The sequence below is a fragment of the Nicotiana tomentosiformis genome, chromosome 1 (assembly GCF_000390325.3).
Source record: "Nicotiana tomentosiformis chromosome 1, ASM39032v3, whole genome shotgun sequence".
Classification (NCBI taxonomy): domain Eukaryota; kingdom Viridiplantae; phylum Streptophyta; class Magnoliopsida; order Solanales; family Solanaceae; genus Nicotiana; species Nicotiana tomentosiformis.
This window is the reverse complement of record NC_090812.1, coordinates 147,767,400-147,911,578: the sequence shown is the minus strand read 5'-3', so window position 1 is coordinate 147,911,578 and position 144,179 is coordinate 147,767,400. Positions and strand designations below refer to the sequence as shown.

At 38.6% G+C, this 144,179-nt stretch overlaps 6 protein-coding genes and 3 long non-coding RNA genes across 11 annotated transcripts; 3 read left to right on the top strand and 6 right to left on the bottom strand.

Moving 5' to 3' along the window:
- Positions 1-29,783: 29,783 nt before the first annotated feature.
- Positions 29,784-30,284, bottom strand: LOC138891508 (uncharacterized). The gene has a single exon (XM_070174845.1). It carries the CDS (start codon positions 30,282-30,284, stop codon positions 29,784-29,786), a length of 501 nt encoding a protein of 166 aa, XP_070030946.1.
- Positions 30,285-40,327: 10,043 nt separating this feature from the next.
- LOC104090016 (transcription factor MYC1-like) lies at positions 40,328-41,704 on the top strand. Its single transcript, XM_070192219.1, has one exon. The coding sequence runs from the start codon at positions 40,485-40,487 to the stop codon at positions 41,295-41,297; it is 813 nt and encodes a 270-aa protein (XP_070048320.1). The 5' UTR covers positions 40,328-40,484; the 3' UTR covers positions 41,298-41,704.
- Positions 41,705-46,157: 4,453 nt separating this feature from the next.
- On the top strand, positions 46,158-48,473 carry LOC104090018 (zinc finger A20 and AN1 domain-containing stress-associated protein 8). Of its 2 annotated transcripts, XM_009595049.4 has the most exons (3): positions 46,158-46,292; positions 47,548-48,084; positions 48,164-48,473. In XM_009595049.4, the coding sequence occupies exon 2, from the start codon at positions 47,561-47,563 to the stop codon at positions 48,077-48,079; it is 519 nt and encodes a 172-aa protein (XP_009593344.1). In that variant the 5' UTR covers positions 46,158-46,292; positions 47,548-47,560; the 3' UTR covers positions 48,080-48,084; positions 48,164-48,473. The 2 variants fall into 2 exon arrangements, with proteins under 2 accessions (XP_009593344.1, XP_009593343.1); XM_009595048.4 differs by having other exon boundaries at positions 46,249-46,418; positions 47,548-48,473.
- A 2,771-nt stretch (positions 48,474-51,244) lies between these two features.
- LOC138893427 (uncharacterized) lies at positions 51,245-53,314 on the bottom strand. Its single transcript, XR_011408960.1, has 2 exons — positions 52,728-53,314; positions 51,245-51,613 (listed from the first exon to the last, which is right to left on the bottom strand). It is a non-coding gene; the product is annotated as an uncharacterized lncRNA (long non-coding RNA).
- A 9,619-nt stretch (positions 53,315-62,933) lies between these two features.
- Positions 62,934-63,902, bottom strand: LOC138891506 (uncharacterized). The gene has a single exon (XM_070174842.1). It carries the CDS (start codon positions 63,900-63,902, stop codon positions 62,934-62,936), a length of 969 nt encoding a protein of 322 aa, XP_070030943.1.
- A 2,836-nt stretch (positions 63,903-66,738) lies between these two features.
- Positions 66,739-68,798, bottom strand: LOC138893422 (uncharacterized). The gene is made up of 2 exons (XR_011408902.1): positions 68,222-68,798; positions 66,739-67,107 (listed from the first exon to the last, which is right to left on the bottom strand). It is a non-coding gene; the product is annotated as an uncharacterized lncRNA (long non-coding RNA).
- Positions 68,799-77,169: 8,371 nt separating this feature from the next.
- On the bottom strand, positions 77,170-77,864 carry LOC138891504 (uncharacterized). Its single transcript, XM_070174841.1, has 2 exons — positions 77,859-77,864; positions 77,170-77,547 (listed from the first exon to the last, which is right to left on the bottom strand). Exons 1-2 carry the CDS (start codon positions 77,862-77,864, stop codon positions 77,170-77,172), a joined length of 384 nt encoding a protein of 127 aa, XP_070030942.1.
- A 20,238-nt stretch (positions 77,865-98,102) lies between these two features.
- On the top strand, positions 98,103-109,294 carry LOC138891503 (uncharacterized). Its single transcript, XM_070174837.1, has 10 exons — positions 98,103-98,952; positions 99,075-99,432; positions 100,394-101,323; positions 101,372-101,677; positions 101,750-102,299; positions 103,824-104,110; positions 104,405-104,470; positions 104,837-105,131; positions 105,261-105,392; positions 109,154-109,294. Exons 1-10 carry the CDS (start codon positions 98,103-98,105, stop codon positions 109,292-109,294), a joined length of 3,915 nt encoding a protein of 1,304 aa, XP_070030938.1.
- A 3,293-nt stretch (positions 109,295-112,587) lies between these two features.
- On the bottom strand, positions 112,588-116,641 carry LOC104097916 (uncharacterized). 2 transcript variants are annotated; one of them, XR_686651.2, is made up of 3 exons: positions 116,275-116,641; positions 114,881-114,975; positions 112,588-113,343 (listed from the first exon to the last, which is right to left on the bottom strand). It is a non-coding gene; the product is annotated as an uncharacterized lncRNA (long non-coding RNA). The 2 variants fall into 2 exon arrangements; XR_686652.2 differs by having other exon boundaries at positions 112,588-113,334.
- Between the last annotated feature and the right edge of the window lie 27,538 nt (positions 116,642-144,179).

Sequence of the window (144,179 nt, the reverse complement as noted above, 5' to 3'; positions counted from 1 at the left end):
GGTTAATTGTTAGTCCTGGTTTGCTAAATTGTAATAATTTATTTATTTATGAACATGATATAAGATACACAGGATAAAATGTTCCTACAAAATAAAGAGGAACTATACTTTAAATTTGGCTGCACAATTTATAGCACCACCTTAGTTATATATTTTTGTGAATTTCCATCTTATTGATTGAAGAAAAAAAGAAAAAGATAAAACATGGTAAAAACTAAAACCGTGAAGAGCGCAAAATATTCACTATCACCTCTTCTACCATCTATTATATGTCAAACAAATTTCTGTTGAAATTAATATTAGGAAACGTTATATGGTGTTTGCATCACCTGTCTGTTCAAATATCTTTAAATTGCAGCTGGCTGCAGGGACTACTCTATCCCAAAAAACCTTTTTCTAAGGACGTGTACATCAATATCAATGAGAGATCAGGATTCACTACGTAATACACATTAAGATTGCACTATTAATCAGCACAAGAACAAGATTACAGAGGTACCATTCTTAGATTATATCATGCAGGTGAGCTGTATTCTCCATGCAAATTGTGGAATTTTTTTATTTTCACTTCATTGGCAGGACAATTTGTTATTTTTTGTGTCGTGTTTTCTTCAGGTCCAAATATAATACACATTAATAGCTTTAGGAAAAGAGTAGGGGAACTTTAATTTGATTGATGGAGTATTTGAAGAATATTCTATTACATTAAGATTGCATTTTGTCTAAATATCAACCTTGATCAGCATACAATTTCAACAAAACCTACCTTCTATCTACATATACATATGTTTCTGCCTAGATCACTGAAGATATTATTCAGATATTATGGCCAATAATTTGCCTTGTCGGATATTTCCCAGCGAGTTTTTTTTTTGGTAATAGGGAAACTCGCAACCGCTACAATCTCTGTCACAGCCTCTGCCTTTCGGGTGAGCACTCTGCGGTGAGCACTTTGTGCGTACCGGGTAAACCTCCCCTGTGTAATAGCCTGCAAACCACACAGGGGATGTAAACCACATTAGGCAAGCCCTGTGCGACAGGCTCTACCCAGAAGACATTGAGTGGGGAATCGATCCCAGATCATCGGTAAGGATGACCGCCCTCCAAACTAACAACATTTAGTTGTAATATTTTTCCTTTCTTTACTATCAAAATCATCCTCTGAATTTACTAACACTAGAATTGGATGTAGCATTCACACTTTTACACTAAATTAATAGTTTCCAGGATTAAATATTTTCTTAGAAATTACAGTCATCAAGTTATCTAATGCATTTGCCACTCTTAATTTCCTTATATTTTTCAAACTTCCTAAACTCCATACAACTTAATGATCACATTGATGTATAGCAGACTTTTTGAGTAGTGCTACGTTTTGTAGGTATGCGGAAAATTTTTTAAACCTGACATTGGACATCTATTCCTTGATGGGAGAAAGCTTCCGAACAACTTCTCGGTGAAAATTTACATTGCAAATAGGCTGGTGTTCAGTTTTCAATATTACAGAATCATAGTAACGGATGCGACTACCTTGTACATAGATGTTCCAATGATCATTCTAGTCATGGAACAATGGTAATCAAAATTATACCTTGACTTTATCCTTCTCTTGCATCTCTTTCAAGAATAATAACTACAATATTCTAAGTTTGCTAATGGTTCTTTACATGATAATGTCTTCTTCAGCTGAGTTAACAGTCCTCTATGATCGACTTATTGTGCTTCAATCGTCTTAATCAGTAAGCTCTCTTCTCCAGTTCAATGTCTTCAGTGTTAAGTTGTTTGTGGGTGTCTACATATGGTTTCTGTATCTCCTTTTTCCTCTTTTCCACTTCACCCTTCGCCTCAACATTCTTGTCACGATATCAATTTCCCTTCATAGGATGTCGTGATGGCACATAGTATTTAAGATTAGGTAAGTCTAACACTTACTGAATTAACAACAAAATTTAACCAATAACTATTAAATATAAAACAGAATTTTCTATACAAAGCCAACAATCCCAACATATATACGACATCCCAAAACCGGTTGTACAAGTTACAAGCTCTACTGAGTTCATTAAAGAAAATCTCTCAGTACAACTATTTCGGAATAGAATTAAACTGTACACAAATAACTTCCGAAGGTGACTTCGAGGCCTGCGAACGCGACGACAGGTATACCTTAAAATCTTCTCAGCAATATCTGGTCCGCTATCTAACAACCAATAGACTCTGAAGTACCTCGATCTGCACAAAAATATACAAAAGTATATTATGAGTACACCACGGTCGATATCCAGTAAGTATTAAGATTAACCTCGGTGGAGTAGTGACGAGGTACAAGTCAAGACACTCACTAGACAAATAACCTGTGCGATATAGAGGTATAAAGCTAATAATGGAAAGCCGAAATCAGTTAATGGCAAAAAAATCAACATGTGATATAAACAGTAAAGCAATAAGAACACACTGAAGTATCATTGAAACCAAATGAGGAACACAAAGGACAACCAATTTATCAAGTTGTTCTATACACAAGTTTTACGTGCCAATATCTCAATCCGCCCGACATGATCACATGCTCACATTCACAATCCGCCCGGCGTGGTCACAAGCTCACAATCACAATTCGTCCGGTATGGTCAATAACACAATAGCCACCCTTATCTCTCTGTACATTCAACAACAGTGAGATGACACCCTTATACCCCGCATAACAATAACGGTAAAATACCACCCTTATACGCCAAATAACAACAAACAAAACCACACAACAATTCACAAATGCTAACATCACAATAACACGATGTATCAACTCGTAACACAAGTGCCCATAGGCCACAACCTTTTCAAAGATCCAACAATATCAATATTTCCACAACAAATAGTCCACGACTCAAATACAATGTGTATAAAATCTCAATAACAACAAAATAAACGGGAAAGTAACTCAATAAGAAATAATATCCCCTTTTAACACAACTTCAATTAAAAAAGATTAATGACTTTTGATAATCTCAATTCCAATTAATTGATTAAGGATAAACTCAACAGTGAAAGTATGTCCATGATATGGCAACTTCGAATCCTAGAATATGAATTAGGCTAGCAATGAAAGAGATGACACGAACTAGTACTGCCTCTATATGCATGAGGATAACCCGGCAACAAAAGGATATCATGTGACAATAATTTTAACTAAGAGTAACACAACAATAAAGGAAATCATATAATGAAAAAAATGGTAACAACTTCAAATAAAGCATATAAGATCAAACCCGACAAGTAAAGTATGTGACATGTAATGACAACTTCAAATAAGGCATGTGATAGTAGACATGACGAATAAAAGATACAACATGTGCTAACAATTCCAAATAAGTACATGAAAGAAGCCTAAGAGTCTAAACTAGTCGATTTCCACATATAAGCCCGAGTACATACTCGTCACCTCGCATACACGGCATTCACATAACACAACTAGCACAAAACACAAATCCTAAGGGGTAGTTTTCCCACACGAAGTTAGGCAAGATACTCACCTCAAAGAAACTAAATCGATACTCTAAAATGGCCTTCTCGGTGAAACAATCTCCGACGGCTCAAATCTAGTCAATATAACTTAATATCATAAATAAAAATCATAGAAAATAATTCTGGATAATAAAGCTTTGATCTTTAAAAAAAACTAAAAAGTCAACCCCGGTCCCACACCTCAGAACCCGACAAAATTTATAAAATCCGAATACCCATTCTGATATGAGTCCAACCATACTAAAATTATTCAATTCCGACATCAAATCGTCCTTCAAATCATCATTTTATATTTTTGAAAGTTTTCACAAAATTCTCATTTTTCTCCAACTCAAACCACTAATTTAATGATAAAAACAAAAATAGAATCATGAAATATAATCAACTCCGGTTAAATAACACTTATCCTAATCCAAACCATGAAGAAACCCCTCAACAATTGCCCAAATCCGAGGTCTACAACTCAAGATATGATAAAAATATCAAACCCTCGATATATAATATGTTCTGCCCAGAACTTCCGCATTTGCGGACCAAGAAGCGCACTTGCGATCTCTCACATGCGAGCAAAATTACCGCATCTTCAGACTTCACTTAACAGCCCAGAAATCGCACTTGCGAGCCGCCCATCGCTTTTGCGATCCCGCAGAAGCGGACGACCAACTGAAGCTTCTATTTTGCATCTGCGATCACTATTCCACAGATGCGATCTTGCACCCACGGTCCCCCATCCGAAGAAGCAAAACAACAGGACGTGCACCACCTCGCAAAAGCGACAAAAATCATGCAGAAGCGGCCCCGCACATGTGCTCCAAAATGCGCAGATGTGACGCACCAGAACCAGACTTGTCCAAAACATAGAAACAAATCTGAAACTCGTCTGAAATACACCCGGGGCCCCCGGGATCCCGTATGAACATACCAACAAGTTTCATAATATAACGCAGGCCTACTCGAGGCCTCACATCATATCAAACAATATCAAAACTACGAACTACGCTTCAAATCGAATTTAATGAACTTATGAACTTTCAACTTCTATAACTCGCGCTGAATCATATTAAATCAACCCGGAATGAAGTCAAAGTTTGCATTCTACTTCCAAATAACAGACGAAGCTATACCAACTCCTGGAATTGAATTCCGAACCAGATATCAATAAAGTCAACTTTCGGTCAAATCTCTCAATCTTCCAAACCTTCAACTTTTCAATTTTTTTCCAAAATGCATCCAATCAACCTACAGACCTCCAATGTGAAATCTGTACACATGGCTAAGTCCAAAATTACCATACGAAGCTATTAGAATCATCAGAACACCATTTTGGAGTCGTCTACACAAAAGTCAAACTCAAATCAACTCTTATCGATTAAGTTTCTAAAACAAAAATCATCCCTCTAAACCAATCCCGAATCATTCGAAAATCGAACTCGACCACACACGCAAGTCATAATACTTAATACCAAGCTACTCGAGTTTCACGATCCAAAATCTAACTAGTCGTGATGGCACCTAATCCAACCCGCTAGGTAAGCCAATTAACAATAAATCAATTCCAATGAAATTTGATGAGACAATAATGATGAAATAACTGAGCTTTTATATAAAATCTCAAGGACTGGTAGTATAAATCATGAGCTTCTAATATTTAGAGTTTACAAAGCTGGTATGAAATAAAGTACATCATTTGTTTAAAATATACATGAACAGATTAAAATTCTAAAGCTACCAAGATCAGAAGGCAGCTATAACCGGAATGCAAATACATCTTCAATTCTAGCTCCTGTCGTACATAGCAACATCATCATCCAACATCTGCACGCAAGGTGCAGAAATATAGTATAAGTACAATCGACCCCATGTACTCAATAAGTATTAAACCTAACCTTAGGTTGAAAGTAGTTACGAGCTAGAACAAAGGTCGGAGTCCAACACCAATAGCCAATAACAGTTCATAATAACATACTAAAAGTGATAGAAGAAGTCACTCAGAGATATAATGCTTAGTTTGTTCACGGTTCCGGAAAATAGGCATCTTTTTCAAGTGTATCAGTGAAAACCCAAATCTTTTACCGAAATCACCAAAATATGAGTAAATTTGTAAAACTGTGATTTTTTCCAAAACTTTCAAGAGGTAAATATTTTATTTTCAAATGGCACGAGGAAAAATACATCTCTATGCCTACATGTCAATGTGTATGTGAAGTCATGAATGACGCAATGCCGTACAACATGAGGAAAATGCATCTCTATGCCTGTATGTCAAGTGTGCATGTCGAATGCAATGCAACTCAGTGATAAAACCATATACATACTCTCAGAGTGCTTAATCTCATTGTCTCACACTTTTCACTCATCACGCTCAATCACTCAACACACTCAGTCACTTAGCACTGAACATGGCAGATCCCTCAACATCATCAGTCACTAAGCACTATACAGGGCAAATCCAGCCCAAATGGATCAATAGCAGCTGCACTCACTGTGGGTGTGCAGACTCCGGAGGGAAAAATCCAGCCCAAGCACTATAATAAGCCAATCATGGCATGAATCAATAAAGCATATTGCGGTGTGCAGCCCGATCCCATCATGAATCAATAATACAGGGCATATCAAGCCCAAGAATAATAAATCACGCTGCAGCGTGCAGCCCGATCCCATCAATACCACTCACACTCCGGCGCTCAGGCCCCAACTCAGTCATCAATCTCTCCAGTCTTTCGGGCTCACAATCTTATGAAAATCCGCCCAAAATGATGATATGATGTATCAATAAATAGCAACAGATACTGGGATATGATATGCAAATGAACGAGTATGACTAAGTATGTAACTGTAATTTAAGCAAATAACTCACAGAAGATATGACCTCAGTGGGTCCCACAGAATAAACATATAGCCTAAACATGATTTCTAACATGGATCACAGCTCAATTACTCTAGCACATGGAGATTTTATGGATAAAATAAGATCAGGTAACTATACAGTACTACAAAATCAATCGAGTTATAATTCACATGGTGCACGCCCACAAGCCCGTTACCTTGCATATGCGTCACCTCAATACCAAACACATATCACATATATTCAGGGGTTCATACCCTCATCACCAAGTTTAGAAGTATTACTTACCTCGAACAAGCCAAATCCAATACCGAGCAAGCCAAACGATACTCAAAAAATGCCATCCCGCGCGTACCGACCTCCGAACGGCTCAGAACTAGCCAAAAGCAACTCAAATACATCAAATAATGCCTAAGGAAACTATTCCAAATGATAAAGGTCAAATCTTTAATCAAAAGCCCAAAGTCAACCAAAAAGTCAAACCCGGGCCCGTACCTCGGAGCCTGACAAACTCATAAAACCCGACAACCCATTCAATTACGAGTCCAACCATACTAGTTTCACTCAAATCCGACTCCGAATCGATGTTCAAAACTCAAAAATTACTCTATGAAATTTTAGACAAAAACCCCCAATTTCTCTTTTGAATTCATCCACCAAATGCCAAAAATGAGAATAGATTCATGAAATGTAATCAAAACCAAGTTAAGAATGCTTACCCCAATTTTTGTGGTAAAATTCCTCTTCAAAGTCGCCCAAAACCGATCTCCAAGTCTTAAAAATGTGAAACGAAAACGACCAAGTCTCAAAATATAGTTCTGCCCAGGCTTCATCGCATATGCATCATATCGTCGCTTCTGCGACCCCCGCTTCTACGGTATAAATTTTGCTTCTGCGAAGAATCTCTGAACCCAGCAATCATCGCTTCTACGATCTATTCCCCGCTTCTGAGGTCGCGCTTCTGCGCATATCGAACCGCATCTGCAGTCGCGCAGATGCACCCATGCACCCGCACCTGTGACCTTCACGCCCAGCTGCCCTTTTCGCTTCTGCGAAGAAAATCCCGTATCTGCGAAGTCGCTTCTGCGACCAATATTCCGCAGATCCAGCTACACCTGAACCAACAGCCTCAACAAATTGCAACATACGACAAACTAATCCGAACCTCGTCCGAAACTCATCCGAATCCCTCGGGACCCCATCCAAATATACCAACAAGTCCCATAACACAGTACAGACCTACTCGAGGACCCAAATCAAACGACAAATCGCACCTCAAATCGAACTTAAATGAATTTGAACCTTCAATTTTCAAAACTCGCACCGAAATATTTCAAATCAACCCGGAATGAACTCAAATTTTGCGCATAAGTCAACTAAAAAGTCAAACCTGGGCCCGCATCTCGGAGCCCGATAGACTCACAAAATCCAATAACCCATTTAATTACGAGTCCAACCATACTAGTTTTGCTCAAATCCGACTCTGAATCGATGTTTAAAACTCAAACATTCACTCTATGAAACTTAGACACCCCTTCCCCCCCCAATTTCTCTTTTGAAATCCTCAATCAAATGCCAAAAACGAAGATAGATTCATGAAATAAAATCAAAACCGAGTAAAGAATACTTACTCCAATCCATATGGTAAAAATTGCTTCAAAAATCGTCTCAATCCAAGCTCCATAGCTTCAAATATGTAAAAATGGATGAAACCCCCGAAATAGAGTACTTTATATTCACTGGACGAATTAATGAATAGCGATCGCAGAAATTCCATCGCGATCACGAAGAAGGAAAATGCACTGCCCCAGAAATACACTATGCAATCGAGTACAAACCTTCACGATCACGATGAACAATCAACATTGCCTCCACAAATACTCTACGCGATCACGCATTGAACCATGCGAACCCGAAGCACACATGCTCCCACACTTCGCGAACGCATCACCTCTTACGCGAACGCATTGAGGAAATTCCAGTTACCAGTTGCCCAGTCTCAACACTATGCGAGCGCAGCCTCCATTGTGCGAATGCGTACCATATCTACACCAAGCTATGCGATCACATCTATCAAATCGTGATTGCGATTAAGAAACTGTCCATCTCAAATCTTTCCTCTACGTGATCGCATCTCCTTATCCGCGATCGCGAAGAACACTTTGGCGCACCAGACTTCAACAGAAACCAACAATACAATATGAAGAAAAAATGGTCCGAAATTGATTCGAAATACGCCCGAGCCCCTCGGGACCACGTCCGAACATTCCAACAAGTCCCATAACATAACACGAACCTACTCGAGGCCTCAAATCACGCATAACAATATCAAAATCATGAATCGCTCCTCAAATCAAACTTGATGAACTTTGAATCTTTCAACTTTCAAAACTTATGCCAAAATATATCAATTCATCTCAGAATGAGCTCAAATTTTGCACACAAGTCCCAAATAACCTAACGAAGCTATTCCAATTCCTGAAACCACAATCCTAATCTGATATCCTCAAAGTCAACTCTTGGTCAAACTGATGAACTTTTCAAATCTTCAAATTTCCAACTTTCGCCAACTAGCGCCGAAACTACCCGGGCATACGCCCGAGTGCAAAATCACCATCTGAACCTAACGGAACCATCAAAACTCTAATATGAGGTCAACTACTAAAAAGTCAAATTTGGTCAACTCCTCTGACTCTAAAGCTTCAATCATGAAATTCATTCTTCCAAATCAATTTCAAATAATCTGAAAACTAAAACCGACGATTCACACAAGTCATAATACATCATACGATGTTGCTCAAGACTGCAAATAGCTGAACAAAATGCAAATGTTCAAAACGACCAGTCGGGTCGTTATATCGAGACCATAAACCACTGAACGGAATGCTAATTCTCAAAACAATCGGTCGGGTCGTTACATTTATTTTCTTCTTTCTTAAGTTGTGAGGCCAAAGGGATTGTTTTTTTCGTGATATTTTAAATTGATCCAAAATATCAAACACCTTTTCTCCGCTTAGGTGAGTTCAATCAATATCTATTTATCCGTACCTCACAAATAGTTATTAGTATAGCTTTGTAATTAAATCTCTTACTTCAATAAACTGTAAAATATGCCATCTATAATGATTTTGCTTTGTCCTCGTAGTACTCCCTCATGTTGTCTCATGTCTGTATGGATATTGTTTGAAGTAATTGCTGAATTTTCTTATGATGTTTTTGTGATGGTAGATAAGCAAACCGTTGTTTAGTTCCCTAAGTTTGGGCCAAATACACAACGAATATGAGGAATTTGACTGGCTGATTCATGGTTTATGTGAATTAAAATGGCTTCCAATGCTTCTATTGATCCATTTTGCATTATTGCAAAGTTAAATTTATTAGTTTTGTTTGCTAAACTGTCTCCGTCACTTAATAGATTTTCATGTCCTTTTCTGCTTCTAATAGTTAAATTTTGGATATACTACTGTTGAAGTTCTGGTAATAGAAGTTTGGCGGTACATACATATTATCATTGAATCGGCAAAGAGAGAACATAAAAGGGAGATGACTATTTTTGAGGTAAAGTTTGCCTGCAAACCTTTGAGGTCAGCAGAAGAGAGAACATGCAAGGGAGATGACTAAATTTAAGGTAAAATTTTTGAAACGAAGAAAAATATATCATGGTCTAATCTAAGGGGTAAATGGCATATGATAAGTGATAACTGCTGGTCTGATTTTGCGTCAAGAGATTGAAAAACTAGTGAAGTCCTTACGGGATTATTTGTTTATCAGAAATTATGATGAATTTAGCCCTCCGTTCATTAGATGTGCAGATGTGGATATACTTTTTGAGAATGTTTATTCATCATTTTTTTCTATTCAGGTTTAAATGATCTAATTCTACTTATGTCACGGCCCGGAATCCCAACCTCGGGGTCGTGATGGCGCCTAACATTCACTTGCTAGGCAAGCCGACTTGAGATACCATATTTTAACAATCAAACAAAATTATGATAAATAACGAGAGATAGAAACACAATCTAATATAGTACCAACATAAGTCATGTAATAATATCCACTCCTAAAGATCCGGATCACGAGTACACGAGCAACTATAAGTTCTATAAATAGTCTGAAATAAATACAATTATTTCGAAGGAAATGAACAGTAAAAGAGGGAATAGGAAGGGGATTTCACGGTCTGCGGACGCCAATAGATCTACCTCAAATATACATATGCAATGATCCGAGTTGACGCACCTCACGTATGAATCTGCACAAGAAGTACAGAAGTGTATTATGAGTACAACCGACCCAATGTACTCTGTAAGTGTCGAGCCTAACTTCGGCGAGGTAATGACGAAGCTATGACAGGACACCTACGTAAATAAACCTGTACAAATATATATACAAAGCAGTAACAATAACAAAGAATAACAACGTACAAACCGGGAGTAGAAATGCAAAAAGGGAAAGATATGATAACTACGACATGTATGAAATCACGTAATAGTCAAATAAATCTTCAATCAATGAAATCATATACCAATGATATGAAAATGGCACGGCATCACCCTTCGTGCTTTTACTCTCGTCCTTACCATGAAATGATGATATAAGTAAAAATGAAATGGCACGGCATTACCCTTCGTATTTTTACTCTCAACCTCACCATGTAACAATCAATAAATGAGATGAATGGAACGACATCACCCTTCGTGCTTTTAATCTCTTTCTCGCTATATATTAATCAATAATGAGATAGATACAATGGTCTAGCATCACTCTTCGGACTTTTACACTCTTCCTTACCATGAAATGAAGATAATATGAATTCGGAAAAATAAATAATGTGGGGAATGTACTTAACGTCAAATATGATGCCAAGGTACCAAACTTCAACTTCCAAAATACTCAACAATTACGAAATAAGTAATAATTACGGAAGGAATGATCAAAGAAGTAATAACCTAACCTAAGCATAGATATCATAATTAAAAATGATATAAAACACAAGGAAACAAGTTCCACCCGCATGCTTTAACCCAACAACAATGCATAAGTACTTGTCACTCACATATACATTTTACCCACACATTAAACACGTAGTAAATAGGCAAACAAGTCATAATCCCTCAAGTCAAGGTTAAGCACTACACTTACCTCACTCTGCAATCAAATCAAAGCTCAACCGGGGCCTTTCCTCTAAACTTTACCTCCAAACCAATCGAATCTAACAAAATATAGTTCAAATAATTCAAAATAAGCTTTAGAAACTACCCATGAGTGAAAAAGATTCAATCTTTAATGATTTCGAAAAAGGTCAACAAAAGTCATTCCTGGACCCGCTTGGTCAAAACCCGATATTTGGACTAAAACCCAATTACACATTCACCTCGAGCCCGATTATGTGATTCGTTTTGAAATTCGTCCTCAATTTGAAGTCTAAATCTCAATTTTACAAAAATGCCCAATTCTACCCAAATTCTTAATTTTCTACCATGAAAGAGCATAGATTAAAAGTTAGAAATCAATGGGTGTTGATGGAAATGGAAGAAAACGAGTTAAAATATACTAACCTATGAAGTGGGGATGAAATTCTTCTTCAAAATCGCCTCTAGGCCGAACTCTAATGTAAAGATGGTGAGAAATGGGTAAAATCCCGATTTTTAGAAGTTTAAAAGACTAGGTGTCAGGTGTTCATAGCGTTCGCGAAGCACCTGACACGTTCACGAAGAGCACATGCCAATTGGCCATCGAGATCAAACCTCCACGTTCGCGTAGGCTTAGCCCCCTTGCCTTCGTGTTCGCGAGCCTGGGCTTGCATTCGCGTAGACTAAAAGATAAATTAGCCAGTCCCCCCTCCTAACACTACGCGTTCGCGAAGGGTAGACCCCTCACTGCTTCGCATTCGCGATCAACTCCTCGAGTTCGCGATGAGTAATTATTTCCCAGCCCAGTTTCCCCTTCGCGAACGCTACCATTCCTTCGCGAACGCGAAGCACAAAATGTCAGACACCACCAACAGCAAAACCAGCAATTTCTAAAGTCAAAAAATCACTCTGTAGCCTATCCGAAACTCACCTCAGCCCCTCGGGCTTCAAAACCAAACATGAACACAACTGTAATAATATCATACGAACTCGCTTGCGCGATCAAAATACCAAAATAACACCTAGAACTACGAATCAGACATTAAAACGAATGTAATTTTCAAATAAACTTAAGAACTTCCAATTTAACAACCGGACGTCCGAATCACGTCAAATCAACTCCGTATTTTACCAAATTTTGCAGACAAGTAATGAATAGTGAAATGAACATATACTAAGTTCCGAAACCGAAATCCAAACCCGGTAGCAACAAAGTCAACCTACGGTCAAACTTAGGAATTCTTTAAACTTTCAAATTATTAGTTTTCAACAAATCACGTTAAATCAAGTTAGGGACTTCTGAATTCGATTTCGGGTATACGTTCAAGTCCCAAATCATGATATGGACCCACCGAGACTTTCAAAATACTGATCCAGGTCCGTTTACATTAAACGTTGAATGTAGTCAACTCAAATCATTTTTAAGGCTAAATTTCATATTTTCTTCAATTTTTCACATAGAAATTTCCGAAAAAAGACACGAACTGCGCACGAAAATTGAGGAAGTCTAAACGGAGCTATTCGAGATCTCGAAACACATAAATGAGGGCTAAAACTCAAAATGACCTATCGGGTCATCACATTCTCCACCTCTAAAACAAACGTTCGTCCTCGAACGGACATAGAAAGGTACTTGGACAGGTGAAAAGTGTGGATATCTACCCCGCATGTCACACTCGGACTATCTATCCCGCATGTCGGACTCGGACTCCCACGTGGCTACCTCGATCGGATAGCCTCTCCACTGCACTCGAACTAAAGGATAACTCTTAGACATCAACTTTCGAACTTGCCGGGCTAGAATGGCCACTAGCTCCTCCTCATAAGTCAAATCCTTGTCCAATTGGACTGAGCTGAAATCTAACATATGGGACGGATCACCGTGATACTTCTGGAGCATGGACACATAGAATACCGAATGGGCTGCTGATAAACTAGGTGGTAATGCTAGTCTATAGTCCACCTCTCCCACTCTCTTAAGAATCTCAAAGGGTCCGATATACCTACGTCTGAACTTGCCCTTCTTTCCGAACCTCATCACACCCTTCATGGGTGAAACCCGGAGCAATACCCTTTCTCCAACCATGAATGCAACATCACAAATTCTTCGGTCGGTATAACTCTTCTGCCTAGACTGAGCGGTGCGAAGTCGATACTGAATCATCTTGACCTTTTCCAAGGCAACCTGAACCAAATCGGTACCCAACAACCGATCCTCTCCCGGCTCGAACCAACCAACTGATAAACGACATCGCTTCCCATATAATGCCTCATAGGGAGTCATCTGAATACTCGATTAGTAGTTGATGTTGTAGGAAAACTCCACAAGTGGCAAGAGCTGATCCCAAGAACCCCCGAAATCCATAATGCAAGCGCGAAACATATCCTCTTATATCTGAATGGTGTGCGGATTGTCCGTCCGTCTGGGGTAAAACGATGTACTCAAATCAACCCATGTGCCTAACTCATGTTGTACGGCCCTCCAGAAGTGCAAGGTGAACTGTGTACCTCGATCAAAAATGATGGACACGGGCACAACGTGAAGACGGACGATATGGCGGACATAGATCTCAGCTAACCGCTCTAAAGAATAGGTAACTGCTACTGGAATGAAATGTGCCGACTTGGTCAACCTGTCCACAATGACCCATACCGCGTCGAACTTCTTCTTAGTCTGTGGGAGCCCAACAACAAAATCCATGATAATACGCTCCCACTTCCACTCAGGAATCTCCAGCCTCTGAAGCAAACCACCAGGACTCTGATGCTCGTACTTTACTTGCTGACAATTCAGACACCGAACTACATATGCAACAATATCCTTCTTCATTCTCATCCACCAATAGTGCTGCTATAAGTCCTGATATATCTTGGCAGCACCCAGATGAATGGAATACAGGGAACTGTAGGCCCCCTCAAGAATCAACTCACGATGCCCATCCACGTTAGGCACACAAATGTGACCCTCCATCCACAACACCCCATTATCTCCAACTGTAACCTGCTTGGCACCACCATGCCGCACCGTATCCTGAAGGACAAGTAAATTAGAGTCATCATACTGACACTCTCTGATGCGCTCATACAAAGAAGACCGAGAGACCGTGTAAGCTAGAAAATGACTAGGCTACGAAATATCTAACCTCACGAACTGGTTGGCCAAAGCCTGAACATCTGATGCTAACGGCCTCTCCCCAACTGGAATAAATGCAAGGCTACCCATACTCACAGCCTTTCTACTCAATGTATCAGACACCACATTGGCCTTCCCGGAATGATACAAAATGGTGATATCATAGTCTTTCAACAGCTCCAACCACCTCCTCTGCCTGAAGTTGAGATCAATTTGCTTGAACAAATACTGTAGACTCTGATGATCCGTGAATACCTCACACGACACGCCGTAGAGATAATGCCTCCAAATCTTCAGCGCATGAACAACGGCTGCCAACTCTAAATCATGAACATGGTAATTCTTCTCATTAACCTTCAATTGCTGCATTTTGTATGCAATCATTTGCCATCCTGCATCAATACTACACCGAGTCTAATATGAGATGCATCACAATACACCGTGTAGAATCTTGAACCTGTGGGCAACACCAACACTGGAGCCATAGTCAAAGCAGTCTTGAGCTTCTAAAAGCTCAACTCACACTCGTCGGACCACCTGAATGGAGCACCCTTCTAGATCAATCTAGTCAATGGGGATGCTATGGATGAAAACCCCTCCACGAACTGACGATAATAACCCGCCAAATCCAGGAAACTCTAAATCTCTGTAGCTGAAGTAAGTCTAGGCCAGTTTTGAACTGCCTCAATCTTCTTAGGATCCACTTTTATGTCCTTGGCCGATACAAAGGCCCCAAAAAGGCGATTGAGTCTAACCAAAACTCACACTTTGAAAACTTGGTTTATAACTGACTATCTCTCAGAGTCTGAAGTACAATCCGAAGATACTGCTCTTGCTCGTCTCGACTGTGGGAGTAGATCAAGATATCATCAATGAATACGATCATAAAATAATCCAAATAGGGCTTGAATACTCGGTTCATCAAATCCATAAATACTATCGGGGCATTTGTCAACCCAAAAGACATCACTAGGAACTCATAATGCTCATACTGAGTCTGAAAAGTTATCTTCGGGACATCCGATGCCCTAATCTTCAACTGATGGTATCCAGACCTCAAATCGATCTTCGAAAATACCTTGGCACCCTCAAGCTGATCAAATAAGTTATCAATCCTCGGCAACGGATACTTGTTCCTGATAGTGACTTTGTTCAATTGTCGATAGTCTATACAAATCTTCATCGAACCATCTTTCTTCTTCACAAACAACACGGGCTTATCCAGGGCGAGACACTAGGTGTAATGAATCCCTTATCAAGCAAATCCTATAACTGCTCCTTGATAAGTAGGGATTTTAGCCTATTAATTACTCTCTTTTACTTGTGTTTTGGGCCAAAAATGTATGAAGGTATTCCCGGAAACTAACTTAATATGCTTGCTTGTAGGGATTGTTCAAAATGAGCCAAATGAGCCATAATCAACTCATTAGGGAGTCAAAACTTGAACAAAAACCAAGACTGGGCCAAGAGGTATGGAACGCGTACCTCGACAAAAAAATGCGGGCGCGAAAGTATCAACGCGGACGCGGCCATTATTTCACGGTCCGCGATATGAAGAATCAGAGATGGTTTTTTGGGCACAAACATGAACGCGGACCGCGACAAGAAGATACGGCCGCTAAAGTACCATCATGGCCGCGATGGGAATTCCGCGGACCGCGGTTGCTAAGGTTCAGAGAGTGCTTAATTCAAGCAAAAATGAGAAGGGCAGTCCGCGTCAAAGTTACGCGGCCGCGGAAGTCTCTCACGCGGACGAGGTGGAAATTATACGGTCCGCGAAATAAGGTTCAACCCAGGTCCAGATGTGAAGAAATGCGGACCGTGATCAGAATTATGTGGCCGCAAAAGCAAGTGTGTGGCCGAGGTCAGAATTATGCGGCCGCGAAACTTCCGCAGGGGTATTTTTGTCCGAAAATTTCAGCTTAGTAAAAATAGATCTTTTTGTCAATTTTAGGTTATGTTATGTTTTTTCTGAGTACGTGAGACGGCTAGGTTTTCCTTTTTGGGCAATTTTGTACAAGATTTACCTTATAACATTAGATTTTCATCTTTTAATTTAGTATTATGGATTATATCTTCTCTTTATCTTTGAATTCTGCTATTATTATGAGTAGCTAGACCCATAGCCAGGGTTGTCACTCAACACTAGTGTGGGTATTTAATGGGTTTTGAATTTTAGGACTTGAATGTTTATGGGTTAGTGATATTTAGCCTAGTTCTTGCTAGAATTATAGAATTAGTGGTTGCAAATACTGATTCATGCCTTTATGATTTGGTCTTTTCTTGAGAAAGAGGGATTAAGTCTGGGAAAACTAGGCTAACAAGGAATTGGGGTGAACTCAAGAAATTGATAGCCCCAATTAAAGGGTTAAACCTAGAGATAGTAATACCCGACTTGAGCTAATATCACATGACTTGCATGAATACCCAGTTGCACTTGAGAAAACTAAATTGGGCAAAATCACTCAAACTATCGAGAGATATAGAGTGAGTACTTGGGTGTGACAGCTATATTATGATCCCAAATTAATCAAGCTTGCCCTAGATTCTTACTACCCGTTAGATGTCCACCTAGGCGGAAGTCGCTACCCTAGTCCTTTTAAACACTTGAAAACCAACATTAAAAATATTGTACTTAGCTTTAATCTTAGCATAAAATAGAAATAGAAATAGAAGTAGAATCAACACCTTCATGTTTGGAAGTGCAATTAGGAACAAAACACGCATCTAGACTTAGATATAAACCTAATTCCAAATAAATTAACTTCCTGTGGATTCGATCCCGACCTTGTTGGGTAAAACTGCATCGACCATCCTCGCTACTCAATAGTAGTGCAGGCTTGGACCCGATCACTCCTTCAATTCCTTCAACTCCGGCGGGGTCATACGCTATGGTGGAATAGAAATGGGCTGAGTGCCCGGAGCCAAATCAATACAAAAGTCAATATCTCTGTCGGGTGGCATCCCTGGCAAATCTGCAGGAAATACCTCTGGCAACTCACGCATAATAGGAACTGAATCCATGGAAGTAACCTCCACAGTTGAATCAAGAACATAGGCCAAATATGTTAGACATCCCTTCTCGACCATATGCTGAGCCTTCACATAAGAAATAACATTGCTGGTAGAATGGGTTGGAGCCCCTCTCCACTCTAATCGAGGAAACCCCAGCATGTCTAAAGTCATCATCTTGGCGTGACAATCCAATATAGCATGATAAGGTGACAACCAATCCATGCCCAAAATAACATCAAAGTCTACCATATCAAAAAGCAGGAGATCTACACTCATCTCAAGACTCCCAATAGTAAGCACACACGAGCGATAGACACGATCTACAATAATAGAATCTCCCACAGGCGTGGACACATACACAGGAGCACTCAAAGAATCACGAGACACAACCAGATATAGAGCAAAATAGGATGACACATAGGAATAAGTAGAGCCCGAATCAAATAGAACTGAAGCATCTCTACGGCAAACTGGAACAATACATGTGATAACGGTGTCAGATGACTTGGCCTCAGGTCTATCTGGGAATGCATAAATTGGAATTGGGCCCCACTACCTTGACCTCCGTCTCTCGGATGGCCTCTAGTTGGTTGGCCTCCACCCCTAATGGCCTGACCTCTACCTCTAATGGGCTGACTTCTACCTCTGGTTGCATGACCCCTGCCTCTAGCTAGATGAGCAGGAGGTGGATCAACTGGTGCTAGAATCATGGCACGAGAGCCCTTCTGCTGCATGGCGCCCTATGACCTGGGACAAAATCTAGTAAGGTACCTCGGATCTCCACAATAACAAACCCTCAGATGTTGTGACTGTTGACCCTGGAACTGGCATTATCGATCCGGGTAACCACTCTGATAATTTTGGATCGGAGGTGCACTAATAGGAGCTGGTAGTGCACTATAGGCTAGCTGCTCAGGATGAGACACATAAGGACTATGACTGCCCGGAGCATCGCCTGAAGCGCTAAGTGAAACAGCCTGGGAGGATGGCCTCTACCAAAAATACCCCTGCCTCCAGACGAGGCACCACTGAAACCACCAAAATAACGAGGCCTCTTATCATACACCGGCCCCCTCTCCTGACCACAAACCATCTCGATCCTTCTAGCAATATCTACGGCCCTCTGAAAAGAAATATCATCTTCGGTCTCCTTGGCCATCTGTAGCCTGATAGTGAAAGTGAGCCCATCAATGAATCTCGTCGCTCTCTCCCTCTTAGTAGGAAGCAAAATAGTGTCTTGGCGAGCTAGGTCCACAAATCGAGTCTCATACTGGGGAATAGTCATACTACCCTACTGAAGACGCTCAAATTGCCTGCGGTAATCCTCTCTCAGAGTGACAGGAATGAACTTATGTATAAATAGCTGTGAGAACTGATCCCAGGTAAGTGCAGGCGAACCAGCTAGTCTAGTCTAACATATAATCTCTCAACTACCTCTTGGTAGAACCAGAATCGAAATACTGCAAAGTCGACCCCACTGGTCACAACGATACCCATGTTGCGCAACACCTCGTGGCAACGATCTAGGTAATCCTGTGGGTCCTCAAAAGGTGCGTTACTGAAACAGGGAAGAGCTTGGTAAACTTATCCAACCTCAACAAGTCCTCTGAAGATATGTCGTGCCTATCATCGACCTGTGTCATAATAACCGGCTGAACTACCCCAACTGGCTGGGCTGATGGAGTCTGATACAGGGGAGATGCCTGCTTCGGGGTATGAGTACCAGGAGTCTGTACTCCTTCCCCAGCCTGAGAGACAGCTGGTGCCACCGGAAATGTACTAGTCTGGGCCACACTCTCCATAAGGCCCACTAAACGGACTGGAGTGTCCTGAAGCATTGGAGTGGCTATGAATCCCTCTGGAACCTGAGCTGGTCCGATGGGCACGGTCTGAGCTAGGACCTCCTCTTCATGGTCAATCTGAGGCTACACTGTAGGTGATGCTGCTTGAGCTCTAGGCTGAGCTCTGCCTCTGCCTCGGCCTCGGCCTTGACCTCTTCCTCTGGTAGTAGCTGTCACAGGGGGCTTTCGCTCCTTTCCCGCTGCAGATGTTGTGCGTGTTCTTGCCATCTGTGAGAGAACAAGAATAGAATGGTTCAATCATCAATGATAGAATAAAGTCGCATGATAGAAAAGGAAAGAAGTGAACTTGTTTTCCTAAACTCCATATCCTCTGGAAGATAAATACAGACGTCTCCATACCGATCCTCCAGAATCTACTTAGCTTGTTCATGACTCATGAGACCTAGGTAACCTAGCGCTCTGATACCAACTTGTCACGGCCTAGAATCCCAACCTCGAGGTTGTGATGGCGCCAAACATCCACTTGCTAGGCAAGCTGATGTGAGATAGTTATAGCCAAATTTTAATAGTTTAAACAAAATGATGATAAATAATGAGAGATAGAAACCCAATCTAATACAGTACCAATATAAGTCATGTAATAATATCTACTCCCAAAGATCCGGAGTCACAAGTATACGGGCAACTAGAAGTTCTACAAACAGAGTTTGAAATAAATACAACTATTTCGAAGGAAATGAACGGTAAAAGAGGGAAGGGGAAAGGGACTTTGCAGACACCAGCAGATCTACCTCAAATCTTCGTATGCAATGATCCAAGCTGACGCACCTCACGTATTGCTGGGACCAATACCAGCATCTGCACTAGAAGTGCAGAAGTGTAGTATGAGTACAACCGACCCAATGTACTCCGTAAGTGCCGAGCCTAACCTCGGCGAGGTAATGACGAGGCTATGACAGGACACCTACGTAAATAAACCTGTACAAGTATATATATAAAGGTGTAACAATAACAGTGAATAACAACATACAAATCGAGAGGGGGCATGCAAAAGGGGAAAGATATGATAACTACGATAGGTATGAAATAACGTAATAGTCAAATAAATCTTGAACCAATGAAATCAGATAACCAATGATATGAAACTTGCACGGCATCACCTTTCGTCCTTTTACTCTCGGCGTTACCATGAAATGATGATATAAGTAAAAATGAAATGGTACGGCATTACCCTTCATGCTTTTTTTCTCAACCTCACCATGTAACAATGAATAAATGAGATGAATGGCACGTTATCACCCTTCGTGCTTTTACTCTCTTCCTCACCATATAATACTGAATAAATGAGATGAATGGATTGGCATCACCCTTCGTGCTTTTACTCTCTTCCTCACTATGTATTAATCAATAATGAGATAGATGCAATGGCCCGGTATCACCCTTTGTTACACTCTTCCTTACCATGAAATGAAAATAATATGAATTCGGAAAAATAAATAATGTGGGGAATGTACTTAATGTCAAATATGATGCCAAGATACCAAACTTCAACTTCCAAAATACTCAACAATTACGAAATAAGCAATAATTATGGCAGGAATGATCAAAGAAGTAAGAACCTAACCTAAGCATAGATATTATAATTAAAAATGCAATAAAACACAAGGAAACAAGTTTCACCTGTATGCTTTAACCCAACAACAACACATAGGTACTCGTCACCTCACATATACGTTGTATCCACACATTAAACACGTAGAAAATAGGCAAACAAGTCCTAATCCCTCAAGTCAAGGTTAACCACGACACTTACCTCGCTCTGAAATCAAATCAAAGCTCAACAAGGGCCTTTCCTATAAAATTTGCCTCCAAACCAATCGAATCTAACCAAATATAGTTCAAACAATTCAAAATAAGCTTTAGAAACTACTCATAAGTGAAAATAATTTAATCTTTAATGATCGAAAAAAGTCAACAAAAGTCAACCCCATGCTCTCTTGGTCAAAACCCAAGATTCAGACCAAAACCCAATTAACTATTCACCCCCGAGCCCGATTATGTGATTAGTTTCAAAATTTGACCTTAATTTAAGGTCTAAATCTCAATTTCATAAAAATCCCCAATTCTATCCAAATCCCTAATTTTCTACCATGAAAGAGCATAGATTAATGTTAGAAATCAATGGGTGTTGATGGAAATGGAAGAAAACGAGTTAAAATATACTAACCTATGAAGTGGGGACGAAATGCTTCTTCAAAATCGCCTCTCGGCCGAGCTCTAATGTGGAGATGGTGAGAAATGGGTTAAATCCCAATTTTTAGAAGTTTAAAAGACTGGGCGCCAGGTGTTCATCGCATTTGCGAAGTACCTGACGCGTTCGCGAACAGCACTGGCCAACTGAGCATCGCGGTCGCGATCAAACCTCCACGTTCACGTAGGCTTAGCCCCCCTTGCCTTTGCGTTCATGAGCCTGGGCGCGTTCGTTTAGAGTAAAAGATCAACTTCTCACTCCCCTCTCCTAACATTACATTTTTGCGAAGGAATGGTCGCATTTGCGAAGGGTAGACCCCCTAATGCTCCGCGTTCACGACCAGCTCCACACGTTCGCGATGAGTAATTTTCTCCCCAATCCAGTTTCCCCTTCGCGATCACGAGAATACCTTCACGATCGCGAAGCACAAAATGTCAGACACCAACAACAACAAAACCAGCAGATTTCTTAAGTCCAAAAATCACTCTGTAGCCTATCCGAAACTCATCTGAGCTCCTCGGGCTCCAAACCAAACATGCACACAAGTATAATAACATCATATGAACTCGCTCGTACGAACAAAACATTAAAATAACACCTACAACTACGAATCGAACATCAAAACAAATGAAATTTTCAAAAAAAAAACTTTAAAACTTTCAATTTAATAATCAGACGCCCGAATCACGTCAAATCAACTCCGTTTTGCACTAAATTTTGTAGACAAGTCATAAATAGTGAAATGAACCTATACTAAGTTCCAGAACCAAAATTTGAACCCGGTAGCAACAAAGCCAACCTACAGTCAAACTTAAGAATTCTTTAAACCTTCAAATTACCAGTCTTCAACAAATCACGTTAAATCAAGTTAGGGACTTCCGAATTCGATTCCGGGCATACGCCCCCAAGTCCCAAATCACAATACGGATCCATCGGAACCGTCAAAATACTAATCTGGATCCTTTTATATAAAATGTTGACCGTAGTCAACTCAAATCATTTTTAAGGCTAAATTTTACATTTTCTTCAATTTTTCACATAAACATTTCCCGGAAAAATACACGGATTGTGCATGCAAATCGAAGAAGGCTAAACGAAGCTATTCGAGGTCTCAGAACATAGATTTGAGGGCCAAAACCTAAAATGACCTATCTGGTCATCACATCTTAGATTTCAGTGGTGCATCTCAAACTACTAGAAAGTATCATCTAAATATTTTGTGAATGGTTAGTAGCATGAGCTTCTTACTTTCTGTAATATTTTAAAAATTACTGTCAAAAGAATAAAATTATTCTGCATTATAGGGTAGACTGAAAGGAGAGCTTTACATATATTTAAGGTTTAGGATGAACTGGTACAATGTGATCATTGCAGCATATGTATGCTTTTAAAATGCTTGTCTTCTTCTGTTCTTACTTATTAGACATAGCAACATTCTATATAACTAGAATTGTTTCCTGGTTACTAGAACTGTTCCTAGCTTGATTTGTAGGCTAGACCCCCGCTCTCTCTCACTCTGGCATTAATCATCCTAGATTTAGCTTGGTATGCTACCTTTTGATTCTAATATTTTTTTTCTCCGGTGGATACCATCTACAGCTGCAGTGTTAGAATCCAGATATTATCCACCTGCAGTTTCAACTCTTGTATTAGTTCACTTTGTCCCGCAACTGAATGTACATAGTATGAATAATATTATGCTAATATTTAGTTTGATGTATTGCTTCCTTTTTGGTTTTGTTTGCTAATCCGACTAAATAATTAAAAAAAGCAAAAAATTACCTTTTCCCAATTCACATATCTTTTGTCCAACAATGTTGGAAAATGCTCGTGCACAACTGTAACGACCCGATCGGTCGTTTTGAGATTAATATTTTATTTGATTGTTTGAGACTTTGAGTAGCTTCATATTATGTATTATGACTTTCATGTGTAGTTGGTTTCGATTTTCGAGCAGTTCTGGATTGATTTGAAAGAATGATTCTCGTTTTAGAAGCTTTAAGTTGGAAGAGTTTACCAAGGTTTGTGTTTTGGGTAAACGGACTCAGAATCAGGATTTAATTATTCCAATAAGTTTGTATGATGATTTTGGATATGTCCACAAAGTTTGGTTAAGTTTTGATGAGTTTTGGATAAGTTTGGGTTGTATGGTGATTGTTTTCGATTTCGATATTGAGCATAAAGGTTACCAAATTGAGCAAATAGCATTTGATTCATATTTTGACTAAATCATTATATCTGTATCGTAATTTTGGAATCATAGCAACTGACATCATCGAGTTTCGACATCGTATGAGGAATTTATGGTCACTTTACTAAGAATTGGGTTGCGAGATTTTTCAGATTAATTATGAAATTGCCACTGAATTCGTATTTAAAAATCTGCACTATTTCTAAATATTGAAACCAACATACCTCCTTCACTATAAGGTCAAATGAAGTGATTCAAAAGCCTAACTTGACTGGAATTTCACGAGGAATCCATTGGAGGTATCAAAAGCGAGCTTTGAGATTATTTGGCATAAAAAATGAGGCAGAACAGCCGGGCGTTATTGGCCATTAATGTTGTAATGTTTCTCATCTTAAAAGTTTGGGATTGGGAGAATTCAAGGATGTTCTTCAAGTTTCTTCAATGGGGTAAGGTCTAAACCATAACCTAAGTATTTTTCTTTGATTTATTTCCTTGGTTTAAGGTTTAATCCGTGATTTTAATTGAAAACCCATTTAATTCTTTAAATCAACACCTAGGGTTATGTCCTAAATTTTAAAACTGAAAATGAGTTAGAGGCATTTATTTTCCGATTACTTTTGGGATAGAAGAACAACATACACGAATTTGGCGAGTTTTGGAGGAGTATTTCGGGAGTTATGGGACTCAACTAATGTGTGTTGGACTCTTGGGTTACGAACACCCAAGAGCGATGTTTTGGCAAATTGGTTGAGCTATCGGACTCAGACTGAGTCAGTTTTTATTCGTGTGAGCTTGTATTGGTTCGAGCTTCATTCGGGTAGGCTTGGATTCGGAATCCAAAGCGGGCACAATGTTGACTTTTTTATTGACTTTTTTGAGAAAATGTAAAGATCATAGCGTTATTTATTGTAATTGGTTTCTCTTGCATTGTTTGATGCTATTAAATTATTTTTTGGTTAGATTTGAGCCGTGTGGAGTCGAATTTTAGGGGAAAAGCTATTTTGGAGGGTTGAGTTGTCCTGGTTGAGGTAAGTGTCTTGCCTAACATTGTGTGGGGGAACTACCCCTTAGGATTGATATTGATTGATTCATTTGTGCCATGTAAAAGCCGTGTACGCAAGGTGATTGATCCATGCTTTAGTTGAAATGCCATATCATGTTCTAACTTTTCTTAGTTAATCTATTCTTGTTTGTGTTAGTCTATTCGTACGTGCCTTAATTGACTAGTTTAAAACTTGTTCTACATCCTACTTGATAAATTGCTCTCATGCCTTAGTTGAACTTGATGCCTCTTTTATTGTTACATGCTATCTCGTTATTGTTAATTATCATTATTTGAAGTTATTATTTGTGTTATCCCCTTCATTCTTGATTATCATTACTTGAAGTTATTGTTCATGTAATCTATTTCCTCGTTGATTTCCATTATTTGAAGTCATTGTTATAAGTTATCTCTTTCATTGTGAGTCATTCTTATTTAATACCGTGGTTATATATTATCTCATTGTTGAGTTGTTGGTGTTGAGGTTGTGAAGGCCGTTATTATGTTGAGACGCAATTATTATTATTAAAATATCTTCCTTGTTAGGCATTTTACATTCATTGTTGTTGTTGATATTCTTGTACCTATTGTGGTGGAGCCATGGGTTATTGTTGTGGAAATATTGATATTGTTGATTGTTGGCAAATTGTGATATATGGGCACTTGTGGTGCAAGTTATTATTGTGATGTGATATTGACACGCATGCGGCGGTATAAAGCTTGGGGTTAATGTGTATGCAGAGGTATAAGGTGGGATGTATATGCGTGTTACATGTAGGGGAACTACGTGAAGTCACGCGGAGTTATAAGGGGGCTAAAGGGCGTGTAGCTATTTCGGAAAAAATATTTTCAAAACCTATTTCAAATGTAAGGCTCACGCGGTGGTGTAAAGAAAGATTGTGATTGAAATTTTGAAATGTGAATACGGGGCGGTACCTCGGTTGTGATTTTCATTGTACATTCCATGTTGGGATAACTTGTTGATTTGAACGGTCATTGTTCTTCCGTCAATTATTCATCCGCATTTTGATTGTGTTTGATTATTCGTTGCTATCTTGGTGTAGGAACGATTATGGTTTCTTGCGTAAGTCATGCATTCTATGTGATTTGTTGTGTTGCTTTAACATGCCAATTTGTTCCTCCATTATAACTTGGTGAATTGATTGTTAGTATGAATTTAATTGCATGGAGTCACTATATCATATTCTGTTGAGTTGTTGATAACATAATGGTTTAAATAAAAAAATTATTAACATGCTTTATTCTATGTGCCTCTTAAAATAGAACTCGTTATCTCACTCGTTGCCTTATTATTCTAAATAGTTATCGCACTTTCACTATAATTGGGTTCTCAAATTATACTCATTACCCTGCTAGATGTTTACCATATTTAAAATTGTTATAATGTTATTCTTTAACAAATTTTATATTTAATTCGTTAATTTGATTTATGTTTTGCTTTATTTAAAAATGATACTTTTACTCAATATTATTGATTTCTAAAGTAAATCCATCTTATACTCTATTTCGTACAAATTGAATATTATTTTACTTTACTTGATTTCTAAAATAAACTCATTATTTCACTTGACGGTTTACCTTATTCAAGATTGTTAATATGTTTTATGATGTTCAAATATATCTTTTGTTTATCTAAATTAATATTTATCACGATTGCAAAGTACATGGTAGCACGTGAACTTTGCCATGCAAAGGTGATTATTATTATGGGCACGAGGTGCCATATGTGTAAGATTTGGAAATTGTAGTTCATGACTTGTGGTTTATGAGGTGAGGTGCCTCGGCGTAATTCTTGTTATAAGTCCATGCGGTGGGAGCGATTTGATTATTTAAGTTGTCATCCAAATTGTTTTCCTTATTTGAGTTTATTTACATCTCATCGGTGTTCTGATTATGTTGTTTCTTTATTACTCGTTTACTACTTGCTGCCATTTATGTTTCTATTACTTCATTGTTGGTTGTAAATCAATAATTTTTCTATCGTTGTTCTTACATTGATGTTCTTTCAATTGTTAGCTTATGTATATCTTGAACAGGTTTCTATATCTAGTAGTTGTCTTAACGTGGCCTCGTCACTACTCTATTGAGGTGAGGCTTGATACTTACTGAGTACCGTTGTGGTGTACTCATGCTATGCTTCTGCACATTTTTGTGCAGATCTAGGTATTCTGATTGTGCTGTTGAGAGTTGTGTCTGCGCCGCAGGAGACTTCAAGGTATACCTGCTTGGCGTTCACATGCCTCGGAGTCACCATCTTACTTCATTATGCTAATGTTAAATTGTAATTCAAAACAGTATTGTGTTTAAAAATTCTAGTGTATTTTAGTAGTACTTATGACTCCGTACTACCGGTTTTGGAAAATGTATAACTATTGGTCTCTTGCGGCTATGTATGTCATTTAATAGTTTATGATAAATGATTGAATAGTTCAATTTTGTTATTAAATCAGCATGTATTAGGTTTACCTAGTTTTAAAAATTAGGTGCTATCACGATATCCTAAGGTTGGAAATTGTGGTCGTGACAATAGCCCACGTCCATCTAAGTATAGATAGAGGCAGATCCTCAAATAATAGTGGCAACCTCTGGTGTGTCACACCATAGAAATTGGAAATTCTTGAAATACCATGGCAGTTATTGGCATTTATATGTTTGATGTTTCAATTCATTTATTATTATTTTAAAAAGCATCCCTGAAAATAAGCAAAAATAAATGGAAAGGATAGGGATAATTTGTGGGTTATTAAGTAGTATCCCTATTTAAGGGGAATCTGATGCTAGGGTTTGTTAATTTTTAGTTGCAATGTATGTTAATCAATAAATCCTGCTATAATTATGTAACTTATTTTAAAATGTTGCATAGTTATGTTTTTTTCCTATTTTTCATTCAATAAAAAAAAAGAGCTAGTTATGTTAGAGAGCTGAAGCAAATTGGTTGCTTTAGATAGCTCATCGGAAACTGTAACATGCATTAGATATGATTCATACAAAAGTCTATGATATTTTTATAGTTGTTATGTTTATATTATATGCGCTAAGCAATTGAACTTTTCTTCTATTTTATTTTCAGTATAAAATTTGATATCTAATTTTAGTTACAATATTTTCCTGCACGAAATTTAGTTATAATTTAAAACTTTTACTTTGCTACTTGAATTCTTTTATTACAGGAAAACAAATAAGAAAAAGGTGACAAACCAGCATCACCATATAAAAAGTAAGCAGAAGAAACTTTTAATTTGGATTAGATTCCATGTGAAATTCAAATAATTTAGTTTGAAAAAAATTGATTGATGTTTATGAAATCAAAACAAGTTTCTTAAGAGTCGGTTTAGTTCTTTAAAGAAAACAAGGATCAAAGATAGTGTGATCGTCCCTTATAACTTGAAACAAGGGGTAGTAGTGATGTTTTTCTATAAATTCCAGCATGTATTTCTTATAATTTTTTGATTGCCTTCTAGGTGAAAGAGGGTCCTTTACCTACCGGAATCGTCAAAATATCGATCCGGGGTCATTTACCTAAAATATTGACCGTGATCAATTCTAACCTTATTTTTAATCAAAATTTGTATTTTCTTCAAAATATCACATAAAAACTTTTCGAAAAGCGATACGGACCACGCACGTGAACCAAGAAATATCAAACGAAGCTACAGAAGATCTCGGATCATAAAAAGTAGGATTAGTACTCAAAACGACCTATCGGGTCGTTATATTCTCCACCTCTAAAAGAAACGTTCGACCTCGAACGGACATAGAAAAGTACCTGGGCCGGTGTAAAGGTGGGGGTATCCACTCTGCATAGTTGACTCGGACTCACACATAGCTGCCTCGATCGGCTGACCGCTCCATTGCACTTTCACAGAAGGAAAACTCTTAGATCTCAACTTTCGAACCTTCCAGGTTAGAATAGCCATCGACTCCTTCTAATAGGCTAAATTCTCATCAAGCTGAACCTTGTCGAAGTCCAAAACATGCAAGTCGTCCTCATGGTACTTATGAAGCATGAAAACATGGAATATCGGATATACCTCCGCTAGGCTAGGAGGCAAAGCAAGCCTGTAAGCAATCTCCCCAACTCTCTCTAAGATCTCGAATAGTCCAATAAACCTCGGACCCAACTTGCCATTCTTTCCGAACTGCATCACACTCTTCATAGGCGACACTCGAAGGAGAACCTTCTCACCCACCATATATGCCACATCTCGAACATTCCGGTCCGCATAACTCTTCTGTTTGGACTGGACTTTGCGAAGTCGCTCCTGAATTACCTTAACCCTCTCCATAACATCATTGACCAAATCAATGCCCAACAACCTGGCTTATCCGAGTTCAAACCAAGCAATCGGCGAACGACATCGCCTCCCATATAAGGCATAATACCGCGCCATCTGAATACTCGAATGGTAACTGCTGTTGTGGGCGAACTCTACAAGAGGTAAGAACTAGTCCTATGAACCTCAGAAATCCATAACACAGGCGCGTAACATGTCCTCCAAGATTTGAATGGTGCGCTCGGACTGTCGGTCCATATGAGGATGAAACGTTGTGCTCAGCTCAACCTGGGTGCCCAACTCACGTTGCACGACTCTCCAAAAATGCGGTGTGAGCTGTGTGCCCCGGTCAGAAATGACAGAAATGGGCATGTCGTGCAGACGGATAATCTCCTGGATGTAAATCTGAGCCAACCGCTTTGAAGAATAGGAAGTATCCATCGAAATGAAGTGTGCGGACTTTGTCAACATGTCCACAATAACCGAGATTGTATCATATTTCTTCAACGTCCGTGGCAAGCCTACCACAAAGTCCATAGTGATGCGCTCCCACTTCCACTATGGTATGTCCAATCTTTGAGTCAATCTACCCTGTTTCTGATGTTCATACTTCACGTGTTGACAATTCAAACATCGAGATACATAAGCAACAATGTCTTTCTTCATTCTGCGCCACCAATAATATTGTTTCAAGTCATGGTACATCTTCGTGAAACTTTGGTGAATAGAATAGCACAAAATGTGAACCTTCTCAAGGATCAACTCTCTCAACTCACCAACATTTGGAACACAAATCCGACCTTGAAGCCGCATAACACCATCATCACTTATCACAACCTCCTTAGCACCATCCTGCTGCACCGTATCCTTCAACACGAACAAGTGAGGATTATCAAACTGGCGAGCCTTGATACGCTCCAACAACGAAGACTGTGCCGCAACGCAAGCAAGAACCCGACTAGGCTTCGAAACATCCAATCTCACAAACCAATTGGCTAAAGCCTGGACATCCATGGCTAGTGACCTCTCTGCTACCGATAAATATGTCAAACTACCCATGCTCTCCGCCTTCCTACTTAATGCATCGGCCACTATATTGGCCTTCCCCGGATGATATAATATGGTGATATAATAGTCTTTCAACAACTCTAACCATCTCCGCTGCCGCAAATTAAGGTCCTTCTGCTTGAACAAGTGCTAGAGACTCTGATGGTCTGTATAGACCTCACAATGAACGTCGTACAGATAGTGCCTCCAAATCTTCAATGCGTGAACAATGGCTGCCAACTCTAAGTCATGAACATGTTATTTCTTCTCATGAACCATTAACTGCTGAGACACGTAAGTAATCACCCTACCATCTTGCATCAATACCGCGCCAAGGCCAATACGCGACGCATCACAATACAGAGTATAGGATCCTGAACCTCTAGGCAATACCAACACTGGGGTTGTAGTCAATGCAGTCTTGAGCTTCTGAAAAACTCAATTCACACTCGTCGGACCATCTGAAAATAGCACATTACTGGGTCAACTTGATAAATGGGTCTGAGATAGATAAAAACCCCTCCACAAACCGGCGATAATAACCCACCAAACCCAAGAAACTCCAAAACTTTGTAGTTGAAGTAGGTCTAGGCCAATTCTGAACTGCCTCAATCTTCTTAGGATCTACTTTAATACCCTTGGAAGATACAACATGGCCCAAAAAGGCAATCGAGTCTAACCAGAACTCACACTTTGAAAACTTGGCATATAATTGAAGATCTCTTAGAGTCTGAAGTACGATCCGCAGATGCTGCTCATGATCCTCTCGACTGCGGAAGTAAACCAAAATATCATCAATGAAGACGATCATAAAATAATCCAGATAGGTCTTGAATACCCGGTTCATCAAATCCATAAAGGCTATTGGAGCATTGGTCAAGCTAAATGACGTCACTAAGAAATCATAGTGACCATACCGAGTCCGAAAGGCTGTCTTAGGGATATCCCATGCCCTAATCTTCAACTGATGATAGCCAAATCTCAAGTCAATCTTCGAAAAAGATCTTGGCACCCTGAAGATGATCAAATAAGTCATCAATCCTCAGCAACGGATACTTATTCTTGATAGTGATCTTGTTCAACTGCCGATAATCTGTACGCGTCCTCATCGTTCCATACTTCTTCTTCACAAACAACGCTGGTGCACCCCAAAGAGAGACATTAGGTCTAATGAATAAATTGTCAAGCAAATCATACAACTGCTTCTTCAATTCCTTCAACTCAACTGCGGCCATACGATATGGTGCGGTAGAAATAGGCTGAGTGCCCGGAACCAGATCAATGCAGAAGTCGATATCTTTGTCGAGTGGCATCCCTGGCAAATCTGTAGGAAACACCGCAGGAACTCGCACACAACTGGCGTACTGAATCTATGAAACGAACAATCGCGCTAGGATCACGGATATATGCCAAATATGTTAGACATCCCTTCTCGACCATACGTTGAGCCGTCATATAAGAAATGACCATGCTAGTGGAATGGCCAAGAGTCTCTCTCTACTCCAATCAAGACAACACCGACATGTCTAGTGTCCCAGTCTTGGCGTGACATTCCAAAATAGCGTGATAAGGTGACAAGCAATCCAAGTCTAAGATCACATCAAAATCTACCATATCTAGAAGTAGAACGTCTACCCTAGTCTCATAGCTCCCGATAGAAACCACACACGAGCGACAAATAATATCTACCGCAATAGAATCTCCCACGGGCGTAGACACATAAACAGGAAAGAATCACGAGACATAACTAGATATAAAGCAAAATAGGATGATACATATGAATAAGTGAAGCCCGGATCAAATAAAGCTGAGGCATCCCTATGGCAAACTGGAATAATACTTGTGATGACTGCATCAGATGACTCTGCCTCAAGTCTAGCTGGAAATGCATAGAAACGAGGCTGAACCCCACCACTCTAACCTTCGCCTCTCGGATGGCCTCTCCCTGACTGATCTCCACCTTTAATGGGCTGACCACCACCGCAGGCTGGTTGCCCCCGCCTCTAGCTGGTTGAGCGGGTGGTGGGTCAACCGGTACCAGAATCATAACATGAGAACTCTGATGTGGCATGCTACCCTGCGACCTAGGGCACAACCTCACGGCGTGCCTCAGATCTCCACAAGTATAACAAGTCATCGACTGTTGTGGCTACTGACCCTGAAACTGCCCCTGTCGACATGAATAACTACCCTGATAATTCTGAACCGGAGGTGCACTGACCGGAGCTGAAGGTACGATGTAGTCTAGTTGCTCAGGATGAAACCCATAAGAACCACGACTACTAGAAGCACCGTAGGATACCTGAAGCGCTGACTGAATTGGCTTGGGAGGATGGCCTCTACCATATGAACCCCTGCTTCCAGATGAGACATCACTGAACCCACCAAAATGACGAGGCCTCTTCTCAAATACCGCCTTCCTACCCTGTCCAAGAATCATCTTAATCCATCTAGCAATCTCTACTGCCCGCTAGAAAGAAATATCATCCCCATTCTCCTTGACCATCTGTAGCATGATACCAAAAGTAAGACCATCAATTAATATCCCCCCCCCCTCTCTCTCTCTCCCTTTCAGTAGGAAGCAAGATAATCGTATGGCGAGCTAAATCCACGAATCTAGTCTCATACTGGGTAACAATTATGCTACCCTGCTGAAGGCGCTCAAACTGCATGCGGTACTCCTCTCTCAGAGTAAAATGAATGAATTTCTCCAAAAATAGGTGTGAGAACTAATCCCAAGTAAGTGGAGGTGATCCTGCTGGTCTGGCTCGATCATAGTCCTGCCACCACCTCTTGGCAGAGCCATGCATCTGAAATACCGCGAAGTCAATTTTATTGGACTCCACTATACCCATGTTGCACAACACCTCATTCAACGATCAATGAAATATTGTGGGTCCTGAGAAGATGTGCCACCAAAGCGAATAGAAAATAACTTTGTGAACTTGTCCAATTTAATCAACCTCTCAGAAGACATCATGGACCTCTCCCCAATCTATGTAGCAACAATAGGCTGAGCCACTCCAACTAGCAGAATTGCCAGAGTCTGATATTCGTGAGCCATCTGCTTTGGTGTGAGAGTAGCGAGAGTCTAGGCTCCTCCCCTATCCTGAGAGATAGTTGGTGCCACCGGAAATGCACCAGTCTGAGCCACACTCTCCATAAGGCGCACTAAGCGGACTATAGTGTCCTGAAGTATCGGGGTAGCAATAAACCCCTTTGGGGCCTGAGTTGGTCCAACTGACATGGTCTGAATAAGAACCTCCTCCTCCTGCTCGATCTGAGGCTCCTCAATAAGTGCTGTTACACATGCTCTAGGCTGGGCTCTGCCTCTGCCTCTGGCTCGGCCTCGGCCTCTACCTCTTTCTCTGGTAGTGGCAGCAACCTGGGGCTCTGGGTCCTGACCCACCGTGGTTGTTGTGTGTATCCTCACCATCTGCGAGAGAAAAAGAATGGAATGATTCAAATTTCAGTGATAGAATAAAATCGCATGATAGAGAAATAAATAAGTGAAATTTTCCTAAACCCCTATAGCCTCTAGAAGATAAGTACAGACGTCTCCGTACCAATCCTCCAGACTCTACTAAGTTTGCTCATGAATCGTGAGACCTAACCAACCTAGTACTCTCATACCAACTTGTCACGATCTAGATTCCCAACCTCGGGGTCGTGATTGCGCCTAACATCCACTTGCTAGGCAAGCCAATATTAGATAAATAATTAACCTTTTTAGCAATTTAAAACAAAGTGTTAACAATTATTAATGACTAATAAATTTGTAATACATAAAACAAACCCATAATATAGCACGTTCTAGTCTAATTCTAGAAATCTGGAGTCACAGTACATGAACAACTAGAATACCGCAAGTATAGTTTGAACAAAATAAAACAACAACAACAACCCAGTATAATCCCACTAGTGGGGTCTGGGGAGGGTAGTGTATACGCAGACCTTACCCCTACCTGGAGTAGAGAGGTTGTTTCTGATAGACTCTCGGCTCCCTCCCTCCAAGAACTCCCCACCTTGCTCTTGGGGTGACTCGAACTCACAACCTCTTGGTTGGAAGTGGAGGGTGCTCACCACTAGAGCAACCCACTCTTGTCAAAATACAAGGACTGCAAAGACAGAAATAGACAGTAAAGACAGAAATAGAAGAGGACTCCAGGGATTGCAAACGCCAACAACTCTACCTCAAGTCTTCACTATAGAAATGATCCGAGCAGAAGCACCACTAGACATTGCTGGGACCAATACCAGTATCTGCACAAGAAGTGTATAAGTGTAGTATGAGTATAACTGACCCAATGTACTCCTTAAGTGTTGAGCTTAATCCCGACGTAGTAGTGACGAGGCTATGACAAGGCACCTAATAAGATCCTGTGCAAATATGTACATAAAGCAATAAAAATAACAAATAGGACATTTATCATAATAAAAGGGGGGGGATATGTAGAAAGGAAAGCACGATAAGAATGGGGAGTACAAAATCACCAAGTAACCTCCTTCCAAAATAAATGACAATGCAATCGAATAGATCACAAAATTTGGAAATCAATTAGAGCAATAGAACCAACAATGGCACGACATCACCCTTCGTGCTTTTACTCTCATCCTCACCATGATAAATGAAATGGAATGGCATCACCCTTCGTGCTTTTACTCTCTTCCTCACATGGTATGATAAATGATAATAAGAAATCAAGTGCACCACATCATCCTTCGTGCTTTAATCCTCACAATCTCTCAACTCAATGATAGTATATGCATATGAGGCACGCTAACACCCTTCGCGCTTTTCACTCTTTCTCACCGAGCCACAATAATAAACTAAGGTACCAATGCAAGGTGGAAAATAAATTTTACTTCAATCATAGTGTTATGATGAATAAACTCAACTTTCAATATTCCACAACTTCAAAATAAACAATAAATACGAAGGTGAACAATTAGAGAAATAATAATCTAACTAAGGCATGGAAGACATAGTCAATGCAACAGCATAATATGATAAAATAATTTTCACCTGCATGCTTTAATCCAATTACAACGTATATATACTCGTCATTACATATACGTTGTTCCCACACATAATTCACGTAGCAAATAGACCAACAAGTCCTAATTCCCTCAAGTTAAAGCTAACCACGACACTTACCTCACTCTGCAACCAAATCAATGCTCAACCACGACTTTTCTCTTAGAATTAGCCTCCAAATCAATCTAATCTAGCAAAATATAGTTCAATTAATTCAAAATAAGGTTTAGAAACTACCTACAAGTGAAAAAGATTCAATATTAAATGAATTTAGAAAAAGTAAACCCCAGACTCGCTTGGTCAAAATTCAAGATTTGGACCAAAACCCGATTGCCCATTCACCCCCGAGCCCAGTTATGTGATATATTTTGAAATCTGACCTCAATTTGAGATCTAAATCTCAATTTTGCAAAAATCCTAAATTCTACCAAATCCCTAATTTATACCATGGGAATACTAGGTTAAAGGTTAAAATTAATGGGAGATTATAGAAATACATCAAAACTAAAAATCACTAACCAATGAAGTGGGGATGAAAAATCTCTTCAAAATCGCTTCTAGGTCGAGCTCTAGCTTTAAAAAATGGTGTAGAATGACAAAATCCCGACTTAGAGTTTTCATTTAACTAGGCGTCAGGTATTCTTCGCGTTCGTGAAGCACATGCCGCGTTCGTGAAGCACACATGCCCATTGGCCTTCGCATTTGCGAAGCTCTCATCGCGTTCGTGAAGGATTCTTCCCAGCCAAGCCTACACGTTCGTGACCCATGGTTCACATTCGCGATGAAGAGCCATCAGCCCTCCTCCAAATCACCCCAAAAGCATCTCGTTCGCGGGATGCCTGTCGCGTTCGCGAAGGGTAAGCCGCCCATTGCTTCTCGTTCGCAACCAGACCCTCGCGTTCGCGAAGAACAACCAGCCCCCAGCCCCAAACTTCCTCTTCGCGATCGCGTGAGATGCTTCGCGGTCGTGAAGCATTGGACACCAGCAGCAGAAAACCAGCAATCTTTTAAGTCCATAAATGGTCGAAGCATATCCGAAACTCACCTGAGCCTCTCGGCTCCAAACCGAACATGCACACAAGTGTAATAACATCGTATAAACTCGCTCGCGCTATAAAAATACCAAAATGGCATCTAAAACTATGAATCATACATCAAAACACATGAAATTCGAAAGAAAACTCAAGAACCTCTAGAATCACAACCAAGCATCTGAATCCTATCAAACCAACTCCGAATCGCACCAAAATTTGCAGACAAGTTTCAAATAGCAAAGAGGACCTATTCCAAGTCCCAAAACTAAAATCCGAACCCGATAATTATAAAGTCAACCTACGGTCAAACCTAAGGAATTTCCTAATATTCAAATGTCAACTTTCGGCAAAACGAGTCAAATCAACCTAGGGAACTCCGAATTCAAATTTCGAGCATAAGCCCAAGTCCAAAATCGCAATACAAACTTACCGAAATCGTCAAAATACCGATCCGGGATCGTTTACCCAAAAAATTGACCGTGGTCAACTCTAACCTTATTTTTAGTCAATTTTTTTTTTGTTAAAAAAACTTTCACATAAAAGCTTTTCGAAATGCGACATGGACCACGCACGCAAACCAAGTAACATCAAACAAAGCTATGAGAGGTCTCAAATCATGAAATTTGGGGTTAGTACTCAAAACGACCTATCAGATCGTTACACAAACAGTCAATAACAAATAATACTAGAATAACTAATCTCACATAACTAATTTTAGTAAAATTAATCCCAGACAATTAATTCTAATATAACTTGTCTTTAAACCAAATGACCCCTAAGCAGAGGCGGATCCATGATTTGAAGTTTATGGGTTCCTACCGTAATCTCAAATTATTATGTAATAATAATTAAGTTCACAGTTAAATATTTATAAATATGTCGTTTATTTGTTTTTATAAATATAGAGTCTACACAAAAATTATTTGGTTTTCGAAAACCCATATTCAATGCTCTAAGTCCGCCACTACCCCTAAGAGCTTAAGGGGGCAAGATCCATTTATTTCCGTGACTTCTTAGAAAAAATCTTATGTTGATTTAGCGAATTAAGTTTTCATTTTACGATTTCTTAACCTATTATTTATATATTTTACGAATACTTTTAAAACACATCAATATTTAAGTTAATTACTACGTATAAACACTTAGCCAAGGAGAGGAGTTTCATGTTCAAAGGAGTAATAAAAACGATTCGACCGTGTACAGGCCACTAACTGTACATCATAAGTGGGTCCTACATCTTTTGTTTTGTCCACAAGTAGGTCCGTCGTTTCAGAATTTCGAACGTTTGTACTATTTCTGAAAAGTTTTGAACTTTCCACCCTCTCGTAATTCGAACGTTACTGGAAAAACCAACAAAACGGCTATAAAAACAGAGACTTTCCACCTCATTTTTTCTCATATTCAATTCCTCATTCTTTCACTCCTAAACTCCATTTTCTGCTTCTTAATTTCTCTGTTTATATCAATATAAAATCAGGGGAATGGCAACAGTAAGAATCTTGAAACTTACCATGTTCACCATTTTCACTATAATTTATGTAGCAGCTACTAAAATCACAGCTCAAGAAGGCGATTTTGCTGCGGCCCCGGCTCCGGGAATGGACGCCGGAGCTGGGTTTCAGCTCACTTTGTCAAGTGCCTTGATTTTCTCTTCTCTCTTCTTATCTTTTATGGGGTTCCTCTTGCATTAATTTTATTTGAATACTAATAGAGTATTATATTTATGTTTTTTAATTTAGTTTTTTGGCATTAATATATTAGTATTAGTTAAGGTCTTATAAGGTATCTGTTTCTTACACTACAATGATGTATGGGTATGGATTATCTCTATCCAATTAAGATGAGTGAATTTTATTTTGTTTTTTTGTTTTTTCCATTGCTCTGTTTCCCAATAATTGTTTTCTATGTGGATTGTAGCGTGCAAAGAAAATTCGGAGTATTTTTAATAACTTTTTACCTATTGTAGATTGAATGTCAATATTTCGTATATTTCGTCGAGTTGAGATTAAGTGGGCGTTTGGAAAACAAATGGTTTTTTTTATCAAATGAAAATGATATTTGAAAATTAGAGTTGTGTTTGAATATGAATATAATTTTGGATTGTTTTTGAATTATTGTGAGTGATTTGAGTGAATTTTCAAAAAATTCCAAAATTCATCTTTTAAGTTAAGATTGAAAATTTTATGGTAAAACACTGATTTCGAGAGAAAGTGAAAATACTTTCATGACCAAACAAGCTCTAAATCATCTTGAAATAAAAATATTCTTTTGAACACTGTTATATTTTGATCGAATTAAATATCTTGATGTCAATATTAACCAAGCAAATACTCTAACTAAAACTAATTACGAGTTGGTGAAAAAGTTCAGAACTCATAAGAGGCAATTTTAAATCTCGACTCGGGTTTTCGAGGTGAAGCGTGGCGCATTGAACAAGCCACTTCAAATTAGAGTCAAGGTGCATATATATATATATATATATATATATATATATATATATATATATATATATATATTGCAAGTATATCCCTTGTCAACTAATTTATATTTTATATAAGAATGATAAATTTACTTACATGTGTAGTCTTGTTAAATTTAAAAGAATTGAATCTTGTTCAAACTTTAAAAAAGAAAAATCAAATTAAATTAATTAGATATTTGTTGCTTTCACTCTATATTTCTAAATAATTTTCTAATTATGGAATATCATGCTACAAAGTGGTTCTTTTCTTTTTCTCCACTAATAATTAATATCCAAAGTGATTTAGGAAAAAAAAAAAGGTCTTACGAATCAAGAAATAGTCATATATTGGTGGTGGTGCTAATCAAGTTTTGTTTGTTTGACTAATGTTACCGAGATCTTGTTACCTTATTTTGTAGTTCAACCTTTATGCATGATAGAATTGAAAGTTAAAGAATTCGAATGTGAAGTTGTCTTATAGTTATGAAGATATGTGAATGCATGATCCTAGACGAAATTAGCAAATTTGGTTTACTTCAAAACACATACTCATTCGGACCAAAAGCGCCCCTATAATCTCTCAGAAATCTTTGGCATCCATGCATATTTCTTACGGTCAAGTCACCCATGATAAAAAAAATAATATTTATACTTTTATAATAATATAAATATTAATAAATAGGTATAGATAGAGATTAGATGAATCTTACAAGATTTTGATTTCCCAAAAATATACTACTAATTATCTAAATAAGACAATTGTATAAGATAAAGAGACAATTATATAAGATAAATAGAATGTCGGTTCAGGGAAACAAATCACGAAATTTTAAGACAAAATTTAACGCAAGAATAAAACAAAACTTGAGAAACATTGCCAATTTGATTCCTTGTTGCTCACTACTTTTTTCTTACGTGATTAATACATGCCTTCTCGAAAACCAATTCTTATTTCATTCACACGGTTAAATTTGTATTCTATCACAACTTTGTATTTTTAACGTGTAAAATATTTAATATTTTAAGAATATTTTGATCGTTCAATATTTAGTGTTGAACATTCATATTTTTATAATAATAATATATATATATATATATATATATATATATATATATAAAATAATTTTTAATTTAATTATATAATATAATTTTTTGATGAATGATGTTTATCTGACCGCTTTCATTGCATGTGGCTATGCCACTAACCCTTCCTATTGGGACATGTGGGTTTATACTTTATTGTTGTTATTAGGAAGAGATGGAAGTATTTACGGAACTATAAAGTAGATAAGTACTCTTTTAAAACATTCTGTGTGGCAAAATTAAATCGCTATGACTACCTGCATCGATGATAACGTAAGATATTTTTTAACACTACCTAAGTGGTAAAAACTGTCAAAAAGTTTGACTATGGAGCAGAGTAAAACCATAATAATCGCGCCGGCTTTCCTTCTCCTAACAAACTCTCTACATTTTCACTCACTCGTTCTTATCACCAAACAATTTTTTTTTTTGGGGTTTATGAATATATATACCCAAAAAAAGCTCACTCAAAATTCCATACTAGCAAACTTTCCTCTCCATTTTCTCTCTCTACTTCTACCATTTTTTCCACTTTGCTCATCAAGAAACAAACAGACCTAAATTGATTGGGGAGTTTTTTTTTCTTCTTTTGTTTTATGAAAATGACAGACTATAGATTACCAACGATGAATAATAATATATGGAGCAGTACTACACCAACTCCCCGGACTTCAGTTTCTCCGGCGTTGGTGTCGGTGACGGGGACAGCCGGAGACCCATTAAAGTCGATGCCGTATTTCAACATAGAGTCGCTGCAACAGCGACTCCAGACATTAATTGATGGGGCTCGCGAAACGTGGACGTATGCCATATTCTGGCAATCGTTGGTCGTGGATTTCGCGAGCCCCTTTGTGTTGAGGTGGGGTAATGGGTATTATAAAGGGGAAGAAGACAAGAATAAGTGTAAAACAACGTCGTTTTCGCCTTATTTTATCGCGGAGCAAGAACACCGGAAGAAAGTTCTCCGAGAGGTGAATTCTTTAATTTCCGGCACACAAACTAGTGGTGAAAATGACACTGTGGATGAAGAAGTAACAGATACTGAATGGTTTTTTCTGATTTCAATGACCCAGTCGTTTGTTAAGGGAAGCGGGCTTCCGGGCCTGGCAATGTATAATTCAAGCCCGATTTGGGTTACTGGAACAGAAAGATTAGCTGCTTCTAACTGCGAACGGGCCCGACAGGCCCAAGGATTCGGGCTTCAGACTATGGTTTGTATTCCTTCAGCTAATGGTGTTGTTGAGCTCGGGTCAACTGAGTTGATATCCCAGAGCTCAGATTTGATGAACAAAGTTAAAGACTTGTTTAACTTAAACACTGATATGGGCTCGCCTACGGGCTTCGTATCGGGCTCATGTGTTGTTCCGTCTGAGCCCGATCTGTCGGCCCTTCGGCTTACGGATCCGTAAAGGATTCGTTGAATACAACTCCTTCAAGTAATAGCAGTAAGCGACTTGTGTTTGGAAATGATAATTCTGAATTTGGTCATCAAAATCAGCAACAAAATTCTCAGCAAACACAAGGATTATTTTAATTAGGGAGTTGAATTTTTCTGAATATGGATTTGACTTATTACATGCCTTTTGCAACATCTTCGGACTTATGATTTTCTTTTTATTCTTGAGACTTATAACGTTCTTCGTAATCTTAGTGTAGCGATTGTGGTTGAGAGAAGGGGAGTTATAAATGAAGCTTTCGCGTGAAGAGAAAAGAGAAAGATGTGAATGTTTTTTTTTTTGTGAGACTTTAGTTTAATGCATGTAAGGCATATTATGCGTTTTGTTTTAAATCCTAATCCTTTATTTTTCGTAAATAAGTTACGTTATACTACTATTTCCTTATTTATAGCTTAAATTTTAAAAGAAAAAAAAGGCTAGAAGTTACTGCAGTAATAGGCTCTAAAAATTACTTTGACCATGTAAAACAAAGTTTCCATCCTCCGTGGATGTTAGTTAAACTCATTTAAAATAGAAATAATTTTAAAAACTTTCATCCGTCTCATATATACACTAATTTCCTTATATAGTCTGACCTTTCTATTACTTCACTATAAAAATCAAATTTTCCTTGTAACCGATTTTTTAAGTTATATTTTACCTTTCTATAATAATTTTTTACTTATAAGCAATAATTTATAGCAGAACGCTCTTTATAAAATTACTCATCTATAACAGCCATATAGAATTTTTAATTATTTGGATAGAAGATTTAACGGTTAAGGTTTAACAATTATTTAACAAAGCTAAGATTTTTGCTGAAGATTTGGACATGCGCCAATTCAAGCGTTATATCACTAGTAAGAGAATAAAATCTACGAAACAAATTACAAATACAAAGTTTATCCATCAATCTTGAATTTTTTTATTTTTCTAGGTAGCTTTGTGTGCTTTAGAGTTTAAATTTTTATACGTTTAGTTGTGTATTTATTAATAATGTATTAGCTTTCTTCAATATTTAACTAGTAAAATATGCATAGCTTTCGATATTTTAAATTTAAATAATTTTTTTATATGGAACATTATAAAGGAAAAATAATTAATTTTTTGGATAATTTTTATTTAAAACAGCTAAAAGATATTTAAATATCAAATATTGTTATAGGTATATCAAACTAAAAAAATATCGGAACAAACGAAACAGTTACAGCGAGAATTACTGTAGTTTGTATTCACATATACTCTGCATCTCTATACGCAAAAGTGTTCTTTAGCAATTCTTTTTCTTTTTGTTTGTTCTTTGCTTTCGTATTCAAATTGCACTTGCGTTTTGGCTGTCTTTGAATAGGCTATTTGTATAAACTTCAAGAGGCATATAAAATAATATTTCTTATATCTTCTCACCTTCTAATTACCTAATTTTTTTCTTCAAAATTACAGAACAAGCCCAATAGAAAGATATACACTGAATTCATTTGGAAATCAGACTCATTTACTCGGTCAATTATGATATCCTTCCATTTATTTTTAATTATCATGTTCTTTTCCACGCCACATAAGAACTCATAAATAAGAAGTATTTGTTGACTAGTTATTCTTTCATATCTCTATTTTTTAAATACAACTTCAGAAATTCGAATCCTAAGTGCAGTAAAAGCTCTCTAAATTAATATTCGATAGATTACGAAACTCTCTAAGATAATATTTTTCTCCGATCTCTAGTTGGGCCAATAGAAGAAATCACCGATTTCGATAAAATAATAAGATAATATATTTTCAGAAGACCCCTATATAACTATATGGTCTCATTAATATTATAAATTAATAATGCTTTAGAATTACAAAAATATCTAAGACAATTTAGTGAAATATGATTCTAGTGTTTTTTGCGTTTTCTTAAAATTTAAATCCAGTTAAAACTATCTTTAATTTTTCTTATTGCATCCAAAAGTTCCGGTGTTGTCTTCTCGAACTGCACCAAAAAATTATGAAGAGGTCTAGACGCGATAAGTGTCTCCTTACGTGTAACTGGTTCTAAATGTATTGTATCGTCTTCAACTTCATCATCAACATAGTTTTCTCCGATGGTATCCGCAATTTTTTCTAAGCTCTGGACCTCTGATCATGTATCATTTTCACTCGGGTAATCCAACAGGCTATTGACATTCATTTTCTTGTGGTAACCGAAATCATTAATCATGACCTCAAGTTCATGAATGTTGTTGTTTTCACAAGTGGGTTCATTTAAATTCCTTGAGGCTTCATCCCTTGAGCGAATTTTGCAGTGTCGAAAATAATTTGCTATTGTCTCTTGCTGAACATTTGTCGCTCAAGCTGCGATCGCAAGATTGATAACATCCAAAATATTAATCTTTCCTGGATCAGTTTGTCCCAGCTCATAGCCTTCTAATATCCTACGGTAAAATCTACTACGATAATGCATCTTGAAAGCTCTTATTATCCCAGCATCACAAGGTTGAATTTTTGATGTCATGTTGGGTGGCAAGAAAAGCAATTCAATATTTTATAGTCCTTCAATATTTCTTGGATGTACTGGACAATTATCTACCACAAGCAAATTCGTCTACCATGCATTTTGTGGTAAAAACAACGAATATATTCATAAAAAAATACACTTGTCATCTATGCTCTTTTGTTTGCACGATAGTGACAATTCAAGTTGTTCATGGTGACATTCTTGAAGCAACGCGTTTTTGTATATTTTTGAATAATCCATAAAGGATTTTTTTCAGATCCATCCTCATTGCAACAAACAACAACTGCGAGTCTTTCTTTGTCCTGCTTTCTTCCTTCAAGTTGTTTCATAGTAAGAGAATGATTAGCTTATAAACCGTAAAACAAACCAGTTTCATCCATATTAAAAACATCTTTCATAGGGAATTGGTTTATTATTTTCCCTTATGGACTCCAATTTCGTCTCCATGTCTTGTATATCAACCGAACTACTCTCTCCGAAATAACGAAATGACTTGATACCATGTCTTAGCTTGAATTTCTCAAACCAATCTTGAGAAAAGTTGTGCTCAAAATCTTGTTGAGAATATAAAAGTTTCATTGTATCTCTTGCCTTCTCCAAAATTAACTCTCCGGTTATATTCATACGGTCTTGGTATTGGAGAAACCACTCATAAATAACCTTCCCATGTCTGAAAATTTTGCTGGCTTGTGCCGCTTGATATCCCATGCTTTTTCTAAGTTAGCCGAAAGATACTCAGCTGATCGTTTGAGTGTGTTTGATATTGTACCTTGACTAATTTTCAAATAAAATTTTTCATTAAGCCAGAACTGCAAATCTTTTTGAGCGCATGTGGAATGATCTTTTTGTACTCACATAATGCTTTACGTATTTGATTTGTTAATGTTGATTTTGTGACACCTTTTATGAGAAGTCACTGTTGGGTATGATTTGAAGAAATTTTCTACGTTGCTTATATAGTATATTCTCTCACTATCATACATTGAATACTTTTAGTAAAAATATAATGAATAATATTTGATTATTAAGAAACAACGAACGTTACAATGATTTATTAATTACAATGAATAAACAATGAGGATTACAATGAATCATTTAATAAAAACAATTATAACAATAAACATACATCATACATTGTATTTTATGTAAAATAAATTTATTTTTTATATTAGTTCAATAAATATGATACATAAATTAGTAAGATACAAATCAAAATTAACCTTCATTGAATCTCGAAAACACTCTTTAAATTAATAAATATTAATTTATCGATTAAATAATACCTCTACAAACTAATAATATTTCATGGTCCCGACAATATTAAATTAATGTGTGCAATTTCAGATTTCGAATCTTAAGTTCTGAAACATAAATTTGTGCTTCGAATTTCAACAATCCAATACACAATTTCAACGCTCAAATCTACTCCAAGTGAGCTTAATTTTGAAACATAACCTTCAAATTTCATAAAGAATAAATCTCAATCATCAAATTGTCAAAACAACAATAAATTTAGCAAACTTATTTTGCAACTAAGAAGAAGAAGAACAAACTCTAAGCACAAAGAAGAAGAAAACAATAGTAAAGAAAAAGAAAAAAAATGTATGTATATGAAGTTATCCAAAAATTGGGTATCAGTTAAACGTTTTTTAAAAGCTGGTTATAAATTCAATAACACAAAAGTGAATGCCAAATGAAAATATTACCTTTGAAAATATAACTTCAGCCACAAAAAAATATTTTTGGCCAAAAAGAAGCTTTGACCAAACAAGCTATGAGACCACTCCAAGTACCGAATTACTATCATAAATAAAAAAGTGAAAATGATACCAGGTAAGCACTTTTAAGCATGCTGTTTAAAATATATTCATAATTTATAATGTATTTAAAAATTAGTCAATTTTGCTCAAACTTTAGGACACAACGTCCTAGAGTTTAAACCTCAAAATTCATATTTCAGGACACCGTGTCATAAAGTTCGAAAATTGTGTCATGAAGTTCGAATTTTATGTCCTAAATTTTAAATTAGTAGCTCAGAAATTCAGGACACTTAGTCTTGAATTTCAAATTAGGAGCTCAAAAATTTAGGACATTAAGTCTTGAAATTCATGATAATTGGTCCTGAAATTTAGGTGAATTGACTAATCTTTAAATACAATATAAATTGTAGATTTATTTTAAATAACGACTTAAAAGTGTTCACCCAATAAAAAATCTTCTAATTAAACTCTCAAAAGATATTTTAAAAAGTTTGTCGAAAAAGGATTTTTAAAAGTACAAAACGCCACGTAAAGTATGCACGAGCGCAGGACAAATAAGAATCCAACACGATTACACCTAATCAGTAAAGTATCTTCCTTTGTTGGCAGACAAAACAAAGAAAAACGACACATACAAAAGAAAGAAAACTCTGCCATAATTCATTCACCACATCTCTCCTCTCTCTTGCGGCGATCTTAATCTCTTACGTGGTTAATTTCTAAAACCCTTTTTGTTCTTATCTCTTTTTTTTGTTTATTTTATGAAGTATATTAATATTTCGTATTACAATTCTTTTTGCTGTGTTTGTGGATCTGTTGGATTACCTCAAGAATTGGGTACTATTTTTGTTCAATTAGAGTATTCTTTTACCCTTTTAAGAATTATTATTGTATATTAATGTTGATGAAGCTTTTTGACTACTCTTTTTTATTTCCTGGGTTAAATTTGCTTTGATTTGGAGCTAGGTTTTTTAATTCTGAACCAAAAGCTTAGCTGTCAAAACTCAGAGGGTCACAGTTAGAATATAGAGAGTTGTTGTGACATGAATTGCATAACCAGAATTTTTGGTTCCTGTTTCAGTTTCAAGTTTAGGAGTTAATCATATTTTAACTGGCTTACATATTTTTGAGTATCTTGCTCACTGTTGTCAAAGGCAAAAAGCTCTAAAAAAGCGTTACACGTATATTGGGGCTTTAAACAGCGCAACTTATATTTGTTGTTTAGTACCGCTAGAACTCGTGCGTAATGAGTGAGCACGCTTTAGTGCCTGGCCTTGACAACATTGATCTTGCTTATATTACTTGAATAGAGAGAGAATGGACATATATGGGAAATAAATATAGATGAATTCACGGCTCCTAACTGATTTTGGATTGAGACATAGTTGGTTGATTGATTTGCTTATATTACCTGCAAAATCTGTTATACATTCATACTCATGTATTTTTGTTTTTGCTGAATATCGCTTTGTTTGTTGCGTCTGATGAACATGTGTATGTTCATCTTTCTTTTTTGCCCTTCCAAGAGGGACTTCGTGTGTACTTGGTTGGTTACAATGTGGGCGTGTTCCCGTTGTTACTTGCTTAGAAAAATGGTCTTTTTCAGCCGAGGCAGATCCGGAATTTAAACTCTATGAGTTTAATCTTTAAGGTTATTAACATTGAATCCATTATATTTAAAGTTATGAGTTCATATCGACTATTTTTTATAATTTTAGTGAGCTTTTACACATAAATTTCTCTACGCCGAAAGTACCGGGTTCAGATGAACTCATGAACCCGACAACAATATGCTGCATTGCCTCTATTCGTCGGCCTATAACTTAGCTGCATAAATTTAGATGGTTTATAGCGAGTGGAAGGAAAGAATATGCTTTCCTTTCCCTATTATATTTTTCTCAGGAGAAGCAGTTTTAGGAGGTTTCTTTTGTATTAATGTTGTTATCTCTAATGAGTTTTTGCGCAGGAGTGTTGAAAGTATGGAGCATGATGAGACGGGATGCCAACCCCATCCCGAAGGCCCTATTTTGTGTGTTAACAACTGTGGCTTCTTCGGAAGTGCTGCAAACATGAACATGTGCTCTAAGTGTTACAGGGACACGGTATTGAAACAAGAACAAGCTAAGTTAGCTGCATCATCGATTGAAAACCTTGTCAATGGATCAACCGCCAGTGAGAAGGGGGGAACGGTTGTTGTTGGCTCCATCGATGTGCAACCTGATTCTGTGGAAGCAAAGGCTGTAGCTTTGCCATCATCTCAAACCTCAAGCTCTAGTGTCGTTGCTGAAGTAAAGGCGAAGGAGGGTCCTAACCGCTGCGGCACTTGTAAAAAAAGGGTTGGCTTCACTGGATTCAAGTGTCGCTGCGGTAACCTGTATTGTGGAGCACACCGTTACTCGGATAAACATGACTGCCAGTTTGATTACCGCTCTGCTGCCCAAGATGCAATAGCAAAGGCCAATCCTGTTGTGAAGGCAGAAAAGCTTGACAAGATCTAGAAGGGGTATTGTGCTTAAATTTGGTGATTTCATTTGGTTTTCCTCTGATGGCAACATATAATATGAGATCTTATTAAACCTCAGGGGCAAAGAAGATTAAAAGATATTGCAGCTTGAAGAATTATTAGGAGAATTTGTGTGTTGGCTACAGTTTCATGCCTTCCTTTGTGCTGGTTTGATATCCACTTCGATTACGTCTGTTATGTGTTGTTCTGATTCACCTGGTATTCTGTCCGATATTTCATGTCTAAATGGTATGTGCGAATCTAGATCATATGGAAAATATCCGTTGACATGGTTGTGCTTTGGCATTGTAAATTTCGCTTCATGATCTCTTGTATGTTTTCATCCAATGTTTCAGATATCATCTTCAATTTATTTTGCTTCCTAGCTATGTCTCACATGTTATTGCTACTATTTGGGAGTTTGAACTTGACTATATCACATTCTCTGTGAGCGCATATTAGTTATGAGTTATCTTGGGAGCCTTGGCGTAACTGGTAAAGTTGCTCCTATATGACCAGGAGGTCATGGGTTCGAGCCGTAGAAACAGCCTCTTGCAAAAATGCAGGGTAAGGTTGCGTACAATAAACCCTTGTGGTTCGGCCCTTCCCAGGATCCCGTGCATAGCGGGAGCTTGGTCCACCGGGCTGCCTACTGATTAGCTGTCAGTAATTCTGGCAATTAACATTCAAGACTAGTGTTGTATTTTGCTGAATATGGTTGAGATCTTATGCTATTTATCATCTGTACCAACAACTTGCTCCTGAGCAAAGGAGGGATCATTGGCCAAAAGTAAGTAGCTTCTTACTTCAGACGTCGATGTAGAGTCAAATAGTACAATAGGAAGATTAGTTAGTAGGTCTTTCTTTTTATATTGGAGAAATACCCTTTGGGCTTCTGGCCGACTCTAGTTGACGGACAGGCTTTGAAACCCCGCCGAGTCAGAGCCCGTCCTTCTACATTCCTCTCAACTTAAATACCAAGCTTTATTTTCAGCAGGGTTCGAATGCATGACGTGCCCCCTAATGCATGCATCATTCTTATTCACTTGGTACTTATCAGATATTATATGTCTAAGTGGTGTGTGCAAATCTAGATAGCATTGAAAAACATCCATTAACATGGTAATGCTGTGGTGTTGTAAATTTCGCTTCATGATCTTTTGTACGTCTTCATCCAACGTTTGGATATCGTCTTCAATTCATTTTGCTTTCTGGATATGTTGCACCTGAGCTTGCAGTGAATTTTTTGATTTTATGTCAATTTTGAAGAGAAGTTTGATTGTTTGAGAGTTTTGAATTTTTACTGTGTCAAATTCTCTGTGAGTGCATATATTGTGAACAAGTCATGTGTTTACTAAGTTGTGGGTGAAATTTAGAGCAGCATGAGGGACTATAAAACTAGTTTTTTCAGACCTTTTATTTCAAGGCCCATTCTGCTACAATAAGGTGTGTTTTAGTGAACAATAACACAAAACGAAACATGGTCAACAGATAACTTCCACAAACTTGGGGGTCGTTTGGTACATGGGATAAGTATAATAATCTCGGAATAAAATTTGGGATTAACTTTATCTAGTGTTTGGTTTGGGGTATTAGCTAATGCCGGGATAACTTTTATATTAAAATGGTGGGATTATTTATCCCATATAGAAGCTGGGATAAGTAATCTCATGGAATATCCTACCATTGTCCCAAACAACCACTTATTTTCAATTTCAACTTCAAATTAATATTTTTCCAATTTCAACCACAAATGTTGTCAAAATGGTTACTTCTGAATTAAAAGCACATACATAAGTTAATTCACATATTATTCTGGAGACTATAATTAAGCACCATTTGGATGAAATCAGAGTTTTAGTCAAGTAATTCCTGATTTTGTAGTAGCATTTGTTGTACTTTGTCTTTGACTTCTTTAGGTCAGATTATCAGAAACAAATACAATGTAACTGGATGAGATGTGGTGTATGCTGCATATTCATGTCATGTGTACAATGTCAAAATCAAATGAAGTGCCGGGACAATTTTGTTATTGTCACACCCCTTTTTCTACCCGCAAAGTAATATTGCGTGGATTAAAGGGTTTTTCCAATTAAAGTGACAAAATTGAGTAGGGATTATTTTATTTACAGAGTCGCCACTTGGAATTGATTTTGTTGGTGTTCCAAGTCACCTTTTATTTGAATCCCTAATCAAAGGAAGATTTGACTCTATTATTATTGGTCTGCGAAAACAAAGTCCGGGTAAGAAATTCTGTTAACCGGGGAGAAGGTGTAAGGCATTCTCCGAATCCCGTGGTTCTAGCACGGTTACTTTTATTGACTAAAATTTGGCTTGAATTATTTTTGGATAAGGCGTGTATTATTTGCCTTAAGTTACTATTGTCTAGTGCTACTTAATAATTAATAATTTTGGCCTAGAAGCGTGCAAGCACACAAAGTCCTTATTTGATTATATGTATTAAAACAAAGAACGTGTCGGTACAGATGGTTTAAATACAATTAATATTGAAAAGTCAAGGAGTGGGAATGCACACATGACTACTTTATTAAAAAATATATATATATATCGACCAAGGACCATGTATGAACACATGGTCTACATCTCAAACGTGCCTAAAATTGCCTATCGCTTAAATTAATTAAAAAGCGCTTCTTTTTTATTTATTACTTGTTCGACTGGAAAAAAATATATATTATTATTAAAAAAATATTTTTTCACTAATGCAAGATATTAAACCCGGGTAAGCTTATGTTAAACTTTCATGGTATTGGGCCACCTATTTTATTTAACAAAAAGACAATTTATTGGTTTTAAAGAAAATGCCCATCTTGCTTTCTATTGTCATTGGGCCTACAAATTTTAGCTTATTTGGCCCATGTTGCTTAAGAGCCTCGATGACCAAGACAACACAAAATAACAAGTATTCTTCTAAGCCCAAATTGCTTCTTACATTGATGTCCAAACTAAAAAAAAAAAATTTCATAAAAGAAACTTACATGCTAATTATTATCTTTTATCTTCTTAACCAACTATTTCTTAAGGACTAACATAATATTTCTACTCATCTACACCAATCATGACACTAATCAAACTACACTCATTAACAACATAAAAAAAACCACGACTAAATATAAAAACTACAAGAAAACGGTAATACTTCAATGCTAAAGAGAAGAACTATATTAAGTATAACATTATGTTGACTATAATTCAAAGCATCAAAACATTTGAAGCTAGAAGTCTTTCTTAGATAATTATACATGAACCATGAAAGTAACTCACGGAAAAGAGCCCAAACTAAACTAACATGGTTAAAAGTGGGGTTTTTATCTTTTTCTTAAATTAAGTAATCTTAACATAATGCAATTTCAATCACATATATAAATAAGAAAATGATAATTTAACTAATTTTTAACAGATTTACATGATGATAACACTAATATAACATTCATCTTGAAACAAAATCAGATCTAATATGTTCCATCAACCAAATCGGGATCAAATCCTTCTTATTATCATCAAGAATCTGCAATATAAGAATTTGAAAGTTACCTGATTTGTGGAATAATAAAATACAGCAGTACAGCAACAAAAAAAACTCAGCAGCAAATACAGTAGAAACAGCAGCAACTCAAGTGTTAAGACAACCCAGAAAACTTAACAAAGATGCTTGAAATTGGTAGCTATCAACTTCACAAATTGCCTAAGGGATCTTTCTATTTTTGTTTGAGGTTTTTGCACTCAAATAATCCTCACAAAACTCTGAAATTTCAGCTTGTTATATGTATTAAGCTGCTGATTTTTCTCAAAAGATATATGTCTTTAAGAAACTCTACAAGATGTGTCTCAGTATAAGCTAGAGTCCCTCTTTTCAGTGAGTAAGGATCTCTGCATTCTAAGTGTAAGACAGTCCCTTTTATAGGAGAAAAGCAGCCCTTTCAATAGGCAAATAAAGTTAGATTTTTGGACAGATTTTGGTTCACCAAAAATCTGTCCAAAAGACTGACTTTGTGTGCTAAACACTGTTCAAGGTCTGTCCCAAAGGTGAAAGGACAACCTGAAAATCTGTTGTGTCAGAAGCAAGGAGAAAAAATATTCTTTCAGCAACCCTACTAGTAAAAGTAAGCTACTATTACCCTATTTTATGATAAAATAAACTAAACTTCAGATTTTAACCATCAACAACAAACTACTTACTCAACACAAATCAAACTTGGACAACTATGAACTGACAAAGCATAGACGAGACTAAAAACGTAATTGAACTAAGTATTAAAACCAACTTGATGGGAATGAATTGGATTTGTGCAAACTAATTACTAAACAAACAACTAAATTCACAAACTAATGCTCAAAACAGAACGAGCATCGTTAATAATCGAACAACGACTAACAACAACTAAATAATCGACTAACTAAGTGAACGATTTAACTAATACACTAAGGATCATGTTTAAATCAATAACGAATCTAACAAACCACTAAACTAAATAGAGATAGCTAATTAAATAAACCTAACTTGAAACTCTAATTAACAAGAAATAACCAAAACAGAAAAAATAAATAAATAAAAAAAAATCAGAAACTAATCTACTAAATTAAAAAAATTTAGAAATTAATTAAAGAGATGATGATTATACCTAACAAGTATGCTTGAAGTCGTTCGAGCCACGAAAAGACGCCGGAGATGCTAAAAGGCGACTACCCGACTCCGAAACGCATGTTTCTTTCGGGTAGATGCTAGAACGAAATGCGTTTCAGCATCTCGCCAAAAGAAACGAGTGTCTTTGAGTCGAAAAATAGCTAAAATGGGGGTTCGGGGCATTTTGACGGTGGTGATGCGGTGGAGCCGTGGCGGCGGCGAGGAGCGGGCCGGCGGCGACGGAGATTTTGGGGGTGAAATGAGTAGGAAAAGATAGGTCTCGTGGAGCTCTATCCATTCATGTATGTGTTGTAGGGTGGTGTTGGCCGGAGCTTCAAGAATTTGGACCAAAAAGTGGCGGCTAAAGTTTCTTAGATCTAAAATTCAAGGAGTTTGAGGGTTTTTTGAAGGAATTGGTTTGGAGATATGGGAAGAGGAGGTGGTGGAGATTATATGGTGTTAATTTGGAGGTGTTTGGAGGTGGTCCGCCGCCGGTGGGTGATTTCCGGCAGCGGCGGCGGCAGCAGCGGTGGAGAGAAGAGAGAGAAGAGAGAGAAGAGAGAGAGAGAGAGAGAAGAGAGAGAAGAGAGAGAAGAGAGAGAGAGAGAGAGAGAAAGAGTTATGGGTGAAATGAGGGAATTTTTCAGATTTTTGAGGCTTTAAATACCTCTTGAGAGATCAAATATGGACCATTAGATCAATGAGTGATCAATGAGTGAGATTTGATCTTGGGTCACTTAATGAAACGACGTAGTTTTGAGGCAAAACTACGTCGTTCCGGACCTTTTTAAAGGCAGCCCCTTATCTTGCACTTTTGGTCACTTTCTCTTTCAAATTTGGCCCAATTTCTTTCTTAATCCTACTTATTAAACTAAATTTACACAAACAAATAAATTAATTAAGTAACTTATTCAAATGATCAATTAACTAGATTAATTCACCAATTGAATAGTTAGTTAATTCCTAAAATGCACAAATAAAGAAAGAACTATTTTTTAGTATTTTTATGATAGGAAATATGCAATCAAAGACACAAAAATTGGGAAATATAATTAAAGCAACAAAACACTAATGACTTTAGGAGGTGTTAAAATAGTACAAAAATTAGGTATTCACAGCTGCCCCTCTTTGCTCGAGAACATGAAGAGTTTTCGTGTAAAGAAAAGTGAATGCCATGGTTAATTTTTGCTCACATATTACTCCAATGAAAGCATTTTTTTTTAAAATGGTGACCGAACCCTGCGTCCGAGGTAGCCTACATATCCTTATTTAGAGGAATTAGTTCAATGTAGTTCTGGGAAAGGGTAGCTGGGACTACCAGACACTAGATTTAAGACTCTTGTTGCTGCTGTTACTGTTACTTGTTGCTTGCATCAAAAGGAAAAGAGAAAGAACTACATATGTATGGAAACTAAGAGTTACAAAATTCCTAATCTATGTGTCTTGTGGAGTCAAATCTTGATTCTTGACCTGCTTGCTTGTGTTGACCGTAGATTGGATCTTGATGCTCTTTGAGGAAAGGATCATGGCTCATTCTTGATTGCTTTCTTTCCGGATCAGAGTTCGGGAAAATGAAACTCGAGAAGCTGGGCTGCTGACACATTATCCAAGCTAACTCCAACTATCTTGTGACCGAAAAACTTCTTTATTATGATGAGAAAGCTGAAACTGCAAGCTTTAATCGTCACAACATATGCTCTACGGCAGGGCCTGCAAAGCCATCAAAGACAAACAAAACGAACAAAATTTTCTGCCCCAATTTGGCACTGAGAAAATTTTGCGAGTTATTGGGTAAAACTGCAAGTCAGCTTATTTTATTTGAAAGATCCAAAAATGGAACTAAAGGCTCCGAAAAGGATGTTCTTATCTTAGGTATAAAATTGATATAACTTGGACTTAGGAGGTGCGTGTCCCATGGGTATCATTGGAATGGCTGTGAGATTGAAGGACTCGAACTAGGAATTACATCTCCTTGGAATAATGACTCATATTAGGGAGTGCATCTCCTATTAAAATGAATACGGTTGACTCAAGCTAGGAAGTGTGTCTCCTACGAGTGAGGTTGAAAGACTCGGACTAGGAAGTGTGTCTCCTAGGATTAATGGTTCATATTAGGAAGTGTGTCTCCTATTGGAATGACTCAAGCTAGGAAGTACGTCTCCTACGAGTGAGGTTGAAAGACTTGGAGGTAATGTAACCAGGGGTTGGTGCCCTGTATCACTGATAAAGAATGTAACTAGGGGTTGCCGCCCTGTATCACTAAGAAAGAATGTAACCAGGAGTTGGCGCCCTGTATCAATAAGGGGGAATATAATCAAGGGTTGGCGCCCAAACTAGGAAGTGCGTATCCTACGAGTGAGGTTGAAAGACTTGGAGGGAATGTAACCAGGGGTTGGCGCCCTGTATCACTGAGAATGAATGTAACTAGGGGTTGGCGCCATGTATCACTAACAAAGAATGTAACCAGGGGTTGGCGCCCTGTATCACTAAAGGGGAATATAATCAAGGTTTGGCGCACAAACTAGGAAGTGCGTCTCCTACGAGTGAGGTTGAAAGACTTGGAGGGAATAAAACCAGGGGTTGGCGCCCTGTATCACTGAGAACGAATGTAACCAGGGGTTGGCGCCCTGTATCACTAACAAAGAATGTAACCAGGGGTTGGCGCCCTGTATCACTAAGGGGGAATATAATCAAGGGTTGGCGCCCAAACTAGGAAGTGCGTCTCCTATGAGTGAGGTTGAACGACTTGGAGGGAATGTAACCAGGGGTTGGCGCCCTGTGTCACTGAGAATGAATGTAACCAGGGGTTGGCGCCCTGTATCACTAACAAAGAATGTAACCATGGGTTGGCGCCCTGTATCACTAAGGAGGAATATAGTCAAGGGTTGGCACCATAACTAGGAAGTGCGTCTCCTACGAGTGAGGTTGAAAGACTTGGAGGGAATGTAACCAGGGGTTGGCGCCCTGTATCACTGAGAACGAATGTAACCAGGGGTTGGCACCCTGTATCACTAACAAATAATGTAACCAGGGGTTGGCGCCCTGTATCACTAAGGGGGAATATAATCAAGGGTTGGCGCCCAAACTAGGAAGTACGTCTCCTACGAGTGAGGTTGAAAGACTTGGAGGGAATGTAACCAGGGGTTGGCGCCCTGTGTCACTGAGAATGAATGTAACCAGGGGTTGGCGCCCTGTATCACTAACAAAGAATGTAACCAGGGGTTGGCGCCCTGTATCACTAAGGAGGAATATAGTCAAGGGTTGGCACCATAACTAGGAAGTGCGTCTCCTACGAGTGAGGTTGAAAGACTTGGAGGGAATGTAACCAGGGGTTGGCATCCTGTATCACCGAGAACGAATGTAACCAGGGGTTGGCGCCCTGTATCACTAACAAAGAATGTAACCAGGGGTTAGCGCCCTGTATCACTAAGGGGGAATATAATCAAGGGTTGGCGCCCAAACTAGGAAGTGCGTCTCCTACGAGTGAGGTTGAAAGACTTGGAGGGAATGTAACCAGGGGTTGGCACCCTGTGTCACTGAGAATGAATGTAACCAGGGGTTGGCGCCCTGTATCACTAACAAAGAATGTAACCATGGGTTGGCGCCCTGTATCACTAAGGAGGAATATAGTCAAGGGTTGGCACCATAACTAGGAAGTGCGTCTCCTACGAGTAAGGTTGAAAGACTTGGAGGGAATGTAACCAGGGGTTGGCGCCCTGTATCACTGAGAACGAATGTAACCAGGGGTTGGAGCCTTGTATCACTAACAAAGAATGTAACCAGGAGTTGGCGCCCTGTATCACTAAGGAGGAATATAATCAAGGGTTGGCACCCTGTATTAGTGAGAAAAAATGTAACCAGGGGTTGGCACCCTGTATTACTAAGAGAGAATATAGCCAGGGATTGGCACCCTTTATCGCTGAGAGAATATAACCAAGGGATGGCACATTGTATCACTTAGAGAGAAAGTAACCAGGGATAGGATACCTTGTATTAAAGTGGAACCTCACTAAGGATTAGTGTACCTTAGGTTGGAAAATACATCTAGGAATTGGTGTACCCTATACTGAATATGCGACTAGGGTGTGGTGTGCCATATATCAAAATGGGACCTCAACTAAGGACTGATGTACCTTATGCTGGAAAATGCAATGGTTGATGAAGTAATTATGGGCATGTCTAGAAAGCAAAAGTAGAGTCTTTGAAGAACTTACATTTGGTACATTCGTACTTTGAGAACTTCATTTCTACGCTACTTTGTTTCCTGCTTCAAACAAAGAAAGATTTGTGAGTTTAACAGTGGTGGTCGGTTTGTGGCCTTGATGCCCTGAGTAGTTTGAATTTGCGGCCACCTTGCTGAAAAAGAACTGATTCTTTCAGCGCGATACCGAGTTGCTCGGATACTCTGTATTGCTTTCTGGAAATCTTGGTTTTCCATCGTTGCCCTCGACTATTTTCGTACCCGAAAGTCTAAGGTGATGTTGAACCTTGTCTATAAAGCAAGTCTTCAATTTGGAGGTTTTTTCGTTTAAAAATCAAACTTGATTATCTTGCACCCGATATCAGTTTGTGTCTGTGGTGCTATCAGCTTTGCCCATGAAGCAAGTCTTACTTAGTGACCTTTTCGATTTCTTCGAAACACTTTGTTCAGCTTATCAGAGAAAATCAGAGTTGGATTTGTGCCTTTGTCAATACCGTGTATGCCTTACATCATTTGTTTTGCACTTACGGGGAATAGTGACCAATTTTGTGTCCCTTTCTTTGTTGGCTTCTAAGCAAATAGACCAACAAATTTTTCTCTTTTGGAACTTTTGTCTGCATGAAACCTCAGATATCGTTTAATCTCAACAACTTATTGTGCATGTTGCCTTCTGGATATGTCCTCTTTGATGTGCTAGGATAGAACTCGTTTTGTATAGTTAGAAATCTGGTAACAGATTTTGAAATCATTTCTCTTTTGTTTTTATAAATACTGACTCAAAATAATAATGCAAATGAATAAAATGACGCGATGTGAAAATGAGAAAGAATAGTATTTAACTGAAAAAATGACACTTTACGAGGAGAGAAACATAGAATGGGCTCTTTTGAATATGGTAGTCAAGCTTTAATGATCATGACATTCATTTTGGATTGAGCGGCCAAATCTATCCAGCCAATCTACCCTTTCTACTTATTGTTCTCTTTCGTCTTTGAAGTTGGCCTCTTTGTGCCAATCATTTGCATAAAATCATAGCTCACCTTCGACTGGTAGTGCCCCGGAAGATTTTCACCAACCGATCTCTCTCATTTATTTATCTCTACTTACCATCACCTTACAGTGCCCATGAGGGTTTTCACTAGTAAGACTCTCTCATTTTTTTTTAATTTTTTTATTTTTTTTATTTTTTTTTGCTTTCTTGTGTGAGCAACTTGACATTGTTCTATGTCGTGTGACAACTGTTGCTTATTACGTGCTTCGCTTGGCATTCTTAGAGATTAATTGGGAGGTCTTTATTTGTATGGATTTTGGATAGGGTTAAAAAGAAAGGGTTGTATGAAGGCTCAAAATAGACTAAAGATGATGGGGTTGTATACTTACAACTCTTGGAATCGAATCTTCATAAAAACATAAATAAAAAATAAAAATAAAAATAAAAAATAAAATAAATAAAATAAAAAACTCCCGCCCCAGTTTCAGATACTGGGGAATTTTTATTTTTGATTTGGTTGGACTGAACCCTAGTATAGAGCTGCCTACGTATCCTTTAAAGGAATCAAGTCAAACGTAGTTCAAACTAACACGAAAGATTTCTTTGTTGTCTTTTTTTTTCATTTTTTCATTTTTCTTTTCTCCTTTCCTTTTCTTTTCTTCTCTTTTTTTTTAAACAACAAATTGACCTAGCTCATTTTTTTTTGACTCTATAGTTGATTCCAAAAGAGGGGGGTCAAAGAAAAATAAAACAGGCTCAAAAGGGGTGACGAAGGGTATAAGTATTTAGGTAGCAGAAAAATGGCCTCCCGCCTCAAGAATGCCAAACATACTATCTTTTCTCAGGTTCGACATTGATAGACATGAATGTCTTCTTGGTTTTGTCAGTTGTACATCTTCGTAGTCAATATCTTGTTCGCAACAAATGATCTTTCACAAATTGGAGTCACATTTTATTGGTCTTTGCCTTGATGTGAAATGATAAGTACCAACTAATCTATTTTAAATTCCCTGGAATGCACCTTCTTTGGAGATTTAGGTCATCTTCCCTGATATGATTAGATTATGGCAGGTCGTGGCCAAAGAGCCTTTCATCGATTACTCTGACTAGGCTTCAAAACTTTCAATTATCCTTAAGCCGGTATTCATGATAGGTTTGAGATAAACATCTTTAATCTCTACGGATATGACTATATTGGTTCCATGTGACACATGCTTATCATCAAAGTTCTTCAACTTCTTATTTATCCTTCGAGTATTTTTTCTCGATTCAATTCAAGATTAGACAGGCTTTCTAAAATTTAGCCGAAAACTCCGCATGCATGTCATGTCACTAAAATTGGCGTGAAAAGAGCTATATATGCAAAAGAACCATACATAGTGGATTAAAATGAGATAAAGCGAAAAGTTGCATTTTATTGATTAAAGGATAGAGAGGTTTAATGACAAGACAAACAAACAACATCTGGATCACAACCTCGAAATAATACGGATGATAAAAATTATGACAAAATAAGTTACCAAGACTCCTTCCTGGCAAGGTGGGGAGTGTCTTTCCAATTATCAAGCTCAAACATCTTAGCTACGAATTTGCGCATCAGCATCAAACAGGACCTTCAACAATTTTGATTGCCTTGCATTCAACGGACAGGTTCTTGACATTTTCCAACAAACCGTACCCATATTCTTTATCATTGTAAATCATATGAACAGTGCGTGCTTGGTCATGACGTTTAGGATGCCATTATCTTGAACCACGATCATTCCTTCTTGAATCATCATTTCTATTTCCTTTTTCAAAGCCCGACAATCCTCAATGCTATGCCCCTGGACATTAGAATGGTACATGCACCGTACATCAGGGTCAAAACCTTTTGCATATGGATCAGGAACATACCCTTGAAGCGGCTCAATCATGCCACAATGTTTTAGCCTTTCAAACAAACTTATGTAGGATTCTACGATTGGCGTGAAATTGTCCCTCTGCTTATGTTCCCTTTCACACTCTTGTTTTGGACGAGGACGAAAGTATGTTAAAGCCGGGGCTCACATATGTTGGCGATTGGATGGCTTGGCATAAGACTGAGTATTGAATGTTGCATACTGTGGAGCAACTGAGTATCGTGGATCCGGGGGTTGAGATGTTCCCCTTTGGCCTATTTTTGCCCGTGATGCCATCATGGCCTCCTCATCTTTCTTCTTTTGATTAACAAGGTTGTCCGACCTATTCTGGATTTCTTGGGTGGCTGCTTTGAGAGCTACTTGACTTATAATTCGCCCAGTATTGAGGCCATTCTCGATCATTTCTCCTATCTTGATTGCGTCAGCAAAAGGTCTGCCCATTGCGGACATCATATTTTGAAACTAATCAAGATCCTGAGCTTGAAGGAAGACAGTGATTAACTCATTGTCATACATGGGTGGCTTAACTCTAGATGCTTGCTCTCTCCACCTAACAACATACTCCCTGAAGCTTTCAGTCGGCCTTTTCTTCATATTGGACAAGGAATTGCGATCTGACGCAATGTCAATGTTATAGTGAAATTGTTTGATGAAGGCTTGGGCTATGTCGTCCCAAATGTGCCAGTGAGAGACATCTTGGTCAATGAACCATTTAGAGGCTACCCCCACAAGGCTCTCCCCGAAATAAGCCATCAACAACTCTTATTTTCCTCTCGCGTCCCTCAGCTGGTTGCGGTACTTTTTCAAGTAGGCGATAGGGTCACCGTGTCCATCATATTTCTCAAATTTTGGGGTCTTGAACCCTGGTGGAAAATGGATGTGAGGAAACAAGCATAAATTACTGAATGAGACACTTTTGTGACCACCTAGTCCTTGTATGTTCTTTATGTTCTGCTCAAGACTTTTCATTTTCCTGACCATCTCATCTGGCTCTCTTGTCTTTAGAGCCTTTTCATTTTCTGTAGGTGACTCATACTGTAGGGTCTGATTGTGTGGAGTCGAAACCTTAAAAGCCATATCTGGAGAGTAGCACTGGCCATCATAAGCATGATATAATGGCTTGATGTTTGGTTTCGTCATAGGATTTGGTGGCGGGATTGTATACACTGGCACGCCAGACATAACGAGAAGGGTGTTCCTAACCGGTGCGGTAGGAGGTCGTACATTGGAAGTACCAGGGGTGGCAGGGAAATTGTAATTTGGCACATACCCCGGAGGTAGAATGTGATCACTCGTTGTGGGGAGCAGTGGTTGAGTATCCTGGGGTACGGTGTAAGTTCCCTTTGAGGGACCCAAGCCTGATACACGTCAGACAGTTGTCGTTTCAATCTTCTTACTTCCTCCGACTCTTGCTCAACTGATTGACCTTGAGGGTCATCACTAACCACCTCGATTTCATCATTGTTAGCCATTGTGACCTTCTTCTTAGATCGGGTAAAGTAATGATGTGTTACCAGTTTCACCACAAACCAACCACCTTAAACTTACTAGATAAGAGACAACAAACATGTTAGAGTTAAGCATTTTACAAGTATGAATCAGACGTAATATGCCATGATCCTAACAATATCACCACTTCTAACATGCTTTTGGAAGGCTTCATGTTTCATTCCGGCTTATAAGGTTGCTGCATATTATTTTCTCTCTTTCTTCTCTTTTCTTCTTCTTCTTCTTCTTCTTCTTCTTCTCTCTCTCTCTTTTTTTAATCCTTTTTATCTTCTTCCCTTTATTTTGGAATTATTGAGAAATATTTCGATCGAACCTTTTGGAGGTTGCCTACGTATCATGTCGCCGCATGAATCAGATCGTTACGTAGTTCAGGGACATGACGATTTTTTTTAATTTTTTTTTACAAAACAAAGTTTTCCTCTCTTCCTCTTTTTTTTAATGTACAAAAAACAACATCTTTTTGTTTCATTTTTGAATTTTTCTAAAACAAAATCTTTTTCATTGATTTTCGAATTTTTCTTCTCTTTTTTTTTTCTTTTTGATACAAGACAAAGGAAAATTACATAAAGATACAACCTAAAAGACAAATATTTAAATAAGACCAGACCCGACTCAAAAAAACTTTTTAAAATAAATAAATAAATAAATAAAAATAAAAGGCAAAACAACAAGGCTCAGAACACCAAAAGACTTTTAAAGTTTCGATGACTACAAATGAACAATCAAAGTGGACTGCCAACTAAAAGAAGACTCTAATCTCTGCATGAGAATCCACCGGCATCATTGTAGTCAAAGTGCTTATTCCTGCGGCTGATCTCCCATATCATGGTATATGCGCTTCAAGTCTCTGGCAATGTGGCGTGCGAAGTTAGGCGCTATCATAGCAAATTGCTCTCGGGTCAAACCCTGACAAGTGACACACCCTCGAGTGGTATAAGTAGCCACTTCATAGACCCTCCTTCTAACATGCTCCTGGCTCTGACTTAAAAACTGGATCTGTCGCTCATGGTTATTGGCTATGTCCGATATATCCGCCTCGCGTTGTAACGCTAGATTTAGCTGGTTCTGGACCTTTGCTAGCTCATTCTCTACCTGGTTCTTACCTGATTCTGCAGCCTTGGCCCGAGCCCTTAGATCATGAATGATAAGGCTGTGATGCATTTCTTCGTGCTTTGGAATGGCTTCATGTTGCTGAGCAACAACCCTTATTCTCGTTTGCCGAAGTTGTGCTTGAAGCGCTTGAACCTCATGTGTCAGTCTGATTTTCTCCTCTTCAAACTCAATGCACTGCAAATCCATATTCACGTTGGCGATACTTATATCCTTACGTAGAGCCCGGATGATGGATTCATAATCTCTTGTTATTTCTTCCTTGGCATGCCCTACTCTTGTTCTGATTTCAGTCTCCCATTCTGTCGTGCTCTTCAGAATAGTCTCTTGCCTGGATCTAAAAGCATCTTGGTCATAGAACCACTCAAAATATGCCAGGTCTAACTCTCCTCGATCCTGATCTTCCACCATAGTGTGAGATTCAAGCACCTTAATTTCATCCCAAACCTGTTGAGCATAAGCCTCATGAACAAGATCCTCTGATATTACCTCTCATGTGAATCTTTGCATGTGATCCACTGTGGGCACTACTTGTTTTCGACCTAACTGGCATATGGCTCTCATAGGCACATACGGTTGAAAACCCCGAAGACCCATCAAAATCAAAAACGAATGGTGGTAAGATCTATATATGACTTCTTTTGGTGAGAACCAGTGGTAGTTCCATGTGATTTCAGTAGCGGTCAACTTTTGAAGATGCCCTCTCCATGCTTCGACTCCCTTGGGAAAGCTACTGTCTTCAGTCAAATCTTCAAACTCATCTCCAAGCTCATTGTGGCTCCAATGAACACTAAATTTTACCCGTATTGGATGACTGAGAAGGTGCTCTAAAAACCATATTTGGAGTATGATGTTATAGCCTTCAAAGAAATCTTTTCCTTCCTGACACTTGGTCAGGGCACAGTAAATATCATACAATACCATAGGAATGATAGTGACGTCCTTTCGATGCAATAAAATGGTGACTATGCCAGATAATCGAATATCAATATTTTTGTCATGTCTCGGGAAAACCATTGTCCCTAGAAATGCCACTAGGAATGCTTTCCGCCCATGGCTTTGCCAAGCTTTGTATCCAATTTTATTATCAAGCTCCTTTCCGTGCTTTGAAAATCCACCTGGACACCCATACCTGTCGTACAAGAAATCCAATCGGACGTGCCCTCGTTCCACACTTGCTATTTTATTTTGGCTGATTGTCATCTGCTCAAGGAACTCACTGCCAGTGACATCCCTTGAGGCCAAAGGTCTCTTCTTCCGAAGCTCATCACCTAACCTTGTGTATCCAGCTAACTCTTCCAAAGTGGGAGTCATTTCAAAACCATTAAAATGGAATACGTTGTAATTGGGATCCCAGAAATGCACCAATGCCTCGATTAAGTCCCTCCTTGGGTTGATCTCCATAATGTTCATAAAGTGACCCAGATGGTCCTTTATCTTTTCCTGCCCACAAATGCCCATATTTTCCCACCACTGTCTCAACAACCGGGGTATTTTATGCACAAGCCAAATCTGTGAGGGCTCGCCATCTTTCGGTCTTTTGTCATATCTTCTTTTCATTGTATCCATATCACTCCTAAGTAGTAGAACATGAGGTTAGGACCGATGCAAGCTTAGATAATACAAAAATCTCTGATGCCTTGGGGTTTGACTCATGAAAGTTAGAAATGGCAATGTGGGACTCAAGTAACCGACCCTAACCGTGTTTTGAAGTGAGGGTTTACTGAAAATGAGCGGACACTATCGTTGGGAGATGATACAATTTCGAAAGATCATTCAGTTGTGACCATAATAGTAAGACTTGACCGATTTGGACGGGGCACCGAACCATAAAAAGGGTTGCTTACATATTTTACATAGGGTCAGGAATCGAGTGCGCGTAGTTCGTACAAGAGACAAAACTGGACTACAAAGCCTTCTTACAAAAATGAACCTTTCGCACTTCCAAAGAAGCTTTTGGGGCAGTCACAGCAAAATAGCCGAACATAGGGACAAAATGATAAAAAGTTGATAAAACAAATAAAATGGTTATTTTACGAAAACGGCCCTTCGATACTCCCGAGAGAGGCTTAAAGGTTGTCTCGGCAAATACTACGACCACAGGGACAAAACAATAAAAGGTAGACAAAAATAAAGAAAATGGCTATTTTTTCAAAAATGGCCCTTCGGTACTTCCGTTGAAGGTTTTAAGGGTGTCTCGGCAAAACGTCCAGACACGAGGGCCAAACAGTAAAAGGTGACCAAAAATAGCAAATTTGTTTTTTGAAAATTTTATGCACATGCGTAATTTTTATGCTTTTTATTTTTTGAAAAATGTGGGCTGAACCCGATGGAGGTTGCCTACGTATCTCACATCCGGTGAGAATCAAACTCGCATAGTTCGGTGATAAAATTTCCAATGAAACTAACTATATTTTCTCTCTTTATGAAAAATTAATCATGGACACCAAACGCACCAAATCACTTCGGGTTTTTTTTTATATATTTTAAAAATAACGAACATTTGTATAGAAATCGGGAGCATGTTTTTATTTTTTTTATTTTTCTCTGCTTATTCAACTAATCCACCCTAAAGCCGGTCGACATGCAAGCCTCCCAAATAAAGTAACATGTAGCACATAAGTGAACGTTATGGTCTCAAAGAGGATACCTGTCTTATACGGATCCGGCCCCTGTGCCGAGTTTCGCTAAGTCAAATGCACGTGATGCAAATAAAGCGAACCTACTAGGGATATCCGGCATGAGGTATGTTCTTCTAGGTTTAAATCCTGATGGAGAAGGTGTCTAGACTGGCTTACTCGAGCGGATAACCCGAGCCAGGAGCGTCAAGCGTCACCAGTAGTAGAACAGCACTGACTAGCTAACGACTCTCTCGCCTAAGCATGTGTGACTAAATCCTTCACCAGAAGCTCGTAGGCTAACTGGCTTTATCTCAAGACAGAAATTTTGTGATGCTGGTAGGCAAATACAACATAACTAACTATAATAAGACTTAGAGGGGTGCGAGAGAGGATACAATTTATATGTACAGTTTAACAATATCAAAACAGTATAAAGTGGACAAGTAACAGATTAGGCCCAAATAAATCACAATATATACAAAAATTAATAAAGCCAAATAAAGTCAATATACAAGCTCGAATTCTTAATGTCCCTAGCAGAGTCGCCAGAGCTGTCACACCCTTTTTTCTACCCGCAAAGTAATATTGTGTGGATTAAAGGGTTTTTTCAATTAAAGTGACAAAATTGAGTAGGGATTATTTTATTTACAGAGTCGCCACTTGGAATTGATTTTGTTGGTGTTCCAAGTCACCTTTTATTTGAATCCCTAATCAAAGGAAGAATTGACTCTATTATTATTGGTCTGCAAAAATAAAGTCCGGGTAAGAAATTCTGTTAACCGGGGAGAAGGTGTAAGGCATTCCCCGAATTCTGTGGTTCTAGCACGGTCACTTTTACTGACTAAAATTTGGCTTGAATTATTTTTGGATAAGGTGTGTATTATTTGCCTTAAGTTACTATTGTCTAGTGCTGCTTAATAATTAATAATTTTGGCCTAGAAGCGTGCAAGCACACAAAGTCCTTATTTGATTATATGTATTAAAATAAAGAACGTGTCGGTACACATGGTTTAAATACAATTAATATTAAAAAGTCAAGGAGCGGGAATGCACACATGACTACTTTATTAAAAAAAATATATATATCGACCAAGGACCGTGTATGAACACATGGTCTACATCTCAAACGTGCCTAAAATTGCCTATCGCTTAAATTAATTAAAAAGCGCTTCTTTTTATTTATTACTTGTTCGACTGGAAAAAAATATATATTATTATTAAAAAAATATTTTTTCACTAATGCAAGATATTAAATCCGGGTAAGCTTATGTTAAACTTTCATGGTATTGGGCCACCTATTTTATTTAACAAAAAGATAATTTATTGGTTTTAAAGAAAATGCCCATCTTGCTTTCTATTGTCATTGGGCCTACAAATTTTAGCTTATTTGGCCCATGTTGCTTAAGAGCCTCGATGACCAAGACAACACAAAATAACAAGTATTCTTCTAAGCCCAAATTGCTTCTTACATTGATGTCCAAACTAAAAAAAAAAAATTTCATAAAAGAAACTTACATGCTAATTATTATCTTTTATCTTCTTAACCAACTATTTCTTAAGGACTAACATAATATTTCTACTCATCTACACCAATCATGACACTAATCAAACTACACTCATTAACAACATAAAAAAAACCACGACTAAATATAAAAACTACAAGAAAACGGTAATACTTCAATGCTAAAGAGAAGAACTATATTAAGTATAACATTATGTTGACTATAATTCAAAGCATCAAAACATTTGAAGCTAGAAGTCTTTCTTAGATAATTATACATGAACCATGAAAGTAACTCACGGAAAAGAGCCCAAACTAAACAAACATGGTTAAAAGTGGGGTTTTTATCTTTTTCTTAAATTAAGTAATCTTAACATAATGCAATTTCAATCACATATATAAATAAGAAAATGATAATTTAACTAATTTTTAACAGATTTACATGATGATAATACTAATATAACATTCATTTTGAAACAAAATCAGATCTAATATGTTCCATCAACCAAACCGGGATCAAATCCTTCTTATTATCATCAAGAATCTGCAATATAAGAATTTGAAAGTTACCTGGTTTGTGGAATAATAAAATACAGCAGTGCAGTAACAAAAAAAACTCAGCAGCAAATACAGTAGAAACAGCAGCAACTCAAGTGTTAAGACAACCCAGAAAACTCAACAAAGATGCTTGAAATTGGTAGCTATCAACTTCACAAATTGCCTAAGGGATCTTTCTATTTTTTTTGAGGTTTTTGCACTCAAATAATCCTCACAAAACTCTAAAATTTCAGCTTGTTATATGTATTAAGCTGCTGATTTTTCTCAAAAGATATATGTCTTTAAGAAACTCTCCAAGATGTGTCTCAGTATAAGCTAGAGTCCCCATTTTCAGTGAGTAAGGGTCTCTGCATTCTAAGTGTAAGACAGTCCCTTTTATAGGAGAAAAGCAGCCCTTTCAATAGGCAAATAAAGTTAGATTTTTGGACAGATTTTGGTTCACCAAAAATCTGTCCAAAAGACTGACTTTGTGTGCTAAACACTGTTCAAGGTCTGTCCCAAAGGTGAAAGGACAACCTGAAAATCTGTTGTGTCAGAAGCAAGGAGAAAAAATGTCCTTTCAGCCACCCTACTAGTAAAAGTAAGCTACTATTACCCTATTTTGTGATAAAATAAACTAACCTTCAGATTTTAACCATCAACAACAAACTACTTACTCAACACAAATCAAACTTGGACAACTATGAACTGACAAAGCATAGACGAGACTAAAAACGTAATTGAACTAAGTATTAAAACCAACTTGATAGGAATGAACTGGATTTGTGCAAACTAATTACTAAACAAATAACTAAATTCACAAACTAATGCTCAAAACAGAATGAGCATCGTTAATAATCGAACAACGACTAAAGAACAACTAAATAATCGACTAACTAAGTGAACGATTTAACTAATACACTAAAGATCATGTTTAAATCAATAACGAATCTAACAAACCACTAAACTAAATAGAGATAGCTAATTAAATAAACCTAACTTGAAACTCTAATTAACAAGAAATAACCAAAACAGAATAAATAAATAAATAAATAAAAATCAGAAACTAATCTACTAAATAAAAAAAAATCAGAAATTAATTAAAGAGATGACGATTATACCTAACAAGTATGCTTGAAGTCGTTCGAGCCACGAGAAGATGCCGGAGATGCTAAAAGGCGACTACCCGACTCCGAAATGCATGTTTCTTTCGGGTAGATGCTAGAACGAAATGCGTTTCAGCATCTCGCCAAAAGAAACGAGTGTCTTTGAGTCGAAAAATAGCTAAAATGGGGTTTCGGGGCATTTTGACGGTGGTGAGGCGGTGGAGCCGTGGCGGCGGCGAGGAGCGGGCCGGCGACGACGGGGATTTTGGGGGTGAAATGGGTAGGAAAAGATAGGTCTCTTGGAGCTCTATCCATTCATGTATGTGTTGTAGGGTGGTGTTGGCCAGAGCTTCTAGAATTTGGACCAAAAAGTGGCGGCTAAAGTTTTTTAGATCTAAAATTCAAGGAGTTTGAGGGTTTTTTGAAGGAATTGGTTTGGAGATATGGGAAGAGGAGGTGGTGAAGATTATATGGTGTTAATTTGGAGGTGTTTAGAGGTGGTCCGCCGCCGGTGGGTGATTTCCGGCGGCGGCGGCGGTGGAGAGAAGAGAGAGAAGAGAGAGAGAGAAGAGAGAAAGAGTTATGGGTGAAATGAGGGAATTTTTCAGATTTTTGAGGCTTTAAATACCTCTTGAGAGATCAAATATGGACCATTAGATCAATGGGTGATCAATGGGTGAGATTTGATCTTGGGTCACTTAATAAAACGACGTAGTTTTGAGGCAAAACTACGTCGTTCCAGACCCTTTCAAAGGCAGCCCCTTATCTTGCACTTTTGGCCACTTTCTCTTTTAAATTTGGCCCAATTTCTTTCTTAATCCTACTTATTAAACTAAATTTACACAAACAAATAAATTAATTAAGTAACTTATTCAAATGATCAATTAACTAGATTAATTTACCAATTGAATAGTTAGTTAATTCCTAAAATGCACAAATAAAGAAAGAACTATTTTTTGGTATTTTTATGATAGGAAATATGCAATCAAAGACACAAAAATTGAGAAATATAATTAAAGCAACAAAACACTAATGACTTTAGGAGGTGTTAAAATAGTACAAAAATTAGGTATTCACAGTTGTTCCCTCCATTTTATTTTGTATGAGACTCTATTTTAGTCTGTTTTGAAAAGAATGATACTTTCTATATTTAGAAACCCTTTAATTTTAATTTTGAATTTTAACTATAGAATCGGTTTGGAAAGCCTCCTAGAAATTGGATTCGTGTGTAATTAGGTGTAATTATACAGTTTGATATATTTGTCTAATCAAGTAATTACTTGGTTTATATGAAATTAGGTGCAATTGAGGGGGAGTAATTACACTCTCCAATTCTGAAGGGGAGGTGAGAATTGATGGTAATTGCATGTAATTAGAAGATAATGTAACTTTTCTAATTCTTTTTTATTTTTATTTTTCCAAATATCTTAAATATTCTTCTGTTTACATAATTTCTCTTATTCTCATTTTTCAACCTTCCAACATTTTTCTTAAGGGTGTTTCATATAATTTTGCAACTTTTTATATTTTGCTTCTTTCTTTTTTATTTTTTTTTGTTGTTAAACACAATTTCGTATGTTACTGGCTTTGTTTTCTCTTCATCAATATAAGTAATTATGAAGAATAAATACCTTCTAAACTCATGTCTTTCTTTTTGCTATATAAAAAGTGTGACAAATCATAAAGTTCATAGTATGTTCATGAGTTGGTAAAAAATAACAAATTCATAATTAAAACTTTTGTTAATTATTTAAAATAAAGATACTATTTTATTTGAAAGATAGTCATGATACAAATTATTCTTTACAATATTAGTTATTAATTTATTTAATAATTTTATTCTAGTAAATATATAATTTAAATACCTAGTTATCAATAATATATAATATTTCTTATATATGCATGTATTTGTCACACGTTAAAGTTTGCTTACTTTGTATTGTACTAGCTCTATTTTCTAATAATTATTATAAATATTTATTATAAAAACTACATTTTAAGTGTATGTTTAACTTTCTTATATTCACATGAGTTGGTAAAAAAATAAGATCGTCATTAAATTTTTTATTATGTAAAAGATTATTAATTTGGAAGGTAGATTATTTTTTATGATATTATTTGTCAATTTATAATTTTTAAATAAATTTATAGAAAATATTTATTTTAAATATTTCATAATAAATTAATATTATTATATAAAAATGTCATGATATATTTAAGATGCTAATTTTAGGAGACTCTTAATATCAGTTGAAAGTCATTTTTGCCTTCTTTTAAATTTTGTTTTCTCTGTAAACACTATCATATAAAATAAATCAAAAGGTGTATTACATTTAATTCTCGTAAAGGGAAGTCCAAGATTATCTAAACTTTGTCAAGGGCTTAATTCTAGAAATTTCCTGCTTGCAATTTGTCCAAAATTTGGATTATCAGGAATCGTATCACACATAATTCACTCTTCCACTACTATTAGTTGCATTGGTTCGTACCCTCACTCAAAACTCAAAAAGGTACATTAGAATTTATATGTGTTTTCTAAACAAATAAATTAATTTGATCATGAAATAATAAAATAATTAAATAATTATGCAATACTTAACCATATGATATAGACGAAACATCAGAAGCAACAGTTCCGGGAACATGGTTTCCGGGCACAACAACAACGAAATCAAAGCACAACAACAACAACGAAATCAACGCCGGGCCGTGACATCCTTCCCTTCTTAAACAAACATTCGTCCTCGAACGTGCCAGGAATCGCCTCGAAGTCTTCAAATCACTGAAAGCACATTTACAACATACACCCTCAGGTGACCCCATGTCACCCCAATCCACATAAGCCTGACGACATCACCTCAACTGTAATTTATCCTTTCTACCAGCACCGATAAGCCTTAGAGTCAAAATTCTCACATTCTATTCATCTCCAAAAGACCCGATTCTACATCCATACCCGGTATCAATCTCAACCAGCTTGGAAAACTCATGCCTATACCCGCAAGGTATAACCACACAGCATGACATGCCACACATAGGCCCATAATAACGTTTCTGATCACAATAGCTGCCCGTAATCAAAACCAGCACCGAAAATTAGCCTCATATCCGTTAGCAACCCGTTTCAAACCTCTACAACACTGACAATGATGCAAGAAACACGAAGACCTCATAACTATACACCCATATCAACAAGTCACAACTAACACCACCGGGCACACACCCCGCAAGCTACAACTCAAGAAGCACAGAACGAAAAATGATTGAATATGTAAAAAGAAACACATAAGAGAAATATCAAATAATGCCCGACAGGCACAACTCTCTATGAGTACTATCCTATAAATCTATTTAAAAGGAAAAATTAAAGTATATGAATAAATCACAAGGATCTCATCCTGATATAACTTCCACCGCGGCACGCAGCCCGGCTCAAACATATCAAATCACATGGAATCGCTAGGGTCTCGCTCTCAACTCTGAATCACAAGCCGAATACACATCATACCAATTGAATCTTCCACTAACTAAATTCTGCCAATAAAGTCACAACACTTACTGAACTCTCACCCTAGTAGAGTATCAAATCACAAATCATAACCAAATTACTCAAGAATCACATCAAACCTGCCATAATAGACAACATGAATTTACTTCTAGTCTCGTAACTTTCAATGATGAATTAAAACAACGATATACACGACTATCACTCATAGAATCTCCCAATAGGGGAAAACACATATACAGAATACTAAGTCATGAACTCACCCATAGGTGAAGCAACAAATAGGGGACTCACCCTAATAAACAGAAATGAAACAAAATACGAATGGTGCCCCTATGTAACAAATCAAAAGCATACATCTATGGCATCATCTGGTGCAACGACCTCAAGCCTACTATATGAACCACACCAACGAGCCTGAATACTCCATTGTGACACACCTGTCTGGAGTCTAGGATAATCTCTCACCCTATGGCTAGTATCTCCTTACTCGAAGCAACCTCTCTGCTAACGTTGCTGTGGGAACTGTGCGGTATGGGTACTCTGAGACCCATGAGCACCTGAAACACTGTGTGAAGCCTGAAGTGCAAACTGAATTGGCTGACCCACAAAACCTCTACCATGTCGTACCCTGCCTCCAAAATAAGGATCAGTAGATCTCTCCGGTCTACGAGGCCTCCTTGCCTCCCTATCCTCTCTCTTCTGACCTCACCTGGCTCCTCTCTCCTGATCCCACATGCCCTCTACTTGGCGAGTGATCCCTACTACCTGCTGAAACGAAACATCCGATTCTAACTCCCGAGCCATGCTGACCCGAATATCATGCCAGAGCCCCTTAATGAATCTACGGACACGCTCTCTAACTGTAGCGACCAAAGGAGGTGCTTGTCTAGCCAAATCACTAAATCTAACTGCATACTCTGACACTGACATAGTGCCCTAGATCAGCTGCTCAAACTCCGCGTGCCATGCATCTCAAAGGGACTGAGGTACAAACTCTCTCAGGAACATCTATGAAAACTGAACCCATGTAAGTGAAGCTGACTCGGCCGGGCTACCCAACACATACGCCCGCCACCACTGATAAGTCGTTCCCCGAAGCTGGAACATAGTAAAATCAACCCTGCTCATCTTCACAATACCCATAGTACGGAGAATGCGGTGACACTCCTCCAGGAAACCTTGGGCATCGTCTGTCGCCAATCCACTGAAGGTAGGAGGGTGGTACTTCTTGTACCTCTCAAGTCTAAGATATTTTTCCTCAAATGCTGCTGCCCTAACCACGGCCTGAGCTGGGACCACAGGCTGTGTCGCCATGACACCTGGAACATGACCAATATGAACTCACTGCTCTAGAGTGTGGGTGGCGGGAGTCTGAGCTCCTCCCCCGGTCTGTGAAATAGCTAGTGCAACCGGAATCAACCCCGCCTGAGCTAATGTACCAATCATGCTTAGGAACTGTGCTAAGGTCTCTTGAAGTCTGGGGGTAACAACAGACGCCTCCGGTACCTGCCCCTTAATTGGAACTACTGGCAGCTTCTCAACTGCTACTCTGGTAGGTGCCCTAGGTGCGACACGTGCTCCTCGCCGGCCTCTACCTCTGTCCCTAGAGACATCTGCTCTGGGGGTAACGTCATCAGTGACTGCAACTCGTGTCCTCACCATCTATGAGAGAATGGAATGATAAAAGTTCAATCTTCGAGATCAATGAACTCGCACGATAGGAATAAAGGAAGTTAAACTGTACTAATAGTTCCGTAGCCTCTTGAAGATAAGTATAGACGTCTCCGTATCGATCCGCAAGACTCTATTAAATTCACTTATGACTCATAGTACCTATGAACCTAGAGCTCTGATACTAACTTGTCACGACCCAATTTCCCCTCCGTTGGGTATCGTGATGACACCTAGTCTTAGGGAATAGGTAAGCCTAACATTTACTGAATAACAACAATAATAAATAACATCTAACAACTTTTGAAATAGAAATGTCTATAAATTGACAATTCCCAAAATCGGTAGTACAAGTCATAAGCTCTACAGAATTTGCTACAATTCTTCTAAATACAACTGTTTGAAATAAAGATGCTCAGGGCCTTATGCCGCCGAACGAGACTTAAAATTCTCAAAATGAACGGCCGGGTCGTTACATTTTTCCTTAATCCTGCCGACCTTTATCCTACCTTGATTACCACAGGTCTTATTTCCCCCTTTACTTTAGGGTTTAAACCACCTATCGATCCAATAATCATAAAATTCTTCCATTACTTCAATGTGTGTCTTGGACAAATTGGCTCCATTGTTTGGAGGGTTGTTGCATACCTTCGTTATTTATCAGATCTGGCTTCTATGTCTTTTACTTTCCGGCACTTGCTTCATCTTTACTCTACTAAACTATTTCGTGAAGGAGTGTTTTTTCCTTGTGGCTAGAAGTAAGAGGGTATTGGTTAGCCCTGAAGATGACGTGCTTACTTTTTCATTTTTTTTAAAAGAAACTCATGTGATCACATGCCTACGTTTTCAGCAACCATGGAAGTTTTTAAGGAAATTCCTAACTTCTGTGCTTGGATAGATAAGTTGCTAATTGTTGCTCCTATGGAGAAAAGATCTTGGAAATACCTTTCACAGAGATTTAGTTGGAAAGTGAAGATACACGGTACTTTTTCCGCTTATTATCTTTGCTTTCCTTTCCCTTATTGATTCAAGAGTTTCTTATATTGCCTTTTTTCTTTGCTAGGATTTTCCATTCGTGGTATTAGTCCCGCGTCTGCTTCATCCACAAGGATTTTCGTGACTCTTGCTTAGGGAAGAATTTTGAGCTCTTCTTCAAAAAGAAAGATTGATGGAGCCCGTGGCTCTGATGGTGAAGAAGACATTGAAGAGGGATCTCTGGAGCGAATGCAACGTGCCCATAGACGCGTGGTATCTGATGATGAAAATACTCCTTCTCATGAACCTATACCAAGTTCAATTCCCTTCAGTCTCACGGATGATCCAATGAGTGCCCCGTTGGTGATCTCTGATGAAGAAGTTAATGATCCCCCTAAGATTCTGTTGAAACATTGTTTGCTCGTGGCTTCGAAGGTGATGAAGCTTTTGGCCATGTTTCTGAGGAATTGTCCCTTGCCTCCTTTCCAATATTAGTCCCTATTAATCCTCGCGTGTCCTTACCTAAAGTTACTTCTGATGCTACCCCTGTGGCTGCTTCTACCTCATCTACCATTCCCGTGGCTACTACTCCTCATGTAGAAGTTGAAACTTCTAGTAGCAAGAAGCCAATGAAGAAAATTATTGTTGAGGTTCCTGAAGGTGGGAACTTATTGAGGTAATCGGGTCAAGCCGATGTGTGGTTGAAACCTTTGTTAGGTCCTGCGGAGAAGTCAAAGTTGGAAAGTCATAGCTTGTTGACCTTGATGAATGATATTGTTCATTCTTCTTTGAAGGTACGAGTTTAATTGTATTTCCTTTTCTCTTCTTTTTGTGTATCCATAACTCCTTCTCTTTCTTTGTAGATTAACTTGATCATTACGGAACTCATGAAAAGGGTTATTCATGCGTATCAACAGGTATTGATTACCACACCGAGACTGATAATTGGAAAGGACAATTTGAGGGTCATCAATTGGAAAAAGAAGTTTTGGCAGAGGAGAAGAATGCTTTAGAGCAACAAATGAAAATGATTGCCGCTGAATTAGCGATTGAGAAAGCTTCTTCTAATCAAGTTGGTAAGGATAAGGATATCCTTGAGTCCTCCTTTGCTGAACAACTTTCTAAGACAACTGAAGAAATAAGGAGTTTGAAAGAACTTCTTAATCAAAAAGAGGTTTATGCAGGAGAGCTGGTTCAAACTCTTACTCAAACTCAGGAAGATCTCCGCACCTTTACTGATAAGATTCAGTTCTTAGAAAGATCACTTGCCCCTATGAAGACAACCTATGATGCCTCTGAAGTAGAGAAAGAAGAATTGAGAGCCGAGATTAACCAGTAGGAGAAGGATTATGAGATTCTCGTGGATAAGCTGACACTAGATGTGAGTTGGGCTTTTTTGAATACACACCTCGAGACTCTAGTTGAGGCCAACCAGGAGAGTTTTGACCTTAGTGCTGAAATTACAAAAGCTAAAGAAGCAATTGTGAAAACTCAGCAACGTCAAAGCTTTTCCTCACCTGAAGTTGAAGATCTCGGAGGTAATGGACTCGTTCCTGGTGAAGCTGATGTTCAAGCCTCCTCTTCTTAAATTAATCCCTCTTCTCCCATTTATGATATTCCTGTGGAAGATGCCCCCTAGATGTTGCTCCTTAGTTTTTTATGTTTTTTATTTGGTTGTTTTGTTCGCAACCTTTTGGTGGAAAGTTTCTGGGAAAGGTTGTTTTGTTTTTTGGTTACCCCTATCTTGTTTTGGGGTTTTAATGATAAACTAATACCTATATTTCCCCAAGGTTTAATATATGTTTCGGTTGTTTTTACCGTTTATTTTGCTCTTTGATATTTGAGCCTTTTCTTTGCACTTAAAAATGCTTAAACTATCTGTGACTTTAATAAACACGGATATTCATAAAAGAGGACCCTTTTATATTAACGACATTGATGAAGATGACGTCTCATCTTCATATTGGTATAAATATATGAAAGACGAAGTAAACATGAAAAAGAAATAATTTGAGGAAGTTTTATGCTTTGAACTTTCAAATTTCATACATCATTTTTCATTTATGCATATAACACTTTGTACAATATTTATGCATACAACACTTTCATAACTGCTTTCTTTGTAACATATTTTTGAAATTCAAAATCGGGTCTATTATCCCGTGATTAAATTTTGGCCTAAAACTCGTAACTCATGTCTCTTTTTGCAAGCTTAGCCTTTCCAAGTTTTCTTCAATGTTTCAGGCTTCTATATGTGTAGTCCCCCTAGTGTTGGATCTTTGAAGTATAAAATCTCGAGCAATGGATTATCCTTGCTTATGGTCCATTTCTTGAAAAGGAAAATACAAACGAGACTCGGAGACATATGTTTAGATGATGTCTGCATAACCCCTTTTTCCATCAGATAGGTTGTAGCCTAGACCAAAAATTTATTTAGTATTCCGCGCGTCTTTCGGGTCTAATATCATCATTTGTCACGGGCTAACTTTTTGCCTATCATCTAAAATTATTAGTATAATTCAAAAGAGCAAAATAAATTTGTAATTGAGTGATACCTGCCCGTGGGTACTTTCTTCATCTAAAAGTAATACTTTTTCAGATAAACATCATTCCAATTTGATCGTAGTATCTTGCCATGCATGGTTTCCAACTCATATGCTCCCTTTCCAGCGATGTCTCGAATCCTATAGGGGACTTTCCAATTTGGACTCAATTTTCCTGCATTAGCTGCTTTTGTTAATTGAAACACCATTTTGAGCATGAAGTCCCCAATCTTGAAGTATCTCAGATTAGCTTTCCTGTTGTAGTATCACTCAATCATTTGTTTCTGAGTCGCCATTCTTATTAGTGCTGCTTCTCTCCTTTCTTCCAGTAAATCCAAATTCATTCGCATCTCTTCCTCATTTGATTCCTCGGTTGCTTGTGTATACCTTGTACTTGGTTCACCTATCTCAATTGGAATTAAGGCTTCAACACCATAGACAAGTGAAAACAGAGTCTCTCTTATGCCTATTTTTGCTGTCGTTCGATAAGCCCATAAAACTCCTGGTAGCACTTCGGGCCATTTGCCTTTTGACTCTTCTAATCTCGTCTTTAAATTATTAATAATAACTTTGTTTGTTGACTCAACTTTCCCATTGACCACAGGGTGGTAAGGTGAGGACGTTATCCATTTAATCTGCCAACTCTGAAAAATTCTGTGATTTTATTGCAGTTCTAGATTGGTATATGATATCATACTCACTGAGTCCTATCACCCATTTAGCTAACCTACCGGATAGTTTTTGTTTATAAAATATATTCCTTAGAGGAAAAGCAGTTACTACAGAGATAGGATGGCATTAAAAATAAGGTCTCAACTTTCTAGATGCCATAATTAATGTTAAAGCAAGTTTTTCTAAGTGAGGATATCGTGTTTCAGCATCCAGCAAAGATTTGCTAACATAATAAATTGGAGATTTTTTTACCTCTATCTTCTCGCACTAATACCGCACTTACCGCCATTTCTGATACGGCAAGAGAAATGAGTAGCCTTTCTCCATCCTTCGGTTTAGCCAGTAGGGATGGATTTGACAAATATGATTTTAGATTTTTGAGAGCTTGTTGGCATTCGTCAGTCCACTAAAATTGGTTTTGCTTTTTCAATACTGAAAAAGAATTTAAAACCTTTCTCTGAAAATTTGGAAATAAATCTTCCCATAGACGCTATCCTCCCTGTTAACCTCTGCATCTCTTTTTTGCTCGTGAGTATGTTAGGTATCTCATCAATGGATTTGATCTGTGCAGGATTCACTTCAATGATCCTGTTAGAAATAAGAAAGCCTAAAATCTTACCTGAAGCCACGCCAAAAGCACATTTTTCTGGATTTAGCTTCATATTGTATTTGCGGAGAATTTCGAAAGTGCTTGAAAGGTGTTGAAAATGATCCCCTGCTTGCGTTGACTTGACTAACATATCGTCAATGTAGACTTTCATAGTCTTTCCTAGGTGTTCTTGAAACATTTTAGCCACCGATCTTTGATACGTGACCCCAACGTTTTTTAAACAAAAGGACATGACTTTGTAACAACAAGTACCCATGTCTGTAATAAATGAAATTTTTTTTTCATCTAGGAGATCCATATTTATTTGATTATAACCTAAATATGCATCTAAAAAACTTAACAGCTCATGACCTGCGGTAGAATCAATTAATTGATCTATATGCGGTAAAGAAAATGAATCTTTTGGACAAGCTTTATTTAGATCAGTATAATCTACGCAAACCCGCCATTTTCCATTCTTTTTTGGAACTACCACAATATTAGCTAACCAGTTTGGGTACTTTACCTCTCGTATTGATCCGATTTTTAAAAGTTTTTGTACCTCATCCTCAATCACTTGATATTTGAAGGACCCTTGCTTCCTTTTCTTTTGCTTGACCGGGGGTACAATGGATCTTCATTCAGTTTGTGGGTCATCACCTCCGGTGGTATACCTTTCATATCTGAATGTGACCAAGCAAAGCAATCTATGTTAGCTTCTAAAAATTTAACTAATTTACCTTTCATTTCCGGGCTCAATTTTGCTCCGATGTAAACTTTTCTGTCTGGCCAGTGCTTGAATAGTATGATAGCCTCGAGTTCTTTAATCGTTGTTTTGATGTTTTCATTCTCTTCTGGTTCTTGAATAACATCGGGTCTTGAATCTACATCCGTCTGTCCTGAAACGCTTTCAGTTGAGGTTTGTATTATTATATCCTCCACTGAATTCTATAGTTGCTATTTCTCATTTGTAACATCATTTGATGTGCTTGAATCCGCCACTAAATTGATACTTTTAGAATCTTGCTGATCTCCACGGATTTGTCGAATCCCCCATTGCGAAGGAAACTTAATAACTTGATATAATGTAGATGGTACAACGTCCATATCATTAATCCATGGCCTTCTAAGAATCATATTATAAGCCATGCCAGTGTCTATCACCTGAAATTTCGTATCCTGGATATCTCCTTCTGCAAATGTGGTAAGCACTATTTCCCCTTTTATGATAACACTTGAATTATCAAATCCAGACAAAGATCGTGCTTTTGGTACCACCTTGTCGTCAACTTGCATTTCATTCACCACCCTTAGAAGAATAATATTTACAAAGCTACCTGGATCAATCAAAACTCATTTTACATTAGTATCATGTACAAGTAAAGATATTACCAGCGCATAATTGTGAGGAATTAACAAGCCATCCGCACCTACATCATCAAACTGTCACGACCCAAAATCCCAACCTGTCGTGATGACGCCTATCTCGATACTAGGCAAGCCGACAATCTCAATAAATCACAATTTCTTTTAAGTTTGAAAATATAATATTTAAATATAATACAAAATCTCACAAATACTGATACGAACACTCCCCAAAACCTGGTGTCACTGAGTACATGAGCATTTAATATGGATACAAATCAAAACAAAATGGTCTATAATAGTCTAAGACCAAATACAATAAACAAGGAGATAGGGAAGGAGAGACAAGGTCTGCGAAATACGGCAACTACCTCTGAATCTCCGAAAAATTAATGGTGAGAGAAAATCAACATCCGCTATGACCAGAAGCCCCTGGATCTGCACACGAAGTACAAGGTGTAGTATGAGTACAACCAACTCAGCAAGTAATAATGGTAAATAAGGAATTGAAGATAGTGACGAGCTACACGGTTATAGTTCATTTTCAATAATTCCAACAGAGAATAGACATGCTTTCATATCCAGCAGTTTAAGTCAAATCAATTTATACAGTTCAAGTTCATGTAATCCGGATGTAAAATCTTTTAAAGAATTTCACAACAATGACAAATAGCAGCTAAGTACAACAACAAATGAAAAGCAAGTACAACCTCTCAGGAAACAGTCACTCATCTCGTCACGACAGCTCAACCACTCAGCTCTCACCCCTCAACACTCACACTCAATGGGTACCTGCGATCACTGGGGGTGTACAGACTCCGGAGGGGCTCTTACAACCCAAGCTCTATAATCTACACAGCCAACTCACGTGTTGCACGGATAACTCACGTGCCATAGTATCAATATCTGGATCTGCACGGCCAACTCACGTGCTGCATAGACAACTCACGTGCTATAGTATCAATATCTGGATCCGCACGGCCAACTCACGTACTATAATATCCCGAACAGACAACTCACGTGCTATAATATAATATCTCACAATCAGGCCCTCGGCCTCACTCAGTCATAAATCTCTCCAGTCTCTCGAGCTCTCAATAATGATGAAGTCAGCCCAAACAATAATGATATGATGCATCAATAATGAACAATAGAGACTGAGATAAAATAAATAAGTAAACTGTGATCGAGTATCAAACAACAATTTAGCAGATAATTCAACATGTACACGACCTCTGTAGGTCCCAGCGGTACCAACATATAGCCTAAACATGGTTTCTAACATGTCTTACAGTCAAATGTCCACAACACATAGAGAGCATATAACTAACAACAAGTTATTCAACTTTACAGTTTCACGGGACGGACCAAGTCATAATCCCCTCGGTGCACACCCACACGCCTCTTACCTAGCATATGCGTCACCTCCAAAATAATCTCATGATACAAAAATCCAGGGTTTCATACCCTCAGGACCAGATTTAAAATTGTTACTTACATCAAGTCGTGAAATTCTTATTCTGCAATGTCCTTTCCTCGTGAACTGGCCTCCAAATGCCTCGAATCAAGCCATAAATAATTCATTTCAGTCAATAAAATTCATTGGAATTAATTCCATAAGAAAATGCTATTTTTTCATAAAAAATCCGAATTTTAGCTGAAAAATTACCTATGGGGCCCACGTCTCGGAACCCGACAAAAGTTACAAAATCCGGAAGCTCATTCAACCACGAGTCTAACCATACCAATTTTACCAAAATCCGACCCAAATCGACCCTCAAATCTTCAATTTATACCAAGAGGGTTTTCAATCTTTTCCAACTTAATTCACCAATTAAATGATAAAAACAACCATGGATTCGGATAATTTAACCAATATTGAGTTAAGAACACTTACCTCATTATTTTCCTTGAAAAACTCCCGAAAATTACCTCTTCCCGAGCTCCAATCCATTAAAAACTGAAAATGGGACGAAGTCCCATTTTTAGAACTTAAACTCTCTGCCCAGACATTTGCTCTACGCGATCGCGAACATTCCCACACAATCGCGAAGAACAATTTTTAATCGCCCAAATTTAACTCTACGCGATCGCGATGCGCAATGTCACAAACCTACACGATCGCGGACCTAACCACGTGATTGTAAAGCACAAATGCGTGATTTCCATTTCTGCCACATTTCCTCTATGCGAACGCGACCTTCTTCGCGCGTTCGCGAACAACAAACTCACATAGCTACACGATCGCGTCTCGCTTCACGCGATCGCGAAGCACAAAATATCACTGCCTCAAATTAACCTTAAGCGAATGCAGATATCCCCACGCGATCACGTACAACAAAAACCTCCACTGACCAACTAAGCCTACGCGATCGCAGATACATTCACGCGATCGCGTAGAAGGAAAACATCATCAGATATCAGAAAATTCCAGTAGCTGTTCAAGTCCAAACGTTTGATCCGTTAACCCTCCAAATCTCACCCGAACCCCTCGGGACCTCAACCAAATATACCAACAAGTTCTAAAACATCATACAAACTTAATCGAACCCTCAAATCACCTCAAACAATGCTAAAACCATAAATTACACCCCAATTCCGGATTCCGACCCCGTTATCAAAAGGTCAACCCCCCGATCAAACTTCCCAAAAATTAAACTTTCGGCATTTCAAGCCTAATTCTTCTACCGACCTCCAAATAATTTTTCGGACACGCTCTTAAGCCAAAAATTATCATACAGAGCTGTTAGAATTATCAAAATTTAAATCCGAGGTCTTTTACATATAGGTCCACATCCGGTCAATTTTTCTAACTTAAAATTTTAATTATGAGACTAAGTGTCTCATTTCATTCCGAATTTCTTCTTGGCCCGAACCAACTAACCCGATAAGTCATAAATCAATTATAAGGCATAAATTGAGAAGTAAATGGGGTAACATGGCTGTAATACTCAAAACGACCGGCCGGGTCGTTACACAAATGTTATATTGTCTTCATCCAAAATATGGCGAACTCGCTTTCCATGAGTAATCGTGACTTTCGACGTCTTTTTGCAGCTGTATAGGTCACACCATTGAATTTTGACGTCTGTTCTCTTTGGAGACGAATGTTTTGGTGGCTCTTGTCTATTCTTCATATTGTATTGCTTGCCTTTCTCACTGAACAAGTCAGTTAAATAACCCTGCTTTAATAAATGCTCAACTTCACCTTGTAATAATCTACAATCTGCTGTTTTATGGCCATGATCGTTGTGAAACTCACACTAGGAATCTGGATTTCTTTTGCTCGGGTTTGATCTCATTTTTTTAGGCCACCGTACCTTATCTCCCATATTTCTTAAAATAGCCACCAACTCAGAAGTGCTGACATTGAAACTCTAATCTCCAATCCTTGCATCTGTGTCAGAATCACTGCCTCACGTATCTCTTCCTTTTCTGAACCTGGATGATGAACCCGCATCTTTATGCCTTGATCTATGGTCAGACCGTATGTTTTCCTGTTTAGACCATAAATCCCATCCCGCAGGTCCCATGTAAGGTTCGTACCTGTTTTTCCCGGACCTTTTTCAGATTCTGAACGTCTCAAACTTGTTCTTTCATTGACCCTTAACTGTGTAACCTTGTCTTCTTCTATCCACAGCTTTGTGCTGTATTTGTTGTACACATCATTCCATGTTGTAGCAGAAAATTCTCGCAAACTTTCCTTAAGTCTTCTCGTGTCTTCTAAACTTTTTTTATTTAAATTGTTTGCGAACGCCATAGCTGCCCAATTATCATGTACTTGTGGTAGCATCATCCTTTCACTTTGAAATCTATCCACAAATTCCCTGAGTAACTCTGTATCTCCTTGTTTTACCTTAAAAATATCTTCCATCCCTTTTTCAACCTTCTGAGCTCTCGAATGTGCTTTTATGAATAAATCTTCAAGCTCAGCAAAAGAATTAATAGAGTTTTCAGGTAAAGAGAATACCATGTTAATGCCCCTTTCGTGAGTGTTTCTCCTAATTTTTTTGACCAAAACTGATTCAATTTCCTACTTGGTTAAATCATTGCCCTTTACGCCAGTTGTAAACGCAGTTACATGATCTCGTGAGTAGGTTGTCCCATCATATTTTGGAATATCAGGTATTTTAAACTTTTTAAGAATTGGCAAAGGAGCCGCACTCGGCTTCTAAGGTTACTGTGAATACTTATATCAACACATTTTATTACAGAAGGTACGCCTGGTATTCTGCTCTTTCAACTGTTTCTGCAAAGTTAGTACCAAACTTCGTAAATCTGAGTTATTATGTATACGTGACCTCCAGTCACGGGATTCATTAAGAACTCTTCCACTTCCAGAATTATCGAGCTTCGAGCGTGGGTTTTCTAAAGTCACTGTATTGGCTGGTGGAGGGGTATGCGGCGTGTTAGGCAACCCCCTAACAAAGGAATGAAGAGCATTATTCACCTGTTCTGCAATCAACTTCTTTAGAACGTCTTGTTCTATGGTTTGTTCATCACCTTGTTGATCATTAGCGTGTGATGTGGATCTCTCAGGTGTTCCTCCTCGGGACTGACAAGGGGATTCTGTTGGAGAGTGATGTGGCGGTGTTTCCTCTTAAAGGTTCAGTTGGTTATTGTCGTTACCAGTTGGCATAATTTAGTTGTGAGAAAGAAGGATTTGGAAAGTAAAGAGATTATCAGATTTCCGGTAACGAGACCAATTTGTTTAACTAAAAAATAGAATCTTTGGTCAAAGCTTATATTTAGAAGAAATCGGGCTACTGAAAATCAAATAATACCTTACTTCCTCAATAATCCGCTTGAAAATAAAGAAAAATAGCAATGTGAATTAGTTAAAAAAAGAGATAAGGAATGAAATGAAAATCTATCCCTCAAATTATGTAGAAGGGTTTTTTGAAGCAATAAAATGTAAGTATATTTTAATAGTGCTCAGAACTTGTCCTTATAAGTGAGATTCTATATCCTTATATAGGAGTATCCAATTATAATGTTTCCCCCTATTTATGACGAATTCATTATGGGCATTAATAGTATTAATTGCTCGTTATGGTTGATAATCATAACTGACACATTCGTAACTGTAAAGGCCTTGTAACGACTCCGATTCACTTTCCTTATTTACTGTTGGTTCATGAATCTTCCTTCTTTTTGGTCTTGATTCATTCCGCTTGTGCCTCTTCAACAACTGTTTAGGCTCGGTCATTTGTTCTTTACTATTTCGTGGGTGTTTACTCCGCATCTTCCTTACACCATTAATTTTATTAATGGAATATGCCAGTTGTCACTTCACCATTATTCCACGTATCATGCTTTGTCATCTCAGTAAGGTTCCACGTGTGACACCTTTTTTCTACCAATACAATAAGGTGAGATAAGATGTGTGATTAATTTATATTATGTTTGGTAAGAGGTACAAATATATCCTGGGATAAATTTATACCGACAACCAATCACGGTATAAGTGTAATTCTAGACTTAATCTAGGCTATCCCATCTTATTCCACCTTATCTCATCAAACTTGAGATTATTTTATCCCACCTCCCATATGGTATACACATGATTATAATCTCGAGAGAATTTAGTCCGCGCACCAAACGACCCCTAAAGGTTAGTTCTACAGTATGGTAGTTAGACCAATTATGTTGTATGGGGCAGAGTACTGGCCAGTCAAGAATTCCCATACTTAGAAGATAAGATGCTGAGATTGAGCATACCAGGTTGGATAAGATTAGAAATGAAGATGCCGGGTAAAGGTGGGTGTGGCCTCCGTGGAGGACAAGATGCGGGAAGTGAGGCTTAGATGCTTCGGGCATGTGAAGAGGAGAAGCTCGGATGGCCAGTAAGGAGAGGTGTGAGTAGTTGGCTTTGGTGGGTATGAGAAGAGGTAGAGAGAGGCCAAAGAAAAATTGGGGAGAGGCAATCAGGCAGGACATGACGCGACTTTAACTTACTAAGGACATGGCCCTTGATAAGAGAGTGTGGAGGTTGCGAATTAGGATAGAATTAAGGTTAGTAGGTAGTCGAGTATATTTAGGATCCATACCATTACGGTTAGTCTGGTAGTGTTTTCATGTTCTTAGATTGCTAATTTTACATGTTTTCCTATTACCTTCCACGTCGATTTCTTAGTATCTTGCTGTGGTTGATGCTTGTTGCTACTACTTTATTCCATCTATTTTGTGCCTTATAGTGTGCTGTTTTGATCTTCCTTGTTACTGATATTGCTTATTTCTATTATTTCTTTTCATTTTTCTTGAGCCGAGGATCTATTGAAAATAGCTTCTCTACCCATCCAAAATAGGGGTAATGTTTGCATACATACCACCATCCCCAGACCCTATTTGTGAGACTTCACTGCTCTGTTATTTTTGTTATTGTTATTGTTGTTGTTATTGTTATCCTTTAATAATGCGAATAGTCCAAACTTGCACCTCGACTTCTCGAAATAGTTCAAATTTCACCATTATGTATCCCTGCCACTGTTTCTTTTCCCTCTTAATGAATCGCCATGATAATAATTGATTTTTTCCATTCTCAAAACCACCGCATGAAGACCAATGCTACTTCATCACTACTCCCCCCCATGACATACATTCACAGAAAGAACACAAAAAAATTCACGTAAGAACCACCCCGTTCAGACACTAATCTCTCACATAAATTTATCTTTACCACTTTCTCTGTAGGTGTGCTCATGTGACGGATAATTACGCTTAACGATTCGATTTATTGGTTATCAGATTATAAATGTAGTAATCTGCTAGCCATTTTATAAGACAACATGCGAATTGGTATCGAATTAACGATTATCCGGCGATTTATTTGCTAAACTAAATAAATTTTTTTTTAACCCTAATCTTGTGTATACCAAATGACCAAACTGCATAGTTCACTGGCTTTTATCATTTCAACTTACCATTCATAATCCTCAGTCCATTACTCAATGAAGACTTGTCATGGAGTACACAAAATAATATTTGGAACAAATTTTTGAATACTCTTAATAAAAATATGAGCACGGGCAGATTCAAATTGAGAGAACATTTGATTAGAGATTTAGGACTTAGGAGAGATGAGTGATGACTGGTCGACTTCTCACTTTCTGTTGCGGACTGAATTCAATTGAGAATTAGAAATTAGGAATTTAGCCATTTAGGGTTTCAATAGTACTTTATATACATAGGAGTAAAAGTATAAATATAAAAATTCTTAACGGGTTAATGGTTTATCCGATAAGAAAATTGAGTAATCTGCCCCAAAACCGTTAAGCCGTTAATTATAAAATCTCAATCCGTTCATCATTCATTACTCTAATAACCCGATACCAATAAACCAATAAGCCAATAAGCTATCGGTTCGATTGGATTAACAGCTACAGTTCGGTTTCGAACAACCCTAATACTGATTTCTCAGTAACCATTTTATGTTTTCCAAAAGACCACTGAGCCTCAACCGTTATAACCCCACCCTTAACTGCCACAATATTGGTGCAAATGATTTATGAGCTGAATTCTGTGTTGAGTTTCTCTTAATTAGTATTAGGAGGTCAATTTGGTGCTAGCATCGCTATTGGTGATATCACAAGGACTAGTATAAAGTTGTGTCAATAGAGTTATGACAGAGGCGAGAAGTTAACTTGTTGGTGTAATAAATCACTGTTGAGTTCCATCAACATAATTTAAGAGTTTGAATGTTGAAGAAGACAATGGTCCCAACTATTAATGAAAATTAAATCATGACCTTTCGTATAATTTAAATGCAAATTTGATCAGTTTCCATTTTTAAAACTATCAGTCGAAACTCTACATTGTTAATTCGACATCAATCGTGTAATGGTATAAAATCCCATTAATACATATATCATGCACTAAACTAAAGATACATTGTAATATAATAGTATAATGCATAAAAAGACCTAATGCAAAAATTTGAGGGAAAAAATCTTCTTCTTTGTGCTGATGATATTATAGTCCTACACAAGCTCTTATTCTCAGCACCTTGTTTGGTTTACTTGCCTCTAAATTTTCTATCATGCACCTTGGTGATCTTAAATTAATCTGCTAAGATGGACGTTGCTCGCAGGACAATTTTTTCATGAGAAAGTAACATTTTAGTATTTGATATGGCAATCATTTTTCAAGAAAAAATATTTTCCATCAAAAGAGGGAAAATGACTTCCCTTACTTACATGCAAAAGTCATTTTCGTTATAACTATCTTAACTTTTAACTTCATATTACTTGCTTTAACTAACACTTTGACATTATTTTTTATTTTTAATTAAATTCATTAAAACACTATCCGATTTGCTAATTTATTATTAATATTCATATAAAGTTTTTTTTAAAAGATACTTTTCACTTGCCAATCAAACACGGAAAAATATTTTTGTCGCACTTGCGACTGCTACACGATGCACAAAGGCTCGTGCAAACCAACGTTCATACTTAAACCGTATAACATAAAATCTGGGCCAACGAGGCCTTCAAGCAACCATTTACACGACCACAACTAGCTGTGGAAAAGACCTTAGCATTGATATATTTACATTACACATTCACATTCACATATACATCCATTGCCATCTGGGTTACCATCATCTTTTACTCATACCGACCATTACTTTAGTTTGCAAGCCTCTAAGAGCATCAAAATATAATACATGTACACAACTTGGTCGGGACAGGGCCCCACAGTACCCAAAATGATTAGAACATATGCTTAAGTGCCTATCAACTTTTGAACAGGTACTCCGGAGAAATGGAGAGCGACAACTAATAGCTGGAACATGCACCTACTGGGGTGGGGCGTCATCGGGCCTATATGTACCTGTGGGCAGGAACACAATGCCCAAAAATGAAGGGCGTCCGTACGAGAAATGTACTGTGTATGTAAGACTACGGAAACATGTAAAATCAATGGTAGAACGTAAGAGATAAGGGTACTTGATTTTAACCTGATTACCGAAGATAAGCCACCGTGGGCATAAAGTAAAGAAACCATAAACTTAGAATTTTACAAACTTTATGAAGGGTTACTCCACTCATGGGGATTGTGAACTAATTACAATACAGTGTTAGTTAGCTCTTCTTTGGAGCATATCACATCATATCGTATCCCGCCTCATAGAGGACTCTGTAAGGTTTATTTCTTTCATCACATCGTACCCGACCTCATAAGATCTCAGTTGTACCCGGCCACATAAGGACTAGGTACTGTCTTATATTACATAATATTGTACCTGGCTACATACAGAGCTCGGTCGTACCCGACCAGGAAAGGGCTCGGTAGTATATCATATTGTGTCTCTTCATATCCAACTTATCAGTGGTTGCACAATAGGTGCCGAACCCGACCGTCTATAGCGTGGTCCGGTAAAGTAAAATAAATACATATATATATATATATATATATATATATATATATATGTATATATATATGTATAAGTGCATTATAATTTTTGGTTTAAGGGATAACAATTTTAAACTCAGAATGAATCATACACTCCGACCGTAGGATACCAATTGGGAATATTATAGACTTTAAAATAAATATTACCGGTAAGAATAAGTAAGAACAGAACAACGTCATTGAGAGGGAATTAGAAATAGAACTACTAATGCTTACTATGCAGAAGTCGTTTAAAGGGAGGGAGAGACTCATACCAACTCACGCCAAGAAAGAAAGATGTCTTACATACCTTGTTGAAGAACTAGCTACACCTCTAGGACGATTAACTCCGTCTCCAACGAATTTTCCAGAATCGATACAACAAGATAATAAATATTTCAGTGATGCTTCCAAGCCCTCACGCTAGATCCTAGATTTAGATTCGCCTTCGACTTTGCCTTAAATTGCTTGGAAATTCTAATGGGATGTTGGGAGCATTTGGAAGAACTAACGTTTATGATACCTTCTAGAATTGAAGAGAAAGAGTGTTGCACTGCATTTTTATATCACACAAAATCTAGGAAACTCCACCGCTGCGACATGCAAAACGGGTCGCCCCGCCCCTTTTTCAGCACTCGGTAACAGCTATCGGAAGTTTTAATGAAATGTGTAGCCATCTTCTGCCCTCAAACGCGCCACCGACTGATTGGTCACGCTATAAGCCGCACTTTTCCATATTTGTTTAGGTATGGGGTGTAATATCATTCTCCCTTGGAACATTTATCCTCGAATGTTAAATCGTAGGTTACTTCATGCAAACTTCTTTAGTCTTCTAGAATTGCGCCCACCATGGTGGTCTTATTGTTGTATCCTTCATCACAGAACAAGTGTGGGTACCTGAATTTCAAATTTTCTTCAGCTTCCCATGTAATTTCTTCTACACTGTTGTTCCTCCTATGTACTTTAATAGAAGCTACCTCTTTGGTTCGCAGCTTGTGTACTTGACAATCGAAGATGGCCACTGAAATTTCTTTGTAAGATAGGTCCTTGGTGACTTGAATGTATTCAATAGGGGTAATGCATTATGGATTACTTAAGCACTTTCGAAGCATAGAAACATGTAATATCGGATGCACTGCTTCCAGTTCCGGGGGGGCAGTTCAAGCTTATAAGACACTTTGACCAACTTTCTGAATATTTTGATATGGCCCAATATACAGGAGGCTAAGTTTTCCCCTTTCTCCAAATCTCATCACGCATTTCATAGGCGATACCTTTAAGAACACCCAGTCTACGATATCAAACTCCAATTTTTGACACCGGTTTTCAGAGTAAGATTTTTGCTTGCTCTGAGCGGTCAATAATCGATCTCAAATTATTTTCATCTTTTCTACAACATGTTGAACCAACTCAGGACCTAATAACTTTGTTTCACCAAACGCGAACCAGCTGATAGGAGATCTACACTTTCACCTATATAAGGCCTCATAGGTGCCATCTGAATGCTAGCATGATAGCTATTGTTGTAAGAAAACTCGATGAGTGGTAATTGATCCTCCCAATTTCCTTTAAAACCTAGAACGCAAGCTTGTAACATATCCTCGAGCATTTTAATAGTGCGCTCAGCTTGGCCATCTATTTATAAATGGAAAGGTGTACTAAGGTTGATCCTTGTACCCAGAACACTTGCTTCTTTTGGAAGGGAATGCTGTTTCTTATCTTTTCCAAGGTCGGGTCATCAAATTGTCGTGCCTTTACTTCCATCACTAATGAGGACTCGACGATGTTTCGAGCTCTTCCGTCATTGGTATCGAGCAATCACGCACTTAAACTAGCCAACTAGTGCAAGTCTTTAGTCATCTCTAACTTATGCTTTTCCACATGTCGTAGACTGCACATGGATTTTCGACTTATGGCATCAGCCACAACGTTTACCTTCCGGAGGTGGTATAGAATATCCACATCATAGTCCTTTAATAATTCGAGCCACCTCCATTGCCTCAAATTTAACTCTTTTTGCTTGAATATGTATTGAAAGCTCTTGTGGTCAGTGAATACATCGATATGAACTACATACAGATAATGACGCCATATTTTTAAGGCAAATATCATAGCTGCTAGCTCTAAGTCATGGGTTTGGTAATTCTGCTGGTGTCTCCTCAACTGCCTTGAAGCATGCTATAACTCTATCGTGTTGCATCAGTATGATTCCCAAACCTACTCTGGAGACATCATAATATATGACATAGCCTCCAGGTCCTTCAGGAAGAGTTAAGACTGGTGCCGAGGTTGAATTGTATTTTAATTCTTGAAAACTCTTCTCACAAACATCAGTCTATTGGAATTTTGCTGCCTTATGCGTCAAGTTTGTCAAAGGAGCAACTATGGATGATAAATTCCCCATAAATTTTCGATAATAGCCCACTAGGACCAAGAAGTTGCGTACTCAGGTAGGAGTTGTGGGCCTTGGCCAGCTCTTAACTGCTTCAACCTTTTGACTATCGACCCTGATACTTTCATCTGATACATGCCAAAGAAAAGCCACCGAGTTCAGCCAGAACTCTGGTGGTAGGCTATAATCTCGTATTTTAGTCACTTATTGCACTCTAATTTACTGCACTTTACTTGTATTTGAACTTTAATTGATAGTGTTTTGCATTTATTGTGTGTTTTATGCCTTGTAGGAATGATTTCGAGCTATGTAGATGTTATGGAATGAATTTAAGTGATTTGGAGCTTTGAAGTCGGAGTAAAAGCCCAAGGGATTAAGCCGAGATCATGTTCGGGGGCCGAGGACCAAGTCTGTATGTCAAAACACAAGAAAAATCCGTACTCTAAAAAAACCTCACTGCCGCGGCGCGTGGGGCACCACAGCTGTAAGGATCTCTGCTGCCTGTCAGAACCAACTCTCTAGATTTCCCCACTAATGTCCCGCATGGCGCGTCGCCCCATGCGGCGCGCATGTGCAATGTTTACAGAGTTATTTTCCTATTTCGGCTAGGAGAATGTGATTTCGTCTGGGCCCGACCCTACTTGGTATAAATACATAGAAAAATATTTTTTTCTGGACTTTTGACATACTTTAGACCTAAGGAAGCCAAGGAGGAGTTGGAGGAGAAAAAACACAAGGATTTCATCATTCCTTCCTCACTCAAGACCCGAGTTTGGATTGAATTTATGTTTTCCTATACTTTAATTATATTTGTGATGAATTTCTCCATGATTATGGAGTAGTTCCCTTTAGGGTTTGATGGATTTTGTGTATTGATGATTGTTTGTGGATTATAACTCTAGTTTTATGTATTGAAACGTTTTTGGATGATTTAATTGTTCCATCTATATTCACTAGTTCATGTAATTGTGAGATGCATAACTTGTGATATCTTTGTATTATATTGTTGGTTGAGTTTATTAATTCTTTTTAGTAATCGAAAGAGGCTAGTTGAATCATTGATTAAACCTAGTTAGGAGGATAATCAAGAGAGGTTCTCCTAAAGACCAATCCACTACGCATTCTTACATATCTTCACGTGCTTAAATTGGTTCATCTTGTGAGGTTAAGACTTAATCGAGAGGAATTTTTGCTGAACGTTTGGAATAATAATTGAGTTAATTCGAGAGACTCACTTAAAAATTAGAAGTGAATTATCTAGAGTTAGATCCCAAATAATTATCTTGCACCTATCCTATCCACCCCTATTTTCTCCCATTGATAATTTTCTTGCTTACCTTTATTTCTATTGTCATTACTCAATAGCTTTAGATTCTTAGTTAATTTTAGTTATTAATCATACAAAATCTCAATTATTGATTCTCCTGGATAGCAATCAAGCTAGAAAGTACGAAAATATTATTTAACTCCAATCTTTGTGGATACGATATTATACTATACTATCTTTGACTAGCGAGCATAATTTAAGTATGTATTTCGAGCTCGTCAAATTGTGGCACTTGGAAAACATGGCATGTCACTTGTGATCCTGGAGTATGTGTAGGACCTTTCACAAATGATTGCCTCTAGCCGAGAGTCCACTAAAATATCGTCAATAAACACGATCATAAAGATATCCAAGAATGGCCTGAATACTCGATTCATCAGATCCATGAAGGATGCTGGTGCATTGGTTAGGCCAAAGGACATAATGAGAAACTTGTAATGGCCATACCTGGTTCGAAAGGCTATCATCCTCTCCCTTGATCCTTAACTGATCATACCCAGATCTGAGATCAATCTTCGAAAAATACTTAGCGCCCTGCTGATAAATATGGATTTTGATCACTTATTAGTGCCTTTTTTGTTTTAGTCATAGTCTGAAAGTGTTGATTTATGTTCATAAAACTAATGAAAGTGTGCAAATTTCTATTTGAGATTTGGACCTTTATGAAGAAATCCAACTAAAAAAGGAGTGCTCCGGCTCACATGGCAAGAAGGGGCGCAACAGACCAAAAGTTCGGTCCGCAGAAGAGTTTATGCAACCGCAGAAGAAAGCGTGGACCGCATAATTCTCTTTGCAGCCAGAAATCTGGTGTTGAAGCTCAAAGGTGGATTGAAGAGAAGTGCGGACTCCACACAATTTGTGTGGTCGCAGAACATGGTCGCACCGATAAGAATTCAAAAAGTACAGAGAGTGCAAAATAACCAAGACTGAAGCCTTGCCTGAAGTGCAGACCGCACATGAATTGTACGACCACAAAAGCTGAAGTACAACCGCAGATCAAATTGTGAGACTACAGAGTCCCTCAACCTGCAAGCTCAAGCAAAGTGCGGACTGCACGTGGCCGCAGAACCTCCGGAAGGGCAATTTTATTCAGCGAATTTTCGGCCACCATAAATAGTTGGGAATAACTTTTTTAGGTCAAGTTTTGAAGTTTTTGTAGCTGTCGCCGCTGTAGTTTACCATATTGGGTAATATGTGATTATTTTGGGACAAAAACATCATAGTTTATCATTTTAATTTTATATTATGGCTCTAATTAGTGTTTCTTCTTTATTTTCTTCAATTTCTACTATGAGTAGCTAGATATTTACTAGGATTGTTACCCAACCCTTGTGTGTAAACCTTATGGGTAATTAATCTAATGCTTGTTTATGATTGGTTGTTTTTTATTTAGCCTTGTTCATACTTTAATTTTAGAGTTAATGGTTGCAAACATTGATTCAAGTTTTTTTGACTAGGTCTTTACTTGAGAAATAGAGACTTGGTCTAGGAAAACTTGGCTAATAAGAAATTGGGCTAGTTAAGCTTTTGATTAGCCTAATTAAAGGATATGCACTAGAGATAGAAAAAACCCAACTTGAGCTCATATCAACTATTTGGTTTGATACCCATTTGGGCTTGAGAAAGCCAAATCGGGCATAATCACTCTATGACCGAGAGGTATTGAGTGGGTAATTTAGAGGTGAGAGCTATAATACACCCAACTCCCTAAAATAAGTATTAACGTAATTAACCCATTGGGCTAAACCTAGGCGAAGGTTACATCCCTATGCTTTTTACCTATTTGAAAACAACCAAAAATAATTAGTCAATTGCTAATTTCAACTCTCTAGTTAATCGTTAATTGTGTAGTTCATAGAAGTAATTTGCAACACAAACTTGTTTGGAAGTGTATTTAAGCTATTTCTTCTACATGCATCAAGTGTAAACTCTAACACCCATTCTTAGCTCCATGTGGAAATCGACCCCGACTCATAGTTGGGTATTATTCTTCTAACAACCTCTTCCACTCATTGTTCAGTGTGAATTGGGAGTGTATCAAATTTTTGGCATCGTTGCCGGGGAGCTTTAACGGTGTTAGATATATATTTGAGTTTGGTTTTGGAATATGTTCTTTTCCTTCCGTGTTACTAACTTGCTTAAGAAATTATAGGTACAAACATGTCAAACAATGAGCTCGGAAAATTGCCTTAGGAGGACTTAGACGGCGAGGAGGAACAAGTCGATGAGGTACCTCAAGTACCACAACATACTCGAAGAAGCCGGGTACCACATGAAAACATGCCCGTTCCACCCCTACCTCCACCACATCTACCACAAGAAGCTCAACACCGGCTATTGCCCAACAAAAGTTATTTTAGTGCAATAGTCTCTTGACAACTAGGGATTTTAGCCTATTATTTGCTCTCTTTTGCTTAGGTTTTGGGTAAAAAAAAAATGCTAAAGGTAGTCCCGAAAACTAACATAATGTGCTTGCTTGCAGGGTTTGGTCAAAATGAGGCAAATGAGCCAAAATAAGCTCATGAAGGAGTCAAACTTGCACAAGCCAAAGGTTGAAACTGAACCGCGGACCGCGATGGAAAAGCGCGACCGCGTAGGGTTCACTGCTGAGGTGGATAATATTCTGCGGTTGGCGAGATAAAGGTTCAGAGAAGCTGCAATCCAGAGAAAACACCACCGCTGCCCGCGTCTACATTAAGCGGCCGCAAAGTTATCAGACGCGAACGCAGTAGAAATTCTGTTGAGAGCGTGATAAAAGGTTCAAAGACTTGGTAAGTGAAATCTAACTGAAGAACGCGGTCCGCGAACATAATACGCGGCCGGGATTGAAGCTAACGCGGACGCGAATATATTTACGCTGTCCGCGAAACCTAGTCCAGTCCAAGCCCAGTATTGAAGAAATGCGGACCGCGTATATTATTATGCGGCCGCGAAATCTCAAGCGCGGACGCAATCAGAATTACGCGTCAGTGAATACTCCACAGGGTCATTTTTGTCCGAAAATTTTAGCTGTGTATAAATAGATCTTTTTTGACATTTTTAGGTTAAGTTTTGTAAAGCAGAGCACGTGAACTGCTGGTTTTTCCCCTTGTGGGAAATTTTATAATAGATTTACCTTCAAACTTTAGATTTTCATCTTGTACTTTAATATTATGGCTTATATTTCGTCTTCACCTTTGATTTCTGATGTATTCATGAGTAGCTAGACCTCATAGCTAGGGTGGTAACCCAATCCTAGTATGAGTATTTAATGGGTCTTGAATTTTAGGGCTTAATTGTTTATGGGTTAGTGATATTTAGCCCAATTCATGCTAAAATTGTAGAATTAGTGGTTGCAAACACTGATTCATGTCTTTATGACTTAGGCTCTTCTTGAGAAAGAGAGACTAAGTCTAAGAAAATTAGGCTAACAAGGAATTGGGGTGAACTCAAGAGATTGATAGCCTCGATTAAAGCGTTTAACCTAGAGATAGTAATACCCGACTTGAGCCAATTTCATTTGGATTGTGCGAACACCCATTTGGGCTTGAGAAAGCCAAATCAGGCAAAGTCACTCAAATTAGCGAGAGGTATAGAGTGAGCACTTATGTGTGATGGTTATATCACGACCCCAATCGTAACAAGCTTGTCTTAAATTCTTGACATCTATTAGATACTCATCAAGGCGGAAGTCACTACCCTAGTGCCTTTTAACACTTGAAAACTTTTACCAAAAATATTAAACTTAGCTTACACTTGGCATACAATAGTATAAAAATTAGAATAGAATCAATCACAACAATGTTTGGAAATGCAATTAGAAACAACATGTACATCTAGATTAGTTAGATACCCGACTCCAAACCAAATTAACTCCTTGTGAAAATTGATCCTGACCTCATCGGGTAAAACTGCATTGACCACTCTTTGCTACTATATAGTGATGTAGGTTTGGCCACGATCACTTTTTGGCGCCATTGCTGGGGAGTTAGACGGTATTGACTATCTATCTAACTATTTGTGTGTCTTGTTTTTTTTTTTCCTTCTGTTTTTCTAACTTTTGTTTATCTATCGCTTTAGGTACCAAATGGCTCATAATGATGCTCTCGTACATATTCTTCCGGGGGAGAAGGTAGATGACAATGGTGAGGATGAGGTTAATCTAGAACCTCAAGTCCAAAGAAGAGGCCACTAGGCTAATGACAACATTCCAAACCCTCCCCCACCTCCTCCACGGGCAGCACCCCGGGTGCTACCCAACGAAGTTTACGCAAGTGCAATTGTCCCGCCCCGAATTCGGGCGGGAAATTTTCAAATTACAAATGTCATGCTGACCCTATTGGAGCAAAGGCGCTTCTTCACTGGAGCTCCTCATCAAAACGCATACAAGCATCTCAAGGGTTTTGTAGACACATGTTGGGGGAGCAAGTAGACGAGTGTGTCAGAGGACGCTCTGAGATTGAGACTTTTCCCATTTTCACTTAGAGGGAAAGCTTTGGACTGGCTCGAGAGGCTACCCAACCACTCCATACACACATGGTATGAGTTGGCAGAAAAGTTTACAACCAAGTTTTTCTCACCGGGTCATATGGCAAAATTGAGGGATGAGATCTTAGCCTTTAAACAAGAACCTAATGAACCCCTACATGAAATCTGGGAGCGATACCGGATAATGGTCAAGGAATGCCCAAATAATGATATGACTGAAGCAATGATTCAGCAGACATTCTATAGGGGCATCAACACGATCAACTAGTGTGTGGTGAATCAGCTAGCTGGGGGAAAGTTTATGAAGACGCCTTATGCCGATGCTTGTGACATACTTGATGAGATGGCTGACACATCTTCAGCTTGGCAGAGTTGGGCAAATGTTTTTCAGGGTGACCCTAATGTCATCCATCTTCACAAGGAACTTCATGATCACGGACAAGCTATAGCCGAGTTGACAACTACTATGAATCAGTTAGCAAAGGCCCAACTTCAGCAAGTTCAAGGGACAAAGCAAGTAAATTCCATTGAAGGGGTAAATGTCTTGGTCAACGGGAGGAAACAGTGTGGTCAACAAGTGCAAAACAATCAAGATCAATATGAGCAAAGTGGTAGTGGTGACAATCAAGACGATTCTTATGATGATCAAAGTGAGGAAGTGTTATATGCCAATAACTACCAAGGTCAACGGAGCAATGCTCCAAATCAACATTGGAGATCGCAAGGGAACTATCAAAATTGGGGCAACCAAGGCCAAGGGAATTGGAACAATGGCAACAACAATAATCAGAATTGGGGGAACAACAATAACAATTAGGGCGGAAATGGAAACCAAGGGGGTTGGAATAATAATAATCAAGGCAACCGGGGGTCGGGCATCCAAAGGCCCCCGATGTATCAACAACCAAATAATCCGTCTCCATATTCATTTCAAGGGAGAAGTTCTTCAAACAATGAGATAGGGCGAATAGAGAATATGTTCAAACTAATGATGGAAAGGAATGCTGACTCCGATGCCCAAATAGCCTCCCATACTACCTCTATTTGCAACTTGGAAGTACAACTGGGTAAAATTTCTCAAGCATTGAATACTCGCCCTAAGGGGGCACTACCAAGTGATACGGTAGTAAACCCGAAGGGAGGGAACCATATAGGCCATGCTATGGCAGTGACCACAAGAAGCGGTAGAGGTGGAGATGCAAGTACTTCTGATCCAAAGAAGATTGTGAATGAAGATGTTGTGTTGCAAGAAGATGATAAGGTTCAAGCCAATGATGAGAATGTGAATGATGAAGTGAGGATCGATAGCAATGACAATATGGAGGAGACTCAAAATGATGTGAACCCATCTAGGGAACACATGATAGACATACCTGAAATGGAAGTGCCTAAAGCCAAGGCCCCTTTTCCAAGGCCTCCTCCACCATATCCTCAAAGGCTTGCAAAGCAAAATAATGAAATCCAATTCAAGAAGTTTATTGAGATGATGAAAGGTTTGTCAATCAATGTGCCCTTGGTGGAAGCTCTCGAACAAATGTCGGGATATGCCAATTTTATGAAGGAATTGGTAACTAAGAAAAGATCTATGAATTGTGAGACCATCAAATTGACTCATCAAGTTAGTGCCATTGTGCACTCGATGGCTCCAAATCTTGAAGATCCCGGTGCCTTTACAATTCCATGCATCATTGGTAGAGGCGATTTTGCAAAAGCCTTGTGTGATATGGGAGCTAGTATTAATTTGATTCCATATTCCATGTTCACAACACTAGGTATTGAGCAACCAAGAGCTACTTTCATGAGATTACAAATGGCAGATCGGACAATGAAAAGGTCGCTTGGTATTATTGATGATGTTCTAGTCTGGGTCGACAAGTTTATTTTGCCTGTTGATTTTTTGATTCTCGACTGCGAAGTCGACTATGAGGTACCTATAATATTAGGGAACCTTTCTTAACAACAGGGAAGGCATTGGTGGATGTGGAAGCATGGGAGCTCACCTTCCGAGTGTGCGATGAAAAAGTTGTATTCCACGTGTGCAAATCAATGAGGAAACCAAATAGCAATGAAGTTTGCTCTTTTGTGGATCATGTGACAGAGGTGATAGTTGATGAAACGAGTGCCATGATCAATATGGAAGACCCTTTGGAAGCTGTGTTGCTAAACCATGCGGATGATGAAAAGGAAGGCTTGGTTGAATGTGCAAATGCGTTGCAAGGAATGGGATCCTACTCATATGGGCCCCATAAACTTTCATTGGACTTGGAAAATTGGAAGACTCCACCAACAAAGCCCTCAATCGAAGAGCTACCAACATTGGAGTTGAAACCTTTGCCTTCACACCTCAGGTATGAATTCTTAGGCCCTTCTTCCACATTACCTGTTATTCTTTCTGCTTGCCTAACTAACGTGCAGGTATACTCCACCCTTGCGGTGCTTCAAATAAGGAAAAAGGCAATTGGATGGACTTTGGCCGACATTCGGGGTATAAGCCCTGCCTTTTGCATGCACAAAATTATACTAGAGGATGATGCCAAACACTCTGTGGAACATCAAAGGAGGTTGAACGAGGCTATGCAAGAGGTCATCAAGAAGGAAATTGTCAAGTGGCTTGATGCAGGGGTTATGTACCCTATTTCGGATAGCTTATGGACTTCACCGGTACAATGTGTACCGAAGAAGGGGGGTATGACTATGGTCACAAACGAGAAAAATGAGTTGATCCCCACTTGTACTGTCACCGGATGGAGGGTACGTATGGACTAAATAAAGCCAAAAAAAGTAACCCGCAAAGACCATTTTTCATTGCCCTTTCTTGATCAAATGTTGGACAAACTTGCCGGGCGTGCCTACTATTGCTTTTTGGATGGGTACTCAGGATACAACCAGATTCTCATTGCACCGGAGGACCAAGAGAAAACCACCTTCACATGTCCGTATGGCACATTTGCATTCTCACAGATGCCGTTTGGCTTGTGTAATGCACCGGCTACCTTTCAACAGTGTATGATGGCAATATTTACAGATATGGTGGAAGACGTCTTCAAATTGTTCATGGATGATTTTAGTGTTGTGGGGGACTCATTTGAATAATGCTTGGATAATCTTGACAAAGTGTTGGCCCGATGTGAAGAGACCAACCTAGTGCTTAATTGGGAAAAATGCCACTTTATGGTTAAGAAGGGCATTGTCCTCGGCCATAAGATCTCAAAGGACGGTATTGAAGTGGATAAAGCAAAGATTGAAGTTATTTCAAAACTCCCTGCTCCTACTTCCGTCAAGGCAGTTAGGAGCTTTCTTGGGCACACGGGATTTCTACCGAAGGTTCATTAAGGATTTCTCAAAAGTGGTGAACCTCTTGTGCAAGCTGCAAGAAAAGGATGCAAAGTTTATGTTCAATGAAGATTGCATGAAAGCTTTTGAGCTTCTCAAGTATAAATTGACAACCACTCCCATCATCACCGTACCCAATTGGAACTTACCATTTGAGCTCATGTATGATGCTAGTGACGTTGCGGTAGGAGCAGTTTTGGGGCAAAGGGTCAACAAGATATTTCATCTGGTCTATTATGCAAGAAAAATGATGAATAACGCCCAAGTCAATTATACGGTGACCGAGAAAGCGTTATTAGCCATTGTATTCGCCATGGAAATGTTCAGGCCATATCCCATGGGTGCCAAAGTGATTGTGCACACCGATCATGCGGCACTCCGTTACTTGATGACCAAGAAGAACTCGAAGGCTAGGTTGATGAGATGGGTTCTTCTACTTCAAGAGTTTGACCTTGAAATCATTGATAGAAAAGGAAGTGATAATCAAGTGACGGACCACTTGTCCTGCTTAGAAGAGGAGGGAATGCCCCACAATGGCCTCGAAATCAATGATTCATTCCTGGATGAACAACTCCTCTCCATGTCTTTGAATGGTATGCCTTGGTTCGCCGATGTGGCTAACTTTCTTGTGACCGGCGTTGTCCTGAGTGAGCTCTCTTCTAACCAAAGGAAGAAACTCAAATGGGACAGCTTGGATTATTATTGGGACGAGCCCTATCTTTTCAAGATTTTCAATGATGGTGTGATCCGGAGATGTGTCCCGGAAGAGGAGCAAATGAATATTCTTGATCCTTGCCATTCCTCACCCTACGGTGGTCATCATGGTGGGGCAAGAACTGCTTCAAAGGTTCTTAGCATTGGATTTTATTGGCCTAACCTGTATAAAGATGCAAGTGATCTTGTTAAGAGGTGTGATGAATGCCAAAGAGCTGGTAGAATTTCCAAGAAGGATGAAATGCCTCTCACCACTATTCTTGAGATCGATATTTTTGACGTGTGGGAGATAGACTTCATGGGGCCATTTGTGAGTTTCTTTGGTAACACTTATATTCTGGTTACTGTTGATTATGTTTCCAAGTGGGTTGAAGCTGTAGCTTTGCCCAACAATGAGGCACGGAGTGTGGTGGCATTCCTAAAGAAAAATATCTTCACATGGTTTGGCACCCCTCGGGCAATCATCAGTGATGGGGGTTCTCATTTCTGCAATAAGGCTTTCGACACTTTGCTTTCCAAGTATGGTGTCAATCATAAGGTGTCAACCCCTTATCATCCCCAGGCTAGTGGACAAGTTAAGGTCTCCAACAGGGAGATAAAGAGCATATTATCAAAAACTGTCAATGCAAACCGGGCGGATTGGTCAAAGAAACCTGACGATGCTTTGTGGGCTTATAGAGCTGTGTACAAGACTCCAATTGGTATGTCTCCGTACCGGTTGGTATTTGGGAAAGCATGCCATCTTCTGGTTGCGTTAGAGCATAAGGCCATGTGGGTGCTCAAGAAGTTAAACCTTGAATGGGATGTAGAAGCCAACCTCCGGGTAGAGCAACTCAATGAACTTGATGAATTTCGGTTTCATGCTTATTCCAGCTCGTCCTTGTATAAGGACAAGATGAAGTACTTACATGAGAAATATGCCCGGAACAAAGAATTCAAGGAGGGTGACTTGGTTCTTCTATTCAACTCCCGGTTACGACTATTTCCGGGAAAGCTCAAGTTAAAATGTAGTGGCCCCTTTGAGGTGGTGCACGTGACTCTGTTTGGTGCTCTTGACTTGAAAAACAAAGATGGTGAAATCTTCAGAGTTAATGGGCAGCGAGTGAAGCATTACCTCGACAAGTTTGATGACAACCATGTGGTAGCCTTGATCAATTTCCAATGATATTGGTAACATGCGTCGTGCCGCGACGTTAAATCAGGCACATCTTGGGAGGCAACCCATGTGTTTTCTTTCTTCTTTGATTTCCTTCTTAGATCAGGCTTTATTTTGAACTAACTGGTTGTGAGTTTTGTGTAGGAATTGTTTATGCAGTACAAGACTGTTGCTAAAAATATTTGCCTAAGAGTGGAGAATTACGCGGACCGCGCTCAAAATTTTGCGGTCAGCGAGAGCTTTTCGCAGGGGCGTATGTTGTCAGCGGACGTGGATTTGAAAAGTCTAGAATATCAACTCTCTGAAGTTGTATTCACGTCTGCGTTCGTAATATTGTAGTCCACGTTAATATTATGCGGCCACGCCCGTTATTCCGCTCTCAGCGGACCTGTTTCTGAAAAGGTTCTTCAAAAGGTAAAAAGCGCGGACGTGGTGGAATTACGCGGACCGAACTCAGGTGACCTCTGGGGTTGGTATAAATAAGAAGTCCTTAGGTCTTTTAAACTTTTTCGAACCCACGCTCTCAACGAAATAGGCCACTGTTCATCTTCCATTTCTTAAAATTTCAATTTCATATCTCATTAATCAAGAAGATATTTCCTACTACAAATCCACATCTGGTATGCTCAAATCTTTACATTAATTTCATCTTTTGATTTTCTTTTCTTCTACTTTAAATTTTTTTTTAGGTTAGGGTTTAATACATGCCAAAATCTCAATATCATGCTTAATTGATGCTTATATATATCCATGTGGGTAATTATTTTCCATGCCTAATGGGGGATAGGGTTATTAACTATGCATGTTAATTGCATTAATTTTTGCACTTAGTGAAAGCCCTAGGTTTCAAATGTTCTAGAGCCAGTGTTGTTTGAACTTCACAGACCGTGGTCCATTTTTATGCGGTCCGCGTTCTCTAATTTGTGAGAAGTTGAGTACGGTTGCATGTTTGCAGACGCAGTGATTTTTTCACGGTCCGCGTTTGAACTTACGCGGCCGCGTCCAAATAATTCGCGGTCTGCGCTCATGAGTTGTAGAGAGTTTGGAAATTGCTTCCGCGGCCGCGTCCAATTTTATGCTATCCGCGTTTGATCTTTCGCGGCCGCGTCCCAAATTATGCTGCCAGCAGAAACCAATGTTCAGAGAATTGGTAGTCTGATCCCAACTCATTTGCGGCCGCACTTATCTTTACGCGAACCACGCTGACCCTTCCGCGGCCGCGCCTCTTTTATGCTGTCAGCGGAACCCTGTTTTGAGAAACACTTTGATCATTTCATCTGCTGTCCTCTGCCAATTCATTGAACCACAATACTAATGATCTTTCACTAAATGTGTGTGCAGATAATAGTGCAATCTCGTGATGGTCCCGACAAATCCAAAGAAAGGGGAGATTCCTCCCGCTGCCGAGGCAAAGGGAAGCAGATTGCATCCTTAGCACCTTAGAAGACTATTGGCAAAAAGGCACCACCTGTGTGACCTCAGGCTGACTCCTCGGACATTAGTGAATAGCTCCCTTCCCGGGAGATTTTTGAGGGAGAATCTGAACAACCCCCCAAGGTGCAATCTCAACCTTTCCGTCTCATCGATCAATCCACCTCCGCATCTGAGCCGGATGATAGCTCAGAAGGAGATAGTGAGACTTCAGCACCTCCTCCCCCACCTGCTGTAACTCCGGCCTCAACAACTGCTCCTATTGATATGGATGATGAAAAAGAGGTTCCGGATGACGGGAGAGGAGGTGATACACATGAGGGAGGGTTGAGTAGATCAAGGAAGACGGTAATGTGGCAAGATCGGTTTGTGAGTGAGAAGGCCTACCACAAATTTCGGGAATGGTGTCCACAAAGGACGCTCACCCTTGAGCATCATTTCATAGAAATGGACCTTCTCCCTCACAACCCGAATGTGAAGTGACAATTTGATGAAAGAGTAGGATGGGAATTCTTCACTAGCAAGTTGCCGAAAGCAAATGAGTACCTAGTCAATGAATTTTACGCCAATGTTGCCCACATAAAAAAGGGCACCCATGTGACTAAGGTACGAAACAAGAAGATTTGGTTTGATGGCACAACGTTGAATACATATGCCAGGTTTGATGATGTAGACGCTGCTCTATACATACAGAAGTTGGCATTAGATGAAGAAGCCCGTACATAGTTAGTAGAGGTGATAGCCATACCAGGGACAACACCGCCCTGGCTTACATCGGTAGTCTCAATTGCCAGAAACATCCTTAGCTTTGAAGCAAAAGGGTGGTGCACCTTCGTCTGCAGCCGCCTTGATCCGTGCCAGCATGACAGTGACATTCCACTTTCCCGAGCGATCCTCATAGCATCCATCATGGCAGGTTACCCGGTAAATATGGGGAACCTCATGGCCCAGAACATATCCAAGGCAACCAGGAAGGAAGAATGGTCTTAACCTTACCCCAATTTCATCACTATGTACCTAGAGGACCAGCGGGTTGAGGGGAGACACTTTGACACGAAGGTGAAGCCGTAAAGGCCCTTCTTCTCGTACAGCCTTCAGGGTCCAGACAACCCCAAGTCCAAGGGTGAATCCACCACCTCCACTGGCCAGTCTGAAGAGCCAGGGGTAGTGGCCACTAGGTCCGTGCCTTCCACAGCCGAGGGGTCTTCTGCTGCCATGCCACATCTATCCTCCGGGCCATCCACTTCTATCCCACCATCAGTGCCTTCTTCATCAACTTACCCTCAGACTGCACTGAGGGTAAATCAGACTTTGGCCGGCATCAACAACTGGATGCAGGTAGCTACATCAAAGCTATCTGCCTTATCCAGTGCAGTAGCAGCTCAGGCAGTTCCAGCACAGTTCTAGATGCCTCCATCAGTGGAGGAATCATTGAAGAGTATTCTTGAAAATCAAAAGAAGATTCTGGAGTCTCTGGGTGCGCATGAAAAGGTAATCAAGGAGCTGGGTAAATAGGTGAGGAAAGTGAAGAAGGGTCAAGAAGAGTTGAAGAAGGAGGTGGCAAAGCTCACTTCCACCGGTGATATTCCTCTAGATCTCCTTATAGGAGAGGCTGCCCATGCAGCACAGACAACTCAGCCAACACAGGTACTAGAGCAGGAGACTGATAGAGAGCCGGTGAGGAGAGTGGTGATACCCCAGAGGGAGGGCTTGTAGATTGAGATGGAGGATCCCGAGGGAGGTGATGAGTCTGGCCAGCCACAGGACCCCACCAGTGACTCCATGCAGATAGAGGCCTCATAGGGAGTTCTCTTTACTCTCTATCCCTCCCGTATTCTATTTTTGCTTTTAGCATTGAGGACAATGCTAATTTTTATTTGGGGGGTGGCCTTATTTTTATATGATGATTTTGATGATTGGTCTGTAATAACTTTGATACTATTTTTCTTTATTCTCTACTTATTGCACTTTCATTTTCGTACTTTTCACTTTTGGTATGTATATAAAATTACCATTCCATGTATATATTCATCCCCATTTTGTGTATATTGTTTTCAATCCCCTATTGTACATATTCAGTTTATTTTCCGTATTTTACTTTATAACTTCTTTTGTAATTATCCTTAATAGCTTAGCTTCTTATTTCATTTAGTAGTTTCTTTTTGAATTTGTAGCTTCTTGTTTTTTACAATATTTCGTGATCAATAAGCCTTTGGTTTTCTTAATGCCATGGTTCTTTCCAAAGGTGAAATTTGTGTGAACCGGGTGGCTCTTCCCAATGATGGATGGCGTGACAACCTTCTTAAGGGATTGAGTCTGTTTTTCTTTCTGTTTTGATATATAGTAGTAATGAATAAAAGTGTATCAAGCAGACTTCACTTGGTACCAACACATTTACCTTCGACCTCATGGTTAGAGACAAGTTGGTTGAAGAGATTAGCTCTAGTTGTGACCTTTAGACTCTTGAGTTGACTAAAACTATCATCAAGTGGTTTTTGTGAGCCATCTGTGATCTTCAATCTTAGCTAAGGTTATTGTGGGACCTTGACTCTATTCTCTTTAACAATCCAGTAGCTTGAGAGGTGAGGTATTGCATTGCAAGTCCAAGTACCTTGCCAACAAGTCTAGAACTTGCCTCGAATGTTTTTCTAGGCGAAATTCTAAGTGTAGCTCGACTTGAGAAGTGATTATAGGCTCTCCTTGGTTCCATGTGAATTTGAAAACATCCATAGCCTATCACTATAATGTCCTTAGTCAACCCCTTTGAGCCTAAGCCTTTTTCATTCAATAACCACATTACAAGCCTCCATCGGTTCTATAATGACCCTCATTTGGCACCCAATCTTTCCTTAGCACTCATGATGAACAATAGTTAAAAATATAAGTTTGGGGGAGAGACAAGGAATTTCAAAGTGATGAATGATGCAAAGAACAAAAGGAATTGATGAAAAAGAAAGGCAAAGAAAAGGATATAAAAATGATGTTTAAAAAAAAAGAAGTATGTCAAAAAGAAAAGCAAAGGTTGAAAGGATTCAAGAAAACAATATTGAAAGGCTTGGAATGATGAGAAAAGGAGAAAAATGTTCGTCATAAAGAAGAAAGAGTGACAAAGTGTCTTTCTAGTTCCCCTAAGGAAGAAGAAAATGACTCAAAGAGTCAAGAAATCATGAGCCGAATTGAGAAAATATAGTGTTTAAGGAAAGATGATACCATCGTAGTTCATTAGGTCCGACCTTGATCCAAAAAGCCTTCATTACATCCCGCTAAAGCCCTATAGGATTTCAAGTTGAGTGAGTTTACATTAGTGGTGATTTACATGAGGGGCAAGCCTATGGTAATTAGAGACGGACTTGTGGCATTCTTTTGAGAGTGATGAGCGCACTTCTTTACAATCACGATTTTGAGTGTCACATTATATAAGGTGAGATGAGCTCATAGAGAGTAGAGGAAATGAAGTCTGGGATCCACAACGACCTATGTGAGATCGAGGTTCCTTGATGAATTGAATCAACTCTTGATGGTCTTGTGTCACATTAGACCTATGAAACTCAAAAAGTGGTAGCATAATGTTGTTGATAATGCATTTGTGTTGAGGGTAATTGTTAGTTCCAATTGATGTTGATGAAGTCACCTTAGGACAGTTGAGATTTTCCTTTCTTTTTTTTACGGAGGTGGGAATTACCTTATTTGCTTGAGGACAAGCAAAAGCTTAAGTTTTGGGGAGTTGACAACTAGGGATTTTAGCCTATTATTTGCTCTCTTTTGCTTAGGTTTTGGGTAAACAAATGCTAAAGGTAGTCCCGAAAACTAACATAATGTGCTTGCTTGCAGGGTTTGGTCAAAATGAGGAAAAGGAGCCAAAATAAGCTCATGAAGGAGCCAAACTTGCACAAGCCAAAGGCTAAAACTAAACCGCAGACCGCGATGGAAAAGTGTGGCCGCGTAAGGTTCACCGCTGAGGCGGATAATATTCCGCAGTCGGCGAGATAGAGGTTCAGAGAAGCTGCAATCCAGAGAAAACACCACTGCTGCCCGCGTCTACATTACGCGGCCGCGATGGAAATTCCGCTGGGAGCGTGATAAAAGGTTCAGAGACTTGGCAAGTGAAACCTAACTGAAGAATGCGGTCCACGAACATAATACACGACCGCGATTGAAGCTAACGCGGACGCAGATGTATTTACGCTGTCCGCGAAACCTAGTCCAGTCCAAGCCAGTATTGAAGAAACGCGGTCCACACTTATTATTATATGGCCGCGAAAGCTCAAGAGCGGACGCGATCAGAATTACGCGTCTGCGAATACTCCGCAGGGGCATTTTTGTCCAAAATTTTAGGTGTGTATAAATAGATCTTTTTGAAATTTTTAGGTTATGTTTTGTAAAGCAGAGCACGTGAACGGTTGGTTTTTCCCCTTTTGGGCAATTTTATAATAGATTTACCTTCAAACTTTAGATTTTCATCTGTATTCATGAGTAGCTAGACTCCATAGCTAGGGTGGTGACCCAATCCTAGTGTAGGTATTTAATGAGTCTTGAAGTTTATGGCTTAAATGTTTATGAGTTAGTGATATTTAGCCCAATTCATGCTAAAATTGTAGAATTAGTGGTTGCAAACATTGATTCATGTCTTTATGACTTAGGCTCTTCTTGAGAAAGAGAGACTAAGTCTAGAAAAATTAGGCTAACAAGGAATTGGGGTGAACTCAAGAGATTGATAGCCCCGATTAAAGCATTAAACCTAGAGATAGTAATACCTGACTTGAGCCAATTTCATTTGGATTGTACGAACACCTATTTGGGCTTGAGAAAGCCAAATTAGGAAAAGTCACTCAAACTACCGAGAGGTATAGAGTGAGCACTTATGTGTGATGGTTATATCACGACCCCAATCGTAACAAGCTTGTCTTAAATTCTTGACATCCATTAGATACTCACCCAGGCGGAAGTCACTACCCTAGTGCCTTTTAACACTTGAAAACTTTCACAAAAAATATTGTACTTAGCTTACACTTGGCATACAATAGTATAAAAATTAGAATAGAATCAATCACAACAATGTTTGGAAGTGCAATTAGAAATAACTCGCACATCTAGATTAGTTAGATACCCGACTCTAAACCAAATTAACTCCCTGTGGAAATCGATCCCGACCTCATCGGGTAAAACTGCATCGACCACTATATAGTGGTGTAGGTTTGGCCACGATCACTCCCCGTATTAGGGCGGGTAACTTTAAAATCACCAACGTGGTGCTCACTCTACTTGAGAAACGTGGCTTCTTCACCGGTGCACTAACCTAGAATACTTACAAACATTTGAAGGGCTTTGTGAATACATGTTGGGGGAGAAAGAACACTAATGTTTTTGAGGATGCATTGAGGCTAAGATTCTTTCCCTTCTCTATACAGGGGAAAGCTTTAGATTGGTTGGAACGTTTGCCGAACCATTCAATTCACACTTGGGATGAGTTGGCGGCCAAGTTCATTGCTAAGGTTTTCTCTCCCGGGCACATGGCTACACTTCGAGATGAGATCTTGGCATTCAAATAAGAGCCGAATGAAGAACTACACGAAATTTAGGAGCAGTATAGAACAATGGTTAAGGAATGTCCCAACAACGATATGACGAAAAATATTTTTCAACAAACCTTTTATCGTGGGATTAACACAACCAAACAATTTGTAGTGAATCAACTAGTCGGTGGTAACTTTATGACTACACCTTATGCATAGGCGTGTGGCATCTTAGATGAGATGGCGGAGATATCATCGGCTTGGCAATCCCGGGGCAATTTCCCACAAGGTGATCCAAATATGATCCACCTCCACAAAAAATTGCAAGACTATGGGCAAGCCATTGTCGATTTGACCACTACCATGACTCAACTAGCAAAGGCCCAACTAAATCAAGTACAAGCACCTAAGCAAGTTCATGCTATGGAAGGAGTGAATGTTTTGGTGAACAAGAAGAGGATCAAGAGTCCACAAATGCAAACCCGAGTGGAGAACTATGTGCAAGATGATGGCGGTTTTGATCAAGATGATTCTTATAATGAGCAATAGGAAGAAGTGCAATATATGAGCAATTTTCAAGGGAAAAGAAACAATTTCCAAGGCCTAAACCAACAACAACGGCGCCCATAAAACAACCATGGCAATTGGAGTTCTAATAATCAAGAGAATTGGCATAACAACAACAATCAAGGAAATTGGAGTGGAAATAACCAAGGAAATTGGGGAGGCAAACAAGGTGGTTAGGGTTACAATCAAGGAAATCGAGGGTCGGTTTTTCAAATGCCTGCAATGTATCAACAACCGAACAACCCACCGCCTTATCCTTCCCATAGTTCAAGTTCTCAAATAATGAAATGGGACGTATTGAGAATAGGTTCAAGCAAATGATGGAAAAGAATGTCGTTTCGTATGCCCAACTTGCCTCACACAATACATCAATCTGAAATCTAGAAGTTTAAATAGGGCAAATATCTCAAGCTCTAAATTCTCGTCCTAAGGGTACACTACAAAGTGACACGGTGGTGAACCCAAAGGATGGTAACAATACGGGGCATTCTATCACAAGAAATGGAAGAGGCGGGAATGCACCCACCTCAAGTAAAAGGAAACTTGTTGATGATGACCAAGTGATGCAAGAATAAGAGATCCCAAACAATATTGGTTCGAGAAAATGAGGAAGTTTGGATTGATATTGATGATAGTGTAGAAGAGACTCAAGAGGAGGTAAACCCGTCTAGGGAACATGTCATTAACATACCGGAACCGGTAATGCAAAAGGAAAAGGAACCATTTCCTAAGCCTCCAACTCCATACCCTAAAATACTTGTCAAGCAAAATGGTGAGAATCAATTCAAGAAGTTCATTCAAATGATGAAGAGTCTCTCAATCAATATGCCATTGGTGGAAGCTTTGGAAAAATGCTCCGTTATGCAAAGTTTATGAAAGATTTTGTGACAAAGAAGCAGTCGATGAATTTTGAGACTATCAAAGTCACTCATAAAGTGAGTGCGATTGTTGATACAATGGATCCTAACTTGGAGGATCCTAGTGCTTTCACGATTCCTTGTACAATTGGAAGTATCGAGTTTGCTAAAGCTCTTTGTGATCTTGGGAAAAATATAAGTTTGATGCAATATTCGATTTTCAAGACTTTGGGGATTGGACAACCAAGACCCACTTCTATGAGATTACAGATGGCCGATCGCACCATGAAAAGGCTGTTGGGTGTGATTAAAGATGTTTTGGTCCGGGTTAATAAATTTATTCTTTTGGCGGACTTTGTCATTCTAGATTATGAAGTTGATTATTAAGTGCCAATCATTCTTGAGAGACCTTTCCTTGATACGGGTAAGGCTCTTTGTGATGTAGAAGCTAGAGAACTCACTTTCTGGGTTGGTGATAAAAAAATGCTATTCCATGTGTGTAAGTCCATACGACAACCAAATAGTAACGAGGTGTGTTCTTTTTTGGACTTGGTGACCGATGTTATTGTTGATGATACAAGTACTACTATCAATGTTTGTGATATGTTGGAGGCCGTTTTACTCAATTTTGATGATGACGAGATGGATAGTTTCATGGAATGCATGAACGCTTTGTAAGGAATGGGGTCATACAACTATGCACCCCGAAAATTATCTTTGGATATTGAAAATAGGAAGACTCCTCCTACAAATCCTTCTATTGAAGAGACACCTACTTGTAGTTTAATGCATTGCCTCCACACCTTCGGTATGAATGTATTGGCCCTTGTTCTACTTTACCGGTTATTTTTTTCTCTTGTTTGACTAACGTGCAAGTTGATTCCACATTGGCGGTGTTATAAAATAGGAAGAAGGCTATTGGGTGGACTTTGGTGGATATTCGGAGTATAAGCCCTGCCTTTTGCATGCATAATATCAAATTGGAGGATGGTGCTAAACCGTCCATTGAACACCACATAAGACTCAATGAGGCTATTCAAGAAGTTGTCAAGAAGGAGATTGTCAACTAGTTGGATGCCGGGGTTGTCTACCACATCTACGATAGTTCATGGACCTCTCCGGTTCAATGTGTCCCAGAGAAAGGGGCATGGCTGTGGTGACCAATGATAAGAATGAATTGATTCTAACAAGAACGGTGACCGATTGGAGGTTTTGCATGGATTATCGCAATCACAACAAAGTAACAAGGAAGGATCACTTTCCACTTCCTTTCTTAGATCAAATACTCGATAGATAGGCCAGTGATGATGTCCAAATCCACTACTAAAACGTAAATGGACACGGTCACATGCAATATAATTTATCCAACTATGAGTCGGGGTCGAATCCCATAGAGAACAATATGTAGGCAATTAGGCGTGTAAGAGAATTATCACTTATTATGCTAAGCCAAACACTTAGAAAGGTTTTGAGAAAATATTTATAACTAATTGCAAAAATGTAAACTAACCTAGAAAGCAAGCAAAATGATCAATGGCTACATGCATGGATGCATTGGGAATTACACTCAAGTAACGATCCAATGTATTTTACGATTTTATAAATATGAGCGAGTTTATGCTAATTTGCCTCGGATAATAATTCTATATTAGCTTCTTCCGAAGACTAACGAGACTTACTAATTGAATTATCCCTAAAATAATTAAGAGATTAAGCACACCCGATGCGGCTACAAGTAGTTCAATCCTATCCCAAGGTAGAATCTATAAAACGAGGGTTAACGCCACAAGTTTTTGTAAATTAATCTTTCTCAACCCAAATTATATTTTTCAAAATTAATTCGATGTAAATGGGAGAGTCCTAGGGTTAGCTAATACCTTTGGAAACATTAAAGAACAAGAATAATTAAAGACACAATAACTCATTTTATAATAAATAAAAATCGTTCAATACATAAGCACAACAAGATATTTAATCCACGCTTTAAATAAGAATATTCCCATAAACAAGATTCAAGTGTTGCAAAAAATACTACACACTTAGATATACAATACAAATCAAGGAAATGAAGAAATGAACATAAATGGGTAAGAAATTCTCAACCAAAAGCTTCAAATCTTCAAGTCCCAAGTGTGTGTGCAAGAACCCTAGCTCCAAAACTTGTGTTCTCTAGTCAAGAGACTGAAAATTAGCCAATGATGTGTTTTTAATAAGCTAGGTTGTGTATATGTAGCTTTGTAATGAAGAAAATGTGAAATTGCAGAAGTGCCCAGGCTTGAAACCCGTTGACCGCATCTGCAAAAGAATCCTCGCAGGTGCGGTTCCGCAGATGTGTGTAACTGTTCACATAAGCGGTTTTTGTGGAGAATTGCATATTTCGCAGAAGCGACCATAGATCCGCAGCAGCGGCTTCGCAAATGCGGACTCCAGCCGCAAAAGCGGTTCAGCAGAAGCGGATTCGTGGTCGCTGGTGCGCTCCTAGTGAATTTTCTTCTATTTCGCAGATGCGGCCATTCTTTCGTAGATGCGAGCCCGCTTCTGCGGGCACCCTTCCGCATATGCGATTTCACTTAAGGCATTTTGCACTTCTTTCCCTCTTTTTTGCACAATTCCACTTCATTTAATTTAAATTCTCTTCAAGACTTTATTTACCTGAAAAATCTAGCAATGCACACTATAAATCACCTCATTTTATAATTAAAGGACACAAAAATTAAAGAAACGAGACTAATATGAGTGGTAAAATCACCACCCATCAACACCCCCAACTTAAAGCTTTTACTTGTCCTCAAGCAATTCAAAACCAAAAATTCAATGAGGCTCTAGCATTTAAAGCTCAATTAGCATCGCTATCATCTCCAAATCACATTCTCCAATTAAGCATAACACTTACGGATAGGTGGTACAAATAATTAGGCTCAAGCATGTGAATCTCAACCAAATAACTCCCTTATTTAAAACAATTTCAAAAATGCAATGGAGTTTTAACATAATCAACTGACAACAACCAAGCTTCAATAAGTGTCTCAAAAGTACTAGTCTACTACATATGTTCAATTTACCCAATTCGATATATCAGTATCACCAATCTATCATAATTCATGTGCCCTCATAACAAAGAAAGTCTCAAAATCAACATATTTAAAATAAGAACACAAGGGACAAATGCACAAAGACACTCACTCTCAACAAAGAATTTCAAGTGTTACAAAATATCATATCATAAGCTTGCCCTTATTTTAATTCGCCGCCTATTCATGAGCATTCGGTTGGAGATCCCATAACGACTTTTTAAGCTTGTAATGTAGGCTTAGGGAAGGGTAGGATAAGCATTTGGGATACAAGTGACTACACCCACCTTGAACACTACTCACATTTGTCTTTTCTTTTTGCACTTTGCTTCTTTTTAAACCACATAGCCCTTATTGACATCTAGTTACCAACATAGAACTACCTTAAAGCACCCCTCTCATTTTCTCAAGACTCCATATATATATATATATATATATATATATATTGTTTTTATACAACTATTTTCTTTTGGAGCTTGAGTATCTTCATATAAACAACTTTGAGGTATATGCTTCTACACACAATGTACATCTTTACCATTTCCCAATTAACACCAACACTCCCAACTTAGATTTTTAGCCTCATTCTTAACATTCAAGGAGGGACAGGTTCAAAAGAGGGAGTTATTTTACAAAAAAGGTAAAAGTTTGTAATGAGATAACCAAAGAAAAGGTTAAAGGCTCAGATGGGGTTAACTAGTGATAGTATTTATGCAATGGTAGGCTCGAAAGACTAAAGAGTCTTTTTCAAAGATCACAAAGAATGTCTAAGGTCATCCCTCCAACCAAACATAATTAACATTAATATTGAAAACCCAACCGGACAAGTTTTAGATGATAAAAGTAAACACAAGAATTATTTTTAACAAAAACTAACACACATGGCACATGAACTAATCAAAACGGATAAATTTCACTTCTTAATAAGAACAATTTGAGTAATATCATGCCAACTAGTGGGCAAAGAGTCACAAAATGAGCCAAAACGTTATCGCAAAAATTATTCTTCCCCATGCAACTTACTTTTTCAATTTACAATCAAAATTCGTAGGGGTATTCTTAATTCACACTTCACATATAAGAGACTAATTTTATTAGTACCAAACAATTCAAAAGTCTCCACATACCAAAATAAGACTAATTCCCTTAAGAAAGTCGTCACGCCATCCATCATAGTGAAAAAGTCACCCGGTTCAACACAAATATTTTCCTCAGGAAAGAACTGTAGCATAAAGAAAACCCAAGGAAATTTATTGAAAAGTATATTATTACTAAAGAGATAAAAATAAAATATAAAATAAACTACTAAAGAAAATAGAATAAAAATAAAATAAAATAACAAAAGCGACTAATACTAAAGGAAAAAATAATATAAACTAAAACTACTAAAGAAAATAAATAAATGAAGAAAAATAAAAGAGAATAAAAAAAGCGACTAATCCACAATTATTCCACCAATCACAAACTACGCTCGGCAAAGGAATATGATAAACAATAGTAGAAAAAGCCCGGCAAGGGCACACAATATCCGTACAAAAGTATAAGCCCGGCAAGGGCACAAGTTAAGCATCAATGTACAAATAAAGTATATTCCCTAAAGCCATCTTCTCTCACAGAACAGTCCCAAGCTCCAAACTTTTCGAACAAAATCACACTTTTAGAGAACCCAATCAGTTTTTAGGCACAAAATCATGCAATAAACTTCATACACAACCACGAATTGAAAAACATTTCAATGATTCAACCAAGAATCTCATTTCGGGCCCTTCATCGAACATATAGTAAGCACACAAAATCAATCCTATTTTAACAAAGCCATGGGTACTCAGACTTCCCCATTTTTTCAAGCAAAGAAATAAGCTCACACTCTCAAACACACTCTCAACCAACCTCACCCAGAAATCAACACATGATTTGAACATTTTGCAGACAATTTCGTACCAAAGACAAGGACCCATTTGAAACGTAATTGTTGAGGGATAAAGGAGAGAAAAAGAAGAAGAGTATGCTACAAATCATAAAGAGTGCAAAGGTTAAGCTTTCATACCTGGATGCTTGCACTTAGGAGTTAGAATGAGGGAGTTTCAAAGTTTTGAGAGTAAGGAAGATGAAGGTTGTTTAATTTGTTAAGAGCCCCAATTTTTTTGACTTATGTTCAAAATGAAACAAGGTTACCCGTTTAAGACCTCTAATGTCGCAATTGCGACCCCGTTTTCGCAATTGGGAAATTAAAAACATTCAGCAGAGGTCGCAAATGCGACCCTTTCTTCGGTTTTGCGACTAATCATATGATCGTAATTGCGATCAATTTTTCGCAATTGCGAAATCAGAGGCCTGGGCCTGATTGTTCTCACTTCCCAATCTCCCTACTTTTTGTCCCGAACACCTCAAAATTTCCCGAAACTTAGTAAATTGATCAAAAATAATAAAATAAACTATTCTAAAGAGAAAATTTGAAAAGAAAAATAAAATTTTAAAAAATGACAGAAAAATGAAAAATAAATTGAAAACGATGGGTTACCTCCCACCAAGCACCGTATTTAACATCGTGGCACAATGCGAATCAACTTTACCACTTTTCTCTCCATTTGGAGGATATGAACTGGGCACCTAACTTAGAATCACGTTTGTTACCACGAGCGGTGGGATGTGATAAGTAGATGATCAAGCCAAATGCCATTTGCTTTATTTTGTATTTCTTGGCTTTCATGTGAGGAATATCATTTTGCCTTCTTGTACTTTCAAATTGTAAAATGTATGGACTTTTCCTTTCCTCTTCGCAATCCCTCATTAACTCGTGTAGTTCATTTCCCATATCACCACACAATTCCAATGTTGAGAAATGCTTGGAATGTGACATCAAGCCTCCAAATTGTAATTCTTTTCGGATCTTGACATCCTCTTGGTCCCCCGAACTAGAGTCATTTTCAACCACATCTTCAGATTTTTTAGTTGACTCTAATTCCATACTTTTCTTGGCATCACTAACAAGCATGGAGTCGGTTGGCGGATATTCAATTCTTGATTCCTCAAAATAAAGCTCACTTTCTTCCTCGAAGTTGGACTCTTCTTGACCTATTTCCATACTCTCAAGTTTGTGGGCATAGTGAGCCTCAACCAATATTTTTATTTGATTTTTTCAGGGTGCATATATTATCATCATTTTGAGTTAGTACTTGTTTTAAGTCCTCGAGAGCCAAGTTGTGCTTCTCCCCATTTTAAAGAATGGACTCAACATGAGCATCATCCTCTCATTTTGAGCATTTGAGAGTTCTTCTTGGCTTTGATCAAGTATCAAGGAAGGATTTCGGCTTCAACCTCTAAGGAAGGTTTTTGGCTATCATTCACTTCCGAGGTTTTTTGGACCTCTAAAGCTTCAAACATTTCTCCCATTTGTAAGTTCAACCTTTCAAGCGCCAAATTATTTTGGAGACTATTTTCCAAAAGCTTCTCCAAGGCACTTTGGTATTTATTTCCTCTTTCAAGTAGGCATTCCACCATGAACTTGAACTCTCCATTTTGACCATGCTCAACTTCTTCCACTTCCATATCCCTATACTTGTCATCACAAAAAGTAGAATCATCATAGAGTGGGTTCGGGGAAGGGAAGGACAAATAAACACAATTATCCTAATGACCATTTTGAATACCACACTTATCACAAATACTCCACTCATGGGTTTATATTGTGCGCACAATCCGTCTCCGGGAAAATTTTAAAACTTTTTCCATGAGTGTGGTCCTCCAATTAAGGACAAGGGTCATCAAAGTATGAACAACTACCATCCGACCAAATTTCATTACATGATGCCATTTTTCAAAACTAAGAAAATAAACAAGAAAAATAAGAAGATAAACAAGGATAAAAAAATAATTACACAAATAATCACAAGTTTGGGCCAAAGAACTTACGCTTATTTCTCAAACAACCTAAATACGCCAAACTGTCCCCGGCAATGACGCCAATTTTGATGACGTCCAAATCCACTACTAAAAAGTTAATGGACACGGTCGGGATGTAATATAATTTACCTAACTATGAGTTGGGGTCGAATCCCACAGAGAACAATATGTAGGCGATTAGGCGTGTAAGAGAATAATCACTTATTATGCTAAGCCAAACACTTAGAAAGGTTTTGAGAAAATATTTATAACTAATTGCGAAAATGTAAACTACCCTAGAAAGCAAGTAAAATGATCAATGGCTATAAGCATGGATGCATTGGGAATTACACTCAAGTAACGATCCAATGTATTTTACGATTTTATAAATATGTGCGAGTTTATGCTAATTTGCCTCGGATAATAATTCTATATTAGCTTCTTCCGAAGACTAACGAGACTTACTAATTGAATTATCCCTAAAATAATTAAGAGATTAAGCACACCTGATGCGGCTACAAGTAGTTCAATCCTATCATAAGGTAGAATCTATAAAATGAGGGTTAACGCCTCACATTCTTGTTAATTAATCTTTTCCAACTCCAAATTATCTTTCCCAAAATAAATTCAAAGTAAATGGGTGAGTCCTAGGGTTAGCTAATCCCTTTGAAAACATTAAAGAACAAGAATAATTAAAGAAACAATAACTCACTTCATAATAAATAAAAATCGTTTAATACATAAGCACAATAAGATATTTAATCCACACTTTAAATACGAATATTCCCATAAACAAGATTCAACTGTTGGAAAAAATACTACACACTTAGATATATAATACAAAGTAAGAAAATAAAGAAATGTACATAAATGGGTAAGAAATTCTCAACCAAAAGCTTCAAATCTTGAAGTCCCATGTGTGTGTGCAAGAACCCTAGCTCCAAAACTTCTGTTTTCTGGTCAAGAGACTAAAAATAAGCTAAAGATGTGTTTTCAATAATCTAGGTCGTGCATGTATTTGTTGGTTTGGAATGAAGAAAATGTGAAATGGCAGAAGTGCCCAGGTCTGAAACACGTTGACCGCACCTGCGGAATAATCCTCGGAGGTGCAGTTCCGCAGATGCGCGTAACTGTTCGCAGAAGCGGTTTTGTGGAGAATTGCATATTCTGCAGAAGCGACCATAGAGCCTCAGCAGCCCTTCTATTTTGTAGATGCGGCCCTTCTATCGCAGATGCGGGCCCTCTTCTGCGGGCACTCTTCCGCAGATGCAATTTCACTGAAGGCATTTTGCACTTCTTTCCCTCTATTTTGCACGATTCCACTTCATTTAATTTCAATTCTCTTCAAGAATTCATTTACCTAAAAATCTAGCAATGCACACCATAAATCACCTCATTTTATAATTAAAGGACACAAAAACTAAAGAAAAGAGACTAAGATGAGTGGTAAAATCACCACTCATTAGCCGGACATGCTTTCTATTATTTTATTGATGGGTACATGGGCTACAAACAATTCTCATCGCTCCGGAAGATCGAGAGAAAATGACCTTTACATGTCCATATGGTACTTTTGCTTTCAAGAGGATGCCATTTGTTTTGTTCAATGCACCAACGACTTTTCAACGTTGTATGATGGCTATTTTCACCGACATGATAGAGAACTACCTTGAAGTTTTCATTGATGACTTCTCGATGGTAGGGGATTCCTTTGATGATTGTATTGCAAATTTGGACAAATTGTTGGCTAGATGTGAAGAAACCAACTTGGTACTCGATTATGAGAAATGCCATTTCATGGCTGAGGAAGGTATTGTCCTTGGCCATAAAATCTCAAGGAATGGAATTGAAGTTTACAAGGAAAAGATTGAGGTGATTTCTAAGTTTCCACCCCCAATTTCGGTGAAGGGTGTCCAGAGTTTCTAGGCCAGGTGGGTTTTTACCGGTGCTTAATCAAAGATTCTCTAAAGTGGTAAACCCATTGTGCAAGCTCCTTGAGAATGATGCTAAGTTTAATTTCAATGATGATTGCATGATACGGTTTAATTGTTGAAACTCAAGTTGACAACTACTCCTATCATTATCGCTCCAAATTGGAGTGTTCCTTTTTAACTCATGTGTGATGCAAGTAACGTTGCTATTGGGGTTGTTTTGGGGCAACGAATCAACAATATTTTCCATCCGGTCTACTATGCTAGTAAGACCATAAATAGTGCCCAAGTCAATTATACTGTTACAGAGAAAGAGCTCCTTGCTACTGTGTTTGCAATTGAGAAGTTCTGACTGTACTTGATGGGTGCCAAAGTTATTATCCAACCCAGTGTTTTAAAAGACGTTTTCGGGGTGAGCCCCGAGGCGAGCCTTGGGGCGAGGTGCACCAAAAATGCCCCGAGGCGATGGTGTGGGACGAAAGTTTCAAGAGGCGTACGCCCAGCAATTCAGGGCGTATGCCCGGGCGAACGCCTGGGCGTTTGAGGCGCATTGTTTTAGCGAGGTATAAGCCTCAGAGACTTTTCAAATTAAAACAAAATTTGTTGAATAAGTCCTTCATATAATACCCAAATTCTCAAAAATCATCTCGGTAATTACTCAAAAGTTTTAAAAAGGAACTTAAATATATTAAATTTAAAAGTCAAGACCTTTTTTATTGATTGAAGCCCTGATTCATTGTCTTTCCTAATTTTTTATCCTGTCCGCTAGTATGCTAATATCTCCCAAAAGCAACGAATATTCATTTTTTTTACAAATACAAATAGAACTCCATTCTCCTTCATAGCAGCAAGTTCAAAGTGTAAATTGCAGGTTAATCATCCTTTTTGTTCCTCCATGTAGAAAACTTTATTCTTTTCAACTCAAGTTACTTGTGCTTCTATAAATAGCATATAATAGATTGTTTTGACTAGTTTTTTGTAGGGATATATATATATATATATATATATATATATATATCACATATTTATAGTTTTCTTCAATTGTTATGCAATTTTACATGTTTATAAATATTTAATGTAATTATATTATTTTATAAGATATTAAAAATTAAATACCTATGGGTCTTACACCCCATGCTTCGGGGCTTACGCCTCACTGAGATATATGTAAAATACCTCGCCTTATACCTACGCCTTTTAAAACACTGATCCACACGGACCATGCAACACTTCGGTATCTTATGAGCAAAAAGGATTCCAAAGCTTGGTTAATGAGATGGGTTCTCTTGTTGCAAGAATTTGATATTGACATCCAAGATAGGAAAGGAAGTGAAAACCAAGTGGCTGACCACTTGTCCCATTTGGAGGAGGAGAGGGGGCTGCATGATGGCCTTGAATCAATGAATCCTTTCCCAATGAGCAACTTTTGACAATTTCAATGAAAGATGTGCCATAGTTCATGGATTTTGCAAATTTTCTTGTGAGTGGAATCATACCGGATGAGTTCTCTTCAAACCAAAGTAAAAATCTCAAAAGCAATTGTCAATATTATTATTGGGATGAACCATACCTTTTTTGGATTTGTCCGGATGGGGTGATTAGGAGGTATGTACTGGAAGAAGAGCAAGGTGATATTCTTGGGGCTTGTCATTCTTCACTATATTATGGTCATCATGGTGGAGCAAGAACAACGACCAAAGTGCTTAGTTGTGGTTTCTATTAGCCTACTCTTAACAAGGATGCTAGTGATTTGGTGAAAACATGAGATGAATGTCAGCGGGCCGGTGGAATTTCAAAAAAATAAAATAAAATGCCTCTCACAACCATCTCGGAGATTGATAATTTCGATATTTAGGGCATTGAATTCATGGGCCCTTTTGTGAGCTGTTGTGGAAACACATACATCTTGGTCCCAATGGATTATGTGTCCAAATAGGTTGAGGCCGTCGTTTTACCCAACAGTGAGACGAGAAGTTTAGTGGATTTCTCGGAGAAGAATATTTTTACAAGATTTGGTACTCCATGTGCAATCATAAGCAATGGGGGTCACACTTTTGCAACAAAGCTTTTGACACTTAGCAAGTATTGTGTTACTCAGAAGGTCACGACTCCCTATCATCCACAAGCTAGTGGGCAAGTGGAAGTCTCCAACCGGAAGATAAAGAGTATCTTATCCAAAACGGTGAATGCTAATCGAATGGATTGGTCCAAGAAGCTTGATGATGCGCTATGATCTTATCAAACGACTTACAAAATATCTATCGGAATGTCTCCATACCGGTTGGTGTTCGGGAAAGCTTGTCATCTTTCGGTGGAACTAGAGGACAAAGCAATGTGGGCTCTAAAGAAATTGAATCTTGATTGGGATGTAGCCGCCAACTTGCGGGTTACACATTTGAATGAATTAGATGAGTTCTGGTACCATGCTTATGCAAGTTCGTCCTTGTACAAAGAAAAGATGAAATATCTTCATGATAAATACATTTGGAACAAGGAGTTCATGGTGGGCGATTTTATATTGTTATTTAACTAAAGGTTGAGAATGTTTCCCGGGAAGCTTAAATCCAAGTGGAGTGGTCCATTTGAAATTGTTGGTGTGACACCTTTTGGTGCATTAGACATAAAGAACAAAAAAAACGAAGTATTCTGAGTCAATGGTCACCGGGTGAAGTATTACTTGGGAAGGTTGGATATAGCCACGTGGTGGCAGTCATTTACTTCACTTGAGGGTATTTTGTGTCATGCCGTGATGTTAAATCAGGCACTTCTTGGGAGGCAACCCATGTTCTTTTCTTTTTTTCTTTCTTTTGTAGTTAGATATTATTTGTGTTCTAACTTGATTTGAAGTGTGCTACAGGGTTGAGTGTGACTTACAAGAAGGGTGAACTAAAAAATGGCTAAGTGTTGAAGGATATGCGGACCACACTTTATTTGTGCGGACTATACAATTCTATGTGCCACAGCAGAAGGACATTCGTTGCTGCATATTTCACATGCGGACCGCACAATTAAGAGCTCACCAAAGTGTGAAATTGAGAGGTCGCCAAAGTGTGAAAATTTGAACTCTTTGAAGTTGGAGTCTGTTAGTGCTGAGAAAATCTGCAGCCGCAAGACAATTTGTGCAGCCGCACTCAAAAATATGCGGACCGCACATGAGGTTCAGTAGGAATACCTAGGTGCAAGAGTGCGGACCGCACATGAAAATTTGCGGCCGCACTCAATCCCTTTTCCCTCTTTGGATTCTCAGTATAAATAGAAATCTTGAGTTCATTTTACACTTTTCACTCTCCTCACAATCAATGTTACTCTACAAATTTCCTGAGAGATTTTCACTGTCCCCCTCCCCTCCCCCCCCCAACACCTACATGTGCTTCTACACCCAATGCACTCACTCTTTCTGGTATGCTTCATTTCATGACAATTTTTTGTGTTAGTTTAATTTTTTAAAATTTAGTTTCTTTTTAGGCCATCTGTTATTAGAGTTTATCCATGTGTTCATGTGGGGTAGATCTGAACTGAGTAATTGATAATATAAGCTATAATGTGTTGGGTTAGTGAGATTTCATGTTTATACCATGTTACCATGTCTATTTGTACAATTAATTGCAAAATCTACGTAGAAAAAGAGAGCCTGTTCGTAATTTTTGAAATTTGTGGCCGCACTTTTAATTTATGCGGTCTGTAATTTTGGTGTTTAGGGCAACCTAGTGAAGCAAGTGCTTTTGCGGCCGCACATTAATTATGCAGACCGCAGGAATCTTAGAGAGACCGCACTAAAAATGTACGGACCGCAGATATATTCTGCAGCCGCAAAACAGCCTCTGCACTATCTTTAGAAAGGGGCTTTTGAGCCTCTGATGTGTTTTGACAGAAGTGCGGCCGCACTTGAAACTGTGCGGTCTGCACTTCTCCTCTACGGACGCATATTAAAAATTCGTGGGCAGCAGATCCCAATTGCAGCAGCCTGTTATTTTTGTCATAACCTCACTATATCCACAATGTTTTTCCTTGCCTACATGAGTCTTGAATGTGTTGAATGATGACTTATAACTAACAATCCTCTTTGCTTTGTTACACATAATGGTTCGATCGCGCGGCCACGGCTACACTCTAAAAGGAGAGGTGAATCTTCTAGGGGTCGAGGTAAAGGTACCTTGCCCCTTAACCAACCCAGAACTATCCGTAATAAGATCACTACAGGCAGAGGGAGTGGTGCAGAACTCTCCGAGTCTAGTTACTATGTCCCGTCAAGGGAAGCTTCTGAGGGCAACTCAACCTCTATTCAGCAAGAGCAGGTAGTCACACAGTCTAGGCCACAGGGGTGATTTTAGCTCATGGATGAGGCATGTTTATCTCACAGCACTTCCGAGGGGTCGGAAAGTGATAGCCAGACCTCTGAGCTAGCAGTTGCCCCAGACACAGATGCATAGACTATACAGGATATCCCCGATGATGGTAGAAGGGGAGATGGTACATCCACGAGTGTGGAGAGATCGAAGAAAAAGGATATATGGGAGGATATGTTCGTTAGCTTGGCTGCCTCCACTGACTTCCGTATATGGTGGATGGTAAGAACCTTGACACTTGAGCGACAGTTTCTGTTGAAGGATTTGGATAGATACAACCTGACAGTGTTGAGGCAGTTCAGAACAAGAAAGGGTTGGATGTGGTTTACTAAGAGAGTTGAAGATGACAAGGAGTACCTCGTTCGAGAATTCTACACCAATGTTTCTCACATCAAGAAGGGGACGAAGGTGACTAAAGTACGCAACCTCAAGGTAAGGTTTGATCAGCACATACTAAACGCGTACTTGGGGTTTGAGGAGTTGAAGCTGAAGAAGTATCTAGAGAAATATGTTATGAATGAAGATGTACGACCATGGCTAGAGGAGATCTTAGCATCACCAGGGCCACCACTACCATGGATCACTGGTGGGGTTCCCATTCAGTGGAACACTTTGAGCTTTGAGGCGAAGGGATGGAAGACTTTTGTGTGTAACAGACTTGATCCTTGCCAGAATGAGACTCACTTGCCTCTTCCACATGCTGTCCTTGTGGATTCTATCATGGCCGGATACCCAATTAATGTGGGTGCCGTAATGTCGCTAACATTTCATTGGTAACACATCAGACCAACACGATCTACCCTTATCCCAACACTATCATAGGGTACCTCACTGATGCAAAGGTAGAGCCGAGATCATATAACACCAAGGTGAAGTCGAAGAAGCCATTTGACTGGTATTCATTGATGGATGCGACCAACCCAAAGAAGAGAACTCATCATTCTACCACCATATGGTAGTCTGATGAGCCGGTAGTAGTAGTTACTGAGATAGCCAACATTCCATCTACCTATGTTGAGCCCTCTTCTAGTGATTCTTCTATGCCTCTGCCACCATCTTCAGGTCCTACCACAACCCCCAAGGCAGCCCCTGATACAGCTCCGAGGCCGGTGCCTAAGTCTACAACTCCATTATATACTCTATGAGTCTACCAGACATTGGCGAGTCTCAAAAACTAGATGCAGACAACTACTTCAAAGTTGTCTAACATATCTAGTACACCTGCAGTGCAGTCATCTACACAGGCATCATAGGTCTCCTTTGATATTGATGAGAAGTTGAAGAAGATTCTGGACAACTAGAAGATGATCATGGACACTCTGGTACAATACTGGTCGGTTATTGAGGAGTTGGCCATGGAAGTGACGAAGATGAGGAAGTTTCAGGCAAGCAAAAGATTAGTGGATATGCTCAAGAAGAAGGTGACCAGATTTACGACGGCTGGGGATCTACCTTTTGATATGTTACTTGACCCGACCAGTCCGCCACAGATCCATCTACACTATTTGCACCGGTTTCACCAGTTGGCCAGTCTGATAAGCCATGCCTTGCTGCTGACACTGCTGAGGCAGTGGGTGCGATGTTTGCCACTCCCTCCACTCCGAGATATGATGATGATGAGATACAGTTGGTTGACCTAGCAGGAGATGATGTTGCTGGGGACACTGATAGGTCCAAGGATCCTTAGGGAGTGTTTTTCGCCCTATTTCGTTTCACTCTTATTTTGTTAAGTATTGGAGACATTGCTTACTTTTTTCGGATTTTGGATACATTTGGACTTTAATAATTGGATGATTCTATTCCTTTTCTTATTTGTAGTTTATCTATATTTAGTAGTTATTATTCATTAGCTCCTTTAATTTTCCACTTTAGTTTTTATTTTGTTAGTAGCTTCTTTTTATGTTTTTTGTAGTAGTTGGATAATAAGCCTTTGGTTTTCTTAATGCCACGGTTCATTCCAAAGGTAGTGTTTTTGTGAGAACCAGGTGACTCGTCCCAACGATGGATGGCGTGACAACCTTCTTAAGGGAATGAGTCCGTTTTTGTGTTTAGGTAATAATAATAGTAGTAGTAATGAATAAAAGGCCTAATCAAGTCATTCTCGAAAAAGAGTTATTCATGCTTCATTTGTTACCAACACACTTAACTACGTGCTTATAGTTTGAAACAAGATTTTTGAAAGAAAAATAGTTCTAGTTAGAGACTTTTAGACTCTTTAGTTTGACTTTCGTAATCATCGAGTGGTTTATTGGACCATTGTGATCTTTAACTTGATTGTGGTTGTTGTAAGCTCTCGGATCTATCCTCTTTTACGATCTAGTTACGTGAGGGGTGAGGTGATTTGCTGCTAGTCCAAGTACCTGTGCGAATGGTCCAGAACTTGCCCTGAATGTACTTCAAGGTGAAATCCTAAGTTTTGCTTGGTTTGGGAAATGATTGTAGGCTTTCCTTGAGCTCCTTTCATCATGGGTCACTGCTTCTAATCAATTTGTTCACTAAAAACGCTTTCAATTGCCAACCAATGTCGTTATCCCTAGTCAACCTCCTTTGAGCATATAGCCTTTCTCATTTGATAACTATGATATAAGCCTTTACTCGTTTTGTCGTGATGCTCTCTTGGTACCCCGGACCTTCCTTAACACTCTTATGAAATAAGTGGCTTAAGACATGGGGGGGGAGGAAAGATTTGAGGAATTTGAAAGAGATATCAAGGCACCAAAAAGAGAAAAGAAATTATCTCTATGAAAAGAGAAGGTAAGGAAAAATAAATAGAGCAAAAAGAACAATGCAAGAAAGAGAATAAAATGAAGGGTTGATGGAATCAAAAAGAGATAATTATCCCTAACATGAGCATCAAGGGATAAAATGAATGAAATGAACAAGAAAGAGTGATGTCAGCTCTCTCTAACCCCCAAGAAAAAAAAGAGATAATGCCTCTAAGAATTGGTAAATGTGAGCCAACAAATGAAAATATGGAGTGCTTGAGGAAAGGTGTAACCACTTATCCATATGGAATCCTATCCCAATCCAAAAGCCTTCAATACAACCCAAAATAAGTCCTACTTGATTTCAAACCAAGTGAGCTTACATTAAATATAATCTACATGAGGGGAAAGTCTATGATACTTGAAGTCGTACTTGTGACATTCTCTTGTGAGAGAAGAGTGAACCTTTCACGAATCTTAAGATTGAGTGCTAACTTTTGAAGTGAAATTTGCAAATGAAAGGTAGAGGAGGAAGAGTTTGGAGTCCATCATGATCTACATGATAGAACAAGAGTCCTTGATGAGCAAAGTTAATTCTTGAAGCTCAAATGTCACATTAGAACTATATGTGCATGATACTTGACTTGTCACCTTGTTGATAATGCATGGGTAGTATGGGTATTTGTTGGTACCAACTGCGTATGAATGGCTCACCATTGACTCGCTGAAATGACCTTTCACTATGAGGGGGTGGGAACTAATCTATTTATTTGAGAACAAGCAAAGACTTAAGTTTGGGGGAGTTGATAAATGTGAATTTTGACCATGTATTAGTGCCTTTTTTCTTTAGTCTTAGTCTGAAAGTGTTGATTTATTTTCCTAAAACTAATGAAAGTGTGCAAATTGCAGGAATGTTGGAGATTTGGACCCTAATGAAGAAATTCAACTCAAAAAGGAGTGCTCTGGATCACAAGGCAAGAAGGGGCATAGCATACCAAAAGTGCGGTCCATGCTTTCTTTTGCAGCTAGAATTCTCTTTGCGGCTACAAATCTGGTGTTGAAACTCAGAGGTGGATTGAAGAGACAGAAGCCTTGCCTGAAGTGCGGACCGCACATGAATTATACGGCCACTGAAGCTGAAGTACAACCGCATATCAAATTATGCGGCTGCAGAATCCATCAACCTGCAAGCTCAAGCAAAGTGCGGACCGCACATAGAATTATGCAGTCGCAGAAACTCTCGAATGGCATTTTTGTGAGCGAATTTTGGGCCACTATAAATAGTCGGGAATAACTGTTTTGGTCAAGTTTTGAAGTTTTTTAGCAATAGCCGTTGTAGTTTACCATTTTGGGTAATTTGTGATCCTTTTGGGACAAAAACACCATAATTTATCATTTTAATTTTATATTATGGCTTTAATTAGTATTTCTTCTTTATTTTCTTCAATTTCTACTCTGAGTAGCTAGACATTTACTAGGGTTATGACCCAACCCTAGTATGTAAACCTTATGGGTAATTAATCTAATGCTTATTCATGATTGGGTTTTTGTTATTTAGCCTTGTTCATACTTTAATTTTAGAATTAATGTTTGCAAACATTGATTCATGTCTTTTTGACTAGGTCTTTACTTGAGAAAGAGAGACTTGGTCTAGAAAAACTCGACTAACAAGAAATTGGGCTAGTTAAGCTTTTGATTAGCCTAATTAAAGGATTTTAACTAGAGAGAGGGAAAACCCGACTTGAGCTCATATCCATTATTTGTTTCGATGCCCATTTGGGCTTAAGAAAGCCAAAGTGAAAAAAATCACTCAATGACCGAGAGGTATTGAGTGGGTAATTTAGAGTTGAGAGCTATAATATACCGCAATCACTAAAACAAGTATTAACGTAATTAATCCATTAGGCTAACACCTAGGCGAAGGTTACATCCCAGGGCTTTTTACATATTTCAAAACAACAAAAAATAATTAGTCAATTGCTAATTTCAACTATTTAGTTAATCATTAATAGTGTAGTTCATAGAAGTAATTTTCAACACAAACCTGTTTGGAAGTGTATTTAAGCTATTTCTTTGTAGCGACCCGACCAGTCGTTTTGAGAATTACTGTCCCGTTTGGCGGCTTAAGGTCTCGAGCAGCTTTGTATTATGTGTTATGACTTGTGTGTGTGGTTGAGTTCGGATTTCAGATAATTCGGGATTGATTTAGAAGAAGGATTCTTATTTTAGAGCTTAAGCGGTAAGAGTTGATCAGAGCTTGCTTTTTGGGTGGACGATTACGAAATGTGTTTTGACGATTCCAATAGATTCATATGATGATTTTGGACTTAGGCATGTGTCCAAATTTGGATTTGGAGGTCCGTAGGTTAATTAAATGCATTTCAACAAACAAATGAAAAGCTGAAGGTTTGGAAGGTTGAAAAATTTGATCGAGAGTTGACTTTGATGATATAGGGTTCAGATTTTGGTTATGGGAATTGGAATAGCTTCATTATGTCATTTGGGAATTGTGCGCAAAATTTGGGTTCATTCCGAGATGATTTGATATGTTTTGGCATGAGTTTTGGAAGTTGGAAGATTTGAAAATTCATAAGTTCGATTCGATATGCGATTCATAATTTTGATATTGTTTGATGTGATTTGAGGACTCGAGTAGGTACGTGTTGTGTTATGGAACTTGTTAGTATGTTTCGATGGGATCCTGGGAGCCCCAGGTGTGTTTAGGACGAGTTTCTGATTCGTTTCCATGTTTTTGGCAAGTTTGCTTCTGGTGTGTCGCACCTGTGCATTTTGGAGTGCAGGTGCGGAGCCGCTTCTACGTGAGTTTGGTCGCTTCTGCGACGTTGGTGCATGTTATGTTGTTTCGCTTCTGCAGATGGGGGACAGTAGGTGCGAGGTCGCATATGCGGACGTGTGATCGCATATGCGGACGTGTGATCGCAGATGCGAGTTTGTGGCTCAGCTTGACTGTCCGCTTCTGCGGTATTTTGGTCTCTTCTATGGAATCGCAGAAACGATGGGTGGCTTTCAAGTGCGAAATCTAGTTGGCAAGCGAAGGGCGCATATGTGGCAAAAATGGCTTGCAAAACCGAGAGCGCAAATGTGCAATTTTGTCTGCAAATGCAGAAATGGCTGGGCAGAATGTTTAAGTATCGATGGTTTGGCATATTTTAACATTTTTGGAGTTGTAAACCTCAGATTTTGGCGATTTTGAGGGGTTCTTCACGTGTTCGATTGGGTTAAGTGTTCTTAACCCTGAATTGATTATATTTCATGATTCCATAATTATTTTTATCATTAAATTAGTGATTTGAATGGGAGAAAATGAGAAATTTTGTGAAAATTTTCAAAAATGTAAAATGATGATTTGAAGGACGATTTGTTGTCGGAACTTGATGATTTTGGTTTGGTTGGACTCTCTATTAAATGGATGTTCGAATTTTGTAATTTTGGTCGGGTTTCGAGGCGCGAACTCATGCCTGACTTTTTGAGTTGACTTTAATTTCTCTTTCAAGATCGATGCTTATTATACGGAATTGTTTCCTATGATTTTTATTTATGATGTTGAGTTATTTTGACTAGATTTGAGCCGTCCGGAGGTTGTTTCACATGAGAAGGTCATTTTAGAGTATCGATCTAGCTTCTTTGAGGTAAGTATTTTCCTAACTTTGTGGGGGTGGAACTAACCCTTAGGATTTGAGTCATTTGTGTTAATTGTGTCATGTGAAAGCCGTGTACGTGAGGTGACGAGTACGTACTCAAGCTTATTTATGGGAATTTGACTGTTTTAGGCTCTTAGGTTCTTATGTCTTTTAAAAATGAAGTTGCCTTATCATGTTAAATCCTCCATTTACTAAATTCACCCTTACTTGTCTTATTTGGAGTTGATTGATTCATGCTTTGCCCTTGTTGCCAATAAACTCTTATGTGCCTTAATTAAAGTTGTCGCCTTTTTTATTGCCATGTTATTTTTTCTGTAATTGCTTAACCTTAATTGAAGTTATCATTATCTTTTCCGTAATTTTTTAACCTTAATTGAAGTTATTATTATCTCTTCCGTGATCGCTTAACTTTAATTGAAGTTTTGTTATCCCTTTCATTGTTGACTTATCCTTATTTAAAATCATTGATTTATGCTATCTCTCTTATCGTCGAGTTGTACTTATGTGGAATCGTTGTTGTATGTTATCTCTCCCCTTCTTGAGCTATTCTTATTGAAATCATTGCTCCTTGTTGTGTCCTTCATTGTAAGCTTGTTCTTCCGTTTCTTTGAGTTTTATAGTTCTAGTGTTGATTTACCTGTCGTACTCTCGTGTTATTTTTATTGTTGTTGTTGTATTTAGTGTTGATGAGCCGAGGGCTATGCGTGGTTGTGGTATTGAAATTGTTTTGAGGAAAATTTGTGGCATATGGGTACATGCGGTGAAAGACCTTATTTTGAGTAGTTTTGACCTTATTTTGAGTAGTTTTGTTTTGGCACACGTGGTATTGTTGAGAAGATTTTTGGGGTGTTTTCACGTGAGTTGTCCGTACTTTTGTTATTATTGATATTTGCACATACGGCTTGATAAGGCGAGCTATATATATTTGGTTTGTGCATGTGGCAAGACAAAGTGGAAATATTATTATGCACATGCGGCGAGACAAGACAAGCATTTACTTAATTGTTGCGCAGATGGCGAGACAAGGTGGACTATGTCGGGGATGATTTGTGATGACTTGTGATGGTGTGGGGGAATCGTTATTGGTAATATTTGTGTAGTGGTGTGCTTACCTTGTGTGAATTATGCATTTTACGTTTTGTTGTGTTGTTTTCTATGTGCCATTCGTCATCTCTACTCTTACGTGTTGACTCGAGTTATGATAGAACACTTGCACAAGCATACACGTAATTAATCACCCATATCGGTTTGAGAAGATGAACCCTGATGTCTATTGATCATTTACATATATTCTCGTATACTTGCCTTATGTGTGAGAGTTGTAGTATTGGCACATGAGTTGTCCGTGCAGTCATGAGTTATTGTTACTGCTGGCACGTGAGTTGTCCGTGCGGATTTGAGATATTGTCCCTCCCTTAGCACGTGAGTTATTCGTGCAGATATGAGGTATTAATTCTATTGGTACGTGAGTTGTCCGTGCGGTTGAAATTTGTAATGTGGGCACAAGATGCCAAGTGATTTGGGTTTGTGAATTAGGACTCATGACTTGGGATTATAAGGTTTGATACCTCAGGGAAATTCTTGAATAAATCTTGTGTGAAAGCGGTTGTTCTTATTGAGTTGTTACTTGCTTTCCTTGATTTCATTTAATCAGACTTAAATTGTGTTCAACTTACTCTACGGCATATTACCTATTTGTTCCATGTTGCTAATTGTTGTCTCTAGTTTCTTATTGTGAGTATTGTTTTGTTATTTCTATCATGCTTAGCTTTATAATGATATCGTTCCCTGTTAGTTTCACATCCATGCTTGTACATGTTATTAAGTCCAGTAGGTGTCTTGACTGTCTCTCGTCACTACTCCACCGAGATTAGTCTTGATACTTACTGGGTACCGCTATGGTGTACTCATGCTATGCTTTCTACACATTTTTGTGCAGATCCAGGTACCTCGGAGTTTGTTGATCATTAGCTAGGTGATCGTGCATTGTTGTGGAGACTCAAGGTATACTTGATGTCGCGTTCGTAGGTCTCGAAGTCACCTTTTGAAATTTTACTTGTACTTTTAATTTCTATTGTGGAACAATTATATTTAGAGATTTTTCAGTTAATTCAGTAGAGCTTATATCTTGTACTAACGGTTTTGAGATTGTTGACTTTGTATAAAAAACATTATGTTTCATATTTAATAGTTGTTGGTTGAGTTTGCCATTAATTCAGTAAGTATTATGCTTACCTAGTCCCTAGGAGTAGGTGCCATCACGGCTTTGCCAAGTTGGGAGCAGAGCTCTAGGTTCATAGGCGCTACGAGTCATAAGCGAGTTTAGTAGAGTCTTGCAAATCAGTACAGAGACGTCTGTACTTATCTTCGAGAGGCTACAGAACTGTACAGAGACGTCTGTACTTGCAGATTCCTATCGTGTGAGTTTATTGATCTCGAGTTTGAGCATTTATCATTCTATTCTTTCATAGATAGTGATTATACGAGTTGCAGTTACTGAAGATGTTGCCCCTAATACCTCTGTTGCTAAAGGCCGGGGCAGAGCATGAGCTACAGCTAGGGCACCTGTCAGAGTAGTAGTTGAGGAGCCGCCAGTAGCTCCGATTAGGGGATAGGTACTGGAGGCGCCTGTTGCTACCCTGGACTTCAGGAGACTGTAGCACAGTTCTCGAGCATGCTTGGCACATTGACTCAAGCGGGGTTGATTCCGGTTGCACCAACTACTTCGTAGTCTAAGGGAGGAGCTCAGACTCCCACCGCCCATACTCCAGAGTAGCGAGTCCACATTGTTTAGGTTGCAGGTGTCACGCTGACAAAGCTTGTTGTTCCAGTTCATCCCGTAATTCGGGCAGCGGCATCTAAGGAAGAATATCTTAGACTTGAGAGGTTCAAGAAGTATTACCCTCTTACATTCAGTGGGTTGGCTTTTAGAGGATGTGTATGGGTTCCTATAAGAGTGCCACCGTATTCTCTGCACTATGGGTATTGTGGAGACGAGTGGCATTGCTTTTACTACGTTCTAAATTAAAGGAGCGACATATCAGTGGTAGCGAGCGTACGAGTTAGGTAGCCTAGCCGATGCAGCTTCAATTTCATGGACTTGGTTTTCAGAAATATTCTTGAGAGAGTTTGTTTCACAGACTCTTCAAGATGCATGGCACGTGGAGTTTGAGAAGCTGCGCCAGGACACTATGTCAGTGTCAGAGTATGCCGTTAAATTCAGTGATTTGTCCAGACATACACCTACTTTGGTGTCTATAGTTAGAGAGCGGTTCCGCACATTCATTGAGGGGCTCAGTCATGGTATTCGATTCAGCATGGCTCGGGAGTTTGAGATGGATGTTCCATTCCAGCAGGTGGTAGAGATCGCTCGTAGATTAGAGGGCATGTGGGTTCAGGAAGGAGAGGTCAAGGAGTCTATGAGGCCTCGCAGACTGGGAGGACCTACTGGACCCTATTTTGGAGGCAGGGTACAGCATGTTAGAGGTTTTTTTGGTCAGCCAGTTCAATTTGCACTTCAAGCTTTGCACGGTGTTTCAGCTACCCATGTGTCTCATAGTACCCTCACCGGACAACTTCCATAGCCACGCCAGCTGAGGGGTTGCTTTGAGTATGGAGATACATTCCATATGGTGAGAGATTGTACCAGCTTCCAGACATATGTGTCATAGTAGGGTATACGGGCTCTGAGTTCTGCTCCAGTTACTGCTATACATGCACCGCCAACTAGGGGTGTAGGTCAGGCGGGTAGAGGGCACCCAGGGGGGGAGACCCATTGATATGCTTTCTATGGTGGGGCTGAGGTTGCTGTACCGGCAAATATCGTTACATGTGTGGTTTTTGATATTCATAGAGAGGAGCATCATTCTTATTTTGATTCAGTTTTGCTTATCAGGGTGATTCTCCTATCTTGCTTCCCATATGTGTGAGTTTCTTTATTTTGTGCTCTACTTATGTGTTTACCTCTGTTAGGAGATTCTATAGTGGTTGACTGTGTCTATCATTTCGTTTTATTCATTATTGAGAGCTATGAGCCTAGATGTGACTTTCCGTTACCCATTACGGTAGATTTTGATGTGATTTCTTGTTGGTTGGTTGTGATTTACGATTTAGATGCTCGACCGGTGTGGGAGTTCAGTATGTGTTGTGATTTTGTTAGCGGAGTTGAATTATTGGAAGGTTTCGGTTGGTATGATGTATACACTACTTGTGATTTAGAGTTGAGGATGGGGTTCTCACGTATTCATGATGTTTGATATGTTTTAATCGGGTTGTGTGCCATGGCGCGAAGTTATATTAGGATAAGATCCTTGTGATTTGTTCATATATTTTGATTCTCCCTTGTGGAATTGAGTAGTAGTATGTTACTGATAGGGGGTTGTGCTAGTCAGGCTTGAATGGTGGTTTTCTTATTCATTTCTCTTTGCATATTCAGTCATTTTCGTGTTGTGCTTATTAGGTTTTAGCGTGCGAAGAAGGTGCCCATGTGGCATTGGAGGTGACTTGTTGATTCGGGTGAATGGTTATAAGGTCCTCATGTTTCATGCATCGTTGTCAGTGTTGTGAAGATTTGGAACATGGTTCTAGTTGGTATGGGGTTAATTGTCGGTGCTGGGTTTGATTATGGGCAGCTATTGTGATAAGAAATGTTGTTATGGGCATGTGTGTGATATGTTACGTCATGTAGTTGTACTTGGTGGGTGTAGGCATGAGTTGTTACAGCTGACTGAGGCTGACACCATGTGTTGATGTGGGAATCGGGTATTTGGGGAAATGATCGGATGGGGAGAAATTTGGTTATACGGTGTACCACTGTTGGTGGAAGGAATGATTTTCAATTGAGATGGTGTTGTCGGGCCTATGTTGATTGGGGTGACATGGGATCATCCGCGAGTATATGTATGATGAGTACTTTCAGTGATTGATGACTTCAGAATGGTTCTTGGCACATTCGAGGATGAACGTTTGTTTAAGATTGGGATGATGTAACGACCTGACCGTTCGTTTTGAGAAGTAGCATCTGTTCGGTGACTTAATGTCTCGAGAAGTTTCTTATTATGTTTTATGACTTTTGTGTGTGGTCGAGTTCGGATTTTGGATTATTCGGGATTGGTTTGGATGAAGTATTCTTGCTTTAGAAGCTTAAGTGGTAAGAGTTGACCAGAGCTTGACTTTTGGGTATACGACTCCAAAATGTAGTTTTGACGATTCAATAGCTTTGTATGGCGATTTTGGACGTAGGCGTGTGTCCGGATTTGGATTTGGAGGTCCTAAGCTAATTTGATGCATTTCAGCAAAATTGGAAAGTTGAAGGTTTGGACGGTTGAGAAGTTTGACTGAGAGTTGAATTTGATGATATTGGGTTCAAATTTTGGTTCTGGGAAATGGAATAGCTTCATTATGTCATTTGGAACAGGTGTGCAAACTTTGGGTTCATTTCGGGTTGATTTGATAGGTTTCGACACAAGTTTTGGAAGTTAGAAGATTTAAAAATTCATAAGTTCGATTCGAGGCGCGATTCGTAGTTTGGATGCTGTTTGATGTGATTTGAGGCCTCGAGTAGGGAAGTCTTATGTTATGGAACTTGTTGGTATGTTTCGACGGGATCTCTGGAGCCCCGGGTGTGTTTCAGATGAGTTTCAGATTCGTTTATATGTTTTTGGCAAGTCTGCTTCTGGTGTGTCGCACCTACGTATTTTGGAGCGCATGTGTGGAGCTGCTTCTGCGTGAGTTTGGTTGCTTGTACAACGTTGGTACATGTCCTATTGTTTCGCTTCTGCGGATGGGGGATCGCAGATGCGAGGTCACATCTGCGAACGAGTAATCGCATATCCGAGTTTGTGGCTCAGCTCGACTGTCCACTTCTGCGGTGTTTTGGTCGCTTCTGCGGAATCGCAGATGCAATGGGTGGATCGCAGGTGCGAAATATGGGTTGGCAAGTGCAGACCGCAGATGCGGCAAATTGGCTTGCAAAAGCGAGAGCACAGATGTGCAATTTTGTCGGCAAATGCAAAAATGGCTGGGCAGAATGTTTAAGTGTCGAGTGTTTGATATATTTTATCATTTTTGGAGTTGTAAACCTTTTTGAGTGATTTTTGAGCGGTTCTTCACGTGTTGGATTGGGGTAAGTGTTCTTCACCCAGAATGATTATACTTCATGATTCCATTATTGTTTTTATCATTAAATTAGTGATTTGAATGTGAGAAAATGAGAAATTTTATGAAATCTTTCAAAAATGTAAAATGATGATTAGAAGGATGATTTGTTGTTGGAATTTGATAATTTTGGTATGGTTGGACTCGTTATCGAATGGGTATTCGAAATTTGTAATTTTGGCCAGGTTCTGATACGCGAGCCCATGGTTGACTTTTTGAGTTCACTTTTATTTCTCTTTCAAGATTGAAGCTTTATTATCCGGAATTATTTTCTATGATTTTTATTTATGATATTAAGTTATTTTGGCTAGATTTGAGCCGTCCAGATGTTGTTTCTCATGAGAAGGTCATTATAGAGTATCGGTCTCGCTTCTTTGAGGTAAGTATATTGCCTAACTTCGTGTGGAGGAAACTACCCCTTAGGATTTGAGTCTTTTGTGCTAATTGTGTCATGTAAAAGCCGTGTACGTGAGGTGACGAGTATGTACTCGGGGTTATTTCTAGGAATTTGATCGTTTTAGGCTCTTAGGTTCTCATGTCCTTTAAAAATAAAGTTTTTTTTATCATGTTAAATCCTCTATTTACTAAATTTGCCCTTACGTGTCTTATTTGGAGTTGACTGATTCATGCTCTACCCTTGTTGCCAATAAATTCTTATGTGCCTTAATTGTCGCCTCTTTTATTACCATGTTGTATTTTTCGTAATTGTTTAACCTTAATTGAAGTTATCATTATCGGTTCCGTAATTACTTAACCTTAATTGAAGTTATTATTATCTCTTCCGTAATTGCTTAACTTTAATTGAAGTTTTTTTTATCCCTTTCATTAATGACTTATCCTTATTTGACATCATTGATTTATGCTATCTCTCTTATCGTCGAGTTGTACTTATGTGGAATCGTTGTTGTGCGTTATCTCTTCCCTTGTTGAGCTACTATTGTTGAAACCATTACTCCCTGTTGTGTCCTTCATTGTGAGCTTTTTCTTCCGTTTCTTTGTGTTCTGTAGTTCTTGTGTTGATTTACTTACCGTACTCTCATGTTATTGTTGTTGTTGGTGTTGTACTCAGTATTATTGAGCTGAGGGTTATGCGTGGTTATGGTATTGAAATTGTTTTATGGAAAAGTTATGGCATATAGGCACATGCGGTGAAAGACCTTATTTTGAGTTGTTATGTTTTGGCACACGTGGTATTGTTGAGAGGATTTTGGGGGTGTTCACACATGAGTAGTCCGTGTTTTTGTTACTATTGATATTTTCACATGCGGCGTGACAAGGAGCGCTATATATATGTGGGTTTGCACATGTACCGTGACATGGTGAGAATATTATTATGTGCATGCAGTGAGATAAAGCGGGCATTTAATTTATTATTGTGCACGTGGCGAGACAAGGTGGGGTATATCGGGGATGATTTGTGATGACTTGTGATGGCCTGGGGGCATAGTTATTAGTAACATTTGTGCAATGGTGTGCCTACCTTGTGTGAGTTGTACATTTTATATTTTGTTGTGTTGTTTCCTATGTGCCATTCATCGTCTCTACTCTTACGTATTGACTCGAGTTGTGATAGAACACTTGCACAAGCATACACGTAATTAATCACCCATATCGGTTTGAGAAGATGAACCCTGATGTCTATTGATCATTTATATATATATTCTCGTATACTTGTCTTCTGTGTTCAGCTTACTCTATGGCGTATTACCTTTTTGTTCCCTGTTGCTAATTGTTGTCTCTAGTTTCCTATTGTGAGTATTGTTTTGTTATTTCTACCATGCTTAGATTTATAATAATATTGTTCCCTAATAGTTTCACGCCCATCCTTGTACATGTTATTAATTTCATTAGGTGTCTTGACTGTCCCTCGTCACTACTCTATCGAGGTTAGTCTTGATACTTACTGGGTACCATCGTGGTGTACTCATGCTACGCTTTCTGCATATTTTTGTGCAGATCCAGGTAGCTTGAAGTTTATTGATCAGTAGCTACCTTATCGGGCATTGCTGTGGAGACTAAAGGTATACATGCTATCATATTCGCAGGCCTCGGAGTTACCTTATGACATTTTACTTGTACTGTTTATTTCTATTATGGAACAGTTGTATTTAAATATTTTCTAGTAAATTCAGTAGAGTTTTTGACTTGTACTACCGGTTTTGGGATTGTTATCTTTGTATAAAAAAACATTTTGTCCCATATTTAATAGATGTTGGTTGAGTTTTCCATTAATTAAGTAAGTTTTAGGCTTACCTAGTCCCTAGGACTAGGTGCCATCACGACATCATACGGAGAAAAATCTGAGGTCGTGACATTCTTCTACACGCATTAAGTGTACACTCTAACACCCATTCTTAGCTCCCTGTGGAAATCGACCCTGACTCATAGTTGGGTACTATTCTTTGAACGACCTCTTCCACTCATTGTTGAGTGTGGATTGAGAGTGGATCACCTGCAACTAGTCAAAAATATCATCGATCCTCGGGAAGGGATATTGTTTCTTAATGATTACCTTATTTAGTTGTTGGTAATCAATACACATCCTCAACTAATCATCTTTCTTGCAAACAAATAGCACTAGGGCTCCCCATGAGGAAATACATGTTCGAATAAAGCCCTTATTAAGAAGGTCCTTCAACTGATCTTTTAATTCCTTCAACTCAGCAAAAAACATCATGTACGGAGGAATAGATATCAGTTGCGTATCGGGTGACATATCGATAGAAAACTCGATCTCTCTTTCGGGAGGGATATCCGAGAGCTCGTCAGGAAACATATCGGGGAATTCAATAACAACCTGAGTCGACTGAATGTTGGGAGGTTTTACCTCCGTCTCTTGCACCCGTACCAAATGGTAGAGATGTCCTTTTGTGATCATCTTTCGAGCCATAAGATAAGAATTAAACTTTTCTTTTGGCGATGCGACATCGCCCTTCTATTTGATAACAAGTAGCATAACAAGTGCCAGCCAATCCATACCCATAATAATATCAAATTCCACTATTTCTAACTCATTCAAATCAACCGAGGTATGGTGATCATGAATCACCACATCACAACCTCGATACATCCGCCTAACTACCACGGACTCACCCACGGGCATGGAAACTTCAAATGGTTGTGGTAATAACTCAGGTACTTAACCATATTTACTAGCAACAAATGGAGTAATATACGACAAGGTAGAACCTGGGTCTATCAAACCATACACATTAATAGAGAACATGGATAATATACTTTTGACGACGTCTGGTGATGATTCTAGATTCTGACGACCTAACAATGCATATATGTGATTCCACTATTGCCCACCCAGGCTAGACATTCCACCCCGACCCCTACCTCCTCCCATCAACAGTTTCATAACTTGCTCACGAGGATGCGCTGTCGAGGAAGAATTTGTTGCAGATCACGTTGGTGCCATCACACCACCCATATTTCTCACTGGGCAAAAGCGCATGATATGATCGAGCTGCCTATAAGAATAGCACAGATCTAAACCCTGACGAGAGTGCCCGAGATGATTCCTACCATATCAGCCATAATGCAATATCGGGTGCCTCATGTAACTGGGGTCTCCAACAAAATGTGATCTTTGTTCTCGAAAATTCTGGTCCTGACCGGAGCAAGTGATTCGATCATGATGCTGACCCTGGATTTGTGACACTGCACCAGCCACAAGATAAGATGGTTGTTAAGGGAACGAAGGTCTAAACTCATCTCGTGACTCTCCCATATCATCAATAGACCAGGCTCTCTTATGTTGGCCCTGGTCGTGCTCTTTAGATGCTTGATGTGGTCTCTTGCGATCTTTCATGTTCTGCGCATAAGCTTGAATACGAGCAATATCCGTAATCGGGTTCAAAGAAGCCGTGCTACATTAATTTATCAGATACAATCCTAGACCGACCATAAATCGATGTATCCTCATCTTAACCACCACCAATGGAGCATACCCATCCAAGCAGTTAAATTGCATGTTGTACTCCCAGACACTCATATTACCTTGCTCCAACCACAAGAATCTATCTTGTTTAGTTCAACGAAGTTCAACGGGCAAATACTACTGCAAAAATGCCTCAGATAATTCCCTCCAACTTTTCGGGGCAAGAGATCACCTAGACTATTCCCAAGACTCATACCATATAACGGCTATATCCCACAGTCTGTAAGAAGTAAGTTCTACGAACTCGGTATCAGTGGCATGCATTACTCGTAAGCTCCGCTGCAGATCTAGAAAATTCTGGGGGTCTTCATTTGGATATGTTCCTGAGAATACTGGGGGTGTCCAAATTAATGAAATCCAAAACTCTTGTGTTGAATGCTCTATCTAAGGTGGCAGGGGCCCGGCGTTGGGCTTGAAAGGCCACTAATTAGTCAACAGCTGCACTGCACTTCTCATATCTAAATCCTTCTCGGAAAAACAGGGTGAGGAATATGAGGTACATTATTTTCTCTATGTTGTTCCGGAGGTGGTGGTATTGTCCCCTAAACCTGAGTACCAGCCTCATCGTGAGGTCTATGTTGACCCATAGGGGCAGGTGGCACCTAACTGATACCTTCTCCTCCTCCTTCATTCAATCCTTGAATAAGTGCCTAATGTCTCGTGGTAGGCATCTCTATAAACATAAACAAGATGAGGTTTAGAAGCGAATACTTATGACTCAATTCTATTGCGCGATCTAGATCAGAAAAAAATGTATTCACCCTAGATATTATGTAGCCTCCTATTTATAAGTATGGCGCACAACACACCCATAATAAAGATTCTACTAGATACAGCTTGCATACTTCCTAGGACACGACCTTCTTGATACCAAGTTTTTCATACTCCAACCTTGGGAGGTGGGACTGATACACGATGCATGAAGGTCCATTCGAACCGATGTTCATACTTGAACCATATAACATAGAATTTAGGCTGACAAGGCCTTAAAGCAAACATTTACATGAACACAACTAGTTATGGAAAAGACCTTAGCATTGATATATTTACATTACACATTCACATTAGCATAGACATATGTTGCCATCGGGGTTACCATAATCTTTTACACATACCGACCATTAGTCTAGTCTACAAGCCTCTAAGATCATCAAAATATAATACATGTATACAACTTGGTCGGGATAGGACCCCACCATACCCAAAATGATTAGAACACATGCTTCAGTACCTATCGACTTTTGAACAGCTACTCCGGAGAAATGGAGAGCGACAACCAACAGCTAGAATGTGGACCTATTGGGATGGGGCATCACCGGGCCTATATGTACCTGTGGGCATAAACACAACTCCCAAAAAGGAAGGACGTTTGTACGAAAAACGTACTGAGTATTTAAGACTATGAAAACATGTAAAATCAGCGGCAGAACGTAAGAGATAAGGGTACTTGATATCAACCTGATTACCGAAGAAAAGCCACTATAGGCATAAACGGTAGAAAACATAAACTTAGAATTGTACAAACTTTATGAAGGGTTATGCAACTCATGGGGAATATAACATTAGTTAGCCATTCTTTGGGGAATATCATTTCATATCGTACTTGGCCTTACAGAGGACCCAATAAGGTTTATTTCTTTCAACACGTTGTATCCGGCCTCACAGAGGACTCAGTAAGGTTTATTACATCATTCTGTATTCGACTATATGGGTAACTCGGCTGTACTCGGTCACGCAAGGGCTAGATTATACCCGCCCACACAAGGGCTCGATATTATATCACATTGTGTCTCTTCATACCCGACTGATTAGTGGTTGCACAATAGATTCCGTACTGGGCCATCTATAATGCGGATCGGTCAAGTAATATATATATATATATATATATATATATATATATAAAGGAAGGTATATAAAAAGGAAGCGCAACACTTTTTCTCTTCCATTCTAGAAGGAATCACCAATGTTAGTTCTCCCAAATGCTACCAACATCCCTTTAGAATTTCCAAGCAATTTAAGACAAAGTAGAAGGCGAATCTGAATCTAGTAGGATTTAGCATGATGGAGCTTGGAATCATCACTAAAATATTTATTATCTTGGTATATCGATTCTGAAAAATTCATTGGAGGCGGAGTTAACCATCTTAGAGGTATAGCTAGTTCTTCAACGAGGTATGCAAGACACTTTTCTTTCTTGACATGAGTTGGTATGAGTTTCTCCCTCCCTATAAATGACTTCTGCATACTAAGAATTGGTAGTTCTATTTCTAAGTCCCTCTCATTGACGTTGTTTTGTTCTTGTTCATTCTTGCCGATAGCATTTATTTCAAAGTCTATAATATTCATACACTCCGACCGCAAGATACCAACTGGGAATACTATAGACTTCGAAATAAATACTATCGGCAAGAATGAACAAGAACAAAACAACGTCATTGAGAGAGACTTAGAAATAGAACTACCAATTCTTAGTATGCAGAAATCACTTATAGGGAGGGAAAAACTCATACCAACTCATGTCAAGAAAGAAAAGTGCCTTACATACCTTGTTGAAGAACTAGCTATACCTCTAGGACGGTTAACTCCACCTCCAATGAATTTTTCAGAATCGATATACTAAGATAATAAATATTTTAGTGATGATTCCAAGCTCCTTCATGCTAAATCCTACTAGATTCAGATTCGCCTTCTACTTTATCTTAAATTGCTTGAAAATTCTAAAGGGATATTGGTAGCATTTGGGAGAACTCACATTGGTGATACCTTCTAGAATGGAAGAAAAAAAGTGTTGCGCTTCCTTTTATATCACACAAAATCTAGAAAATTTCACCGTTGCTACATGAAAAACGATCGCCCCGCCCCGATTGCAGTAGCTGGTGACAGCTGGCGCAAGTCTTAAAGAAACGTGGCCATCTTCTGCCCTCAAACGCTTCACCGGCTGAGTGGCCGCTCTAGAAGCTGCACTGCCATCTTTATTTAGGTGTAGGGTATATCAATTTTTCAAGAATACTTTTTAGATAAAAATTAGCTTTTGTCATGCCAAACACATGCACTACTTAAGTGTTAAAGTCTCTTGCACAACAGACGGTGTTCATTTATCTCGGTATTCAAGACATATTCTTGAGTATCAATAATAAGTTTGACTTAATTCCCGTTTGAGCCTGAGAATGATGACTATTCCTCTGCTATTGCCACTCTATAAGAGCTTGGTTTGGTGCTGCTTATATATTTTTATTTTCTAGATAATATATATATATATATATATATATATATATATATATATATATATATATAGTTATTTAATATTAATTAGACATAATTAAATTTTTATTTTAATTATAATTGGAACTTATAGTTATAGGTAATACTTAATTAATAGGACTTATAATATAATTATTATTTTTTATGGACTTGAATATCAACCACATTAAATACTTAATTCTTAGAGTAATTATATATTAGAAAACTTATTTTCTTAAATTACATAATTAGAATAACATAATATTTTAAAAACTAATATGATTAGTTTCTATGTTGTTAGCCACGAGATTTTTGTTAAATGTCATAGCGGAAAGTAGCGACCGATTTTATTTTTGTCAAAATATATTAACTATTTTTAATATTTTTTGTTGTTATTTTAGTGACCCTATATCTATCAATATTACATGGTGACATAATTTCATCTGTCGCTAAAATTGGATTTTCCTTTTCTGTTTATAGTGTTAGTATGTTCTTTATGTGTACTTGATACCTTTGGTCATTTGTCAAAATTAAATGCACCAAAGTTATCACAAAGTT

What these genes read in the sequence shown, in the direction of transcription:
- LOC104090018 (XM_009595049.4), top strand. Translation starts at nt 47,561, where the DNA reads ATGGAGCATGATGAGACGGGATGCCAACCCCATCCCGAAGGCCCTATT.
- LOC104090016 (XM_070192219.1), top strand. Translation starts at nt 40,485, where the DNA reads ATGAAAATGACAGACTATAGATTACCAACGATGAATAATAATATATGG.
- LOC138891503 (XM_070174837.1), top strand. Translation starts at nt 98,103, where the DNA reads ATGGAAAGGAATGCTGACTCCGATGCCCAAATAGCCTCCCATACTACC. An exon ending in ACGGTAATGTGGCAAGATCG is followed by an intron (nt 104,111 to 104,404) that starts GTTTGTGAGTGA and finishes TACATATGCCAG; the next exon opens with GTTTGATGATGTAGACGCTG. An exon ending in AGACAACTCAGCCAACACAG is followed by an intron (nt 105,393 to 109,153) that starts GTACTAGAGCAG and finishes TTCTCTATACAG; the next exon opens with GGGAAAGCTTTAGATTGGTT.
- LOC138891508 (XM_070174845.1), bottom strand. Translation starts at nt 30,284, where the DNA reads ATGGGTAGTTTGACATATTTATCGGTAGCAGAGAGGTCACTAGCCATG.
- LOC138891506 (XM_070174842.1), bottom strand. Translation starts at nt 63,902, where the DNA reads ATGGGCATTTGTGGGCAGGAAAAGATAAAGGACCATCTGGGTCACTTT.